General features: G+C 40.6%; 2 protein-coding genes and 3 long non-coding RNA genes across 9 annotated transcripts; 3 read left to right on the top strand and 2 right to left on the bottom strand.

The window, feature by feature from the left end:
- Positions 1-943: 943 nt before the first annotated feature.
- LOC114550770 (multidrug resistance-associated protein 4) lies at positions 944-22,917 on the top strand. 2 transcript variants are annotated; one of them, XM_028571614.1, is made up of 32 exons: positions 944-1,428; positions 2,533-2,643; positions 5,068-5,188; positions 5,295-5,519; positions 5,652-5,741; positions 6,449-6,612; positions 6,733-6,858; positions 8,903-9,152; positions 9,307-9,414; positions 9,615-9,704; positions 9,842-10,033; positions 10,368-10,462; positions 10,758-10,844; positions 11,165-11,261; positions 11,656-11,865; positions 12,235-12,372; positions 13,190-13,227; positions 13,369-13,484; positions 13,617-13,763; positions 13,981-14,060; positions 14,177-14,327; positions 14,461-14,580; positions 14,797-14,907; positions 15,123-15,223; positions 16,308-16,499; positions 17,078-17,233; positions 17,489-17,578; positions 17,670-17,842; positions 19,683-19,788; positions 20,357-20,491; positions 20,570-20,631; positions 22,432-22,519. In XM_028571614.1, the coding sequence occupies exons 1-31, from the start codon at positions 1,355-1,357 to the stop codon at positions 20,594-20,596; spliced, it is 3,921 nt and encodes a 1,306-aa protein (XP_028427415.1). In that variant the 5' UTR covers positions 944-1,354; the 3' UTR covers positions 20,597-20,631; positions 22,432-22,519. The 2 variants fall into 2 exon arrangements, with proteins under 2 accessions (XP_028427415.1, XP_028427414.1); XM_028571613.1 differs by lacking the exon at positions 20,570-20,631 and having other exon boundaries at positions 22,432-22,917.
- A 12,420-nt stretch (positions 22,918-35,337) lies between these two features.
- On the top strand, positions 35,338-38,083 carry LOC114551124 (uncharacterized). 2 transcript variants are annotated; one of them, XR_003691855.1, is made up of 4 exons: positions 35,338-35,443; positions 35,751-35,804; positions 35,924-36,069; positions 37,952-38,083. It is a non-coding gene; the product is annotated as an uncharacterized LOC114551124 (long non-coding RNA). The 2 variants fall into 2 exon arrangements; XR_003691854.1 differs by lacking the exon at positions 35,338-35,443 and having other exon boundaries at positions 35,494-35,804.
- Positions 38,084-43,479: 5,396 nt separating this feature from the next.
- LOC114550849 (uncharacterized) lies at positions 43,480-45,758 on the bottom strand. Its single transcript, XR_003691766.1, has 2 exons — positions 45,393-45,758; positions 43,480-43,610 (listed from the first exon to the last, which is right to left on the bottom strand). It is a non-coding gene; the product is annotated as an uncharacterized LOC114550849 (long non-coding RNA).
- On the top strand, positions 44,801-47,036 carry LOC114550848 (uncharacterized). Its single transcript, XR_003691765.1, has 3 exons — positions 44,801-45,810; positions 45,978-46,109; positions 46,196-47,036. It is a non-coding gene; the product is annotated as an uncharacterized LOC114550848 (long non-coding RNA).
- A 55-nt stretch (positions 47,037-47,091) lies between these two features.
- On the bottom strand, positions 47,092-111,830 carry LOC114550847 (potassium channel, voltage gated eag related subfamily H, member 7). 3 transcript variants are annotated; one of them, XM_028571766.1, is made up of 16 exons: positions 111,676-111,830; positions 109,691-109,921; positions 90,105-90,260; positions 84,974-85,453; positions 81,456-81,670; positions 76,071-76,496; positions 70,709-70,940; positions 70,417-70,584; positions 69,485-69,684; positions 67,180-67,432; positions 64,494-64,693; positions 63,662-63,740; positions 60,283-60,555; positions 58,603-58,762; positions 51,218-51,395; positions 47,092-50,328 (listed from the first exon to the last, which is right to left on the bottom strand). In XM_028571766.1, the coding sequence occupies exons 2-16, from the start codon at positions 109,845-109,847 to the stop codon at positions 50,044-50,046; spliced, it is 3,462 nt and encodes a 1,153-aa protein (XP_028427567.1). In that variant the 5' UTR covers positions 109,848-109,921; positions 111,676-111,830; the 3' UTR covers positions 47,092-50,043. The 3 variants fall into 3 exon arrangements, with proteins under 3 accessions (XP_028427567.1, XP_028427566.1, XP_028427568.1); XM_028571765.1 differs by lacking the exon at positions 111,676-111,830 and adding an exon at positions 110,793-111,036; XM_028571767.1 differs by lacking the exons at positions 47,092-50,328; positions 51,218-51,395; positions 111,676-111,830 and adding exons at positions 58,266-58,334; positions 110,793-111,036.
- Between the last annotated feature and the right edge of the window lie 6,487 nt (positions 111,831-118,317).

Below are 118,317 nucleotides of genomic sequence, written 5' to 3'. Positions count from 1 at the left end.
CTCTTTTAAAACCATCTTTATAATGTTTTCACAGGACAAATTAATGTGAATAAAAAACTGTTAGTGAAACAACCCAGCGTCATCAAATATAAACTGGTTTTGCATAAAAGTTAGTTTAACATTCAAATACTTGACGCATTTAGGCCAACAAAATACATAATCTAAAATTATCTTTGGATCATAGTCCTGCCCATGCGTTTCCTTAGCTTTTCTGCAAGGAGAAACAGCAGCGTCTTTAAAAATCAATTGCATCATGATGCACTTTAACCTCTTCGCATTGGTTTCAGGAATGCTGAGCCATCATAGGTTTCAACATAGTCTTTAAGTATTAACGCTTCCTGTTCCTGTTATCCAGCCTTTATTTTAGGAAGGTATTAGCTTGAGTGATTACAGTACATTGTCGGGTCTCATCAGGAGGCAAAACAAAAGACTCAAATTCTTCACATTGTTGCCTCCGGGGGCCAAGCCCCATATCGTGCACATATCCTCGCGTATAAGCTTCTACACTGTAGAGACAGTATAGGCTGACAAAAGCACGTATCAAATATTTGTTTACCTTGGAAAGTGTCCTTAAGGAGCACGACCATTTCTCAGTATGGACTTAAATTTGGCCACATTACTATACTGTACTGAACATCGAGTATTCCAGGTGATGATCACTTTGTTTTGAACATGTTGTACAGAGCAGATGCCGCCTTCAAGTGCTGCTCGTAAACATTGCATTTTGAGTGGTGGCATACTGTCCTTGCAAACGCATTTGTGCCGATTGCTAACAATAATACTGATAAATGTCGCTACTACTAATACTACAACTACGATATTACTACTACTTCTAATAGTAATATAAGTAGCAATTTTAGTGTCATTAAATAATATAAAATAACATAAAATACAACGTTTTGAAGTAACGTTAACTCCCTCTTCCATGTCCAGGCACTTCAGTTGAGTCGGTGTTTACTAGTAAAGTAGTGTATCTGTGTTTAACGGCACTTGAAGACAGCTCGTCGCCGACTCGAGTAGCTGCAACAGCATTGGCCGAGCCTCGTGTTTAGCTTACATGACGTTAGATAACTATAGACCCATGGATGTATTGAGAGAACCGTAGACCAGGAATGGATTGGCCATCGGGAGTACCGGGAGATTTCCCGGTGGGCCGGTCTATTTGTGCGGGCTGAATGGGCCGCACAACTTTTTTGTTGTTGTTGCTAACTACACACGGTAGACTACATATGGTGAATTATTAATTATGTCAGGTGACATGAGTGAACTTCATGGGGCCAGGACAGTTGCGTGTTGAGTCTACATCGAGGCGGAGGAGTTTCTGGGCAGTTGCTGAACTGTTGCCCAAATAATCATGGATATAAAAAAAACCCACAACAGACATAATCCGCTTGTCACTGCCAGGTTTCTTTCACGGGTCTTTTTGTGGTAAGTGATTAACGTCACAGTATTTTAAAGTTAATCCCAACTTTTGTTTTAATTGTAACTGTTGAAATGTAACTAGAGTTGGGAAAATGTCTTCTATAGCCTTCTCAATTGGAGAATTGACTTTTCAAAAGCCAATTCGCAACCTGTTGCCACTCAAGCAGGCAGGAAAGATTGTGACCGATCCCTCTCAACCCTGGACACAAACTTTTTGAACCATTCTCCTTAGGCAGGAGGCTGCAGTCCATTAGGACCTAAAGTTCAAGCCACAAAAACAGTTTCTTTCAGTCTGCAGTTGGCCTCATTAACAAAGTCCCGGACCCCCACTGACATAGACTCTTAATAACCGTCTCCTAGTTACTACACTTTGCGTTAACCTACATCCTGGACTCTATACCTTTCAACTGCACATATCCTGAACTATTGCACATCCCTCAACATTTTAGCACATCCTGCACTAAACCATACAGCCTCTTTTTTCTTAATGTTAAAGTTATCTTGTACATATTTGTTTCTGTATTTATTTTTGTAACTATTATTTTCTTCTAGCTAAATGTTTATGTTTATGGATGCACCATCCACCAAGGCAGATTCAGTGTTACTTGGCAATAAATCCTTTTTTCACACCTTTACTCTTTTGAGCATAGCTCTTATTTTGTAATGAGGGTTGTGAGTCACATATATAGAAAAACATGTGATTCAGCGTGCGTAGTCTATTACCTTGATGTTCCACTTGCTCCGGTGCCACAGGAAATTCCGGTCGGATCCTGTAGCGGGGACAGGGGGACAAAGGAGTTCTTAAAGCGGTTGTTCTAAAGCATCCCACAGTGCAATCTAATCTAACTTGTCTGATTGACCGGTACACAATTCACGACAAAATGTCATTACATCAATAGCGTCATGTGTGTTGTGCTTTTTTTAAAAGCCAAATTGATTATTATTTGTAAAGCTAATCGGTTCTAACCCATGCATTAGAAAACACTTCCCAAGTAAGCAAACCTACTGTCAAAGGACAGAAGTAGCATCTGCTGTGACACAAACAAACATTGGTGTGAATCATATTATGTTTGAGTGACATAAATCATCCCTGCTTTCTGTCTGTTTCAGCTGGTTAACCCCATTGCTGCACCTTGGCAGCAAGCGGAGGCTGGAGGAGAGGGACATGTACAGTGTTCTCCCAGAGGATCAGTCTGAAATACTGGGAGAGGAATTATGCAGGTACTACATTACAGTGATACATTCTTAGATTGCACCTAAAAGTCTAATATGAGACCATTGGAAAGGTCTTAGTTAAGACACACACACCCCTGTTGTTGTACAGGTTGTTCTAAACCGTTTCAGTTGTGACAAGCACAGAAACATTTTACTACGTAAATAATGAGGTGTAAAATTCAGCTTTACACAAGCCCAACACTATTGGTACCATCAGTGCATCATGATATTGTGCAACCTCATTGCTCACACACAAACACAGTGGGCCCTATCTTGCACCCGGTGCAGCGTGGCGCAAAGCCCGACGCAAGTCTCTTTGCTATTTTAAAGTGCTAATGTTATGCTGTTTGGCTTTCCCTTTCCTTTATTGTGTTGTGTATCTTTTTTTGTGCATGTTATAGGTGTACAAAGTGAAAAAGCCCAAAGTCCACCCTAAACCGAATACACTGTTCACAAACCGCTCCAAACAGCTCTATCGTAGTCCAGCCTTTACTTCCGTGACTCCCAACAAAGATGGAACAGAAGTGAGATGCCTCACTCTGTAGCTAAAACAGAGAGCTCAACACAGGGTGAAAAGAGGAGCTGCAGCAATGGCCAGTACAACAAAAATGTTTTTTTTTTTTTTTTTTTATTTAACCACGTAAACCTTTTCTGATATAACCTCTAAATACAATTATGAACCTGAAAATGAGCATAATATGACCACTTTAAGACCGTCCAGCGCCCACGTCATTTAAATAACAAATGCACCTGCGCCCATCTTTGTGCCCATGGGCGTGCTGGTCTTAAGGGAGGTGTGTTCAGGTGAATTCTGGGTGTATTGCTATCTTGAGGCAGCGGGATGCGATCGCACCATTGACCAACAAAAACTGGCGTGTTACACCCAAAACACACCTATCAATTAATGAAGACACTAATGGTAAGTACAACCCTTTTGAACCATGCGCCCAGTGCACAGAGCCTTTTTTCCGCCGTCAAACTAGCAAAAGTGGAGCATTGAAATTTCCATGATTGTTGGTAAACATCAAATTTGACATCTGTTTGACTCCTGCATGGGGTATCTGACAACATAAGTGGTCACATTTGAAGATTTTGGCTTCAAAGCTGCAGTGGGTAGAAAAAAAAAAAGAACAGCCAGTAGGAACCCTCTCTCTCTGAAATCATAATAACTTTATTTATATAGCTCCTTTTTAAAAACAGAGTTTACAAAGTGCCTTGACAGACAAGCAAAAGAGGTCAATAAAATAACCGATAATAATATAGTAATGAGAAGACAAATAAGCATATAAATATATGCAATAAAATAGAATAAAGATCAATAGCAATAAAAGATAAACAGATCAAAAGCCTCAGTGAGCCTTATCTCCTCGGGCAGGTCGTTCCAAAGTCGAGGGACCCTGATGGCAAAAGCACTTTACATTTAAGCCTTGACTTTGGAACAGCCAGAAGGACCCTGCCTGAGAATCTAAGGCTGTGAACTGGCTCGCATGGAGTCAACATCTCTGCTATGTAGCTAGGAGCCAGACCCATACCGGCTTTAAAAGTGATCAGGAAAATCTTAAAATGAATTCTAAAATGAACAGGGAGCTAATAGTGAGAAGCCAGGATTGGGTTGATGTGATGTTGTCTGTTAAAATCAGTTAGAAGCCTAGCTGCTGCGTTCTGAACCAGTTGATGGCGAGAGAGTGACCTTTGGTTGATGACAGAAAGGAGGGAGTTACAGTAATCGGATCTGGAGAAGAGAAATACATGAATTACTTTTTCCAGTTCAGTGTGTGATATAGCATGGGTTTGATTCTGGAGATGGTTCTTAATTGAAGGAAACAGACCTGGACGACTTTTTTGATCCAACCCAAATACCACTCGCAAATTTTGAAATTACCTATGATTGGCCAAAGTCTCCCGTCATGGGCTAGATTTTCTAAAGCCTGAAAACAGTTTTCTGTTAGACCACTTGGAATTACAAAATGCTGAAAGCTTATGATAGAATTTTTGCCCATCCACACCAAAAACAAATTTCCTATGACAGCTTTAATGTTTACCTTGAATCTTATTAATTGTGCAAACATAGACATTACATATGCAATATAGTTTTGATCAAATAAGCAGGTACAAGGGTTTTAAAGGGGAATTTCACCCTAAGCTCTCTCACACTAAACCTATTTTTTATTTTATATAACATTGCCAAATAAGTTATTGTTTGAAAGCCCCTATGTTCCAGTGCAGAATGAATATGCTGCATGTGGTGGAATTCCCAGCTTATGAACTCGTGCTCTGTTAGTTAAGACGGTGGACTCTAGGTCTCATTCAGGTTAGTGTCCAACATAACAGCAGTAGGTCATAACCTTTCTCTGAGGCAGAGTAGTGGTTTAATTCTATGTACCTATAGATGGCGGGAGACGATACAGCTGTGTGTTTTCTTTGTTGCAGATTTTGGGACCATGAAGTTAGAAAGGCGACCAAGGAACTCCGTAAGCCAAAACTCACCAGAGTTCTTATTAAGTGCTATGGGAAGTCCTATGCAGTGGCTGGGTTTTTTACATTTTCACTGGTATGTTCTGGCTATTTGTTTTGTGGAAATGCTAAGCAAATGACTAATCCCTTTTATAAACACATCCAGTGTCAGTAATGCATGTTTGTCACTCATTGTCATAAAGGAGACAATTAAAGTGATCCTGCCACTTCTTCTGGGGAAAGTTATCCTGTACTTTGAGAATTATGACCCAGATGACCAGAGGAGTCTTAGCGTGGTGTATGGTTACGCTGCTGCGATGTCCCTCTCTACCTTTGGACTGACTATCCTCCAACACCTTTACTACTACCACGTCCAAAAAACAGGCATGAAGATTAGAGTGGCCGTGTGTCACATGATATACAGGAAGGTCAGTGATTATTCAGCAGATTTTGTAGATTTGCAGCCTAGATGAAGATTTTTCCGACTTTTGTCACTCCTAGAAATATGCTGTGAACTTTTAGAGTAATACTCACCAGACAGGTAAAATGTCTCTTGTCAGGCTCTTCGTCTCAGCAGTGAATCCATGGGTCAAACAACCACAGGACAAATTGTGAACCTCCTTTCAAATGATGTCAACCGTTTTGATGAGGTAAGGTAACATTTCATCATATCAGTATAGTCAATTAAAACACAATTTGGAGTCATATACATATTCCACCAGACAGGCAACAGAAGCCCGGTTTTTACTCCCCAGGGCAAGTACTACTATCTTAAAACGTACCGTGATATATATAGATCAATGAAAACATGGAATTCTTTACCATTGTTTTTGACTAAATTATCAAAGAGATCAATATTTAAAGATGAAATTAAAAAAAATCTTGGAGTTTCATATTTGTAGACTGCCAGGCATTTGGGGAATCTTTGTTTATCTTTTCATATAGAATAATGTATGCTTTAAATGTGTTGAGTGATGTTGACTGTAATGTTACATGTATGTTTTAGATATTGAGTAATGTTTCATGTATGTTCATAAATGTATGGAGTTATGTGGACTGTAATGTTTAATATATATTTTTAAATGTGGACCCCAGGAAGAGTAGCTGTGCTTAAGGGCACAGCTAATGGGGATCCTATAATATAATAAACTAAACTAAACACAATTTTGTGCTTAAACACCAGCACAAAAAAAAAAATCAAAAAACTGTAAAGGCTGTTAAAAACAAAACAAAGTGTGATAGAATGATTGGAGCACATACTTCCTTGTTATGTGAACCATATCATCAAATGAAAACAGTCAAAAATGAAATACATGACTGTTAGAACTGTGCTCATAATTAGCAATTGTCTCTATAGATTACAATCAATCTGCACTACCTGTGGGTGGGACCTCTTCAAGCAATGGTGATCATCACTTTCCTTTGGTACGAAATCGGACCCTCATGTCTGGCTGGTGTGGCATTCATTGCTCTCTTGATGCCTTTACAGACCTGGTTTGGAAAGCTCTTTGGCATTTTCAGGTAGGGAACAAGATAACTGAAGAAGTACAAAGTTGTCACCAATAATAATAGTAGTAATGTAGTATTTTCCTAACATTATGAAACATAGGGTCATTTTTTAATTTGTGTAATTTTTTGCAGGAGCAAGACAGCAGTCCTTACTGACAATAGAATCCGCATAATGAACGAAGTGGTTTCTGGCATCAGGATCATCAAGATGTATGCCTGGGAGAGACCCTTCTCAGCTCTGGTTACTGAAGTCAGAAAGTAAGGATAAAAATAATATATATTTTTTTAAAGAATAGACAAACTTTGTTAGTGTTTTTGCAAGGTTAAAAGGAGCATTTTAGGACATTCATTTTTACTAGGACCGGACAGGGACTAGGACAGGGGCCCACATGTTTCAACATTTAGTTTAGTTTTGCACTGTAAAATACATATGAATCTGTTAAAAAGACATTTTATTTTAACTTGCCAAACACAATTTATACATGTAATAGTACAATAGTAGTATTTATATAAGAATGAATAGTTGGTACCTATACAGTAGAAACATTTTACTTGACTGAAGTCATGCTGTATTTTTCTGTGATTGGACATGCATCAACAACATAAAATTAGAATTTGAAGACCTAATCAAACCAAATTGGATGACCAATAGAATGAGTGCATTGTTAGATAAATTATGAGAACACATCTTATGTCAGGCTACTGCTCTTATAGAAGTGGTCAAGTAGTAGTAGCCTGGATGAGCAAGTGTGATGGGTTCTACGCTGGAAAATGGGATGGAAAAGAGTAGATATTTATCATCGATAGCCCGTTTTGGACAACATGCTTGACTTGAAGCTGTGAAGCCCCTAAGCCTGCACACAGCTCAACATTTTAGTTTGTTCGCTTAGTTTTATTCACAGTTTATTAATACTGAACGTGTCGCTTTTGAATTCTTATCAAAAACTGCCCATCCACTATCTTTATTTAGTTTGTGATTGATTTTTTTAATACCCTTTTTGTTACACACATTTGTCAGTTGTGTCTAAACAGAGAGCGACAGAGACTATCAACGCATGCAGACACACACACACACACACACACACACACACACACACACACAAGCACACACAGATTAGCTTCTCTTCGTTAATGATCATCCTTTATCCTGTTTGCCCCTATCTAATACATCATACCCAATAGTTAACACACAACAGATGTTTTTCCGACAAAACATCCATATTTACACATAAACTCCTTTCTTAAACAATTTGGTAATCCTGGATCTCAAGTAATTTGTCACCTGTAATGGTAAGTGTATATACATTTTTTCAGTTTTATACAGTAGGAGGCAAAGGGCTTTATCTTTATCTAGAAAACAAATCAAAGGGAAAAGATTCATAGCTTAATGGATATGTAACTTCCATGCTACTATGTTTTGTAATACATCCATTTTAACACTATTTCTCAAATAATTTTCCAGCAGTATGATACAGTTTGTGGTAACTTAAAAAGCAACAAAACATCCACCAAAATCTGCAGGAGCTATCAATATTTATATATCTAAAATATGTAGGGTCAAATAGCTATCAGTTTGTGACCTAGTCTAAATACTATGGGGGAGACCTACCTATCTACCTACCTGTGATAAAGTATGAAAAGGTGGCAATACAGCTCAAATTCCTATTCAGGTCACATAATACTGTGTTACACACATCTGTTTCAACAGCTTATAGTAAGCACTTAAGTTATAACTAGCCAAACAAGTTTCGCAAGCATTTGGCTGGTGTTTAACTGGATGCTCCGTGTGCGTTCAGTGTTTTCTTAACAAACCTAGTTATGCAAGCCTATGAACAGCCGGTTATATCACTGAGCAGAAGCAGCGCTCCTAGATCCCGGTACCCGCTGTTCATTTTTGGACTGCCCGCTCCCAGCCAGAGCGACCAGCGAGATTTGTGTTGGGTCCCACGGGACCTGCGGGATTCCAATCCCAATGCCGTCCTCTACTGCAAGCCAATTTAGTAAAATCACCAGTTTAAAACTTGCTATAGTTACTGAGAACTTAGACAGGACTTATTGCACACTCTTAAGAATGGATTAAGGAATAGCTGGTACAACCAAATCTAGATGTGTTATCATTAACATTCTGCATGCTAGAAAGGCTGAACAGGCTTGCAGTTTAAAGTATAACTGACTTGTCATAACACTGGCTTAATGGCCATAATTTGTCATCTTGGTGTGGTGCACTACTGCAGAGTTAAAACCTTCAGGAACTTTTAGTCACCGAGCTCACTCTTCTCCCTGTGCTGTCTTTTGTTCACAGGAAAGAAATCAGTCAGATATTGAAGAGCTCCTACCTACGAGGACTCAACATGGCCTCTTTCTTTGCCAGCAGCAAAATCATTGTCTTTGTTACCTTCACTGTCTACGTTCTCCTGGGCAACACCATCACTTCAAGTAGTGTGTTTGTCACAGTTTCCCTCTATGGTACAATCAAGCTCACGGTCACCCTGTTCTTCCCACTGGCCATCGAGAAGTTGTCAGAGACTGTGGTCAGCATTCGCAGGATTGAGGTCATTCTGTTTTCTTTAACTTAATTTAACTTGTAACAGTTCAAAATGTTCACAATGCTAATAGGTTAGGCATTAATAGTTGATAGCACTGTAGATAGTAAACACAAACTGCAAACTCTGTGAAAAGGCTGAGTGTTGATTAACCTCCTTCCAGGATTTTCTTCTGCTGGAAGAAATTGAGAGAAGAAACTCTTGGCTTCCTCTGGAAGAAGGGAAGGAAAACGCCTTGGAGATTGAGAATGTGACCTGCTACTGGGATAAGGTAGTTAAAGTGATATTTCACAGTGGTGTAATGTCATTTTACAGAATATGAGTGTGTTAACATAATGTGTATTAAATATATTGTAAGTGTAAAACATAGTGTAAGAGCCATAAAGGGGTTTGGGGTTTTACACAATGTGATCAAATGCCAAATCTGGTATGAAATAGAAGCATTGCTACATGTTTTTTGTTTCCCGCCAGAGTTTGGATGCTCCATCGCTGCAGAACATCTCTATCACAGTGAAGGCACACCAACTTGTGACTGTAATTGGCCCAGTGGGAGCTGGAAAGGTCAGTACACCTGTGTAAACCAGTTTAGCTTCTGGTTTATGACGGCCTACACCAACAAAGAAATAAGTGTTGACTTTATTCACTGTGTGTGACTTTCTAGCCAGCTCACATATCTATAAAACCTATGTTTCCACCAGTCATCTCTGCTGAGCGCCATACTGGGAGAGCTGCCGCGCGACACAGGGATGCTGAAAGTCAAAGGTCGGCTGAGCTATGCTAGCCAGCAGCCCTGGGTATTCCCTGGAACCATTCGCAGTAACATCCTGTTTGGACAAGAGCTCAACCCCAAGAAGTACGAGACAGTCCTTAGAGCCTGCGCTCTAAAGAGGGTGAGATATAACACTACTTGGCACACCCCCAGCTAGTCAAATATGAAGGTCCTCAGCTCTTTGGCAACAGTTGCTGTAAAACCAGAAATATTGTCTTTTTTATGACACACATTCTTCTTCTGTGAGGCTAGCCTCAGGCTGACTTTAGGAGTGGCGCTACAGACCAGGAAGCTAACTTCTTTGTAACTCCACACCTCCACAAACTCTTCCGTCCCAACTGACACTTACTTAAGTGACATTACTAAGAACAAAATAACATTTTAAATATAGTTAAAATTTGTCTAATGCACATTATGTTGTGCTTGTAGTAAACCTCCATTGTCTTTGAATGCAGGACCTGGAGCTGCTTCCAGATGGAGACCTGACAATGATCGGGGACAGAGGAGCCACACTCAGCGGGGGACAGAAAGCTCGTGTCAACCTGGCCAGGTCAGAGGACACTGACAACTATGATCTTGTGTTACGCAGAAAGCACACTACCTAGAAATTAATTTGGTTTCATCTGTTTGGCGGTTTGGCTGAATTTCAAGGCACCACAGTAGCAAGTAGCACAATGTTAGAAGAAAACCATTAATATACTAAAATGCTCTACTGACTGTTGTTACATTTGTTCTACTTTACGTAAAACTTGTGTGTGTGTGTGTGTGTGTGTGTGTGTGTGTGTGTGTGTGTGTGTGTGTGTGTGTGTGTGTGTGTGTGTGTGTGTGTGTGTGTGTGTGTGTAGGGCTGTGTATCAGGACGCAGACATCTACCTCCTAGATGACCCTTTAAGTGCTGTGGATGCTGAGGTTGGGAAACATCTTTTTGAACAGTGAGTGACTGTAATTTGTCCAAATTGTTGATGTGTCCAAAATCCATTTCTCATGCTATTTATATCCTGTATGTACTCCATACTAATCAATCACCATAGTACAATGTTTTAGCAGTAAGTATACAAAACATTAGCATCCTTAACCATGCTAAACTAACAGGAAATTATACATTGCATTGTTTAGAGTTGAATTTATACTCGGGTAACTGGTTTTCAAAACAAAAGCACCTCTCCTTGCATAAAGTGCACAGTTACAGTTACACACTATCGCTTTACTTTTACTTTAATTAGTTCTGTCTTTCCCATGTTTTTATGATCAGGTGTATCTGTGGCCTGCTGAAGAACAAGTCTTGTATCCTGGTCACCCACCAGCTGCAGCATCTGAAGGCAGCCAACCATATTGTGGTCCTAAAGGAGGTTGGTGCCCCTGGAGATGAACATATTTCAATGGAGCTTTCTGCTGCTTCTTAAACTTAAGACATTTCCCATAGACCCAGTTACAAAGACAATGTGAGGACAAATATGTTGGAAGTTATATTCATCTGCATGACTGTTGAAATTGTAGATGGTTGAAGAGTGACCAACTCTGAAATCTTCAGCCCTTTTTATTGTGGATGAACAGCACCCTCTTCCTGTGGCACAAAGTTCCGCACAGATTTCCAGCTCAATCAAACCTCGGGGCTCAGAATTGGCTAGCTAAATCCAGTCTGCTCACCTTTTAGTTTGTATTTTTTTAGTTTCTTCCTCCAGACATTTTAGACAGGGATTTATACCCTTGACGGAAGTATTTTTCCCTCTTTGTGTCTCCCAGGGTCATATCATGTTCCAGGGTACCTTCAATGAGTTGCAGTGCTCCGGCCTCGACATCATTTCCCTGCAGAAAAGCGATGAGCAGCAGGAACGATGGTCTCGATCAGGCGACCCAGACAAACTCTCGTTACATAGCCAGAGGACGAATAACTCGCACAGTTCACACAGCAGCCTCCTTCCACCAGAGATTAACCGGACTGACCAGCTTCCGGTAGGTACATTTAAAAAAAAAAAAAAAAAGAAATCTGATCTTCCTGTAAGATGTTTCAATTAGAGAGCATGTGTTTGGTTAATTAGTTTTAAGCATTCTATACATTTTCCATTTCATTTCTTTATTTTATTAATTGTAAATATTTTTCCTGATAACAAATTTTGTTTATAATATTGTCTTTAACATGGTGGATTTGCCACACACTACATCCCTGATCCATTTATATACCACAACTTGAGTTAAAGCAGCACACCAGAGTTAAAAAGGCCTGTATTTGTAGTATATCAGTACAGGGCTGATACACAACATTGTATAACTGATGTTTTAGCCTGAAGTCTGAAGATGGATCAGTAATGACTTGTTTTGCAGGTTGAAACAGTTCATCCCATGGCAGAGGAGACTCGAGCTGATGGAAATGTTAGCAGCCGCATTTATCTCAAGTACTTCACTGCAGGCTGTAACCCTCTGGTACTTTTGGTTATAGTACTGGTCAGTGTTATAGCTGAGGTAAGCCATGGCTTAAAGGCCTCTAATATTTAGTTCTTTAATATGGACTTTAAAGAAAGAGATCTGGCCACTCTTCCATATTGAAAGTGACGTAATAGGTAAGAGTCACTCAATATATTAGCTTGTACAGTGTAATAGTTTCTTTTTCGTGTTACTAGCATTTGAACATATGTCAGAGTGCTACACAGTGCACAGTACATGTTGTCATTATAAGATTAAGTGATTAAGTCTAATCAAATTTTCAAGATCAGAATCACTTGTTTTGTTTTAGAAACTGGAAAATACTGATGCTTTTTTTACATTCTGATATGACAAGTATTTTGGATGATAACCTCTCGACCACAGTATTTGTTATTGAGGAATAAAATACACTTAGTGCCAAAATGCATTGAAAGCAATTATTGACACTCCTCATTTGACCGTTTGGTGCATGTTCAGGCTTTTAAAACAATAAGTGTACTTCAAAACACGAGCATCGGACGCTTTCAGTTTGTTTGGGTCTTTTTAATATGAAAGTATTTATTACAGTATTGGCACCATGAAGCCGACTCCACACACAAATACAGAATGGTGTTTATCAAAGTCAAAAAGACAACGTCTATGGCTCTTCTTAGCTACTGTATCTTGTCTTCTCGAAATGCCAAAATCCAGTGAGAGACAGTTATCAACACGCGTGATTGCAATTCCCTGTTATTGAGCAGTGATTCATCAATCAACATACATTCCACTAATTTTCTACCACAGCTGCAGCAACAATAATTTTAACTAAAAAGCTCATTAAATATGTTGGTCAATTGAACTTTGTTGCTATTTATAGGTTGCATATATTCTGCAGGACTGGTGGCTGGTATACTGGTGAGTGTTTTTTCCAATGGGAAATAATTGTGCTGTAGCTGCTTACTTTTCCATGCTGTTTGTTTTGCTGTTACTTGAATGAGTAATATTTAATCTTTTGCTGTGTGCCTGGTCTGATGTTTTTATCTTGTCAACTGACAGGGCAAGAGAGGAGTTTTTTAACCGCACAGCCAGTGCTGTTAGCATTGAAACTGGCTTCAATGCTACTCACTCAGATCAAGAGTTGACTCTCCCATTTTACCTTTCCATTTATTCAGGTAAGATGTTCCTCACCACAAATGTTGTTGACTGATGGTTCTAAAGGCCAGCATGTGAAGTAGATAAATAAAGTAATCACCTGTTATAAAACCAGCATTAAAAAGGTATGATCCTGTTGTTTTTGCTTTTAGGTTTGACAGCAGCTGCTGTGGTCTTTGGCTATGCCAGGAGTTTAGTGATCTTTCATGGGCTGGTGAGATCAGCTCAGGCTCTGCACAACAGCATGTTCAGCGCTGTCCTCTGCACACATGTTCGCTTCTTTGACGTCAACCCCATAGGTGAGCCCTACTCAGAATTTACTTTCACTTTAGACTTAAGAGTCACTAACACTTAAAAATAATGGCTTCAAACCAGATTGCTCATTGTTATATGAAATACATCTAGATCTAGAACTCGAGGAGTGCAGGTTTTACTTCCAATTAGTGCACAGGAGGACCTCCTGGTAAAAAGTAGCAGTTGTGTTTCTTACTGACTTTAATTTTTCCTGCTTTGTAGGAAGAATTCTCAATAGATTTTCCAAAGACATCAGCCAGATGGACTCCATGTTACCCATTACTTTTGTGGACTTCTACCAAGTGAGAAATGATGACCATGTGATTGAGACCACTGTACTGAATTTGTATTTGTTCTGTAACCTTTCTTGTTAACTTTCCCAGCATTCCTTATTGTGTGTTGCTTGTTGTTTTTCTAGTTATTTTTACAGAATGTCGGCGTTGTTGCGGTGGCGGCCTCAGTCATCCCTCTCATCCTCATCCCTGTCATTCCTCTTCTTATTGTCTTCTTGTACTTGAGACGTTTCTACCTCCGCACATCGCGAGATGTCAAACGCCTTGAATCTACAAGTATGTTCATGGTCATGAGATTGGTTTAAGCAGTGGGCTTTTTAAATAAAGAAGGCAAAGAAAATTAATGCCAATGAATGACTTTTGCTGTTAAAAATATATAATTACTCCCTCTTTGTTGTCTTTCCCACAGCTCGGAGTCCAGTGTTCTCCCACCTGTCTTCGTCTCTTCAGGGCCTGTGGACGATCCGAGCCCTCAGAGCCGAGGAGAGGTTACAGAAAGCCTATGATGCACATCAGGACCTGCACTCAGGTACTACTTTACCGTACTTAATATTGCTATTTTCATGTAAAACATTTTGACTTTCCAAGCTCCAAGCTTCAGCTGCTATTGACAAAGTAAATTATGATTATTCCTCACAGTCAGTCCCCACTGTCTGCTAGCATTGTAACAGTGCAGTGTGTCTGTGTTGAATAAGTTATCTGGAAGGTTTTTGCTGAAATAAATGTTCTGTCTCTCTGGTTTCAGAGGCGTGGTTTTTGTTCCTGATGACCTCCCGCTGGTTTGCACTTAACCTCGACAGCATTTGCTCCATATTTGTCACCATCACAACATTTGGCTGCATCCTACTCCGAGATGGTGAGGACTGTCAACCGTAACACCAAGTTTTACAAATTAGTCTTTTAGTAAAACTCCTTTCATAATCTCAGTTGTCTTTCCCAATGTAATGAATCATACTAAACCAGTCAGGAACATCTTCATGGGTTTTTGATCATTCTTAGAGGTTTTGTGTTTAGTAATTTGATCAAGCTCTTCTATAAGAAAACAAACCTTATCAACTTTTTGTTTATAAGGGCTCAAGGCTGGAGAGGTGGGCCTGGTGCTGACCTATGCTGTGACACTGGTAGGAAACTTCCAGTGGACAGTGAGGCAAAGTGCTGAGGTGGAGAACATGGTAAGAACTTAATGACTTGTTTAGCAATTATTTAGTGTCTTTAGTTTTTTCATTAGATGATATTACCTGCTGTGATGTGCTGATTGGTGATCAGGCTCAGTCTTTAACAACTAACAGACTAAAGACCTCACAGATTCAAGTCTACTCTCTTGGTGTTTAGACCAAGGAGAGCAGGATTAAGGGAAGCAGCACAATATAAACTCAGCAAAAAAACAACGCCCTCTTTATCAGGACCACATATTTTAAAGATACTTTTGTAAAAATCTAAATAACTTTAGAGATGTTTTCCATGCTTGTTCAATGAACCAGAAACAATTAATGAACATGCACCTGTTGAACAGTCAAAAAGACAATAACAGCTTAAGGGCGGTAGGAAATTAAGGTCACAGTTAAAAGAAAATTAGGAAAGTAAAGAGACCTTTCTACTGACTGAAAAACACCAAAAGAAAGACGCCCAGGGTCCCTGCTAATCTGCGTGAACGGGCCTTAGGCATGGTGCAAAGAGGTATGAGGACAGCAGATGTGGCCAGGGCAATACATTGCAATGTCCCCACTGTGAGACGCCTAAGACAGCGCTACAGAGAGACAGGAAGCACAGCTGATCGTCCTTGCAGTGGCAGACCACGTATAACAACACCTGCATAGGATCGGTACATCCGAATGTCACACCTGCGGGAACAGGTACCGGATGGCAACAACAACCGCAAGAACTGGCCTGTCTGGTGCAGTCCGTGAGGAGGAGATGTACTGCAGTACTTAATGCAGTTGGTGGTCACACCAAATACTGAGGGCTACTTTTGATTTTGACCCCCTCTTTGTTCAGGGACTCATTATTCCATTTCTGTTAGTCCCATGTCTGTGAAAATTGTTCAGTTTATGTCTTAGTTGTTAAATCTTTTAATGTTCATGCAAATATTTGCACGTTAAGTTTGCTTAAAATATAAAAGCAGTTGAAAGTAACAGGATTTTTCTTTTTTTGTTGAGTATACAAACAACAAACAGTTGACTCAAATGATAGAAACAGACTGAAGGTGTGAGAACACAAGGAAGCATAATTAGCTAATTGGAAAGACTCTCTCTTCAGATGACGTCAGTGGAGAGAGTGGTGGAGTACACTGAACTGGAGAGCGAGGCACCCTGGACAACCCAAAAGCGCCCGCCTCCCAATTGGCCCAACAAAGGCCTTGTGAACTTTAACCGGGTGAACTTCTCCTACAGCAATGATGGACCGCCAGTCCTAAAAGACATCAGCGCCACCTTCCAACCCAATGAGAAGGTAATACATCTTGGTTTTGCCTACAGCCACAGTCTGCAGACAATGATCAGTTAGAAGCCCCTTTCACACAGCGTGGTCGAGGCGGTACTGCTGCGCCTTTTAAACTCCCTCACCGGCTGTGTGAAAGTTACATAGATGGGATGGGGGCACAGAGTTGTTATGCCTTCAAGCTGGCAGCGTAGGGAGTCACAGAGCCGTAATGGCGCCAAACCGACGTCTATGTGAAAGGGAGAGCCAACATGGCGGGACTACATGCAATATGACATGCAAGTCGACCCACAGTGAAAAAGCAGCGTTCAGAGTAGCTAAAATTATTAATAACCTACAATAACATTGCATGCAAGACTCAACCTTCTCTTCCACTCACTCTTTCCATCACCCACACACGCTGGCGCTGCGGCCGTGTCTGTCCTTCTCTCTACTCACAATTGTGCTACCATAATGCATAAAGTTGGCTCTTTGTGGGTCAAGTTTGCGCCGTGGATTGCTTGGTTCTATGTGAATAAACAAAACCAGCATAACAGCAGACATTCTCGGTTTGAAAGGGGCTATAGTCTTTCTTCTCTCCTCTCTGTCAGGTTGGTATTGTGGGTAGAACAGGTGCTGGGAAAAGCTCTCTGGTCTCAGCTCTCTTCCGCCTGGCCGAGCCTCAGGGGAAGATCTACATCGATGGTGTTCTGACCTCTGACATTGGCCTCCACGACCTGCGCCAGAAGATCTCCATCATTCCTCAGGTAAACTCCTCTAATGGCATCACGTAATGTAATCTAAAAAGTTTCTAAACTTGGAAATTCAATAAATAAAATGAAAACACTTCTGCTTTCCATCGCCATTTCATTGTTCTAAGGGAATCTTTTTTTTAACCATTTAACCTTTCGTTTTGAGTTGCTGAATTTAAAGATTTAGATATAAATGTGATGTTTTCCAACTTTGGAATGAAAGCTTGTGGTTGTGCTGAATCTAACTGTTTCTTTCTGACCTGACCTTAGGACCCAGTGCTGTTTACTGACACAGTTAGGAAGAACTTGGACCCTTTCAACCAGCACACTGATGAAGACCTGTGGAAGGCTCTGGAGGAGGCTAGTATCCAATCAGCACACTTCAAAAGTTGAGTTTCTAGCTCATGTTGTCACATGAGTCAGGCAAAAACTCACTCCGTGTTCCCTGCAGGTGCAGCTGAAGTCTGTGGTGAAGAACCTGCCGGGGAAGTTGGAGACGCTTCTGGCCGAGTCGGGCTCCAACTTCAGCGTTGGCCAGAGGCAGCTGGTGTGTCTGGCCAGAGCCATCCTCAGGAAGAACCGCATCCTCGTCATCGACGAGGCCACAGCCAACGTGGACACCAGGTACTGCTGACACAAAAATACTACACACAAGATATACATGCATCTCAGTTGAGAGGGGTATTGCACAAAACAGAGGCAGAGGCACCTAAGTTTCCATGGAGAGTTATTCTATGCAGTTAGCCTGCTCCTGACCAGGCCAACAGCCAATTAATCCTGGTGCCTTTTTGTTCACTCAGCAGTGGTTGTACCTTATTATTATTATTAGTCTGTATTAAAATAACACAGGTACATATTGCTGTTCAGTTAAGCACTGTAATTTTGTTAACATTGTGACCATTATTTTTATTATTATTCATGTGACATTGTTACGGTTATATTGCTGTATGAAGACTGCTGTTCATATTGTTGTTAGAAGTTTGATGAATATAGTATGGCAGTTGTTAAGATAATTAGAAAAAGCTGATACAGTTGCAAATGTGTTTTAAATGAAGTCAGTGATGAAGGGCTATAAGATATAAAGTGCTATACACGTGTTAGTGGTTCTAACAATGGCAGACTGGTCCGACACCAATAATCATTTTAGTTGATTTATTTCTTTTTGTATTTAACAATAAAGGATCATGCATTTTATTTGTTATTCTTAGCACACAATGTGTGTTCTCTCAAGTAAACTGCGACTATAATTTGGGAGGATTATACAATCATAAAACCCTATCCTAATTGTACAATCCTCACTAATTATAGTTTAAGTTCACTGGACCAGTATCTATATAGTCGAGGCTACTGTACATACATGAAACAACAGGGAGAGGACACCCCAATGGTTTTTGAACATATATTTTGCTTGGGGGAAATAACTGATTAATATACTGTGTGTACAGTCATGTTTACAGTGTGCACGGAATTTATAACTTAATTATCTTTATAGTTTCTAGAGTCCAATTTCTTCAGTGTCTTTCTTTTCTATGTCTGTATACTGGCCAACGAGGAAGCAAAGCATATATGTAAAGAAGCAAAAATATAAAAAAAATAAATTAAAAAAAAACACGAAATACTGCTCTTAACTCAAGGAGTCAATTATATACTTTGCCTAAAAAGCAAGCAGTGGAAATTTGTTACTTATGTAATTTGTATTTTAGCCCATGAGACACAGTTTTTTGGCATATATATATATATATATTTTCTAGCATTGTTGATTAGTGGTTGTAATTGATCTCCATGGTAAATTTCCTGAGTAACATTATCTTATGCTAACTTTAGCAGCACTATGGGGATCTCTACTGTGGTAGCAGTACAACTGTTCATTTGTGCAAATAATTAGCCTAACTAGCCTCCTTGAATGGTATGATTTTGACGGTTTCAATTCAGAGCAGTGGTCAGTACAGTACATGTATGATTTTGGGGCTACTTAAGCATTCAGTCGGTCTGCGATCGCCTGTCACGCTTTCCCTCGCTGTTTTATTACAGCGGCCGTGTTTCTTTTTTTACAAATAATGTGTTTCACGTTATCATACTTCCACAAGAAGCTGCTGCTCACTCTGTAAAGTATGCACAACGGGCATTCTCCATTTAAGCATCAGTAAATCTGTGATCGACTTCGCGGTCTGTTATAGAAAGCTGTGAACGCTCATCTATCCAAATTACTTCAGCCTGGCTCAACCTTGTCGCTCCTCCTCAGCCTGGTCTTTGTGAAACACACCTAGCCAGGCTACACAGATTAGACTAGGTCAGGTCTCGCTTTATCAGTTACGCTGGATTTATAAATTCTACTTTTGTGCAATAGCCCCCAGAGATTCAGTAGGTTTTCAAGCTTAAAGAGTTTTGGTAAACATACTTCTCCCAATTTATCTATTGGATGATTGCTTAGTTGTTTTTGTTTTTTATTTCCTTGTCTCTGCAGGACAGATGAACTGATCCAGAAAACTGTACGTGACAAGTTCAGAGAATGCACAGTGCTCACTATCGCTCATCGCCTCAACACCATCATAGACAGCGACAGAATACTGGTGAGTCCTCTCTTCTGCTTCAGTGTAATATACTTCTAATGCACATATAAAGATAAGCATTGTTGTAGCTCCCTCCAGTTAACAGACACAGACACAAGGCGTTCTTGTCTACGGGCATTTATTAGTTGAATTACGTCATCATCGATGCCATCAAACATGCCGTGAGAACTAAATAAAAACATAGAAATCACATAAGTTACAGAAATAAGAATATTCTCACAGAGAATAGCACATGAATAATAAACAACACAACGTTAGATTGACTGTTAATAAAACGCCACACAGTTATGCCTTTACATTGATAATTACACATTAAAAGAACTATGCATAACTCATTGGCCGCGTTAACTCCAGGGGAGTGAAAACACAGGTTACAAGGCAACTTCTCTCTCGTGTCTCTCGTTGAACTTACAAATACAATGACATTACCAATTAATTTAACGAACCGCAGTTGGATCGGCATGTGCTGCATGCGCCGATGCTGGTGTACCGTCACTCAATGCCATTGAGACAGATACGAACAGATTTGGTGATTAATGGTTGTTGTGGGCCTTTATCCTGCTTTAAGGTTCTGGACAATGGAGCCATCCAGGAGTTAGACCGTCCCTTCACTCTGCTACAAAACAAAAAGAGTGCTCTCTACAAGATGGTGCAACAGACGGGCCAGGCCGAGGCAGCAGCCCTGCTGGAGTCAGCCAGACAGGTGAGATGAAAAGGCCATTTAAACTTATATTTTTTTTAACTTGTTTTTACTAAAGGGATATGTTTTTACACATTCAAGGGCAACAAAGAAGTCTTGACAGCCTGAGGCCAGCAGTGCCTGCTGTATAAGAGACTCCAGATGTAAGTAGTCAGAGAGCACTGGTGGCCTTCCATCACACTCAAACAAGAAGACTGCATATCATTAAATGAAAACCAATTTATTTAACCCAAATTAAATATAACTATAAAATAGGATGAAACACGTATTCCAGTAGTATCAGTAGTGTAGTGAGTGCATGCATACAGAGGGAAAACAGAACCCAAAGACAAACCCTACTTGGCCTACTCAGCTCTAGCCCTTAAGTAGGAAGAGAAGTGCAATGAGGAAGAGTGGACTCAGGTGTGGCTCATCTTTCTGCCACACCTCTGACACATGGACTGCCTCTTAAACTGCTCACAGGAAAAGAAAAAGGAAAAAAAATGGGTGGCAGGGTCATCACACCCCCCACCATAAGAAAGGAGACCCAACAGGTACACCCGTCAACAACAAAAATGACACAATCTAATAAGAGTTTACAAGACTTTAAAAAACCTATCAGCAGCTAAAATGCCCACATGTAGCTGAAAAGAATTGATCTTACTACCTTAGTCCTTTAAATACTCATCAGGCCCTCTGCAACCTTGGGACCTGAAGGAGCATTTTAAGAGAGGGCAAGGAGACACAAAAAGTACAACTATAAGCAACAATAATATTTTTCCATTAGCACTGAAAAAATGTAAGGGGATTAAGAGCTGTGCGCTCTACAGGTAGAGTTCCAGACCCAACATACATTCTTTTGTACGAGCCCAGGCGCTTTCTCGAGTCTTGTTGCAAAGTAGAGTCAGAGCTTCCCTGAGCTCACAGAGCTGTCTCAAAGATAACCAAGTTACCATCTGCTGTTACTGCATTTTTGTTTGCTATGCTAGGACGGCTTCTGCTTTTGTAAACCTGAAGAAATGTTTTTTTTTCCAAAGTTAGATTCACTTAAGATAAAACTTTTTCACATTTTAAAATGCGTCTAAAGAAGGTAAAACTCGCCTGTTTAGCTGCCTCTAGTAGAGCTGCTGCCTCCTGCTTGCCGGACTGTTGCACCATTTTATAAAAGATGACATCTGGATCTTGAAGCAGGGTATAAGGCTCATCATAGGCAGGAATTTTTGTCTATAGGTGTGTCTATAGGTTCTAGACCTAGAGACACAAATACTTTTCAGCAATTATAAAAAAATCAGTTTGTGTGCTTCCAGTCTTTATGCTAAACTAAGTGACTCGTGGCTCTAGCTCCATATTTAATGTAGGGTCATGAGAGGTATCAATCTGGAGAAGCTATTGCTTTTCTGCCTGTATTCATTTCTGTTGTTCTACTGCAACAATGGAATTTCTCCACTAGGGATAAACTAAGGTCTATCCTAATCGTAATACTTGTGTGTTTTCTGCACATGCTTCTCAAAACGGTGTCTATAGGAAAGTAATATTATGCAGCAGTTGCAAACATCTTGAGTGTAAACTCCATGCTTTAAAAAATGTAAAAAGTATTCTGTTGCTGTCTATGATGGTGTTGAGACGATGAGCGATGGTGAGGACGGTGCATTCTCTGAACTTGTCCCGTATGGTTTTCTGGATCAGTTCATCGGTCCTGCAGAGACACGGCACATACATTAAATATAGGGATGCATTTTTTGACTATGCTATAGTAGGACTTTTAAAAACATTTTTCAACGTACTATTCTATCAGTTTTTTTCCCAACATGCTTTTTTTCAACATACTATATATACTATGGCTTTTTATCCCTTTTTTGACATCTTATACTATGACTTTTTTGAAACACCAGACATGAAACCAAGAGCTTTTTTTCCTGATCTGAACAAGTCACACAGCCATTGTTTTGTTCTTCTGTATTCAGGCAGAGGTGGATGCAGGAGCCGTCCTCGTGCAGGAGGCAGTGCCCGTGCTGGGCAGCAACACAGAGGAGAGTCTGTCGGACTGAATCAGAGAGGCAGAGCACCGAGCCTTCCCCGCCGCTCTAGAGGCTCGGAGGCTCGGAGAGGACGGACACATCATGTGGAAGTCCAATTCCCAGAGATAGAGAACACACATCCAGCTTGGCTCAACTGCTAGCCATTAACAACGGCTTAATTCTATTACTTAATACTTTTATAATACAAAAGAGACACAAACAAGGCAAACACTAAGGTCAATATGTTCAAATCTTTTCAGATTGTCATGTCAGTTGAGTTTTTAAATGGACTGTAAATTAACCTCTAAAAAGCTCTGGTGGTCCTATTTGTTATTCAGTCTAGATGGAGTGTGTTAGTATAATGAATTTTTGAATGTCTGTGTAGCTGAATCTGTTATTTCAATATTAAACCACCCTGGATGAATGCAAGGACTCAATGTGTGGCATTTGTTTTATTTACTTTACTTTTACCAGTACATCAGAAGCACCTTAGTCCTTTCAACCAATTTCTTGCAAAGAAAAGTGTCTTTGTTCTGCAGAGCTTTAATAAGAAATTTCTTCACAATAGATGTCTGAGGATTCTGCAGTAAACATTGTCCTTGCAGACAATATTGTCCAGTCAGTAAAAAAAAATTATATCCTGAAAACATTTCTTCTCATCAATTCCTGTAATCCTTTCAGCAGATTTATCAGTGACAGTTCCATGTTTGTTAGCTCCCATCGAAATGCAGGACTGACAGCCTCATTTCCAGCTGTGGTCGACGAGCATGACGGATAATCTCTATTTGTAATCCAGAATGTTTCCTGCACTGAAAATCATTTCCGAGTCATCAGTGAACTCACCTGGATCCTTATCTGCTATAGTAATGAGGTAGAATAACCCTTTGCTGGAGAGCAGCTGTGCTACCACAGACAGAAACCTGTCGGTCACCTCTCGCACTCAGACCAGGCTGCCTCTACACCTGTGCTGCCCACCTGGGAGAAAAATATGGGTCATAGCTGGATTCAAACCAAGAATCTTTGGAACCACATACCATTGACTCTGCCACTACACCACAGTAAAGATGCTCAATGAGCTTTAGTTTGTTGTTATGAATGCAGCAGTAGGTGTTCAAGAGGATGAATACAAAATAATTAAAAATAAATGGGTCATAGATGGATTCAAACCAACAACCTTTGCAACCATGTTTACAATTACATTGAAGGAACAATTTATTGAATATTTGACAGAAGAATATTCATGAGGAATCACTCAACAAGGTAAACAATATTGGAATGTCCAATATCAGTCATGTCTAATACTCCACTCAGTTTAATAGAACGCTAGTTAGAAAACACACAGGTCAGCAAGAGGAAAGATGCAGCAGGAGGAGGATGGAGCCATGTAAAGGGGGGGCCTGTCCTGGACTCCTACAAGCCCCGGCATCCTAACCAAGACTCATCCAGCCCCCCTTTTTTTTATTGACGAAGACGTAGATGAAGTGAAGAAACTCCTCAGTTGTGGTCCGGAAACTGTGCACTCGCCTGGGGAGAAACAAGAGAAGAACGACAGTGTTTGGTTCGGCACTCCAGATACCCAAATACACAAGCACAGCAAATTTGAGTTTTTCAGGATTCCTATGTTCCCTTTAGAAAAACCTCACTGTTTATTTATCATTTTCAAAAACAATTTCCTAGGTAGAAAATCAAGATTTTTGGGCACAGAAGTGTTTATGTTAGTACAGGAACATATTGGGTGTTCTAGTTCTGGATGTTTTCAGTTGTATATTAATGTGGCACGTATGTACTTTGATTATGTCAAATACATTTTTTCTGATTGTACATTCTGTACATTTCCAATGCAGGACCTTTATTTGTAACTGAGTATTTCTACAGTATGGTACTATAGTTTTGCTCAAGTAAAAGATCTGAATACTTCCTCCACCACTGGTTTTAGTCTTTATTTCACTATGTAGCCAGATATGTGCAACTTATATTAATTAAGTCATCTTTTTTTCAACAGCAGCTGATGTGTTTTGTTTTATGATTACACCAACAAGGCAGGTTGAACAGTATTAAAATCCCTCCGTGTCCGAGTAGTTAACAATAAAATATCTAAAATGAAACAATAACAAATATAAGAAAATCATTTTTAAATAATACAAATTAACAATATATTATATTTTTATAAATGGTCTTCAATTAAAATTCTAGTATATTCAAACAATCAATTTGTACAATCTGCCATATTCCATGATAGATTAAAAAGCTTCTGGGTGGCCTAAAATGGCATTGAGGACTTCATTAAAATGGTGCACTCTTCCGCTTCTAAACAAAAGTAAGTCTCACTGTATCTGGAGATATGAAATTTGACATAAAGCGTGTAGTTTGGCATCATATAGGCTACGACAACAGCTAAAGACAATACTCATAAGTAGTGTAACATTGTAAAGTTTCATAAATTAATTAATTTATATCACAAAGTAGCTTGTAGTTAAATGGCCAATGATTGTCGCTTGTTTCCCTTGCTGTATGATACCACAGGCCTACTGTACAGACTACACAACCTTACAAAACCTTCAATATGGTTTGTTACAGTAATTAATCTCTGCTGGGTGATACGTTCAGCAGCAGTTTTTTGATTTAAATATTTGTGGATATATTGATAGTTTCCGCAGTGGTTAATTAACCCATGTTTGGTATGTAACTAATTTTACATATTAGGTGTTCTGGCATTGTGATTAGTGGAATAATTCAGGACATGCCATGTTGGTAGATCTAAATAGTAAGTGAAGGTACCCACGCTGCACGGGCTATGTTGGTCTGAGTTGTGAGCCAATGCCAGAGTAAAAGTGATGAAAAGCCATAGTATAGTATGTCTAAAAAAGAGCGAAAAAAAAGACATAGTATGTTGAAAAAAGTGAAAAAAAGCCATAGTATAGTATGTTGAAAAAAGTCATGTATTTTTTTTTAAATAATATGAAATTAAAAACTGTCGAGACAAAAGTGTGATTGAATCCTTCAATCTCAGATTGTTGAGTCAATAATTTATCTCAGTGAGCTATTCCTAATTAATCAATTAAGTAATCGACAAATTAACTAATCAAATAATACATTAATCAACCAATTAACAGCTCAATTAGCAGATCAATCAATCAACCAATTAATCAATCCATTTTAATTGTCACATGAAATCAATTAGTCTACAAGGACAGAGTTTGAACAACAAATAATAGAATGAAAACTTTAAATGTCAGTTTCGGGAGTAGCTCACTGAGATGAACTACTGACTCAACCATCTGAGGTTGAAGGATCAAATCCCACATTTGTCTTGACAGTTTTTCAACTTCTCTCCTCTGAAATGTGAACAATAAATACAACTTCTAACCAGTACACAGTATCAGATCAGATAGCTCAGTTTGATCGAAGACTGGTTAGAGGACACACAGGTCTTGGGTTCAATCACCCTGATGGATCAGAGTTTGTATCCTGCGTTTCACAGAAACTTTCTTTCTTTCCTAAACCCAACAGTTCGTCTTAACTGTGCACTGTAACCACTGGAGGTGGCATCAGAGTTGGTGGCAGAGTCGAATATGCATCAGTCTTTCACCCAGGAGACGTGGGTTCATGTCCAGCGTGTCCCGGTAGGATGCGTGTAAGGTTGGCACCACCCGGAATGTGTTGCCCTTTTGATGTATACCCTCCTGTTTTTACCTCTTATGAGTTTCTCCTAATGTCAGCAATTTATTTTTAAACCAGCGTACACAAGCTTTTCGTGTGTACACAACGTTTATACATGAGGCCCCAGGAGAACTGCCCTAACCGTAGCAGAGTTGGGATAGAGGGTAGTTAGGGCACGTAAGGGATTCCAGCACCATGGACAGCTATTTCAGAACCATGAACAGCTATTTCAGCACCATGACAGCACCATCCACCCCAGTACCATGGACAGCTCTTTCATAACCACGGACAGCACCCCTCGGTTTTACTAACAATAATCCGTTTCAGCACCATGGACAGCGCCCTCCATTCCAGCACCATTGACAGCACCCCTCTGTTTTAGTAATGATGCTCTGTTTCAGCACCATGGACAGCATCCCTTTGTAGTGACAATAATCCGTTTCAGCACCATGGACAGCTCTTTCTGGCAGCGCTGCCTGGAAAACACTAGGATTAGGCAATGGTTAGGGTTAAGGTTAGGTGCCTTGAAGTCAACGGTTGCAGCGTTGCCTGGAGGGGACGTTGGAGGCTTAAAACACCATCAAACGGACAGCCCCCCTCTGTTTTAGTAATAATGCTCTGTTTCAGCACCATGGACAGGCCCCCTCTGTTTTAGTGATAATAATAATAATAATAATAATAATAATAATAATAATAATAATAATAATAATAATAATAATAATAATAATAATAATAAATGTAAAATGATTACTTAAATATATAAGTAATTATGCCCTTTTTATACTATGACTTTTTTCAACATGCTATACTATGACTTTTAATCACTTTTTTTGACATACGCCTACTATATTATTACTTTTTTCACTTTTTACGACATAATATAGGACACTTTTCTGACATACTATACCATGACCTTTTTTCAACATACTATACCATGACTTTTTATTCAACATTCCTTTTTCTGACATACTATACTATGACTTTTTTTTCACTTTTTTTCGACATCCTATACTATGACTTTTTAGGACATACTATACCACAACTTTTTTTTGGGCTTTTTTCGACATACTATACTATGACGTTTTAATCACTTTTTTCGACATACTATACTATGACTTCACTTTTTTCAACACATAAAAATTATTACTTAAATATATAAGTAATAATGCTCTTTTTATAATATGACTTTTTTCAACATGCTATACTTTGACTTTTTTCACTTTTTCCGACATAATATAGGTCCCTTTTCTGACATACGATACCATGACTTTTTTTCAACATTATATGCATATAATATACTCTTCTCTATTTTTTTTTTTGCTTCAGATTCCGGAAACTCTAAAGCTATAACGTGCACAACAAAAGATATATATAACACAATAAAGGAAATGGAAAAAGCCAAAAAGCATCATATGAGCACTTTCTACTTCTACTCCGCTACATTTGAGAGAGAAATATTGTACTTTTTACTCCACTATATCCATCTGTTACAGCTTTAGTTACTAGTTACAGTTACTCCACTACATTCATCTGTTACAGCTTTAGTTACTAGTTACTTTACACATTAAGGTTTCTGCACACAAAACACATGTAGTTTATAAAATCTGAAGCTTGATTCTAAAGTAAACTAGCCAACAATATAACGGCTACAAGTCCAGCTGAGATGATTAGACCATTAAACACACAGCTGGTTGGATCCTTTACTCTTTCTACAATGGAAGATTTTTTTGCATACTTTAGTAAGTACATAAGTACACAGGCATCATCTTTTGACCGTGTCTGTAAAGCTTCACAAGTTTTACGACAAAGTCTAAATGACGTCCATGTTCTGTGCCTCCTCCTGCAGGAAAGTAGGCTACGCCATGCGGGATCTGGGAACCGGCTGCCCGGCGGCAGTCCGACGGCGCTGTCGGACGAGACGGTGGTGTCGGTCTGCTGCACGCTGCACGAGGTCACCAGCCGCAACATGGAGAACGCCAAAGCTCCGGCCGACAGCCGAGGCATCGAGAAGCTGGTGGACTTCAGTAAAGGACGGGGAAAGGGTACGAAACGGCAAAGAAACGTCACGGGGAAATCTGTCCGCAGGGTTCATCAAGTCGTTTATCAAGTCTCTGCAAAACACGTCAGCTTTTACTTTTTTAGTAGTCTGGCATTGCTGTGTCAACTAGCCAGACCTTCCTCCACAACACTGCAAACCTTTAACTTTAATTCCATTTCATTTTTAAAAATTTTGCTGCACGATATAAGGGAAATATGCAAAATGTTGAATATCTTGATAACGGTTTCTTGCGATAAATAACCAGATATTAAAGGGTATAGTTCTGCTGCTTTCAGTATTCTGCTAAAATACAACAAACTCCTTTACGAGTTTAAAACAAATGAAAGGAAATCATTTCCAACTTTATTTTATTGAACAAATTGAACATTTTATTGAATATAAAAGACAGCTAAGAAAACAATGACATTACATTTTAAAGTGTATTTTTCTGCCATTTTCTTGCGCAATGTGTTTATTGCACAAGTTGCTATTGCAATATTTTTAAAAAAAACTTCAAAAAACAAGTGGAAAAGGATTTCCAGTGACTTTTGAGTCATTTTCTCAGAACAAAAGGTACTTTAGTGGTATCTTACTGGCATTACAGTTTTGTGATGTGTGAAACGACTTCATGTGTTAACATGCGGCGTGCGTCTTGATTCGCCAGGTACTCGATGAAGGTTGTGGAGGCGGCAGCGCAGGTGTTGAACACGCTGTGGCAGTACAGAGAGCTGAGGAACCTCTACAAACAGGTTGGTACCAGCAGGAACGTCTAGAAAGCAAGATAAACCCTCTTTTTTTGTTATAAGTGACTGATGGGAACAACAATCTTTGACATTGGTCCAGTATTAAGAGAGAGAGAGAGATCGCTGCAGTCGGCAGCCACAGACCGGACTGCAATGTAACCCTACAGACCTATGGGGCAAATGTGCATCGTCGATTTGGGCCACTAAAAGTGCTTGCTTTCTTGCTGACAGGCTCAGATGATTATTCTAAGTGTGTGACAACATTATGAAAAATATCCCTACAGAGATAGACTTTTAAAACCTCTTTAAGACCTTTCTGTTTAACCAGAAACAGCTCTGAGGTTACTAGCGCTAAACCCACCATGTAAATAATCAGTACTTTTAGCATGTATAGAGCCAACATATTTCCACATGTAAATCGGTAAACTATGTGTTTATTTCAACCAAAACTAGAGTTGTGATGGTTGGAAAAGTGGAAAGACGACCCTATAAACGCCTTTTCGTAGTTTTATTTTTTCTGTCGACGGTGTATTTTACGATGCTAAAATTACTGTTCATTTACATGGAGTCTGGTAGTTTAGTGAACGCAATTTGGCGTATGTTTTTATGTTTAAAAAAAGGATCTTACTCTTTAACAGAAATGTCAACCTCATTAGAAATCATTTCCATAATGTTGTCAGACACTTAGAATATTAATCTGAGCCTGGACGTAAATAGAAAGTGCGCAATCGTCCTATTAACTTACATTGTAGCTTGTTTCTCTGACTGCCGACTGCAGCGATCTCTCTTAATACTGTACCAATGTCAAAGGTTGTTGTTCCCATCAGACACAAAAACATAGGAAAATAGGGTCCAGGTTGAAAAAAGAAAACAAAGTTACCCTTTAAAAACAACCATAGTAGTTGGTAGTTTTTGAGTCCCTGCACTAAAATACATGTGTGATACACCCTTATGTGATAACACAATAACCAGCCATATGTCAATGTAACCAGCGCAGAAAGCAGAACCGAAGTGCGGGTATCGTTGCACCACGGTGCCCACGTGACGGGAACCTCACTCTTCAACCAGCTGTTCTTGGAGAGAGGAGCTGCGGTTTCTCCTGCTGTAAGAGTCGAAGGTAAGCAGAACGTATCATCTCGTAAGTGACTTGTTGTTGTTGCTCATAGCTGTGAACTTGCTGTGATGTTAACCACGGAACTTCATCGGTCTCGGCTGTTGCATTGCGATAACAAACACATTTGAGTCACGTAATCAACAGGCTATCTGCCCGTGTTAATTAGGGAGGGATGGTTAGGCAACCAAATGTAATGCACGCCCCTACGTTTTTTCTTCTTTTAACAGTTAGCATTAAACAAGGAAGGGACACAGCGTCCTTTTTTTGGCCCCAGGAAACAAAAAAGTGAGAGAACAGCAGGGAGAGAAACAAATGAAGGTGTTGAGAGAGTTGAGGAGCAGGAAGAGGGAGAGCTGGAGGAGTCTGGGGAGGTTGGAGAGAGAGCATGTGGTGAAAGAGGGGGCTCTGACACAGAGAGGGAAATTCCAGAGGCTGATGAGGAAGAAGAAGAAGAGTCTGAGGACAGGAGGAAGAAAACCTACATGGACAGAGAGAGGGGACAGCAAGTGGATCCATGTGGATCAAGTACTGCCCCATCAGGTTTGGGATGAAGAAGGTTCTTACTATTTGCAAAGCAGTGCAATTACAATGTCATGGTAGGCCTACTGTGTGTCCTTAAAATGGGGCCTTCTGCTGTAACTTCTTCTTTGTATGAATATGGCTTTGTTTTCTTTTTTTTAAGTAAATGCTTGCCCTACATTTTGAAATGCATGCAGATATACAGTACATGCATAAGTAAATACATGTTGTAGTTGTGCCCTATGTTTACTGTATATCTTTCTACAGATATCAGCAAGTCCAAGAATGATGTACCAGTACAGCCCAACTTGAATATATTCCCAACCATTTTGATGGGGGGCAGAAGACGGAGCTTCAGGCCAAACTGGTAATATCTTCATCCATGGCTTGAGTATTCTGTCATGATGGACTCTACATATTGCTGTGCATGTAGACATGTTAGCACACCAAATGCCCCGGACACTGTTTTTGTTTCAACACCTGGTTTTAGAAACTGAAAAAAGGCAACTATGAGAGATGCGGGGCTTTCAGTGCACGCAAAGTCTGAAGGACACAAGTGTGCAATGATAGCATGGAGGGATGATCAAAGAGCTGTTAGAACTGATGCAACACTAGCACATCTCCTTGACAAAGAACACACGGAACAAGTACAAGAAAATCGGGCATACATTAAAACCGTTGGGGAAGTGCTGTTACTTACAGCTACACAAAACCTAGCACCAAGAGGACATGATGAATCTGAAGAGTCCTCTAACAAAGGAAACTTTAGACATGTTCTTAACCCAGTTGCTAACCACGACCCACTTGTTAAGAGAAGATTAACTTCCATTCACAATGCAAAGTACACAAGCAAGATCATCCAGAATGAGGTTTTGGGTTGTTTGGCAGAAATGGTTCGGTCTGAAATCATAGAAGAAGTGAAGAACAGTGAGGATTTTAGCATCATGGCAGATGAAACAAAGGTTATTTCAGAAAGGGAACAGATTTCTTTCACACTCAGGTATTATTACAGTGGGCCCATTAAGGAGAGCTTTACTGGAACGTTGTGGCCTGAACTACAAAAATAACATCGTGGGGCCAAGCGTGCGATGGCGCTGCCGTTATGAGCGGTAAGCATTCAGGGGTTCAGGCAAGGATCAAAGAACAGGCTAAATTTTCTTTCTACATCCGTTGTAGTGCACATTGTCTCAATTTAGTGTTAGTTGATGTAGTCAAAAGTGTCCCTGAAATGGAGGAGTTTTTTTCTTTGTTACAGAGTCTTAATATTTTTACCTCTGCCTCCCCAAAATGTCTGTCTCTCCAAAGAGAAACGTGTGGCGGGAACAAGAGAGCCGCAACGCGTTTAAGCGACACATGTTGATTTCTAGCCCTACGTAATATTATGGACCCTTTACCTGCCCTTAAAGGACTACTGCAGCTGAGATGATCTCAGCACTCCTTTCTTCAGAAACCTTTATTATTATGAAACCCACATACAGAAGGATCTCATTTAATCTTGTATCTGTTATCTCCCCCCACCTCCAGTCCCCTCCCCAGGCCAGCTGCAGAACAAGGTCCAGAGCGTCGGGAACTTCTCCACGTTGTCACGTTGCCTACGTCAGCCCCACCATCAAGGGCTCGGCCCCCACGCCGGCCTCCACCAGCCTCCAGTGTCTGAACATCAGCGGCTGGGGGGGGGGGCAGCGGGGTCATCACTGGCATCCCTATGCTCAGTAAACCTCTGTGTGGAGCAGGGGCGCCGACTTTCACCCCAAACACGCCACGCAGCGGCCTGCCCTGCCCACCCTCCTTTGTTGGCACCCCAAGCTCCACCCCCCCCACAGCAAGGGCCAACCAGCACGGAGGTAAAGCCTTTATTTTATTACTAGTAGAGCTGCAGTGATCAATCGATTAGTGTCAACTATCTAATTAATCGCCAACTATTTTACTATCGATTAATCGGTTTAAGCAAGGTTACAACCCCCCAAAATGTCTAATAATATTTTCCTTTACATAATTAAAGACATTTGCACCATAAATTGAGGCAGAAAAGGCACACATTTTCACCACAAGCCCGGGTGTGAAGTTTTTGATATTCCAAAAATTTCAATTAGGCTCAAAAGTGGAGGACCCAAGACATGACGAGACATTTGAGGGGCGTCATTTTCACTATTTTTATGACATTTTATAGACCCAACAACTAATCGAGAAAATAATCGACAGATTAATGGAAAATAATAATCGTTAGTTTCAGTCCTAATTGCTAGATTAGAAAAGACGTAGAAAACTTGAATGTCCCTGAGAGGCCATTTGTTGTCCAGTACAGGCATATATGACCCATAATCCACAACACAAACATTGAACCAGACATCTCCAGCACTGTTTATCTAATACATAACCTACACACATCAATAAATAGAAGACTGTAAAAAAGGAGTATGTTGCACTTCCCTAAAAGGCCTAATGTCATAAATAAATGAAACCATGTGAAGTACTGTGCAGTAGTAGAAAATGTTTGTGCTCTCTTATAAAGGTTGTCAGATATGCCTAATTGACCATTCCTTTATTATTTTCTGCAGTTTCCAAAGAGCCTGTCCACCCTCAGTGTCCTTCGGGACAGCAGCTGGAGGGACGGCTGCTACTGATGGATGGACTGGTGGACACCCCGCTGGCTCGGGTAACTCGCCACACCTCAACATAAAGCTTTTCCTTGGGGACGTTTTGACCAAAAAGTAACTGTAACCTTAAATCTGCTTAAGTGCTGCATACAAGAGTTCTCCAAAAGGGCCACAAGTGAACTGATCTCTCATGTCATCCATTGAATTCTATGCAGAATTTCTTCGGGGAAGACCGAATGTCCTTTTTTTTTTTTTTTTTTTTTTTCTGGATTTGAGTGGATGCAGATCAGGTCTAATTTTACCGACAGCTTGACGCTCCCGAGTTTGGTCCGTGCCAAGGGGGAGTTGTTCCCTGTTGCTCTTGTGCAATAAACCACTGGCTGTAGGGTACCAGTAGTACTGACCTGCTAAAGAGGCTTGCCACTTTTTATATAAATAAAGAGCCTCACTATACCGTATGTATTTATATATTTATTTTAAATACCTTTTTTTTTTAACTAATCAGGTGTTTTCCGTCTGGCAACAAGCGCCAAAGATGCTGCTAAAATGAATCCGTCCCTGTTGGTTTGGGCACATTTGGTCTCATTTTTACAAGGTCGACTGTATGTATCTGTGTACAAAGCTTACTATTAAATGGCTATTTATATAAATGTATATATTGATGCAATATTATTTAATTTGAAATGTGAGCAAAAGGAAAAAGTGAATGTGTTTACAAACTAGTCTCACCATGGTGTCACTAAACTGTGCATATTAACTCTCTGAAATAGTTTAAGGCCCTGTAAGGGATCTGTTCTTGTTGCACTTTGTGTAAATCTCTGAACTTACTGATGTTCTCATCTTCTGTTAATACTAATGGTTGCACTTCCTTTTTATTTGTGGGAAGATTTCAGTTCTACACGGCATAATGTAGCACTGTTTCTTTGTAATATTTGGCTTGTGTTTTTAAATGGCCGTCACCATGGCGCATTTCACAAAATCCTGAGCCTTTTGTTCCTGTGATGAGCTGAATGAGAGAAACATTTTAATAAAACCTACTGAATCAAATATGACTTTTTTTCCACAGTACTTTATGTTGAATTTAAACCTGCAACTTTGAACTAAATGAGTTTAAATATGCACTGCCTTTGCTTTAATAGCAATATAACCCTTTAAAAGCAATATAACCCTTTTCTGGAGTTAGCATGCTCCAATCAGTATGCACCGAGCTGTGGTAATAATTCATAATTAATATTAACAGTCTATGGTGGTAATTGTAGCACAGACATGTTGCCACCTAGTGGTAGAATTAGGGAACTCTAGACTCAGCCCCAAAAGGTACATTAATTGATAAATAAAATAATATACAAAGAAAAAGGCTTGAATAAATAATGAAATATTCAAATACATATATAAAAAATGAATACAAAAATACATGACTGCTGGTAATCTGGATGTAAATTTCTTGCATTTATATACATGCAAATAAAGAATAAAATAAATGTTATATAGACATAAGTGTATGTAGAAATGTAGAAGTACAGCACTAAAACTAAAAATGTCAAATACCAAAAAATAAATTCAGATTTTTTTAAAGCATTCATACATTCATCTTCCAATGAATAACTCACACTTGTATGCATGTATTCATTTTCAAATCCATTTATTACTTTTTGTGTTTTCAGCATTCATTTCAGTATTGATGAAGTCACTTTTGTCTTCCATATTTAAGAACTGTTTAACTTTTTTATACATCCAGCAAGTTGTAGTCACGTACCAGGATTGTAGGGGGTGACCACCAGCAGAATCTAATGTAATAATGATAGACAAGAAAGAAATAAGTCTGCAAATAATTACTCACAACTGCAGCTGCAGAAATGGATTAATAGAGTAATAGAGTAGTGGGTCAAGCCTGAAAGCCCTTGTGCTCCTAACTTGTACAGGTTGAGAGAACAACTAAAAGCATGCTGTGATTTTGCTCAGTGAGATGAACAGATGCTTGAGATGGGACCTGGAGTGGGTCCTAAATGTACTTACTAGACTCGTGATTTTGTATTAGGCCTATATGAGTTTTGTATTGTTGTTCTTTGGCCTTTCCCTTCTCTTGGTATGCATCTGTAAATGATGATGATGATGATGATAAATGAGAGGTATCTGATGATGACCCTCATGTGACCCCCCCCCCCCCCCCCCCGACTTCAGACTGACCCGAAGACGACTCTGCGACCTCTGAACATGTAGCAACTTGAGCAGATGAATTTATGGATTATCAATCAGCTTCATAAAGACGAATGGAGGACGTTATGAGGTCAGTCGAGGCTGAACGGTATGTCACACACAGCAGTCCCCCCCCCTTAGGCAATAATCATCCGGGGCACTATCTCCTCACCATAGGCCGGATACACAAACACACACACGGTTCCTGCGTCCCGTTGTTGCTAACTCACAGCTAGCTTATGCTAACGTCTGTACTGTTGGTCCTTTGGCTGTTGGGGGCGAACAAACAAACGACCCCGCGGTCACATTCACCGGAATGATGCTAGGAGAAAACTACGCATCGCTGTGAGAAGGAATATGGCGTTTGATATCGGTTTTATTAGTGTTTCTGCAAATAGACGGTTGCAGGTGGACTGCTGTTTACATGGTCCGTGGGAGCTGGAAGTCCGCAGGTTGGTCTTTGCCCATTGTATTCATGAACATTTCCACATTCCGGTGCTAATGCAAACTATAAATGTAACTATACATTATATAACCGTTGATTATTGTTGTATGCTTTTTACTTTGACAGTCAGCTGTGTGGCGGCTGCAGTGCTTTGATTAGTCTCCTAGCTGAAGATCTGCAGCCTCAATGGATGTCATCTGGGAAGAAGAGGAGGAGGAGGAGCCTTGTAGAGACCAGCTGAAGGAACATCTTCTCTGAGCTGAAGCTCTGAGGTAGGACATGCTTTCTCTCCGGATTAACAGCTGCTGGCTGTAATGTTGACGGATTGAGTTGATTTGAAAGGGTCAGGTCACACAGAGTCCAGAATCTCAAGGTCAGTGGTTAAGTGTTTGCAGGAGCTTGTGGTAGAGATATTTCCAGTGGCAGAACTGTTACCTTGTGTACGTTAGAGCCAGGCTGTGTTGTGTTGTTTCTGCTGAAGAACTATAATCCGACTATGTAGTGATAGAGCAGAGTGTAAACTGCTGTGTTCCATCTTCTAAAACCTGCTGGTCAGGTGGCTGCCTCGGTGTTGAGAAGGTTGGAGTTTGAAGCCCTCGGCAGGTCTGCTGGGTTTGAAGGAGTAAACACACAAAGCAGTGTGTGAAATGTTTGAGAGAACGTGTGTGCTGAAGCTGAATGTTGTGTCAGCTCATGACACCGATGGCAGCGTTAGCGTTTTAGAGTTGTCGGTAAGCTGTCAGAGAGGACGTGTGAGTGTGGTAGGCTTGGTGGTGTAGTGCTGTTGTTAGTTCTCATCAGTCTCTGACAACGTTTAGCCGGCTCCATCTTCTCCACTCAGATGGGTTTAGAGTTTGACGTTTTGTAGACAAAACACTGAAAATAATGCAGCTGAGTGTGAAAGTAGATTTTCGAAGTTCTTTCTGGTACTTGTAACCCCAACCTTCATCGCTTAGTATTGTTCTCCTCCCGCCCTCAGCTTCACGCATCCCTGAACACACACGTTGCATTTTTTTACGCCTGTATGGCATAGAAATAAATTAAAAATACTTTGCATCATGTATATAAAATCCTTTATTTAAATTGTGTAAGTTCCACAGAATGGTTTGTGAAGGTTGACAGATCTTTTAAACCCACACAACTTTGCTGGTAATTTGTCAGCCAACCACAAAACAGTTTGGAATTGACCGGTGCAGATGACACCATTTGTGTGGTTTGGTTGTCGAAACATTAAATACTGGATCATTAAATCAAACGCACCCTTCCAATCGCTGTGTGTGTGTTTAGTGAGTAAAGAAGTGCGGTCGCCCACCATTATTACGCCAGAGTTCCAGAAGTAGCGTAGCTTGTTGGACCTGCAGTCCGTGGTGTTGGAATAAACTGAAGATCAGGAAACATGACAACTTATTTTTTCTGTCATTTTATTTGGGAGATTTTTGCCATAAACGACCCACAGCACTGAATATCAGGCAGTCAGCTGTAGGAGAAGTTGACGTTAGCCAGCAGTAACTAAACAGCTTTGGACAGGCGGTTCCTCCAGCATGGATTAAAAACCCACAGGTCAACCACTGACCCTGGAACAATTACGAGGCAATTCATAAGAAAACTACCTGTTGTTTATCTCAGCAGATGTCTTTTCTTGTTGGAAGTGTGATGGTGACTGGTTGTTGTGTGTGGGTTTTGGCAGGCGGCTGCTGTTCCCACTTCCTGCGTGCAGGACTGAATCGTTTAGCGGTGCGGGGTATCGGAGCCTTTCCCCCTGGTTCATTTATTTATTTAATTAGTTTATTTGTCAGGGACAATGTACAAAATACATTAAACTTACAAAAAGATGTTTTGTACCAGAGTTAGCTAATGCTAGTTTCCATCTGCAGTCCCCATGATAGGACCAGCTAACGGTTGCAGCCCTAATATTAATACGTATCACAGCTTTCATTATTTCCGGTCTTTGTTGACCTTAGGGTGCAGCTCAGACACTAAATGATGTTAACAAGACAGGACCCGTCCTCTGCTTGGGAGCTACAGTTCTCAGCACTAGTAGCTCTACCTTGTGTCTCGGTGTCTTTTATTCCTCCTTAAGGAAAAGAAATGGACCCAGATGTATTGAAGCAGAACAATCCAATAAACTCTTACTTTCTCTTTTTTTCTCCCCAGATGAGTGCAGAGTTTCCGGACGACAACGGAGAAGTTCCTTCACTCCATTCATGCCGCCTTCTCTCCGTACTCACTGTATACTCATAGTATTGTATGTCATGAAATAATTTAATAAAAAAGTAAGTAATAGTACGTATTATGTCAAAAAAAAGCTCAGAAAAGTCATACATGTCAAAAAGTGTTATTACAATGTTATAACACTGTTATAACATGTATTATGACAAAAAGCTGTCACAAAGTTAAAAAAAGTGTCAAAAAGTGTTATTACATAGTTATTACATTGTTATAACACTGTTATAACAATGTAATAACTATGTAATATGACAAAAAAAATCTGTTAAAAAGTGCTATTACACAGCTGTACACAGTACATGCCGTAAAAGTGGATGTAAATAATTTTTTGTCCATAAAAAAAAAAAAATTTTTTTCTAAATTAGAATCTTCTCTTCCTTTCTCCTACTCACTTTCTCTGAGATGTCCTACTCTGGTCTCTTCCTGTCTCTGGGGTGTCCTAGTGCGGTCTCACCCTTTCTCTGAGTTGTCCTACTCTGGTCTCACCCCTTCTCGGAGTTGTCCTACTCTGGTCTCTTCCTGCCTCTGAGGTGTCCTACTCTGGTCTCACCCCTTCTCGGAGTTGTCCTACTCTGGTCTCTTCCTGTCTCTGAGGTGTCCTACTCTGGTCTCACCCCTTCTCGGAGTTGTCCTACTCTGGTCTCTTCCTGTCTCTGAGGTGTCCTACTCTGGTCTCACCCCTTCTCTGAGTTGTCCTACACTCGTCTCTTCCTGTCCTAGGGTGGTCTTTTCCTGTCTCACTCTTTCTCTGAGGTGTCCTACTCTGGTCTCTTCCTCTCCTACTCTGGTCTCTGCCTTACTCTGATCCCTGCCTGTCCTTGTCTTAATACTCCTACTCTGGTCTCTGCCTGTCCTTGTCTTAATACTCTCCTGCTCTCTTCTTGCCTGCACTTCCTTTCCTAGCCTCTTCCCTATCTGGGGGCCTATCTAAGTGCACACACGCTGATACCGAGCTGTCTTGAACCCGCCACGGCGCCTTTAGTGGCGAAGACAAACCAACTGCGCCACCAACGCATGTACGCATGTGACCGTTCTCCGGGTGTATTTGTCTTTGTCATTCTGGGTGTAAAGCTCAAAATAAATTGACTGTTTTTGTATTGGAACCCATAACCTTTGTGTCTCCCAACCAGCGTTCCATCACACTGAGCTATCAGATCTGATGGACAAGCTCATGGTTAGTTGTGTATTTGTCTTTGTCATTCTTGGTGTAAAGCTCAAAATAAATTGTCCTTTCCTGTGTTGGAACCCATAACCTTTGTGTTTTCTAACCAACATCTCATCACACTGAGCTATCAGATCTGTCAACAAGTGGCATGTGTTTAGTTGCGTATTTTACTTGTTCATTTTGGGTGTTGGACCTTAAAATTTAGTTTGCCATAAAGAAGTTGAACACACAACCTCCTGAGCAGATCATGCAGGTATTATCATGCTGAGCTATCTATGACACTGTGAGCTTTTTGGTTGGAGGTTGTATTTAACGTTCACATCACTGAGGTGAAAAATTAAAACAATCTTCTGACTGAACCGGGACTCGATCCCTCAACCTCATCCTGTCACATCACAGTCTTATCCTGGTGAGCTATTCCTCAGGCTGGGAATTTTTTTTCGTTCTGTTATTTGTTCTTCACACACATTTTTAGCAAGACAGGGGAATCGGGGGTGAGGGGAGGGGGAGTTCTGATCTGATCTGATGCTACATCACATCCACTAGACGTGTCCATGTCAAAGGACGAGCCTGGAGGCCTGCCTTATATTGCCTCTGATTACCTTGTCACGCAGTGGTGTGGGGTCCTTTGTTACCAGCCAAACAAGGCGTTTCCACTGTTAAAAAACTTCTATCCCACTGGTCCCTTCTGCACAGCAATACCACAAAACATTACTAAAAAAGACTAAAAAAAACACAACTCTCTTGCAACAGGTCACAGCCCCGACTTGTCTTTCTTTGTCCTCCTGTTTGTCTACCCACACACCTGTTTCCCGTCCACCTTTAACAACCACATCATTAGATCCTGTGGCCAATCATGAGCTGTGTGTGGGGGGGGTGTGGTCCAGGCAATCACAGCTGCTTCTCATAATCCCAGTCTGGGGGTAGATGCTAGATCAGATGCACTAGACGTGTCCATGTCAGAGGACGTGCCTGGGGTCTGCCTTATATTGCCTCTGATTTGGCCCGAACCTAACGACGTCACATCTAGTGGATGTGATCTAGCATTTACCTGGAGGCATCAGCCTGTCTTGCTGAGCCACTTCTCTCTCTATAATGAACATTAAAAGCACCATGCAAGTCCAAGATTGCCAATTCGGACCATGTGGTCAGAGCTTGTTAATAAGCAGCTGAATGCTGTGTGGGACAAAGGATGTGTAGCCTCTTTTAGTCCCCTGGGGGCAATAAAGGTTTCATTCATTCACTCATTAATTCAGTCATTCATGTGCCCTCCCACTCCTGAAAGTTTTCATTATAAGAGATAGAACTGGCTTAGCAAGACAGGCTGATGCCTCCCGGTAAATGCTAGATCACATCCACTAGACGTGTCCATGTCAGAGGACGTGCCTGGTGGTCTGCCCTATATTGCCTCTGATTTGGCCCGAACCTAACGACGTCAACACGTCTAGTGGATGTGATCTAGCATTTACCGTCTTGCTTAGCCACTTCTCTCTCTATAATGAACATTAAAAGGACCATACAGGTCCAATATTAACAATTCGGACCATGTGGTCAGAGCTTGTTAATAAGCAGTTGAATGCTGTGGGACAAAAGGATGCTAGATCACATCCACTAGACGTGTTGACGTCGTTAGGTTCAGGCGAGGGGGAGGGGGGGGTAGGTAGATGCCAGATCAGATCCACTAGATGTGTACATGTCAAAGGACGTGCCCTGTTATCCTTACCCTCCTCACCCCTGAACCGACATTCAACTGTTTATTAACAAGCTCTGACCACATGGTCCGAATTGGCACTCTTGCATGGTGCTTTTAATGTTCATTATAGAGAGAGAAGTGGCTCAGCAAGACAGGCTGATGCCTCCAGGTAAATGCTAGATAACATACACTAGACGTGTTGACGTGTTAGGATGGTTAGGTTCGGGCCAAATCAGAGGCAATATAATGCAGGCCACCAGGCACGTCCTCTGACATGGACACGTCTAGTGGATGTGATCTAGCATTTACCGGGAGGCATCAGCCTGTCTTGCTGAGCCAGTTCTATCTCTTATAATGAAAACTTTCAGGAGTGGGAGGGCACACGAATGACTGAATTAATGAGTGAATGAATGAAACTTTATTGGCCCCAGGGGACTAAAAGAGGCTACACATCCTTTGTCCCACACAGCATTTAGCTGCTTATTAACAAGCTCTGACCACATGGTCCGAATTGGCACTTGCATGGTCCTTTTAATGCTCATTATAGAGAGAGAAGTGGCTCAGCAAGACAGGCTGATGCCTCCCGGTAAATGCTAGATCACATCCACTAGATGTGACGTCGTTAGGTTCGGGCCAAATCAGAGGCAATATAAGGCAGACCACCAGGCACGTCCTCTGACATGGACACGTCCAGTGCATCTGATCTAGCATCTACCCCCAGACTGGGATTATGAGAAGCAGCTGTGATTGCCTGGACCACCCCCCCACAGCTCCTGATTGGCCACAGGATCTAATGATGTGGTTGTTAAAGGTGGACGGGAAACAGGTGTGTGGGTAGACAAACAGGACGACAAAGAAAGACAAGTCGGGGCTGTGACCTGTTGCAAGAGAGTTGTGTTTTTTAGTCTTTTTTAGTAATGTTTTGTGGTATTGCTGTGCAGAAGGGACCAGTGGGATAGAAGTTTTTTAACAGTGGAAACGCCTTGTTTGGCTGGTAACAAAGGACCCCACACCACTGCGTGACAAGGTAATCAGAGGCAATATAAGGCAGGCCTCCAGGCTCGTCCTTTGACATGGGCACGTCTAGTGGATGTGATCTAGCATCAGATCAGATCAGATCAGAACTCCCCTCCCTCACCCCGGTTCCCCTGGCTGGCTAAAAGATGTGTGTGAAGAACAAATAACAGAACGGAAAAAAATCCCAGCCTGAGGAATAGCTCACCACGATAAGACGGTGATGTGACAGTATGAGGTTGAAGGATCAAATCCCGGTTCAGTCAGAAGAGTGTTTTAATTTTCGCCTCAGTGATGTGAACGTTAAATACAACCTCCAACCAGAAAGCTCACAGTGTCATAGATAGCTCAGCATGATAATACCTGCATGATCTGCTCAGGAGGTTGTGTGTTCAACTCCTTTATGGCAAACTAAATTTTAAGGTCCAACACCCAAAATGAACAAGTAAAATACGCAACTAAACACATGCCACTTTTTGACAGATCTGATAGCTCAGTGTGATGAGATGTTGGTTAGAAAACACAAAGGTTATGGGTTCCAACACAGGAAAGGACAATTTATTTTGAGCTTTACACCAAGAATGACAAAGACAAATACACAACTAACCATGAGCTTGTCCATCAGATCTGATAGCTCAGTGTGATGGAACGCTGGTTGGGAGACACAAAGGTTATGGGTTCCAACGCAAGAACAGTCAATTTATTTTGAGCTTTACACCCAGAATGACAAAGACAAATACACCCGAGAGAACGGTCACATGCGTACATGCGTTGGTGGCGCAGTTGGTTTGTCTTCGACTCCACTAAAGGCGCCCGGTGGCGGGTTCAAGACAGCTCGGTATCAGCGTGTGTGCACTTAGATAGGCCCCCCAGATAGGAAAGAGAGGCTAGGAAAGGAAGTGCAGGCAAGAAGAGAGTAGGAGAGTATTAAGACAAGGACAGGCAGAGACCAGAGTAGGAGTATTAAGACAAGGACAGGCAGGGATCAGAGTAAGGCAGAGACCAGAGTAGGACACCTCAGAGAAAGAGTGAGACAGGAAAAGACCACCCTAGGACAGGAAGAGACAAGTGTAGGACACCTCAGAGACAGGAAGAGACCAGAGTAGGACAACTCAGAGAAAGGGTGAGACCGCACTAGGACACCTCAGAGACAGGAAGAGACCAGAGTAGGACAACTCAGAGAAAGGGTGAGACCGCACTAGGACACCTCAGAGACAGGAAGAGACCAGAGTAGGACATCTCAGAGAAAGTGAGTAGGAGAAAGGAAGAGAAGATTCTAATTTAAGAAAAAAAAATCCAAATTTTTTTTTTTTTTTTTTGGACAAAAAAATTATTTACATCCACTTTTACGGCATGTACTGTGTACAGCTGTGTAATTTTAGACATTTTTAAACAGATTTTTTTTTGTCATATTACATAGTTATTACATTGTTATAACAGTGTTATAACAATGTAATAACACTTTTGACACTTTTTTTAACTTTGTGACAGCTTTTTGTCATAATACATGTTATAACAGTGTTATAACATTGTAATAACACTTTTGACATGTATGACTTTTCTGAGCTTTTTTTTTTGAATACGTACTATTACTTACTTTTTATTAAATTATTTCATGACATACAATACTATGAGTATACAGTGAGTACGGAGAGAAGGCGGCATGAATGGAGTGAAGGAACTTCTCCGTTGTGGTCCGGAAACTCTGCACTCATCTGGGGAGAAAAAAAGAAAAGTAAGAGTTTATTGGATTGTTCTGCTTCAATACATCTGGGTCCATTTCTTTTCCTTAAGGAGGAATAAAAGACACCGAGACACAAGGTAGAGCTACTAGTGCTGAGAACTGTAGCTCCCAAGCAGAGGACGGGCCCTGTCTTGTTAACATCATTTAATGTCTGAGCTGCACCCTAAGGTCAACAAAGACCGGAAATAATGAAAGCTGTGATACACAATATTAGGGCTGCAACCGAGCTGGTCCTATCATGGGGACTGCAGATGGAAACTAGCATTAGCTAACTCTGGTACAAAACATCTTTTGTAAGTTTAATGTATTTTGTACATTGTCCCTGACAAATAAACTAATTAAATAAATAAATGAACCAGGGGGGAAAAGGCTCCGATACCCCGTGCACCGCTAAACGATTCAGTCCCGCACGCAGGAAGTGGGAACAGCAGCCGCCTGCCAAAACCCACACACAACAACCAGTCACCATCACACTTCCAACAAGAAAAGACATCTGCTGAGATAAACAACAGGTAGTTTTCTTATGAATTGCCTCGTAATTGTTCCAGGGTCAGTGGTTGACCTGTGGGTTTTTAATCCATGCTGGAGGAACCGCCTGTCCAAAGCTGTTTAGTTACTGCTGGCTAACGTCAACTTCTCCTACAGCTGACTGCCTGATATTCAGTGCTGTGGGTCGTTTATGGCAAAAATCTCCCAAATAAAATGACAGACAAAATAAGTTGTCATGTTTCCTGATCTTCAGTTTATTCCAACACCACGGACTGCAGGTCCAACAAGCTACGCTACTTCTGGAACTCTGGCGTAATAATGGTGGGCGACCGCACTTCTTTACTTACTAAACACACACAGCGATTGGAAGGGTGCGTTTGATTTAATGATCCAGTATTTAATGTTTTGACAACCAAACCACACAAATGGTGTCATCTGCACCGGTCAATTCCAAACTGTTTTGTGGTTGGCTGACAAATTACCAGCAAAGTGGTGTGGGTTTAAAAGATCTGTCAACCTTCACAAACCATTCTGTGGAACTTACACAAATAAACTAACGTTATTCTGAAATAATGTGGAACGCATTGCTATCTTAAAAGGCTAATTAAAAAGTAAAAGCCATTTGCTTTCACACTCGGCACTCATTTATTTTCAGTGTTTTGTCTACAAAACGTCAAACTCTAAACCCATCTGAGTGGAGAAGATGGAGCCGGCTAAACGTTGTCAGAGACTGATGGGAACTAACAACAGCACTACACCACCAAGCCTACCACACTCACACGTCCTCTCTGACAGCTTACCGACAACTCTAAAACTAACGCTGCCATCGGTGTCAGGAGCTGACACAACATTCAGCTTCAGCACACGTTCTCTCAAACATTTCACACACTGCTTTGTGTGTTTACTCCTTCAAACCCAGCAGACCTGCCGAGGGCTTCAAACTCCAACCTTCTCAACACCGAGGCAGCCACCTGACCAGCAGGTTTTAGAAGATGGAACACAGGGAGGACAGCAGTTTACACTCTGCTCTATCACTACATAGTCGGATTATAGTTCTTCAGCAGAAACAACACAACACAGCCTGGCTCTAACGTACACAAGGTAACAGTTCTGCCACTGGAAATATCTCTACCACAAGCTCCTGCAAACACTTAACCACTGACCTTGAGATTCTGGACTCTGTGTGACCTGACCCTTTCAAATCAACTCAATCCGTCAACATTACAGCCAGCAGCTGTTAATCCGGAGAGAAAGCATGTCCTACCTCAGAGCTTCAGCTCAGAGAAGATGTGTAGAAGCTTCCTCTTCTTCCCAGGCTGCAAATCTGCAGCTGTGAGACAAATAAAAGCACCGATCGTTCCGGTAAATGTGACCGCGGGGGTCGTTTGTTTATTCGCCCCCAAACAGCCAAAGTACCAACTGTACAGACGTTAGCATAAACTAGCTGTGAGTTAGCAACGGTACACAGGAACCGTGTTTGTGTATCCGGTCTCGGTATGGCGAGTGGATAGTGCCCCGGATGATGATTGGCTAAGGAAGGAGACTGCTGTGTGTTTGGCGTTCAGTCCAGCCTCTGACTGACCTCATAACGTCCTCCATTCGTCTTTATGGAGAGGATTCATAATCCATAAATTAATCTGCTCAAGTTGCTACATGTTCAGAGGTCGCAGAGTCGTCTTCCGGTCAGTCTGAAGTTGGGGGGGGTCTGGATAGTCAGTGCCACATGAGGGTCATCATCAGATACCTCTCATTCATCATCATCATCATCATCATCATCATCATCATCATCATCATCCTCATCATCCTCATCATCGGTCTTGTGTGTGATCAGTGTGTGCTTTTCTTCCAGGTGGGCAGCACAGGTGTAGAGGCTGCCTGGTCTGAGTGCGAGAGGTGACCGACAGGTTTCTGTCTGTGGTAGCACAGCTGCTCTCCAGCAAAGGGTTCTTCTACCTCATTACTATAGCAGATAATGATCCAGGTGAGTTCACTGATGCCTCGGAAATTATTTTCAGTGCAGGAAACATTCTGGATTACAATTATAGTATGTTTTCCTTTTCTCACCAGAGGAGATTATCCGTTTACTGGACATGTGGTTTGAGTGGAGAGTCATGCTTATCCTCCATAGACCAGAGCTGGAAAAGAGAGGCTGTTCATCCTGCTTCCATAGGAGCTAACAAACATGGAACTGTCACTGATAAATCTGCTGAAAGGATTACAGGAATTGATGAGAAGAAATGTTTTCAGGATATCATTTTTTTTGGACTGACTGGACAATATTGTCTGCAAGGACACATGTTTACTGCAGAATCCTCAGACGTCTGTTGTGAAGAACTTTCTTATTAAAGCTCTGCAGAACAAAGACACTTTTCTTTGCAAGAAATTGGTGAAATTGTAAGTTAATGGGTCCAGACTATAAACAGCCACATTCAACATGTTTCATTTAGATTAGTAGAACACTTGGCAATGTGTGATGCTGAACTTCAATCAGTCTAACTTTTGACACATTTCATTTGACCCCCTTTTGGTCCCCTAATCATTTTCCCACAGTCCACAATTCCACCTGATTGAAGTTGTTTTTGACTCTCAGCATGTCACACATGTTTAGTACACAGACGTCTCATCACACAGTAGGAGTTTACCTGCATGTGAAGCAGCTCAGTGCTGTTGAGTTCCTGTGGTTGATTCGGCAGCTTGGTGGTTGACGCTCTCTCCCTCTCTTTGTCTCTGCACCTCCTGTTAACAGTGTATCCTGTCATGCAGCTGTAAACTCTGTTTTCCATGTTGAAGTACAAACCCAGCCGAGTTTTCATTTGTAAAGATTGCAATGAAGTCAACTTCTACACACAACCAATGTTGGAGTAAAGATCGTATTTTGTTACTGACAATAAACACTTTCTAATCAGTATGCATTCTGTTTATTAATTTATACAATAGCACATTCCCCCCCCCCCATTCTATTTACCAGATATTTAATGTCTTTAAATATAGTTAAGAACAAAAAACATTCAAATTAGCTGTTAAGTGTTGCATTGTATAAAATACAGTGGCAAACATTTAAAAAATGCATAAAAACAATTGTGAACAGCACTAGATTGTAAAAAGTGACATTTATATCCAGTACAGCAACTTTTTTCTAATCTGTGCAAAAGTTTGCAAATCCCATGAAAGTTCAGTAGACTCTTCATGCGTTGGACGCGTCGAGTTAGGCTTTAGCAACTTTTGTTCTACATCTGTGCTCGAGAAAGAAAGCTTATTTAAAAAACAAAACAAAAACAAAACAATAAACACACCCTGCGCTCTGCTGGAAACACTTGGATTGTCCTGTAAAGGTACTTCTTTTCTCTCATCCATCTATTTCTTCATTATTTCTGACTTCTCTGGTTCCCGCTGAAGGAGTCAGGGGACAACATTAAGCCCAGGCTTTAGATGACAGTAAAGTGTTGGGTTTCAACATGCTAAATTACGTTCAATAAGGTTAAAGTGGATGTAGAAACTCTGGAGAAATTATATGAGAATCAATGTGCAATATTAAATCAAGACAAACTATTTCAACGGGACACAGTACATGCAGCACCCGGCTTAAAGCCCGTCACTGAAGTCTTGCTTGCTACACTTAGAGGCTGTGCATTGCATTCGTCACCTTCCCATCACCCACCAGCAGTCCACAGCATTCTAACCAACATCAGGGGCTTTAAAAACTATCATCAGGTACATAGAAAAATAATAATGGCAAATGAAATTTTGTTTTAGAAAAATAGGCCTAACCATTATTTCTAAATCTCTCTGGATGATGTGCTGTACCTTACAAATGTCACACACAGTTGATTGAGACCTTTTATAATTTAGTCAAGTGCGGTCTCCATGCAATACATGAGCGGGTGTTGGAACTTGTGTAGTTAGGAAACTAAATAAATGACTAATTCAATTTTGTCATGCAGTTCACCCTAAATTGTTTCAGTACGTTTACATCGGACGGTGGAGAAGCAGGTTTTTGTTGCATTGGATTGATGTCATTTGTAAAGTCTAGAGCAGGCTTATAAAGCTAAGGCTGAGCTGTGTCCTCGGCCCAACACATGAAAGAAAACATTTTAGTTTTTCTGATGATGCTTTCTTAGTGGTGTTTTTTTATTTACTAAATTGTACTTTTTAAGAAGACAATGGAAGACCCTAAGCATGCAACCAAAAACTATGGTGTGGGATTGCGTCGGCTCTATGGAAAATTCAGGATGTCGATTCCTGTCTGCCAGTCAAAAGTTTACCTACACTTGTAAGGGACATTATGTCAAGGCAGTTTGGGGATTTTATGTCTACAGCTGTTCTTTTTCTATGACGGAATGATGGAGAAAACCAGAGAAATCTGCCAGCTCATGTTTCATTTGCTCTGGGAGAGACGTCTGGCCCTCTCCCATTCAAACAGATTTCCAGCCGGCCAGAACCTGGACAGACCAATCACAACAGGCAAAATGAAGATTTATTTTCTTATTTTCTAAATTTTTTGTGGGTCGTCTGAAAATCTGATGGGTTAATAATATACATGCAACTACTTACAGTACTGTATGTTAGAAATATTGGTGGTATAGAAAGCTATAGCAAACTCAGGTCCCAGCATAACCAGTGCGAACAACTACTGTACAATTTTGATGGACTGGGAACAGTGGTCTGGAAGAAAACTGTCACCTTCTGCTGGAAGATAATCGATTCGGATGATAAGATGTCCAAGAGTCGCCAAAAAATATCTGCCATGATTTACTGTAGAGCCGCAGACAAAGAAATACATTTACAATCATTCTTTCACAGAAGAACAGTTGCGAAATAATTAAAATCCCCAAACTGCCTAGACAAACTGTAGATGTCCCTTACAAGTTTTGACTGCAAATACCCCAAAACCAAGCTTACGCAATATTGATAAGATACATGTGGTTATATGCTAATTCTGGTTTTTGAAATCTACTAATTCCACAACTTTAAGCATTCTTTTTGTTGTCTGAACATGCCACTCAAACATCCCATGTGTGAAGGTTGAGTTGTTAAACTCACATAGCAAATTAATTCACAACATAAATGCTGTTAAAAGATGCTTTTTTTCTTTGTTTAGGTTGTATACAATTATCTCCAGAGTGTATTAAACTCTAGAACTATACCAAGATTCAGTTCATTTCCAGTACTGCATCATTATTGCTTTCAAAGACTGACAAAAGTCTCGTTGTGCTATTGGATGTCCACACAGCCTCTACACACATTAACACTACGCTGTGTTCTGTTTTTTTGAGCTGAAAAAGACGTGATTTTGCTTTGTTGTGGCGATGCTGTTTACAGTAGGCACGCTAAATATACAGATAGATTAGATAGATAGTTTGTGACTGCGTCGATCGTTGCTGCTGATAGAAGATGAACTTCAAAGCTGTGGAGTGGAGTATAGAAATGCCTTGGAACGAGTTTCAAGTAGCTTTGTCCCTGTGAAGAGGGAAGAGTCATAGAAAATGAGACTTGATAGCTACAGTCGTCTCTAAGCATGCCAAGATCACACCTGATTGCCTGGTAAGTTGCAGTGTGTGTAGAGGAACATGCGACAGGAGAAAAGAATCCATGAGAAACAAAAACATGCATATCTCATATCTCTTTCAGAAAAATCACATTAGGTGCCTCATGTTGCTGGCAGTGTTCTATTTAAAATATGTACACAGTAGATGATGACTTTACATATGTAATAATATAGCGTATAAATACCTCTGTATAAATGGACTTTATACATTTAAATCAGAGAGTTGGAAGGGCGGGGGCTGGGAGATTTTCCAAAAAGGGATGGAAGAAAGTCTACAGTTTGTTTTCCTTTGCATATACAGTCTCTTTCTTAGACCCTGAGTCAAGCTTGAGAGAAGACCTTCGGTCGACGTTGAAGGGCTCGGGGAGGCCTACTTTCCTGGAAGCCCCGGGTCAGAAACTGGCCTGTGGAGTCCCAACATTCCTGAGCTGCTGGGGACATCAGGTAGAGAGGCCTGTCGGCCTGATGGGAACCTCAGTGGCTGTTGGTGGTGGTGCTGCTCTACAGAGTCCATGCCGTTTTGTGTGTGTCTCTGCTCGGGGTCTGTGTCGCTCTCGAGCAGTCCAGCAAAGTTCCCGTGTGGAAGAGTCTCTGTGTGAAGGAGGACTGTGGAGGTATCTTTGGATTTGTTCGGGGCCTTTTCTGGGCCGGGGCTCTGAAGAAGACAGAGTGCAGTGGGCGTCATGAGCCATTTGGCAGAGAAACTAAAGACAGATATATCAAAGGAAGTAGACTACACACAGCTACCTTATGAATGTCTGTTGAAACTAAACCAGCTGACCGAGCACATATTACTGCAGAGTTTTGACATGGTCTGTACATGATATAAACATTTACAGTGTTTTATGATGGCTTTGGCTCAGTTCACAGCATAGTTTCAATGCGCAAAACTGTTCATGCAGAGAGTCAGACCTCAGGACCTCAGTACAGTATACAGACGCATCATATTAGCACAAGTTTTAATGCTAATTACTAAGCGCACAGATCACTGAATCAACGCAACATGCTTTTACGAATGTGTATTCATACTTAATGTGGGTATCATCTAGAGTTACAGTACTTTTAGTACCAGGTTTTTGCTTCCCTGGACAGTTTCCTTGCTGAGCTGTGGCAGCACAAAGAGGAAATGATGTACAGCAACTTTAGCTTTGGAAGATGTCCACTTGATTTGTCTATCTGTAGCAAGGTTATTATAGATTTACATTTCCAATTTGTTTTTATTCTATTTTATTTTTGACTTTTAAAATTTATTTTCACAATCATTATTTTATTTTTATGATAGTAGTAGTGTAACGTCTGACTAGTATATTAAATTCAATACACAAGTTGTTACAGTATTTTTAATTCTGACCTATTTGTTTCTCATTGCTGTTTATATTATAGGTATAATCTTGAGGAAATGAGCACTGCAGACTGTTTAGTTTGTCAGCATTATTTGATACTAACCATTCGATTTTAAAAAGCAAAGAATTATTAACATTCTGGAATGAGCGTACTGATTATTTTCATTAATCTGTGGATTATTAATCAGCAGGGTGGTGTACCTGTGGCCGAGGCGGGGCCGGAGCGAGGCAGAGCTCTGACACCGGCTGCACCCTGATGGCTGGCCTCTGGTACTCCGGGCTGGAGGTGACGGTGCTGTAGGCGGGGGGGCCGGACGTGGTTTGCCTCTGGAGGAGCTGCAGGATGGCCTGGATGTCTGAAGTCATCTGGGACTCCAGTCTGATGGACAGACAAAGAATAAAACAACAAATGAAGTTGTCAAACATTGTGGTTGCAAGAATTTCTCCTAAATTACAGTGGTTGAGGCACCCTGTGGTGAATACTAACTTGAACAAACGCTCATTAAGAGTTGATTGTTTAGCTACTCAGTGTTTCTAATCAATACTGATTCACCTACGGATGTCATCATCACACAGAACAAACCTGGAAAAAACCTGCAAATGAATAAGATGCCTGTTTATTAAGTCTTTTCATTAAAATAAGTCATCTAATATTGATTGGTTGATGTCACATTTACGACAACAATTAAATGTGTAATGATGCTGATCACGACCACTGATTAAACCAGTACTATAAAAGCCCAGCATTCTTACTGTGCTGCTATCAATGTCACATCTGTACAGTGTTTTAGATGTGAAGGTTTAGTTTGCCACTCTTTAGCCATGCTTGTGTTATAATGTGTTGTACTTAATTTTGCTAATTTCTGCAGTGACCTAATTTCACCAGAAGTATCAATAATTACATCTCATCATCACTGTCGCTCGGCTGTCAGCCCTAAAAGTAATATGATGAAAGATATTATCTTTTGCCCTACTTTTCTCAGGGGAAGAAACAAAATAGTAAGCCTAGATGGCAAAAGTAATCTATTGAAACACTGTATGTCGTGTTTCTCCCCCTTTCTATACAGTTGACTAAATGCTATCATTATGGGATGGTGGATGGGTGGTCAATACTAATACCAAACACTAGAGGGAGACTCAACCTTACTACTGCAGAGTATTATCTTAGCCCCGTGCTCCTAAAATGCACATTACCCAGGAAGAAGAGGAATTCTGGCTTAAGTAAGAATACTCAATTACTTGTAAACACTCTGCATTCAAAATCTTACTTAAGTACAGAAGTATTATCAGCAAAATGTACTTAAAGTATCAACAAGTACTAGTTTGCTAAAAAAATGGCCCCTGTGACTGATGTTAAAATGTTAACCAGTAACTGGCTGTGAATAAAATAAATATACATGTACAATCCCTCTGAAATGTAGTGGAGTAGAAGTATAAAGTAGAAGGAAATGAAAATACTCAAGTAAAGTACAAGTGCCTCATAATTGTATAGTACAGTCGCTTGATATGTTGACGGAGGAGGTTTCTGCTGTTAGACAACAGCAGAAGGCCATTATGAGCTTGGTGGAGGAAGTAAAACCTTTAAGACCACAAATCATCGAGAAGGAAAAGAGGATTATGCAGCTGGAAAATCGGGTGGAGGATCTGGAACAATACACAAGCATAAACAACATCATAGTCACCGGGTTAGTTATCAAACACCGATCATATGCCCGGGCGGCGACAACGATGAACGGTGGGGAGATGAGCGAGCAGGATGCTACATCGGTGGAGCAACAGGTGACGGCATTCCTCCACTCTAAAGGGATAGAGTTGGACAGGGGCTACATTGAGGCCTGTCATACTCTCCCCCGAAGAAACAAAATGGACAAGCCAGCCACAGTCATGCGTTTCACCAACAGGAAACATAAAACTGAACTGCTGAAGCAGGGAAGACGGCTGAAGGGCACGGATGTGTACTTGAATGAAAAATTGACCAAGAAAAACGCGGACATTGCCAGGAAGGCCCGACTCCTTAGATGGAACAAGAAAATACAATCCACGTGGACTGCAAACTGCAAGATATACATCAAGCTGAATGGAACACCAGAGCAAGCTAAAGTCCTAGTCATTAGGGACTTGGAGGAGCTGGATAAATACCAATGAGACAAAGCATAATAAGGTAATGGCTTTTACATCCAGTAGTAAGAAAGAGAAAAAATAAAAAAAACATGTCACATTCTGATAAGAATTCATCGGCATCCGTACTGGATACATTTTCATATACAGAGTATAAAATGCAGAATATAGAAAATAATATTGATCCAGAAAATAATTTACTAAGCAATATCAATACCAGCTGCAGTTATTATACAGAGATGAAATTTAATAAAACTTTCCAATTAGAATACAGTATATCAATTATCCACTTTAATAGTAGAAGCCTATATTCCAACTTCCATAACATCAAAACATATTTAAGCCAATTTAAGAACCAATTCAACATCATAGCAATATCAGAGACCTGGATAAAAACTGAGAAAGGTGTGGACTTTGAAATTGATGGCTACGAACTGAATTATAAAAATAGAGCAAATAGAAGTGGAGGAGGTGTGGCTATATACGTGGATAAACGATTGAAGTATAAGGTGGTGGAGAGTATGACAGCAGCTGTTGATGATTTCCTGGAATGTATTACAGTAGAAATTTGTATGGAAAGGACAAAAAATATAATTATGAGCTGTATATACAGAACTCCTGGATCAAATATTGAGATATTTAAAGAGTGGATGGAAAATAATTTTACAAAAACATTGCAAAAAATCATGTTCTTATGTGGAGATTATAACATTGATCTATTAAATAAAAAAAAAGCATAAAATGACAGAAGATTTCATAAATACAATATATAGTATGGAATTATATCCAACAATCACTAGACCCAGTAGAATCACATCTCATTGTGCTACATTAATAGATAATATTACAAACAGTATGGAAAATAATGTAGACAGCGGGCTATTATATCATGACATAAGTGATCATTTACCTGTTTTCATTGTCTATTACTGTAATTATAGGAAAACCATGGACATTAGGCATCTCAAATACAAAAGAGTAAGAACTGCGGAAAACATAAATGCTTTTAAGCAAGAGTTAATGAAACAAAACTGGAAAATATTATACGAAGAAAATGACATTGATAAAGCATACAATCAATTTTTAAAAACTTTTATAACATTGTATGACAAACATTGTCCTGTAAAACAATACAGTGACAGACAAAGTAAAACAAATAGCCCATGGATCACTAAGGGTTTATCTAATGCCTGCAAAAAGAAAAATACACTTTATAGAAAACTTATCAAGTATCGTTCCCCAGATGCAGAAAATAAGTATAAAAAATATAAAAATAAATTAACTAATATTATAAGGATATGTAAGAAAGAATATTATAATAAAATATTAGATGATAATAAAAATAACATGAAAGGTCTATGGAATATTTTAAATAGTATCATTAGAAATGGAACTAATAATGGGAAGGCAAGTTACCCAGATTTTTATATTGAAAACGGCAAGAAAATAGAAAACATGGAAGATGTGGATAGTGGTTTTAACAATTTTTTTGTAAATGTGGGACCAGAATTAGCAGGAAAAATAAAAAATCCAGATATAATAGATAGGGTAAATGCTGATCTGTGGAATTGTAAACCGACCTCTATTTTCCTTAGAGCAGTGGAAAGAAATGAAATAATAAACATTGTAAAAAATTGTAAAAGCAAATGTTCCACAGATTGGAATAATATTGATATGATTATAATAAGAGAAGTTGTTGAAGAAATTGCTGAACCACTAACTCATATTTGTAACTTGTCTTTTCAATCTGGTAAATTTCCAAACAACATGAAAATAGCAAAAGTAATACCGGTATATAAAGCTGGGGATAGACACCTTTTCACAAATTACAGGCCTGTTTCTATACTCCCCCAGTTCTCCAAAATCCTTGAAAAACTTTTTACAGAAAGACTTGATAATTTTATCAAAACACCCAAGCTTTTAGTTGACCGTCAATACGGATTCCGGACAGATAGATCAACAACTTTGGCACTAATGGAATTAGTTGAGGAAATTACAAATTGCTTAGATAAAAAGAAACATGTAGTGGGAATATTTATAGATCTAAAGAAAGCATTTGACACCATAAATCATGAAATTTTATTACATAAATTAGAGAAATATGGTATCAGAGGGGTTGTATTGGAATGGGTGAGTAGCTACTTAAGAAACCGGCAACAATATGTGGAAATTGGGGAACATAAATCAACATATATGAACATAACGTGGGGTACCACAGGGGTCGGTCTTAGGACCAAAGCTCTTCATAATTTACATTAACAATATATGTAGAGTTTCAAATATATTAAAATTTATTTTATTTGCAGATGATACAAATATTTTCTGTTCTGGTGATAATTTACAGCAGTTTTTGGAGATGATCGCACCAGAAATTACCAAATTAAAACAGTGGTTTGATGTAAATAAACTATCATTAAATATAAGCAAAACAAAGATAATGTTATTTGGAAAACAAAAAATTAACCCTCAAGTAGAATTAAAAATTGATAACATAAGTATTGAAAGAGTATACGAAAATAAATTTCTTGGTGTGATTTTAGACCACAAAATCTACTGGAAACCTCATATAAACCATGTCAAAGTTAAACTAGCAAAGACCATAGCTATAATAAATAAATCAAGACATATTCTAGACAATAAATTATTACATACTCTGTATTATACCCTCATACAACCATATCTAAGTTACTGTGTGGAAATCTGGGGAAATACATACAAAACCAACCTACAGTCGTTATGCACAATACAAAAGAGAGTAATCAGAATCATAAATAATGTTGGATACCGGGAACATACAAGTCCTTTATTCTTCAAGTCACATATTCTGAAATTCATTGATCTGGTTAGATTTAAGACAGCACAAATCATGTTCAAAGCAAGAAATAATTTACTTCCAGGAAATTTACAAAAAATGTTTATGGGAAGACAGGGTGGATATAATTTGAGAGAACAAATAAACTTTAAAAACTTAAAATAAGAACAACTCTAAAGAGTATGTGCATCACGATTGGTGGGGTGAGTTTGTGGAATGGATTAGACCAGGTGCTGAAACATTGTACAAATATAATAAAGTTTATAAAGTTATATAAAACCACTTTATTAAAAGGATATGAAGAGGCAGAGAGATGACTGGGAAGGTGTGCTGGGGTGCGGATTGTTACGGTGATGGATTGCGAAAATGTTGTTGACTTACCTACGATGTAGATAGATGAACAAATGATTTGAATCGTGAGGGATTGGAGAAGTATTGTTGTGTATATTGGTTGTCCTGTTGTGGGAATGTATGATGAATGAAGAAACGAATTGGGGTGAATGAGGGGTAGGAAACATTACAAGCTTCGGCTTCATCCTGCTCCTTTTCGGACTATTTCTTTTTGAAATTTGAAATTGTAATAGTATTTTTAATATTAGTTGTAAGCACTGTATGTATTTTTTTTTCCCGTTGTGTGTTACTACACACTTTTTGTTGTGTGTGGGTGTGTGTGTGTGTATATGTATGTGTGTTGTGTATCTATGTGTGTGTGTGGGTGTTTGTGTGCATGAGTGTGTGTATGGGTTTGTAAGCATATGTGTATGTGTATCTATATATGTGGGTACAAACTGTATGTGTGTATGTATGTGTGTATATATATATATATTTTTATTTTTGTTTTGTTCGAAATAAAAATAAATGAAATGAAAAAAAAAAGTGCTAGATTAAATTAAATGTTCTTAGTTCGACCAATGTTTTCTGTTTCTATAGGATTTTAAATTCTCAAAGTATTATTTTATCTTACAATGAACACTGAAATCATGCCAAGAGGTGAACTTATAAATTGAAGAAAAGGCTTTGATATTTGCTGAAAGTTTCTGTATGGCAACCAGGTACCAGAAAATTGAACACCTGCACTGTCATCACAATGCAGCAAGTTACATCATGGCGTCTGAGATGGCGAATCACCTCTTTTCTCCACACATACTCCTTTTTTTTTTTTTTTGTCCATCGGCCAAAACGAAAGGAGACACGGAAAGAGCGAACACAGCGAGCAGAAACTTCCAGCGTAGAGAGGAATGCCTCCTTGTCGCTTCGCCAGGTGCCTGTTTTGCTCTTTAGAGGACAATAAGTGCAGATAAACCCTTTGGCTCTGGCCTGTTTCTGTAAAATGAGAGTTGGTAGTGCAGTGTCCATGTCCTGCTGCCTCAGACAAATACTACCCAAACCAGAATAAATGAATGAATGATGGGGACACTCGCTGGCCAATGTTTCCACTGGGAGAAAAACCGTGTGTAGAATCCTGATGAAACTCTGCTGAATAGTTCATCATTATATCTCAGTGTATACCGCGGTGGAGGAGAACACCATTTCTTCCTTTTCCACCATAATTGCACCAAAACTCTGCAACTTCACCATGACATCCACCATCCCAACCTCTTGGGATGACGTCAACAGTATTTGCAATGTGTCTGCATCTGGTGTCTGCGTGCTATAAATAGCCAGCCAGCCTCCCCCTCATCTGTATCAGAGCACCAGCTGAGAATCACACCAGTCCGCTCGCTCTCTGCATTAACGCGGCTGCAGCGGGTGTCTGGCCTAAAATGTCTCTCTGCAAGATTTCAGCCAATTATAGGCAGAACCACAGGAGCTTGTATTGCAAGCTCCGATAGATGAAGGACACATGTGGTCCCGACTTCAGCTCAAAGTTTGAAAATATACTGCATATTAATTTCCATTAATGTTATCCTGATTTATTTGAAACTCTTCACAGATTTTGCATTACACAAATACATAACGTAAGGCTCCAATCGATGCAGCAGAACCAGAGATACTTATATTCCAGAGAGTTCTTTTTTTCAGTCCCCGCATTCATCTTCCTTTTTAAAAACCTGGCGCCTACATTACCTACAATGCAACTTGGCCGCCGGAAGTTCAGTCAGAGATTTGGGAGTTATGCTACTAGTGGCTATTGAACCCTGGAGCCTCTAGGTCTAGTCAGCTCACTTCTTTCCAGCTCCACACCCCCCGATTTGATTCATTTTCAAACGTGTTGCCTTCAGCTCCAACCGATGCTGACTCAAGTGACATCACTTAAGGAGATTTGAACAACTTTTTTCACATATGCAGTGCTCAACAACAGCTGGAAACAGACTTTGATGCGTTTCCCCCGTAAGTGTTAAGGTGTCAATACCACATTGTAATGACACATGAAGTTCATCTCATCCTCTGAAACAATGATATGATTTCAAGTCAGACAAGGAGTGTATAAATGAGGACACAGATCATCAGCTTCTCCATCCTCACAAGGACGTATAGAAAAATATCATCTTTATACTGTACTGTGTCCCTGGATGTTAATGAAGCAAAGAGCATTTTAACTTATGTACTGTAGTCTAAGTAGTGTGTGATGTTCAGTGTTTCTACTGGAGCACTCAGGACAGGTTTAAGTGAAGTGCTTTGGTTTTCCGACCGACATGCTATTACTTCTCCATACCTGTTGAGGTGCTGCTGCAGCAGATCCAGCCGTTGCTCCACCTCTCCGTAGGTGAGGTCCGTGTCGCTGTCGTCCTCCCCGGCTGGCGTCTCTCGACACTGGGCTGACTCCTTCGCAACCTCGTCAGGACGCGGACGCACCCACTCGTCTGCATGGAGCTCTGGAGGGAGAGACGTGCGCGCGCACACACACACACACACACACACACACACACACACACACACACACACACACACACACACGGTAAAGGATCTGTATTATTAGAACAGTGCCTCAGGGGAAGCATCTTCCCGTGTTGTGCCTTCTCATAATTTTGCTTTACTCAGCTCTGATCAGCTTAACGCCTCCTGAATCCTAACATCTATCCTACAGAGGAATCACAACTCTGAACCTGGTTGACACGCTCGGTGGGATTTTTGTTCCTCTCCTTTTGGGTGTCTGCAAGCAATGGCTGGAGATTAGTAAATTGGCATTTCCTGTATGTTGTTCTCGCCCGGCTGTTTATAGGAATCAATATCACTCTGCTCTCTACTCTGGCAGAAATCCTCTTGTGGCTGCAACTGCTGAATTATGGGATATTAATATCAAATCAGTTTCCTCATCTCAGCGTACAATCACACCGGCTGAGTGTTACTGTGTGTGTGTGTGTGTGTGTGTGTGTGTGTGTGTGTGCAGGAGCTTTGCTCACACTGGATGGTTTTATGGGGGTTTAAGCAGAAAGTGCAGTTGCTTCTTCCGACAGGAGGTCATATGAGGTCAGGACACAGAAACACAAACTGGTGCGTTTGCTCGACATGCAGCAGCAGGCAGACGGTGAAAGGAGGATGATTTCTCCCCGAGCTTGCCAGGGATCTACATCCCAGATGCAGCTTTGTATGGAAGCTGCCCAGTCACGCCTGCTGCTCCCACTGTCTACTCTCCACTGGGATCCACACGAGGATTTCATAACTCTTGACTTGTTTTGTCTGGGTGACTTTACAGTGTAACAGTTGCTGAATTAACAAATAAAACCACATTTATGTCTCAGGCTTCCTTAAAATGATTTAAATGTGACCAAACTCAGATACAAACGCAGATACAGTCATGTCAACAACATGATTTTACCTAATGTTTCCTGTAAATCCTTTATTTGGTCATGACCTACGATCAAAAGGGGTGACCCCCGGACTGGTTGCTGGATATAATCCTCTTACGTTTTATTACTGAGTGGCTTTTAGGTTTCACCATAATGACACATAATCCCTGTTTGGATTTGTAATAGGTGTGACTTCCTCCGCTGGGGTTTAGGGATTTTTTTTGGGGTGTTTCTAAATTAACTTCTGAGCCAATTACCATTCTGGAATAAAACTTTAGAGGACAAGCTTGCGGGTTTATGGGGAATTTCATGTCTGTTTAGACAAGATAGTGATTTGCTTAATATAGATGGAATTAAAACGGTCTCCTCTGTGTTATTCTGCTTGTTTGTTTTTTTTTTTTTTTTTTTTTTTTTTTACATTTGGGCAAAAATAGAAACATCTTTTTAGGATAAGCATTTCTTTGAATCACAGGAAAGTAAAAGAAAAATGGCTTTGAAAGCTGCTTATTTTTACTTGAGCCAAAAATAAATCCTTTGTTACTAAATAGAAGGCTGAGGATGAAAAGTACTGTAGGAATAAATAAGGCGGATGTTTCTATCCTCACCTTTATATGTCTGGCTCTGCGTGTTGTCTCCGGCAGCCTGTGCGTCGGGAGCGCTGCTCAGCCCGAGTCCCACGGTGTGATCCCTAACCACCGGGTAGCCCAGCACACCAGAACACAAGGGCCTCTGCTCCTCTTCCTCCTCCCTGCCTTCCTCCTCCTCGTCCTCTCCCTCGTCAGCGGACTCTCTCCTCTCCTCAGCGGCCGAGGAGGCGCAGAGCTGCCTCCCTTGCTTGGTGTCGCAGTAGGTGGCTGCTGGCTCCTTGTTGTGGGAGCCTACAGGGAGAAATGGTAATCAGGAAGTCTGCTGTGGGAACACGGCCTGCTCTGCTTAGAACCCTCTGAGGATGTCCGGGTAGTCTCATTATCTTTGACAACGGGTAGCAAGTGTTTTGCTTTGGGGTTGCACGGAGGACAAACAATGTTAAAATGAGAAGTTAGCAGTGAGCCCTTTATTTTCTAAACGACTTATGTATCATGCAGTGGTGGAGTGTAACTAAGTACATTTACTCAAGTACTGTACTTAAGTACAAATTTGAGGTACTTGTACTTGAGTCTTTTCTTTTCATGCCACTTTCTACTTCTACTCCACTACATCTCAGAGAGAAATATTGTACTTTTTATTCCACTACATTCATCTGACAGCTTTAGATACTAGTTACAAATTAAGATTTTATACACATAGAACACATGCAGTTTACAAAATACAATGCTTTACTACCCAACAATATAACGGCCTATAAGTCCAGCTGAAATGATTAGACCATTAAACCCACAACTGTTTGGATCGTTTGCAGTTTCTAAAATCTACTTTTACTTTTTATACTTTAAGTACATTTTCCTGATGATACTTACTACTTTTACTTAAGTAACATTTTCAATGCAGGACTTTTATTTGTAACAGAGTATTTTTACAGTGTGGAACTAATAATTTTACTTAAGTAAAGGATCTGAATACTTCTTCCACCACTAGTATCATGTCATGCAATTTAAAGTCACTCCAAGTGTGTGTTTACAAGTCAAGTATGATCGACAGTAAATCAATAACGCTCCTGTTCAGCTCATCAGACTGGATTCTCCATCTTCACACCTGATGGATGGAGGCAGGATATGCCGGCTGCTGGACTGTGAAATGGACTGTTAGGTACATTCTCTATCCTCACTGGTGTTATATTGGGAGATGGTGATACTGTATTCAGACCGCCTGTAACCATGGCGACCAATTAGATTTGCCAGCCAAACTGCTGAGGGCTGCTGTGCGGAGGCTCCGTCTCCAAGTTCCCTGGCTGTTAGAAGTCAAATTACAACTGTTTCCACAGTGCAGCTTGCTCTCAAACACCCTGCATTCGCTCGTCTTAAACGCTGCCCTTTGGTCTGGGGGCAGGGAGGCGGCTGTGTTTATTTATAGTCTAACTGATCTGAAGAGTTTTTCAAACCACACCAAGGTACTCAGGGGTGTTTCATAAAGGAGGCTCAGAAATTCACGGTTTATTGGGAAGGGTCTGTATGATATGAGCCTGATTAACTGAACCAGGATTGCATTAACAAAACAAAAGAGATTAAAGTTGATTAATGTGACATATACTAGACACGTGTTAACAGTGCAGTAAGTAAAGAGGAACCTTTGGCAAAAGAGGTTATATGCCTCTTTGCTTTGGGGAAGTTCAGATGGTCAAGAGGGGTAAGTTTCTATAGTAACTTAGGCCAGACTTATTTAAATCTTGTTTACGAAATGGAATTTTCTAAAAGTAAGCCTGATTTACTGAAGTAAGCCTGGTTTTACTGGCACTCTGGTAATCGTGAAACATCCCTCTGATGTAATTATCACTTTGGCTATTAACTAGTGTGAGCGCCAGCATACCTTGATGGTCGAAAAAACTAAACAGGAATGAGTGAGTATACCTTGGATAATGTTTTAAATGAAAATAAACTATTCCAAATAAATCCTCTCCAACAAATAGATCTGTTTAAATCTGCATAAAAAATGTATATTTACGGGGTGCCTGGATAGCTCAACTGGTAGAGCGTGCGCCCCATGTACAAAGGCTCAGTCCTTGTCGCAGCAGCCGCAGGTTGGACTCCGACCTGTGGCCCTTTGCTGCATGTCATCCCCCCCCCCCTCTCCCCCTTCACATCTTCAGCTGTCCTATATAACAAATGCCCAAAGAATAATCTTTAAAAAATTACGTTTACCGTAGTTAAAGGAAGCAAGGAACATCAGTAAATCAATGTGCATTTATCTATGTTGCCTACACACGGTATCCACGGTAACATCGCTCTGCGCTGGCTGTGCCATTGTTTTCCTATGGGGAGAATGTTGAAGACGACTCGGAGGAGCGCTACCCTTGGCTTGGCGCACTGCTTGAAATTGCCGCCGAGCGCTACGCTCAAAGTTATCTCAACTTTGACCTTGTTGCCACTGAACTTTCAAAGCCCAACCAAAGCCAAAAGCAATGATGCTGTATACCTGCGCTTTGCCTTTGTGCCTGCACTATGCTCTGTGTCCTACCTCATGGTTTATGAGAAGCTTCACCTTTAGTTCATTAAATCCCTGCAGCGTCTGATTGGAGAAGTGCCGTGCCAGAGCACAGTGAAATTATGCACAGCTGTCCACTGTGTTTACCTTCTTTAAATCAGTTGCAAATGACATCATGCTGCTACAGCATAACCTCTACACACATAAGACTAAGGCGGGTTGGCTATAACGTTGTTGTGTATGTGTAATATGTTATGCAGGAGACATCGGATTATTATTTATCCTGGGCGTCACAGCCTCCTTTCCAACTTAAAATTTTATTTTCAACTGTTCCTATGTTATTCATGAAATGCATTAGGAGACATCCCAGATATGATACAACAGTCTTCACCTTTATTCAGTCTTAATAAAGGTAACTGGGTTAGTTCCTTATGCAGTAATGTATTTAGATAACATGTACAACAAAGACGGATGGACTCAAAAAAACATTTGACTTCATATCATTTGACCTCCTTGGTGTTTTTATGCTTAAGAGCAAGTCTTTGCTAAAATATGTTTAATTACTGTGTTAGGATCTTAATAATTGTATTAACAATAAATTACATTTACATGGTTCACATGTCTGTGTCAGTCACTGGTGCACATTGCTACTTAAATGAAATCATTGCTCTACACCTATGCACAGACGATAGGAGGAGCATTTCCCATGAGGTCTTTGTTCTGCTTAATTCTCTAATGAAGCTGCAGAGGGACTGAGATGTTAGTCGGCTGGAAAAATGATGTTGCTATGAGTAAGTGTTTAAAAAACACTGAACAGGAACAGTGTGTTGGGTCTATATTTTAAAAGAATAAACATGGTTTTATGGTTTTAAAGCGCAGTAGTGATGTTGTGTGTCTCAAGCTGACCTGTGGAGGTTTTCCTTTTGTAGGACACTCGTCTCCGACACTCAATGTCATCCGATTCAGTTGCTTGTGAGCGCGTCATCTGTAAAGAGACAATGTATGATCAGAACCATGTAAAATATAACAACCCATACTAATGCAAACATATATTAACAACAAGCTGTTTGGTGTGTCTAGCGGTCTAGGGTCAAATCTTAAAAGTATTGAATGAATAGGTGCCACACTCTCTCCATTTAAACAGTTCCTTAACTAAGGAACATAAAGCACTGCCTGTCTTGTTGGAGCTCCATGTATCTCCTGTTTTTGATGTAATCCTACCAGAACCTTCTCTTGTGTCTCACTCTCTTCTTTCCAATTCTCTGAATAAATAACAGGCCAACACAAAGTGCATTTCCCGCTCGGTTTTAAAAGATAATTAAAACAACTGATAAATGTGGGTTGTTGTTCACATAATGGCACAAGCTTTACATGTCTTCCCACTACACTATATTCATCATAATTACAGTCTACATCATGTCCACAATGTCCAACCCACCCCTAATGCTTGACTAATACTCTCTCTCTCTCTCTCTCTCTCTCTCTCTCTCTCTCTCTCTCTCACTCTTGTCTTTCAGCCAATGGCAGATTAAAAGGAAAACATCTCAATTAGCCTTCATGCTTTCATTTCCACAACCACGGATAAACTGACGGACTAAAGAGAATTAACAAGAATGACATTCATCCAATTGAAATAGACATGACACATGAAATAGATTGTTTAATAAAAAAATAATTCAAAGTGAACTACTTTACAATCAGAGACAATACTTGGTGGTGGCACCTCCACACTGATTACCTTTTCATCGCGGAGGTCAAAGGTCAGCTCCAGGTTTTTAAGGAAGTGGTCGGCAAACTCTGGATACATGTCCAGCACCTCCACAATCTCCTCCCTCTGAATGGTGTGGAGGTCACAGTAGCTCAGCGCCCGCACGTCCGCACACGATTTCCCCGGCTTGCCGTACAGGTGGATCATCTCGCCAAAAATGTCGTTCTTACCTGGGGGGGGAATAAGCAGTCAAATTTAAGTAACTGGCTCCCGTAATCTAATCAAGGATATTTGCTTTTCTATAAGCTAATCTATTCTTGGCTTCTTCAGAAACAACATCCACAGTTGCTAGGAGAACATGGAGTAGCACGGTATGTAGAACAGTGTGTGGTGACCAATAAAGACGGGCCACCTGGCAGAGAAGCGTGACAATACAAAAGAGGCCAAAGGGCATCCCAGCCATCTAAAAAAGGATTTACACAATGCACATGGAAGTCACACAGGCCAAACATTCCTGTCTCTGTTCAGTGTGTAATGACCTACATGGAATGGCCACAGGGCTTACTATGGTTGTTTTAGTGGGGTATCTGTCTGAAGTCGGGGATTTTGGAGCCACAAAGTGTTTAATATTACATAAATAATCATGAAATAAATAATAACTTTTCACATTCATCTTGTTCACAGCATTGAGCCAGTTGATTATTACTAATTTCGATCTATTTAACATTGTGATCATACTGTAAGCCCCAGCATGTCCATGTCTGGTGTGATGTTGTACCATATGAAAATGGCACCATAGTGTGAAAATTGAGTAATCAGCAGTTCTCTTGCTGTAGCAGAGAAAATGTGCTGAGTTGTGTATAACCTACAACTTCAACATCCATGCTTCTCGCTCATCGTGACCCTAATGTGTCATCGGTTTTTCGCCAAACCTTATTGGCTGCATGAAAACAGTCATTAGAAGAAAAACTAATGCATAAAAAGATTAGTAGGATACACCTGCTGGCTGCTGGGATGAGGGAGATGAGATTGGATGTGATTACATTTGGATGCTGTGGATAATGCCATGTGGCTCAGTGGCTCCTGTCACCAAGAACTGCATCACACCACACTGATGACCTGGTGAAACGCTCACTCACTTCCATTCTCAATCTGTCACTTCACTTTTCTCCTGAATTCCTCAAACTGCTAGCTTCCTTTTACTCTCCTCTTCATCCTCCCCCATCACTTATCTTTTCCTTCTCCCCCGCCCACTTGTTCAGCTCTCCATCCCTCCCTGCTTCTTTTGTCATCCATCTCTGTTTGAAAGCATTCATGCTCTCTTTTTTCATCAACACTTCTTTGGCTACCCTCTCCCCACCATGTGTCCTCCCCCACTATTTTCTGTCCTCTCCCTTCATCTGAGACACAACTGTGAGGCGGCAGCATCACAATGTTCTTTGAAGTAAGTTATTACAACATATCCACGAGGGATCACAGCTGCCAAGCCAGCCATATCACAGCACAACGGAGCCCTCTTCATTTAGTTGGCCCACTCGCGTTTACACTAATGGAAGTCAGTTCAGGCAAAGCTAAGCCATTAGGAGGCTTGGGCGCATGTAAACCTGAGGCATCCAAAAACACAAAACGTCTTGTATAAATGTGAATGTTTCAATGAAATCAACTGTTTTAAATACAGTAAATACACTATTCAAGGAATAGTTTAAAGTTTGGGGGAATTTTCTTGCAGAGAGTTAGAGAGAGAGAGTTAGATGAGAAGATTAGATGAGATATATATATTCCAATATAAATATATATATATATTACTGTAATATATATATATATATATATATTATATATATATATATATATATATATATATATATATATATATATATATATATATATATATATATATATATATATCAAGGAAGTCACTGTGCCCACCTTTGAAATATTTCCTGCATATTCCTTGTTTAATAACTTATCGTTTTTACATTTCAGTTTTTGTACAGATTAAACAAGATATTAACAACTGAGTTTAAGAGATGCTGGTAGGCCGATTTTTTCTACCTAAAGTAAGCTAACCCGCTCCCAGCTCAAGCTTCATATTTACCGTACAGACATGAGCGGTATATGTCTTCTTATCTAACTCCAAAGCCAATAAGCTTATTTCCCAAAATGTCAAACTATTCCTTTAAATACAATAAACATCAATCCGTGCAATCCAGCCATATTCACTGTAGAGTTTGTTTATTGCACCCATCTATAACAAAGAAACAAGATAATATCTAACTTCTGATCACTCAAACCTTTTTATAATAGGGCTGCACAATTAACTGCAATTGTATACAGATCACAATAAAGACTAGTGCAATATCCAAATTGCAGGGGGCGCAATCTTGTTAATGGGAAAATATGTGTCAAACCATTGTGAATGAAGTATTGTGGTGCTGCAGAGACGTCCCGGCCTACAAATTGTATCCTACAGACTAAAGATTAAATCTTTGTTTGGTACAGATCTTCGCATAAATCACACTATAATCATTTTAAGTTCTTTTAATTTTAATAATTTTCAATGAAAATGAGAATAATGATACAAAAATGACCATTCCCTCCAATATCGTGAGTCATGTCGCAATCGCAATATCAGTCAAAAATAATCGCAATTAGATCTAATCCATAAGCAACTACTGGATCATGCCAGTAATGTGTTTGAGGTGAACAGTAGACCCACCAAGGATGGCCACTACGACGTCATCTTTGAGGATTTCGATGGAGCCGCGAGAGACAAAGTATAGCGCAGTCAGCACATCTCCGGAGTGGACTAGGGTGTCTCCAGGGGGAGCATGGGTGGTCTTGAACCTCATGGCCAGGGCCCGGAGGCAGCCCTTGGTGGCTCCATGAAACACCTTGCAGCCCTCCAGGAGGTTCTGGTTGAGGTGGAGGCAGATATCCGCCTGCAGGCACTCTGGGAAACCCTTCAGGACCTGTGTGTGAAACACGGGTCAAGGTGGACAAGATTATGGTCAGAGGTCATGTGGATGTTGTAGGCTAAAAAACTCTCAGAGCTTTGATGTGCAGGGATTCATAATGTGTGTTGAATTTTGGTTTGAGGTGAAGTTGCAGGTCAAATTATTTTCCGAGAAATTTGATACAATTGCCACTTGTGTTCTTTCCTTCTTCTCAAAACCTATTATACCCTACAGTAGAAATATGTCTGTGATGTCTTTCAACACAGAGCTACAATTCACTGTTCTACTGAGCCTTTCAGCACCTTTAGCAGCAGAGGAGAGACAAGACAGAACATTTAGAAACTGACAAGCTGCAGATAAATGAAACCACAAAGTGAAAACACAGGTTCAATATTTATTAAGTCTTCCCTCTGTTAGTGATACTTTAGCACATTTTTTTCAAGAGTTTACTGCCTTTCTGTACTGAGATGATGATACTACTCTATGAACCATAACCTGGTACAGTACATGCAAGACCAAAAAGCAACACTATTCAATCTTGCCTCAAAGAATGTCTGTCTATTGAAACATTCCTCAATACTCTGCTACTACTGCTATGTAGTTAAAAAAAACAAAAACAGAAAAAAGTATTACAAATGTCAAAACTTGTTGATTGGCCAAGCATTCCTACCCATCCGAGTTAGCCTGGGAGACAATGAAAAATAGTTTGAAAAGTAATTTTGACATTCAAGTTAACATTTTTTGTGAGGACTTTCTGATGCATTAAAACAGACTTATAATAAACTTACCCTTTAAAGACAAAGACTGACAAAACAGCTTAGGATCAACAGACAACGTGAACTGACTGTAAAGGACCACATTATCTTTTCAAACTTTAACACCATAACAGACACTGGAAGGTGAGGAAAGGGTCTTTGACGACACATAAGGGGCAGTTGAAACAAGAAAACACATTTCTTATCGTTGTCATTTGCACATAAAATACAATGTGCTAAGGACACAAGCACAGCAAAAGAAATGCAGCCTGAACTGGTTTTCTGGCTCTGACAGGCCTTTTGTTGCTCAGAATCAAAAACTGATCAGTAGATTTGGAAAGGAAAGACTGAACAACATTTGGCAAGCGCAGGTGCCACCATGGAGCGTGCCGCCAAGCCTCCCACAATGGGAGGGAAACCTGGCAGCGCCCGGCGAGGCTGTGCCCACTCTCACAGGCGTGATTCACTCGGTCTCTGGTACCAGATGAATATCATGGGGTTGTGTGAGAATAAACTGATTTCATGCAAAAGGGACCTCAAGGCAGGCCACATACAAGTCTATCAGTAATAGACAATTAATGTGGCCTGCGAGAAACTTTCAATGTTATGTGTATCCTCTGCAGTAACTGACATGCATAGGTAGATAAAAAACAAACAAAAAACATCTATGATGGACAACAACTGTTTACAGTGTGTTCATGTATGTAACAGATAAGACACTGAGGGAAAAATAACATGCATGTTTAGGACAATAACTAAACATTTGCATATATATCATAAAAAGTCTAATGCTATCTGTTATTTTCTGTACAAAAAGCTATAAGCTACTAGTATCAAACACAGCTAGATGAAGCTCTACCAATGAGGAACATTCATATCAACATTAGTTGGGTTAACACATGTACCTCCTGCTCTTACCAGAGTGGTGGGGTCATTCCATTTGACATGAGGCAGACATGGAAAAGACAAACTTATATAAGTACCATGAACAGTATCATGATGAGAGAAGCCAGAGTTACGGCGTGCATAAGCAGTAACTGTGGCTTTCATTTCACTCGTGGCTATGACTGAACATTGCACAATATAATCATGATGAAAACATTATATTATACTATGCCAGTGACATAGCGAGATTGCTTCACGATGTGGTATGAGCATTTTTTGACAGGATAGTTGAAACTCACACAAATGATATTGGAAAGGGAAGAAGAAGCAACAGAAAAAAGCAACAGCACGCTTATAATTTATATTTTGTTACCATCCAAAATCCCCCCCCAACTAAATAAAACTGGTACAGACACTCCTCTCGTACCATATTCATATCGATGCCGTTAGTGTACGTCCACGCGTGTTGGAAGTACTCCTCCAGCCTCTGTCTCAGTGGGTTTGGGATCTGGTGAAAGCGGATGAATTCTTTGACCCGTAGCATCTGGAGGTGATACCTGGCTGTACCTGAATACAACCTCTGGATGATGGCGGACACGTTCCCAAAGATGCTGGCGTACATAAGAGCTGGGAGAGAAGCCATACAGGTGACCATTGAGCCATGGTGGCTAAGGCTGGTCAAACACAGTACCTACTTCTTCTGTTTATTTAAAACAAACCACTGTTGCTCAAGGAAAGGCCTACCTGATGTAATGCAAACAATTTCATGCTCTAAAAATGGATTAAATCACACATATATATATATATATATATATATAATCACATTATATCAGGTAGTGTGAATAGTACATTTTAAGGCAGACCCCTCTTAGTCGATTAGTCGACTAATCGGTTGTTTTGCTCATAGTCGGTCATTTTTTTAATGCACATTTCCAAGAAACTTATAAACATATCTCTGGTAAACACGAGAGTTAAAGTGGTGCTTTTGCATAATTCTTTGTGAAGAAACACAGTTCAGATCTGTCGATTAAATCAACTAATCGATTAGTCGACAAAATTGTATGCGTGTTAGTCAACCAAGAATTACTTTAATCATGGACGGCCCTAGTACATTTAAAATACAGTGGATCTTTCCTTTAAAATGTCCATGTTTAATAATTGAGTAAATCTAATATTTACTGGCGTGTATCAGTGTCTTTATCTGTAAAACCTACTGTAAAAGTCTGGTTATAGAGGTTCAACAGCTACATGAAATACTGCATGTAGCTGGTTTCCTCTCTTATATAACTCTGATTACTGATGGTTTCAGTAATACAAGAATTAAAATACTGTATGTGCTATCACTCAGCTGTCACTCACATCCAATGAGCATGACGCAGATGGAAAAGATCTTCTCAGAGTTGGTGTTGGGGGAGACGTTCCCAAAGCCCACACTGGTCAGACTGCTGAAGGTGAAGTAGAGTGCTGTGACGTACTTATCTTTGATGGAGGGGCCCGAGCTGGGATCACTGTAGTTGTATTTTTTTCCTAAAATGAATAAAAATAAAACAGTACACACAATTACTAAAGTTGTGTTCAGCAGCAAAAGTGACCCTACATTTTACTTTCTTAACACTTTGTTTGAAAGCAGAACAAAAACAAGGAAGATCACCTATTGACACCCCGAGGTTGTCCAGCCAGCCAATCTTATGCTCCAGGTAGGGCTTCTCCACGTTGCCAATGGCATACCAGATGCAGGCCAACCAATGGGCGATAAGGGCAAAGATGCACATGAGCAGCATGAGGACGGCAGCACCGTACTCAGAATACCGGTCCAGCTTACGGGCGACTCGTACCAGCCGTAGGAGACGGGCAGTCTTTAGTAAGCCGATCAGAGTGGTGGTCTAGAATCAAAACAAACCGAGAGATATACAGGATTTAGGTCACTTGAAAGTATGTGTAACCCCCCCATAGGTAGATGTGTAAATGTTGCCCCTCAGGCTTTGTGGGCCTTGGGTTTAGGTCCTCTTCTGCCTCCCCTCGAGCTATTGTCTGGTGAATCTGGGGACCTGCAGCCATTCACAGACTGCTGTGCCTCATGGACATTTTCTGTGTGTCATTAATAACACAGATTTTCTGAAAATTCCATATAATATCTTTAATATAAAAAGTAGCATAACTATATCTGTCAAATTAATTTAGAAATGTAGTGGAGTGCGGTAGAAATAAAAAACTCCCATCTCCCCTGAATGAAATTGTGAAACACCTCATCAGATGATGCAGGGACCTCTTTTCCTTTTAAGTAACATGTATTAAAATTAAATATCTTAACTAAATCAGCAGTTTTATGCAGTCAACATTTGAAAATGTTGAAACCACATGGTGACATTCATTTTAGACCAGGGGTTTCTGATGTGACTTCAACATGTGGGAGACGGCAACAGAAAATCCAGGATCATCTCAAGTACATCACTAGACACTGATAACAACCTTTTCCAGCAATCAAAGTGAACAAGTTGTTTGTCTTCAAAAACATATGTAGCTTAGGAATGCCTAATCTTATTGACACACCACACATACTAGACACACAGACTACACACTGTGGGTGATTCCTGCCGGTGTAGAGATCTTTCAAGGTCTCAGCGTACGTCAACACAACTTCACTGACGAAGCCTATGGCTACAGACACACACACACACACACACACACACATTACAATGCACACACACTGCCTTCTGTTCTGTTTAATTTAAACCACTTTAATCCTCCCGTCTCAATTTTCTAGCCTGAGTAAATTAATACGCAGACTATGGGAGGAGTGTTGGTGAGAGGGGGGCAGCATACAGCCATGACACCAGTCTCGATCCATTAGTGTCGTGGAATTTGTAAGCACAATAAGTGAGAATGCTAATAGGTCCTAACACTGCCACTCGTGCCTGACAATTAACCATAATATCCGTGGGGACATTTTTATACACTGGCACCCTCCTGCAGTAGTCGTGCTACCTCATGTCTATACGTCCTTAGTTTGTACAGGTGAGAGTAAATATTACATGGAAAAGCAGTAAGAGGGCTGGAGTTTTTTTTTCCTATTTCTTCTTCTTTCTTTAAAAAAAAAAGATGATGCATGAGGGAGAGTGTGTCTCCGTCATGGTGAGAAAGAGTGCTGTAGCTGCTTCTGATGGGTCCATTAATGAGCCTCCGTTCTCCCAATCTCACCCATAAATCACCACCATCATTCACTGCTGTGCATCCGGCCAGCGACCCCTTTCACTGACAACTGAGCGAATAATGAATGAATTATAAATAGGAACATATGAGCCTTAAATTATCCATCATCTGTGAGCATGCATTGCCTTAGGTGTAGTGCTGCTGACTCTGAGTGACCTGCACAGATGACACAGCACACGGTGTATGATGTGGCCCACACAGTGTAATGTTGATTAAAATCTGGGCTTACAGTAAGTCGGAGGCGTGTGGGGCTGAGGAGCCAAGCTAAATCTCCCATTAGCAGCCAGCTGTATAAAACATATCCGCCGAATATCCCTCCGGCCATCTGCCTTTCCAGGCTCTGCTGGCCACTTTAAAACACCAGGAGTCAACCTAAGCTAGGATGCAACCGTTTGACTGTGTACATGCTATCATATATTAAATGTCTTCTCATGTTAAATGGGTCACTGGGCACATTTGTAACTCTTAATTTTTTGGACTCATGGAAAAATATTTCAGTCTATTGTTTTGGTAATTAATCTGAACTCGTCTGAACTTTTAGTTGCATATACTTACAATACTGTATAACATAAATATAATTAACAAATGGGCAGCAGAAGCTGTAAACACAACAGTGACATATTACCACCTGATGAATGCAAGTTCAATATTCTCTTTCCTTTCAGCACTGATTTGGTCTCGGCTAACTCCTGAGAAAAATATCTGGCTCTTTAGCTGCGTAATGCTCCACTATGTTCACCAGGTAGTTGCTAACTTTGTCTGTCGATGCTGGGTAAATGAGGTACAGCGATTTCTTTTTTAGGGCTTTTTCACTGAAAGAACTGGCTGCTGCAGCAGAAAAAAACAATGCTGATGAGAGCAATGAAAGAAAGAAAGAAAGAAAGAAAGCATGCTGGGAGATGCTGTAGAGCTGAGGGGAACTGCAGAGTTGGTGATGACTACCTGTGTGTTCATCACTGCAAGCGACACCTTTCACTACACGCGGCCATGTTATCCATTGTTAATATTAAAATACTGACTACCATGTTCCTAACCCTTACTGGCTGTCAAAATGTTACAAGTGGTCACATTCCCTCAAGACTATTCTATACACTAGAGCGGCACAGGTCACAAAACAAGTCAGCAATATTGCTTTGCATATTCATCTAATCTAATAAGGAAATAAAAGATACTGTCTAAAACTATATTTTTGTCTGAGTAAATGGTTGTACAATAATTGTAAACACAAGTCTGTGTCTATTTGGACTGTTTGCACTATTTCAGCAGGGCAGAAGTGAGATTGAGGGGGCTGCTTGTTACAGTGAACCTGCCTCCTCTTTCTTCTCTGTTTAGCACAGTCGTTGCTGTAGGTTTTGCAGCATAATAGATTTGGAGTGCACTTCTGTGGTCTGCTTCAACCAAAGGCAAAACTACTGCACATTTTGCAATCTGACAAATGTAAGGCAGAAAGAATAATTAGATAAAGCTTGTTTAACTTGCATGGAAATATGTATAGAGTAAAAGCCATAAAATATATATATATGACATATTTGTGATAGAGCTTTTTATGCTCACAAATATTATATATATATATATAGATATATATATATATTTGTGAGCATAAAAAGCTCTCACCTAAGGATAAAATCCAATCAATAATAATCAGTGACATGGTAAACTTTATGGAACTGCTTCAATGACAACAAATAAAAACCTGACACTGTGAACTAATGTTAATATCAATGTATTACTGAGCACTGAAAGAGATATCTCTCTTAGTGTTCAGGACTACTGAAAAAAAATAATACAAATTTTTCAATAAAATTACCTATGCCCTAAGACATTTTAGGTTAGAAGTCTTGGCTGAGTTCAGTTGTTAATGTGCACTGACTCTACCCTGCCCAGGATTAAAGGAAAATAATATTTGAATTTGGGTTTGGAGCACATTTTCACACTAAGCCTCTGTAATTTGCAAATACCTCAAATTTGGAAACTATGTACATGTGAACGTGGAGGTAATAGGCAAATAATATCATCTTATCACAACAGGGCATTCATATGAAAAGGATGGAGGAGCTCATATGACTCCTGTACATAAATTCTGCAGAGCTAAAATCCTGCACTGACAAAGAATCTCTCATGAGAGATTTCTCCCTGCCATGTTTCTAGTCAAACCAGAAAAAAACATCTTACCATATTGGTGGAGATGGTTTCCAGGCAACAAAGGTGCACAGATTAGGTCTAAAAATAGTCAGGGTCTCTGTACAAAGAGCTAAAATAACACACCTTCAAGACAAGAGCTAAAACTGTACATGGATGTGTTATTTTCAGTTTCTGGTAGTGATTGGAGGAGCTAAAAATACAACATTTTGTCATTCTAGTCATCCTGTCAATGTGTGCTTCTGACACCAGCTGTAACGGGAACACACATGCTGTCACTGCGCCAGGCATCTAGCTGTATGACGAGGACATACATCGTGCCGTGGCGTTGCTCAGCTGTCTGCTCTTTTTTCTCCACCTGCCACTCACTGCCAGCCTCCAGCCGTGGACCCCCTCACAGGAACACACACCTAATGGTAAATAATGACTCAGCAAACCAACGGACTGACATCAACACCGCCCTCAACACACACATCAATATTTGTGTGTGTGTGTGTGTGTGTGTGTGTGTGTGTGTGTGTGTGTGTGTGTGTGTGTGTGTGTGTGTGTGTGTGTGTGTGTGTGTGTGTGTGTGTGTGTGTGTTTGGGGTGCGTTTGGTGTTGCATCAATCACCACATTATAGTAGATTGTGTGCTTCTTCTTTGCTTGCTTTAGTTCTTCCATAATTTAAAAAAAACTGAAAGCAAGAGTCAAGGTAGCAGCCTGCCATCTAACTGCAATTCACTTAACGTATTAATATTCAAGAGTACAGTAGGTACTAGATGCATAGGTAAGCATTCTGGGGTTGACTTATAATGAGATTGTTATTGCATTCTCTAAATGGCTCTCTCTGAGCATTGGATCACTTGCTAAGCCATCTCCCTCAGACACACATGAGTAAAATAGTTTCTCACAGACACGGTGGTTAGGGAGGCTGAGACCTTTTTAACTGATTTGGATTGCCCGGGGCCTTGCATTCTGGCTCTGATGGAAAGAGAGCGGAGGGAAGCAGATGTGACAGCCGAGCGTCAGATTGCTTTAGAAGTCTAAACAGCTCAGAAACATGAGTGGCCCTCACATTATGACGCAGGAGTAATGAAGAGGGGTCTCAGCTTTGCAAGGTGAAAAAGTTTGAGCACTCAAATTTGGGCTTCTCAAATAGTAGTATCAGATGTATGTAGCTAAAGTACACTGTCAGGGAAAACATATTGACCACAGAATCTTCAACATGTCCAACAACCAAAAGCTTCCTCTGAGAAAGACTCTACATGAATCCCAAACTGTCAGTGCGGTAGGGCTGCACAATTAATCGCAATGTTATCAAAATCGAAATATGGACAAGTGCAATAACCAAATCGTAGGTGGCACGCAATATCTGTTATGTATGTATTAAAATTATATGTATGTATCAAACACCTAAAAATCGTATCCAACAGACTAAAGATAAAATCTTTGTTTGGTATAGATCCTTGCAAAAATCACACTATAATCATTTACATTGTTTTAATTTGAATATTTCTCAATGAAAATGAGGATAATGATTGAAAAATGTTCATTCCCTCCAATTTCGAGAATTATATCGCAATCGCAATGTCAGTCAAAAATAATCGGAAATTGATATATTCCCAAAATGATGCAACCCTACAGTGCGGCATGACTAAGTCATTAATTCCCCCTCTCTCACCTCATCTGATCCTGAGCCAAAGATGAGCAGGTCAAACGGGATGGCGGCTACCATGTCTATGAGGAACCAGCCCTTAAAGTAGTGGATGGCAATCTTGGCCGGGTGGCTGACCACTTCCTCGTTAGCGTTGACGTATGTGGTCCTGAAGTTTATAAGGATGTCCACGATGAACATGATGTCCACCATCAGATCCACCACGTTGAGGGGTGAGCAGGAGTAGCCACACTCCCGCCTCCTCTGCTCCTCAATGTCGTTGAGGAGGAAGGCAGCAGAGTAGGGCGTGAAAATGGCAGTGTAGATGACCAGCAGCAGGATCAGCCAGTCCCACACTGCTTTGAAGGGACTGTAGTGAAGGATGGTCCACGTGTCCATGCGCGGGGTTTGAAGCTTGTACTCAGGCAGCACGTCTGCACCCAGAGAAAGAACCTGAGGAGGGGGACAGAAAGTTTATCAACTTACTCACATGAAATTTGATCAAAGTGCAGAATTTATTTTACTGTTTGATTCAGCTGTTTGATATCTGCGCTGCTTTTCAACCAAAAACAATTATTATATTTTTGGAAAAAAAGTGTAATTTAACAGTGTTTGCTGCAGATTTCTGTTTAGAGCCAAGTGTCTTGCTTTAAAATGGCACTTCAGTCATTTTGCACATGAAGATCAGTGTTCACTCATCACGAGGAGCCTTTTAAAATAGTTCTAAAATGGAAGTATCAAATTTTTAAAAAGCACAATTTTAAGTCTGAGAAAATACTTTGATGTATGTGTGACCAGTCTTACAAACTGAAGGCCCGTGAGGGGTGTGACGTTTGAAAAACTTGGGCATTTACAAGGTAAGAAAGGTCAAGGAAAAGATGCAAGTTGCAATTATGGGAAATGTAAGATTCAGCATTTTGGGAATTAGTCATAATATCTCAGCCCCTGCTAATTTGATTTTGACGATCCTTTTTTCAATCTTTCCTGCACAAGTAGCCCAACTTTGTGAAAGTGAAATACTGAATCACTTAAGTATCCTTTAATGGTGCAATGATGGTCTTGTAAATAAAATAAAAAGGTATCTCTAAATTCTCCACTGTACAGTAATTCTGCATCAAAGTTCCCATGTAGACGAGGTTAGAATGATGAGTTGCAGAAGAATCTTAAACATGCCTTGTGGTTCAAGAAAATAAGTTAAATTCAGTAGAATGTAAATACAGTTTAATATAAGCCAACATGCATTAGCATTTCCGTGCCATTACATTGATGTGCGTGCTGGTTTGTAGGATTTCATTAAGACATATGAGATATAAGATTAGGTCAAGTAAAGGTCATGTTTGTTGATATGTGAGTAATCTGGCTGCAGGATTTGAACTTCAGCACCATGACTGTACAGTACATACTGTATAATCCGAATGCTATTCAACATCCTAGAAAACCTTGCATGAGCAGATTACTTGAGGCATACTTTTCCCACTCCCCCAAATAAATCATTCACGTGTTAAATGAAGGATGAAAAAATGCTTCTAGTCTAATAATTTGAAATTTTAAGTATGTATGCATAAAAAGATTCTCTCACATGTTCCATACAGTAGCAAGCTGCTTTAGAGCTTTGCAGGCCTCTAACTTACCATCCCCAAATACAATTTAAACCGTCCCAAAGTAAATGCTGGCCATCCCAATAATTAAAATAGCTGGATTTCAATACAATACAATTATTTAGATAATTAGAAGTGATGCAAAGCGTAAATAAAACACCTTTGTCCCCAACTCTTCTGCGCTACATTTTGCCATTGTGCCTGCTGGTGACAACAGAATGTACAAAATCCCACCACTACTTAGGGACGCCATTGCAACTGCCTGACAGTTGCATAAAGTACACTGCTTTTAGATATGTATGTGACTGAGCACTCTTTTGCAATTCTACATGACAACTTAGTCAGAGATTAATGTTATGGTTTAAATAGCAGTTGCCCTGGCCATGGTTTCATAACTTGTGAAAATCCTGTGTACAGCTACTGTTGAGGGAAGAACATATATTGTGATCACTTGTGTGACAAAAAATATCTAAGAAGTTGTTCATAATTTAGCATTTGAACAGGAAAAAAAACATCAGCATGAAAGAAAATTTCAACAGACAACAAACAAACAACAGCGTACATAGAATCCTTACAGTGTTTTGCATAGAGGATGGAGCAAACATCCATTCTAGCAAACCTGGATGCCCCCATCATTATCTCTGTTATTGCAGTTACCATATATAGCTGAATAACTTTTACCATCAATATTACAGAAGCGTCATGGACCATTTGGGATCAGAGTTTCAATGACTTGGAAGTAATTACAGGCGCGGGCAGAGGATACCATTGAATTATCTAAGTGTCCGACTAAGTTCTAAGGAGGAATGCAAAGAGAGAGAGGCAGGTAAAGTACATGAGCTGGAAGGGCAGACAGGCAATTACTGTGTACCCATCAGTGAGAGAATGAAAACAGAAAAAAAGACTCCACCACTTTCACCCATCACTTATTGCATTCCCCCTTATCTCTGCCGTGGTCACCTTCACAACCCTTGTGATTGAGAGGAGAGGACTCGGGGACAGAAGGATGATGTATGCCACCAAAAAGGCTGCAGTGTTAATAACTGAATTAGTTATTAGAAACTCCTGCCCTCTGTGCGATATGGAGGCTCAAATGCTTTTACCCTCCCATATGGGTTCACCTTTGAAATCGATCAGAAACCAAAGGACAGACAAAGGAAATGTCTTCTATTATTCATCAGGCTGTCACTTCATTAAAAGCGGGTGTTCCAAATTCTTGTTCCATTACGGTCACAACTCAATGTGTAATTGCTGTTGACCTGTACTTAGATTTCTGTGTTCTTAAATTGATTTCTGTTACAAATAGTCAAGAAAGGGGTACAAAAAAACAAAGAAAAGCTTGCACATAACTAACTAACTAACTAACTATGACCGTTTTGGGGATTAACAAAATACACCTCATACCACTCTATCTCAATGTGTTAAAGTCCTCGCACAAACATTGTTTGTGATCAATAGTGATGATACAAACATAGTAACTCTGCACTACATCAACAGCGCTTACCACCACAGATGCATTACCCCTCGGCCAGCTAGGAAGCCTGCGAGGAGTCGGTTGGTTGGCAGAATGACAGCTCTGGATTAACGTGTTGTAGCCAATCTGTTTCTAAATAAAAGATCATATCTTAATTATTTAACATACCTACTGTAGCTATGTGCATTTGGCGCAAATGATCTCTCTTGTGAGATAATGGAAGGCCTGTTGTGTGTTTGGCTTGGCTTCAAACACTATGCAAATGAGCATTAGCTTTCTCCCCTTCTCCGGTTCTTTTTGCTCCGCACTGTCAGGGATGGGCTATTATTTATGAGTGGAGTGTTCTTTCATGTTTCTGGGGTTAATCACATGGCTTCCATCATTAAAAATGATGCATGTATGATTTTATTCCACATTAATGGAAAGTCGTGGGCATCTAAGACTCGTGTGCATGAGCTGCATGCACTGAGACGTTCAAAATGTGCAAAACAGCATGTGAGCATGTGAGCTGCACGTCTGTTTTCTTTCTTAGTTGACCAGCTACCTGGGTGAACCCTCCATCTGTCTGCGGTAGCTGTGAGGCAGCCAAGGCCAGGGGAAAGCGTGTCTGTTCAAACGCCTCCATCATGGCTTCAAATGAACTCAGAGGAGTCCGGAGTTGGTTTCAAGACATCTGCCGTTGCTTTGTGTTCCTCACAGTCTGGTGTCAAGAGTACTGTTTACAGATCTAAACTGTGGAAGATGGGGATACGCCGCAATAACCCCATGGCTTATTTATCTATTTGCTACTATGATAATTTTAATGCTCGATAGCATACAGTACGCAAAACATAGCAATGACACACCATATGCTCAGTCATAGAAGGAGCAAGAGGGGAGGGGGCGTGGGCGTGGGCGGGGGGGCTGCAAAAACTGGTATAGCTACCACTGTACACACACAAGAAGTAACACTTCAACTGGTTTTCAGTTTCTAGTGTAATGTTACAAAATTCCATTAACACTACATTAACAAGCATTGCCTCTCTGTTGCTTGATAACTTTGACTTTAATGCTGGACGGAGAGGTCAGTTTGGTGCACTGTGGTCTGCTCTGCCTATAGTGTCAGGCCTTCAGCTGAAGTTGCCTTTGAGTGCGAACAGGGGTCAGTTTCTGAGCCCCCCTTCCCATTACAATGTTAATAGGCAAAAATGCAAAACTAAGACCTAATCAGTGGTTTGTTGCTGTCTTGGCCTACAGTACCCCTGGGGATGCATTCACTTATAGTACTTGTCTACTCTGCCTCTCAGCCCTGGCAGGGAAGGTGAGAATGTATGTAACTCTAGAAATATGGCCTGAGCTCTGGACACTGTCTGGCAGTGGTAAGAGTATCCCTGATTATCTGCTGCATGTGTCAGACGCCTCTGCCGTTTTACATACCAAGACCCTTGAGTTTCAATGAATCATCCTGAGGCACACGGGGCAGGTGGGGGGGGAAGTAGGGTGGGGTGTGGATGCTATCTGCTGACTTCATCGGCTGCTCAATCTGTGCAAGTGTGATTTGTGATGACAGTAAATTATATAATGATGAACAATACTATTGAATTCCACTGTCTCTCCACTCCAGTCTGCACAACTTCAGACAGTCAACAAAGGATTGGTGGTATGAATTATTAAGAAAGGCAAACTATATGTGCCCATTACTGTTCTTAATTGTTTCCCAAACAAGAGTCTACTAACAGATGGTTGGATAATAGATTTTATACAACATTGATTTGTAGCCTGCACATTTAGTTAACTTCTGTACAGTCACACTTTAGTTTGTCTTTAGAAAAGTTTGCCATAAGTCCTTATATGGTAATTTCTATTTCTTTGAGTGAGCAGTGCTGAGTGTTTTTAGACTTTTTTTTAAATTACAAAATATCTAGTATCGGCCTCAAAAGTATCCGCCAGTCTTTAACTGAAACTTGCAATTGAATGAAGGATTTGAAGATTCCAAATGTTCATATACATGTTTGAAATACTGTATATGGAACTGGAATTAGCACTTAGAAAGGTGATAAAAGCAGAAAATCTGTGGGTATTAGAGGTCTTCATGGGTTTTAAAATGTTGGAGCTGATACTGAATAGGCTCGGATCCATTCAGATCCACTCAGGATTTAAACATACAGGCCCCATACACGCGGCAGTAAAACCAGAACTTACCCGACCACATAAGACCTCGGCCGGGTTCTAGCTATTGCTAGCAGAACTTTTCACATGAATGCAGAGATTTAAGGCCCACACGATTGAAAACATTCTCAGTCTCAGTTTTCACAAATTCAGAAACTTTTCACAGATTTTTGTGGCGAGCCTTGGTCTTACCTGCGTCACCTTATCGGTTACATTGTGTGTGCGGTCTTTGACCTTTGGGGCGATGATGGTTTTCTCAGACGATGGAGGGGAAGGGCACTTCTTCTCATTGTTGGCCTCAGAGAAGTTGAGCGTGATGAGGGGAATCTTGTTGATGGTGCTGTACTTGTTGAGGTTGGAGTCGGAGGTGGAGCCGAGCAGGCTGGATTTGATCTGGCTGAGTGGCCCTGGAAGAGAAAGCAACAGGTGGAGGATGTCGTCATTAAAAGTTGCCACATCTTGTACTACTGTTGGGCTATTTTTGATCTAAGCGTTTCTGAATTGTGGACATCAGAGAACAGTCTAGTGTTCATTTGTGATTGCTGTGACATGGGTAGTGAGCATGGGGTGGCCCTGACTTTTGGAGTGAGTTCAACCACAACACCACACTGGGAATACAACAGATACTGAAATATAAACTCCACACCTCTGATTGACCTGTCTAGGGTGAACATGCCTTTCAAAGTTTCTCATTAAGAAATAATGAAGAACACTGTTGGTGAAAGAAAAGAATGATTCAATGCACAATCAAATAATGCAACTCAGTTAGTCAAACCACCTGTCTGTCTGATGAAGTGTGTTTAGTCAAGAAAATCTTCCTTCCTCATGCTATACAGTGTTTTCTAAAAGCATAATAAGAACTGACTTTTAGAAATCAACTCCCTGCCTTATTGTGAAAGCATTCAACACTGCAACAATATGTGACAGCACTACACACACTGACATCTGACCCAGTGAGAGTGATAAAAAGTGAAAAAGAGAGAATTGCTGATTCAGCCTTGTGAGCCAGCCAAGGAAGGTTGCACTACCCCCCGCCCCCCTTTTCACAAAGTACAGTGCAGTGATTGAGGGTCAAGGACAGAAAAACAGACAGCTGAGAATGAGAGAATGCATGCACAGCTTCAATACATGCCACAGTAAGGATACATCATTGCAGTCATGAAAAATAATTTCAAAAAGGAAAAGCTGAAGCCATACCCCCAGCCATCCAGGAGCGAGATACTAGCAAACCAGAAGAGAGAAGAAATAGGGGGTAAAGGGGAAAGTGGGAATATGGAGGGATGGTTGGATTGCAGGGTCAGTAGTCATGAGTACAATCAACATTACTTAAAGGTGCACTATGAGTTCCTGCATGGTTTCAGCGCGATTAAAATTTTGTCTCAAATCGTAGGCATCTCGCCTTGGTTCGCTAGCTGCCTGTGGCTGTGCACCAAAATACAACACACCACGCTCCAGCCAATCACTGACAAAATGATTGGGGGAGAGGGTGGGGGGGTGGCAGAGTTGATTGAGTAGCGTGAGTTGTATCTTAGAGTAGCTGCTTGATAGCTGGTTTGTTGTATTTTGGTGTACAGCCTGTGCCTCTAGTGTTTATTTGACGTTTACGACCCGTGTTGTCTCCCGAGACCGGGCTTTTTCACAGTGTATTCAGGGGGCAGGCAGCTAGCGGATCAAGGAGAGATGCCTACGATTTGAGACAAAAATTGAATCTCGCTGAAACCATGCAGGAACTCATAGTGCACCTTTAAAGTATCACATTACAGCATATATCAGGAAATAGAAAATTTGCCAACTCTGCGAGCGAACCTACAAATGTACATACAGTACTGTGGAGCGAATATTAAAACATTAACATTGGCCAGTTATATTTCAATTTTGGGAACTCCTCATTTGATCCAAAAAACAAGTAAAATGAATGTGTCATAATCTGTGTCAGCGAGATAATGTTGTGAAATGCATGCAGCATCAGCACTGCTACAGGTCCATTGCAATCTAACTTTTGACGTGAAAAGGACAAATGTGAGCATAGAGAATTGAAATGGAAACACAGTCAGGTTTCTTTTCATTTACTAAGACATGGTAACAAGGAACCAGAGGTTGCATAGAAGAAAACAGAGATTACAGACAGTGGGAGGTATCATCTTGTAAAGCTTCATTGATTTTCTTCAATGAACAAAAAGGAAAATAGAGATGTATTGCGTTGCTTCATGCAAGCGCGTGCAGAGGTCAGTGTGGTTTTTTAACCAAGCCTTCCTCTGGGCAACTGGTTTGGGATCAGCAGGTCATGCGCACTAAGACTGAGTCATTTAGTGCCGTGCCAGTGTTTTGAGGCGCTGGCCCAAGCACTTCCAAACACAGGCAGTCGTCCACCAGGGCATTTGCATTCAACATAAACCTCATTCATGTGGGAAACTCATGCAACAAGCAGGCTTGTGCAGAATACATTATCCAATAGACAGGCTCAAATTTAACAGGTCAAGATGCAGCAGGGCTGCTGTTTGTTACCTTTCATATTGCGACCATTGTCTGTGTGAGAAGAAAGAAAAAGGGTGAGTGAGTGGAAGTAAGAGAAGAATTTTGGGTGCTTCTATGATGACAAATGGGGGGCTGGCATCAACCCCCCCCCCACATCTACTGTCCCCATGAACAATTCATTACTGTGAAGTTGACATATTACTGTGTCAGCCACTGGGATCTATTTAAATGAGAATTGTAGATAAGGGGATGGGGGTAGACAGATTGGCCTGGAGGAAACGGCCAGTCTGGGGCATTTTTACCCTCATCCAAATGAGGGCCAAAAGGCTAATGAGTGATTGAGACTCAAGGGAAGATCAATAGCACACAGTGTAGATGGTGACTCACTATAATACTGATTGAGAGACTGGCATCCACATCTAAAATCTACTATTTTGGGCACCACAGCGAGTTTGGTAATTAATATAGCCAAATTATAGTAAATGTTTGTCACAAGTAATACATTCTTTCATAAGTCTCTTAATGTAAAACACAACAGTTGGGTATTGACCACATCTCACTCTTTGCTTTTGACTGACATCACTTGACAAATAGTGTTTTTGTTTGAGCAGTGGTCACCAACCATGCTCTGTCAAGGGCCAAAATTGTACTTTAAAATAAATAATAAACATTTCTAAAGAGCCCCTCCATACTTCTCATATTAAAAGTTTAAAAGTTGAACTTCTTCACTGAAAAAGTCCATTCTAAGTATGTACACTTAGGCTTCGAGTTTCCACATCACACTTGTAAGTTCAGTATTGGACCACAATTGGCTTTCAAACTAGTTGTTATGTCCCAAAGTCTTTTTGTACATTCATGTGTTAAACTGAGATTTAAGGTGAGCTCAAAGAAACCTTTCCCCTTCACCGGATGAATGTAAAAACAGCTTTTTAGTGTCAAATTCTGCACAAACATATAAGTGACACAACATTAACATAACACAACTTCAACCATAGAGTGGGACATACAGCAGATAAAACAAGTGAAACTGTATTTTTTAGAATTGTTGGGTTTCTGTAATTTACACAGTATGGCTTGGACATACTCTAACTGTAAAGTGTCCTGAGCTAATTTCTGTAAGGATTTGACACTATAAATAAAATTGAATTGAAAATTGAATTGCAACTGTATTTGTTTGAAATTCAAAATAGTTGCCTTACAGTGTACATTAGCGGCATAGTAGAGCAGATTCCTACCTTCACTGGCGTGTCTGTCTCTGAATGCCATCTTGGAGTTGGACCCACAGCCTTCCATGTCATGTACGGAGGAGGCTCTGCGAATGCTGCACACACTCTCTCTGGAGGCGGTTGGAGTGAGGCCCGGGATTGACGGAGTTGCAATGACAGTATCCTCCTCGCTCTGTAGTTGGGTCTGGGTGATGGACTGGTCAGGGTATGTCCGATCCCAGGGGCCCTTGGGCGACGAGTGGTCCAAAGGCCCGGACACAGGGGTGGAGCAGTGGCTGGGGTCGATGAGGGCGCGGGTGTCATTGGCGTAGGAGGGACTGCAGCTCTCATGGGTGGTGGGAAGTTGGTAGTCACGCGTAGCCACTGAGCCATCGCTGTGGCGAGGGGAGTCCACCATGACGGCATCGGGGTCTTCCTGGGGCAGGGACTGCTTGCTGATGCCCAAGAGAGGTAAGGCCGGGAAACGGAAGCGAAAGAATCTCCCTTTCCCTGACAGAGAAGAGAGCAATGAGAATGAGATTACTATCATACTATTAGTACATAGTCATACGAACAGTTCATGGTGACCAATAACACTGTATGGAGTGCCTAAGGGCAGTTTGTATCACAAAGACAAATCTAAGGCAGTGTATAGCTAAGTAACTCCGTTATCGTGATGTTATTTGACTGATTTGAGACCACAAACAGAGTGTAGGGTGCTTTTTAATGAGCCAGTGGGATCAACATAACCCCCACCGACCTTGTGTTATGTTTTTCACGTGTGTTTGTAGCAGAACTGGCTTGCAGTCTTCAATATCCCTGCTGACATCTCGTACATGTTTGCCAATAGCACTGAGAAGCCTGCCAATGCAGCTATCTTAAAAAGACCCTGGCAGATCAAAACAAATGCTTGTTCTGCCTCAGGCACTAGTTCAATCTTCAACTTCCTTCAATTATTCATGGAGGAGGACATTTGGTGAAATATTATAATGGCAGTAGTACGTTGAGGAGTCAGTCCTGTAAAGGATAATGTGTAGGATTTTAATGAATGATTGATGGCTCTGGGGAGATAGAGGAGATTGTATCACAAAGTGAAATTTAGGGTGCTGCTACCATGGCAGTAGGCAGTTATGAGGGAATAGAAAAAGTGAAGAAAGGGGAAGAAATATAAGTATATGGTAGTTTATGCTATATACACACAGTAGACACTCACGCCATTCATGCATGGGCACATTCAGTTGCATTAAACAACACCTGCAAACATGTCATGAGAGAGTCACAGGATTTCACATATGGACCGCAAACCGTGGCCTGCATGTTGTGAATCATTTATTCGCCTGAACATATGCCATACATATCAGAGCGCTGTCTCAGTCCTCGACAACAAGTCTTACTGGCATGATACACAGTAAAAAAAAACAAGTGCCTTCATGAAGAAAAGAAAAACAAAACGGATGCCCACACCTGAATTTATAAGATAACCACCTCACACTGCATCAGTATGTTCTCTTTGTATATTTGCATGAAAAAACCACAGCACATACCCTGGTCAACTGCAATATCTGCAAAGAGTGGACCAGCTGGGGATGTATTCAGAAACACAATAGGGGCTAAAACATAACATAAAGTGATTTTTTTTAGGCTGAGGAGGGAGCAGCATCTCAATCTTCCTTATTGCTCCTTCTATTGTGGTGAGACTGAGAGGGGGGAGACAGAAAGAAAGTAATTTTAGACACAATGCTCTGTGTATTCTTGGGTTAGTGTAGTGTAAATTAAGTCTCTAGCCTAATGCTGATGATGCCAGAAATGATCATTTGCATTTAATTGGTGAGCTGGATCAGAAGCTAGTGAAAATCAGCACAGGACTAAACAAGTCAATCATCGTAATGAAATGACGTGAGTTTTTCTGTTAAAGAATTATGAACAAGTTATGTTTCATCTAAGCTTGGTGCTTGGAGGCAGATGAGACTGCTAATCAAAAATACTATCGGATTCATCAGTTTGAAGCTGATCCCAAACCAGGAAACCCAATTTATATTTCAAAGAGGCCGCACAATACATCAAAACCTTGTTTAGTGGGGCTGCCTCAAACATGATAACTTCCAAAAGAAAAATTGTTTTGCAATCACACCACAGCAATACTACAACTTTGAATTTTTTTTCCAATTAATTGTGCAGCTCTAGCATTTCACATTTCCGACAGTTTGTTTTTCCGACTGTTAAGATGACACCTTAAAAAAATAATGAATGGTAGCAAAGAGCTGTGTTTTCTAATTACTGCGACCTGAGGATAAACATACGCCACAAATCTTTTAATTAGCTCATAATTTAGTTGGCCGTTCGTGGTGTGTGCTGACAACAGTGTATGTAGCTGTATTTAATTGTTATATTGAAAGGGCTGAACCTTGCAGGAATAGGCTGCCCTTTGAGTGCTGTTACTGGGTTTTGTGTGTGTGTGTGTGTGTGTGTGTGTGTGTGTGTGTGTGTGTGTGTGTGTGTGATATCACTCTCACTCCCTCTCCAACCCTCTCATTCTTTCTCAGCAAAAACTCAACAGCGGCTTTACACAACCAACGGACGTACAGTGGCCCTTGTTGCTATGATACGAGATAATATTTGCATTGAATATTAATTGGGCCCTCAGATCCTCCTGTAGGGGAGTGAAATGTCTTTCTGTAATGTGAGCATGATTCAGATGTCAGGGAGAAGTAGAAAGAGAACAATAAACCTTCATCCTTTGGTAAAAGCTGGGCAAAGGCGCCTTTGTTCTTTTTGTTCCTGTCTTGTTTTTGTGGAGTTAATGTGCTTCCTAACTCATTTGCATGCAGTGTTCTTCTACCTTAGGGAGTGTTTACCTGGCCTCCCAGTCCTCCTATTACTCACCAGCTTTAGAAAATAACATGGATAATTCGGCCGTGTCGCCACTTTGCCCCATGCTCAATTATAGAGAGAGAAAATTGAAGTATGATTGCAATTAGCCTGAGAAAAAAATAGTTTGTATTTTGTTATGGTATTTTTCCTAATTAGACAACTGTCAGCAGAGTGTGACAGTAAACATGGGAAAAGAGAAATTGAAATGTAGACAACATCGTATGGTCTGTTGCATAGACCTATGCCTTGAGGTTTCTTACAAGTTCAGGTTATGTAAAGTTCTGAAGACAGAGTTACATTTTAAAGTGCATGGATGCTACAGTAACTCCAAAAATCCCTGAGTGCAATAGCGATGTGTTTATTGCACAAGATGACATCGCAATGACAATTAAAAACGATATATTGTGCAGCCCTATTTCCTACTGATGCCCAGTTCACTGTTGGATGCTTTCCAAGTGTCCTACTTTTGCCTTGCAACAATACTAATATATATGAATCACAATGTATAGCCAAGTTTACATCTGAAATCATTCAAACATGTTTACACCTTTCCCCTTTAAACTACTAGTCGAAAGTTGTGGCCAATACATTAAATGCCCATTGTCTTTTGTGCATGTGTGCGTTAACTAATGGATCTGTGGAAGTGGTCCTGCTCAGCTACATCAAGGCAAAATGGGAGACTCCAAGATGGTGGCAGAATGGATGGATAGTCACTGAGCGGCAAAGATGAGCAGCACCGGATGCATGGCTACTCATTCCCCAGAGGTAATCAAGATAATGCAACACATGGATCATCCCCTCACACCATCTAAAGGCAGCTGCTCCTACACATACTTTAGAACTGTTCTTCGGAATAGTAACACCATGGGTTTCAGTGAGTTAAATTTACATCTGTAGCAGTTTGTACATCTGTGATGTTCTCTTAAATTCTGCATGTATTCATGATCTGTGACCTCTGTCCATCTGCTAGTAAATCCAATACTAGGTCTCTAGAGTTAACGGAGGGAGGACTGTGTTGAAATGGGGCAGAGCAATACCAACTCTCTCCGGTAATCCCTGCGATGGCAGAGGTCGCATGTAGGAAGAGGGAGAGAGGGAGAGAGAGAGAAAGAGAGAGAGAGAGAGACAGACCTTGTAAACATATCTGGACCTCACCAATCAGACGCCCACTTAGATATTCAGATAGACTTTAATTCATAAAGAGGCCTGCTCCATCAGGGATTGCCCTTGTGCTCAGGCTGAGCAATTAGCTCCCATAGAACAGTGAAAGGGGAAGGCCTTATCAGTGACACTTACACGCCTGCACACACACCCACACTCACAAATTGAAAAGCTTATACGTTCACGCATGGTTTTGCAGCGGCCTGAGCATACGCACAATCACACGTGCACACAAACACACACACAGACAACACTTGCTTATATACTCAACACATGCATCCGCACTCTTTCCACCACACACCCCATGAGGCAACGCAGCCTGTTAGGGGCCCTCATCCAATTACAGTCATCCAGAGGTGACCTATGGTCCTCCATGCTGCTGCTTCATTTGTCACAGACAGGAATTGGAGAAAGAGAGAGAGACACAGAAGAGAGAGGAGGCATCAAGAACATGTTGGAGAGCAGCGCAGGGGAATTGGCATTATACACTAATACAGCGACAGCTCTGGGAAGAGCGTTCTCCAGCACTGCTGCAGTAGTTCATCAGGCCATCCTGGCAGGCTATGAGCTATAATTGGGCCAGAGATGATGGCAGCCTAACACATCAGTGTCTGGTAAACGCTGGTGTCAACGTGCCAAAGGAGCTGTCTAGCAGGGAATTCCTATACTGCTGCAAGTAGAAATGAATGCACAAGGTGGAGGTCGCTACAAGTTGTGTCAAGGTTTAAGCATTATGCTTCAGAGGCGAGATACTAAACATGTATCCATTATAGCATCTAGCAGGGCGTGCAACATTAATACTAGGGTCATCTCAGTAAAAAGGCACAAATTGATGTGGATTTGGGAAAAAGGTTACAAGTAATAGGTCATGAGTGCCTGTTACATTACTATCATTCCTTTACTTCCTGCCTGCTCCTCCAATCTAACCCTGTGGCGACTTCTTTCTTCAACCTGAGCACATGCAGCACATACAGTATGAGAACAGAAATGTTCCACCCTTTTTAAAGTGCAATATTTGTAACTATATATTTACAGCATGGTACCAAAAAGGCTAGGATTAGGGAATAAAAGCTTCCACCAAATGCCATATGTCATGCTATTTCTCCAGCTCGTTTTTGTCTTTACTCACGCTGGTCAGCTTTGGATGGCGTGGTGTGGTTGAGTCTCTCCAGTGAGTCACTGCTGCCTTCATCCAGGATGTAATCAAAGTTAAGGATGAACATCATGACCACGCCCTCCTCGTTCTTCACAGGGATGATATGGGTGACACACAGGAAGTTTGAACCTAACCAGCAGGATAAGAAAATCAAAGTTAGAAACGGGTAATGATTTTATGTTGTATGTTTGATGGATTTATACATGAGGATCACTTCCTGAATCCTGAAATGATGAGCCCCATCAATCTAAAAAGGAAAACATGCCTGATTTAAAATCCCTAACTTAATTATTTTCTGTGCAAAACAAAATGTAAACAGAACATCTTTTCAGATACACAACGGTTTGACCCTGGAGCTTTCCATTAACACTCTTTGACATTCAAACATCTTATTCCAGATAAAGCTGTGTGTGCAGAAAGGCCTGGCAGAGAAATGAGGGTGAAAAGGTCAAGAGGTCCGCTGAGAGGAAAGCCTCTGGAGCTGAATGATTTCATATATCCAGACATGCCCCGAGCCCATCCTGCTGCTGGGTACTGCGCAATTCAGTACAGTCAAATACAGAGAAAACATCCATTCACCTCAAGTTAACATTAGTGCCTTACCCGGGATGACATTCAAAGTCATCACAAAATAACATAAAAAACAATGTGCACACACAATGAATGCTTGGTATACATTTCCCCAAAAGCAACCAGATATGTCTCTTCCTTCCTACCACTGAATGTTCTCAATCCAATGGAAATAATGAATCGCTCTCCTCAATGGGAGGTTAATTTATGTCTAAATGTTCCTAATTTATAGAATAGAATAGACTTTGTCATTGCACAAGCTTGTTTACAACCAAATTTGCTGTGCCGTACCTGAATCTAAAAGTAATAAATACACAAATAACAACTCTAACATACACTAACATACATTCGTGCACAGTCATCCCAGTCAATAAATATATGAATTAGCATATATCAAAAGAGCATTCAAGAGGTTAACAGATATGGTGCACTCTTAATACCAAATCTCTTTTCTTAACTTCAAATGAAATAGTATCATAAAAAAAAGATAGCTGTTAAGCTATTTTAGATTTGCCAAGCTTTAATAATAAGTTTAAACAGTGGTAAATCTGGTTGCCAGCACTGGCAAGATGGCATAAACAGAAACTATAACCAGGACTACTGGTGTAGAAAATTAAATGTATATGAAGTTTATAAATAATGAACATGGACATCTCTGGAAGACGCTCTCCCTCACATTAGGCTCTTAGTCCTGCTGTCACCAGGAGGCTATTTATAGCTCACCCAGCAGGCACCCAGCCTACAGCATTTCTTTCTAGGGGAACACAGAGACACAGACACACACAAGCACACACAGCTGAAATTCTGGCTCTACTCACAAATGTGTGTGTGCTTGCAAACATGAATGCCTTTGCGCACTTACACAGCCACACACGAACCTACACAGGCAAAAATAATTGCAGAATACCAGTCTTCGTTCATTTTCTTCGTATTGCCTTGTCGGGCTCCAAAATCCTATTGTGCAGCAATATGACAAACTGACTGCTTCAATAGACTGGGGTTTGATTTATGTATTGGGGAGCCCTGATTCTGCAGGGCTAAGCAGTAACCTGCCCCTAATAGTACATCAGTGTCACAGTGAGTGGATGGAGCCATTAATTTCAGTCAGAGGGAGTGAGGGGGTGGCAAGCAGTATCACGCCTCCTCTGCTTTTGGTGACAATATGCAAAAGAAGCCCCTACTCCAAGTGCAGGTGTCTCTCTTTTCAGGACCAGTCTGGATACTGTAGCTAGATGTAAAGGGACTACATAATGTGACAAAGACAGGGTACAGGGCTTTGAGTATCAATAGAAGTTACAGAACAGAAAAAGTGCTCTAAAATTGACAAATGACATGATTTACCTCTGACTTAAAATTTATGAGTAATAAAAAAAGTCCTTAACTTTCATGTAGCCCCTCATCTAAAGGCAATTTGTTGATAGTTAAGTATAAACGTGTCCAATGATGAGATTCCTATTTTTCGAAATCCGGAAAAAGTGATTGACTTTGTTTTCAAATTAAAATTAAATGATCAAGTCTGTCTCCATGGGAACAAGTGAGCGCTGTAGAAAAAAAGCAAAATCCCTGTGCCAAGTTGGATATTGGTCTCATTTGTCTCCAGCACAAAGCAACATCAAGATGTTTCTCAAATGAAATGAGATCTTTATTCTGCTGAAGACATCTGCCAGTTTATGGAGAACTCTGACTAAGTGAGATAACATTTTTGTTCAAAATGGGCACATTTTCAAACTTTTACAGATAAATGTGTAGCTTTGTGTAGTACATCATCATTGAATGTCTCCCCTGTGGAGGAATTTAACAACACAAATGCAAAACAAATAACTAGTGAACTTGCACACAGACTAGCATGCACATCAACAAAAACATACATGGGCTGAAACGTAGGTCCAATACACGCACATTAGTTCATACACATACACTAGTGGTGCTTAGTGTAACCTCTGCATGCCTCAGGAGGGGATGTAACCCCAGCTTTGTAAAGCAATCTGTGTGCGTATGCATGGAGGCATGCACTAAAAATAAGCCGCTTGGAAAATATAGGCATTTATAATTCATAGGAGCTAAGTATTATGTTCTAGAAAGCATAATGGTTGGACTTGTTTAGGCAATATAAGAATGAGAGGAGGCTCGATAGTTATGTGCAGGTGTGCTGACAAGGAGACAACGAGAGACAGACAGGGATGGTTAGATATATATGAAAAATGTGTTCCCAAAATTGGATGAAAAAACATAAAATGTGTGGATACACTTATTATATTTTCCATTTGGCTTATTACAGTTATTGACGGTTTCTTTTGGTTCATCATAAGGTTCCTCAGGGTTTTGTTTATGCATGTGCTGCTTTTTTTCATGTCACATTGTTTTGGATCAATTTGAATTTGAAAGGGAGAGGAAGTGCACGTGGGTCTCAACCATATGTGGGGATGAGAGGGGTGTGTGTGTGCTGAAGAGGGGAATAGAATGCTGTATGTGGGTATGACAATATGGGAATGACAAGAGACCAAGTGGCAGTTTGTGTGTGCATAAGGGTTTGTAATAACCTCCACTCTGACCTGCATGTCTGTTTATTTGTGCTTTAAATCTACATTTAAATGGCAAAATAAAAATAAAATCTACTTGTGCTGTTAGCCTCATGATTGTACTCAAAGACGTACGTGTGTGATGAGGCACAACATAATGAAGCCATTTTGAAGCAAAATAAATCTGGTGATACCATTTATTTTCCATTTCCTTCTCTTTCCCCTCCACATCCTAATATTACTTACTTTGTTTTACTCACTGCCACTCTTTGTCTTGCTTTTTTTCTCTCCACATCCTTGTCTGTTTTCCCCCTTTACTGTTTTTAATCCACCCTAGCCCTCACTGTTGTTTTCTTTTTCTATTGCTACTGTATTTCTCTCACTATTCTTGGTTCTCCCTTCTGCCTTACTGAGCCTGCTCTCCCTCTCTCTCCCTATTTGTGTATGTCTCTCTCCTTGAGAAATTAGATAGCTGCCCAGGTTCTCTGCAGCAAGGCCACCTGACGGGTAATAAGCGGACAGATAAAACAGATCCCTGGTGATGCTGCTGATGCAAATTTCTCCCTGTCTGCCTGAATATCCGGCTCAACAGAGGGTGAAAGACAAACGCACACACACACACATAACACACACATGCACAAACAGAAATAATATTTACATTTCTCAGTTGCACACTGGCATAGAGACAGACAACCATGCACACAAGCACGCGCACACAAACACTAATGAGGTTCACAGATATCAGTTCAGCACACTCCGAAGCAGGGAAAGACACTGGCTCACACACACACACACACACACACACACACACACACACACACACACACACACACACACACACACACACACACACACACACACACACACACACACACACACACACACACACACACACACACACACACACACACACACACACACACACACACACACGGCAGCATTAATTAGCAGAATGTTCTCTGTCCAACTAAATCTAATAAGCAGCCGATGGAGCTGGTTTACATGGTGCAGTGTAATGAGAGAACGCACCTTTGAAGGGTACCAAACCGCTTTAGTCAAAGCATCTCTGTCCTGAATATTCATACAAAGCTGCAGAGCAAAACAAAGTTAGGCATCCTAATGTGATACATCAGGTGCCATCTACTTCAGATATGTCTATTTGGAAAAAAACAAAATGACCTCCTCTTGTCTTTCAAAAACAGCATGATTCAGCATTCTCCATCGCAAACTTAAAATCTACAATCACGGATGGATGGACTAAAACAGAAACAAAAGTCTGTTCTTTTCTGATCTCTAATCTGCTGAGGACAGCGGGTGGAGGAAAGTGCTGACTTGCAGTTTGTGAAAGAGGCAAATAATCTCAAACTTTGGCAAGGTGAAATTGAGCTGATAAACACAGAAATGCCAATCATCCACATAAACGTCACTAAATCCAGAGTCAATCCTATATATAACAGCATGATAAGCCTTCTGCATTGCCAGCGCATTGTTGCACCAGCCTGGTGTATCAAAGTCAAGCCACAATCCTTAAGCCTGAGTGGAAATGTGGGTCTCATTTCCTCCCTGATGCCGTGAAGCCTACCTGGATTAATAGGGCTACCTGGTAATCTGTTGCTACACAGATGGCTCGGCAGGATGACAGCACAGTGTGGTACCAAGTGCATACACAGAATATGCCAAATCACAGTATGCTGAGGAGCTCTTTAATCTTTTCAGACCAAAGCTGCATTGTTTAGCGTCATCTCTTTTAAACACACCACTACTCTGGTACTGTGGGGATTCAGTTTTACCTCTGATAAACCAAAAGATTAAAATAGGCAGATCTGCATACACAAAGTCACCTCCACGCCAGTTTGTGTTGGACTGGATGTCTCTCCAATAAATTACTTGGATGACTGCTCCAAACAAAGACATTAGTCATGGAATAAGCACAATATGTGCAGATATATGGATAAATGTGCCTCCTCATCCAAAATGTACTGAAGAATTAGATAATAATAAATGTGACTTTTTAAGATTTATTTGATTTACTTTGAGGTTTGGACTGAAAGCAGCACCATGGTTGGACTTCAAGTTCAGATGAGGACACTCTTACGTTACATTGCACTGATACACCACTGACCAACTGTTCCCACAGAGTTGTGCCTTCACCTTCATTACACAGAGCTATCCGCCACACACACACACACACACACACACACACACACACACACACACACACACACACACACACACACACACACACACACACACACACACCTAAAGTCATATTAATTACACTCTATTAAGGTTACGTCAGTTCAACCTTATTTTAAGCTTGAGGGCTCACTACTCCTCTGTGGTAAAGGTGATGCACATTTTCTTCTCACTTTCATTTCATTTCACTCAATTCGTACTTAAACTCAGATTCAAGTGCAGAAACCCCCCTTCCTCCCAGCAGATGCACGTGAAAACAGCCTTCTAGAGTCAAACTCTGCAAATACACCATCCTTCACAGTGAATATCAAACAACACAGTCAAGGAACAATAAGCAAAATAACGTTTTGAGAGAAGAGGGACTTTAACAGCAATACCACAATGTAACAACTGTCCTTCAGTCACAATTCTGCCTCAGTAAAATTGCTTACGTATTACCAGCAATATGTACTCAAGTAGAGTTGCAACGATGAGTCGATTAATCAAAAGAAAATTAATCAGCAGCTTTTTTGATAATCAATGACAATGTGATGTGCCTTTTTCACAGTTTTCTGATGTTTAATAGACCACATGATTAATAAATTAATTTTAGAAATAGTTAACAGATCAATTGATAATGAAAATAATTGCTAGTTGCAACCTTATATATAATAATATTATAATAATATACTCATTATCCAATATGGCCCATTTCAGAGGGTTAATATATGGCAGTGTTTCCTCTAGTTGATATTACCCGCCACGGTAAAATTTCTGCCGCCACGGTATCAGAAATAGGTCAGACGCACAACAGAGTTTCCACTATGTACACCGCGCACCGCTGCTCCTTCGGCGGTTTATGAAAAGTTATAAAGTCGTAATTACACGACTCTGCAGAGCTGTGTGTTCTACTGAACTCAAGCAAACTGTCATCCGCTCTCTCTCCCCTTTAGGGTGAGCAACTGGAACAGTGACAGGACATCATCACTCGCAAAGTCATGGCAACCAAATAAACAGGGCGAGTACTACTTGTCACTCAATCTTAGGCAAACAGCGACGAAAGCTGCGACATTAAATCCGCACTCGCGCGGGTCCTGTGAAATATGACAGCTACAGTTTATTGGAAAATAGCATTGTGGTCACTGAATTTGATGAATTTACCGTTTATCAGACCCCAGATGAGACGCTATGGTGACGGTCCCTCTGGCTTTGACTGACACCGTCTGTATTAATGTTTTAAAAACGTTTTCCAGATTAGTGGGGGTGCATACCGCTCAAAATCAACGAAAAACGTAGCTAGTAATGTTAACTCAGCGTTTTATTTTGTTGTTAAACTGTGTAAAATGAGTGGTGACGTTAAATCACCCTACAGTACCGTCGATTTGCTGGATGGTTTCAAGGTAACGGTCGGTAGCTAACATTAGCAGATAAGCCCGTACTTTTTGATGTTCGACCCCCCCACCGCAGCTGAAAAATATTCTAGAGGAAACACTGCATGGAGCCCCGAAGGTCCTGAACATTTTTTTTATTTTATGCACACAAGATAATAATTTGTGCACACAAGTTACTATCTTGTGCAGCAAATAAAAAAAAAGAATATTTTTTTCAGAACTCCAGGGGCTCTCCTGTTAGTTTTGTTGCAGGAAAAGTTACACGTTATCATCAGTACATGGCGAGTTCACGTAAACCAGTAATATGCAGTAGATCCAGGGCAAATGACAGTTTTGGACAGAGAGAAGAAGACAAATAACTCTGAACATTGTGGGTAAGCTATCCTTTTATATTTCTGCTCCATTATTTTATCACAGCAAAGCCATGGGGAAACTTAACTTACTGAACAAATAGGAATTGTTGAGTGTGTGTTCATAGGCAGTGCCGTGAGAGGAGTTCTAGTTTCAAGACGCTGGAAATTTCATTAGATTCTTTTTCCACTATCAATAATTAAGACAATGCAGATCAATGTGCGCTTTTTTTTTTACAGTGGCAGGGTAGCTAACACACTAATCAGTTAGTGCAATAAATGCATTATGTCAAGTATATGTCTGTCTCTCACACAAACACACTGATCAGTTTATCATGTGCTGACCGGTTGAGTCTGACAGTGAATGCAGGACAGTGGCATATGGAAATCATGAGAGCCCTCATTTGGAGAAACCGCTGCCAAGAGTAATCGCAGACAAAATCATTTTAAATTGCAGCCTATGCTTTTTTGCCCAGGACATGGTGTGCATGTGTGTACAGGTGTGTGTGACACTGATGTGAGCTGAGCCTCCAGCAGCAGGAAGCTGTTGGTTGGTGCTACACTACACTGCTCGAGGGGTTACAGTGACATCTCCCTTTCTCTCTCCCTGTCAAAATCTCAGCAGGGAGCGTCTTCGCAGCTAATTGTCATCAAGTCAACTTATCCGGGTCGCTCTCTGACCCTGCGTCTGCATATCCGTGTGTCTGAGTCAATCACTGCTACACTATCATTGCCTCCTATTTGACTTTACATCCAAAGGTTTAGCAACAACATTATTTTGTGGTTGTGGTAGCACAGGCCGTTTCCAACTTGTTTTCGAGATAGAAAACATACAGAAATTCCCTTAACTTGACACTGCTGGGGAAAGATTATTAGAGTTGAGGAAATAAAAAAGTTAATTGACCTTGTCCCAGAGGGAGGAAGGTTTATTTTTTTTGCCTTCCATTTCAGGGAAAATGTCTCTTCCCATTCTCCCCCGGTAACATTCAGTTGTACTAAGAGCTGTGTAACTCTGATGCAGGTTCTCTAATCCAGGAGGGCTACCTTATCTCCGGGGTTACATCATCAGTGGCGGCACGGCGGCCTGATGGTTGGAGAGACTGTCCCATAACCCAAAGGTCACATGTCAAATCGCTGCAACACAGAGGTCTGTCCATCATTGGCCATATCAGTGAAAATGTCCTTATTTGCTCCATTACTGTAGAAAGTAAAGCGAGGTATAAAAAGAGGTAAAACATAATTTTCATTTATACAGTACCCTCCTCCCAAGCTCTAGAAGTTATTGCTCCCGTGGCAAATTTAATCTTTTGTAACTTCAGTGCCGTTACCTCTACTCAATACCACTACAGCGCCTTGACCAATTACAACAAGAACCTTCAGAAAACAAAGCCAGAAACAAATTATGTCATTATTCTTTTGATACTCTCTCTCGCTCAAATGTGGACACAGTCCTGCACATTTTTTTTTAGAAAATGTTATATAATGGCTATTGCATTGATATATGTTCTAATGAATTAAAGGAAATTGGTTACGGATGGATCACAAATCCATCTACTCCCATGTGCCATTGTGCAATTGCCTTGACTTAACGGATAGGACCTGTGGGTGTGATACACTGCAGCCCTGTGAGGATGTGGAGACAGCCAATATCACCTGCACTAGAAAACCAGAAACAATCAAAGTGAAGAGAACATGATGAGAAAAATCCAGAGCATTAACTCTTCGCACATTATGGCCGGGTGTCGTCAGTGCATAATGACTTTGAACAGGACTTGATCATTTTGGCAAGAGAGTCTATTATTAGGGAGTGTCCTTTAAACAGAAGATCACATATTTGAGTCACACAAACCTCAAGGTTTTCTGTTTCTGTTCTGTTTATGTGTTAGACACTTTCCATTAGCGGAGTGTAGATTGCAAGCTGTAAGAGCGTTTTTCATTCTGCTGCAAATGATCAGATGACAAGATATTCGAGTGCACTCTAAGTCAGGCAAGGATTTAATATCTTCAGTAGAGTTGGGATTTCACTCGGAGATAATTCACTTCAAATTAGTTTTAGTTAAATTAGTTTAAAAGAAAATATAAAGTGGTGCTGTTTTACGAGTGTATCCAAATACAAATATCTTGGAATAGGCCAAGATCTCATACACTGACAAATAAATGATAACTAAAGCTTAGTCTGTGTTTTAGAATTATAGGATGAGTCACAATGGAGAGCATAATACAAATAATAATTTAGTCATTTTTAATGTTATGGATTATGTTCATCTTCATTCATGCTTCACTCTCAGATTCAACACATTATGCAGCTATTTTTCCCATGTTAGCTATTTCATGCGTCATTGTGTTCTGTTACTAGAAAGGTTTGATGTTGAAATCCCTTTATGCCTGTAAAGTGAAACGTATCAAATTGTACTTTTTGTTGACTTGCCAAGTCAGATTTGTGCCAGTGAGCGGGGAGATAAGCTAAGGTCATGGAGCAAGTCCTGAGATATCCATGGAATACAACAAAGCCTTGCGTAGCAGCATTAACAGGAATAATTTCTCTGAAGCTTTAGGCACCATGCGGTGTCACTGCAAAAGGTTATCTGGGAGATCATGGTGGGTGATGGAAGGCTCTGCGGACTCTGTCAAACAGCAAGCTGTGAATGGTGCCATAAATACACTGTTTATCATTATGAATGTGCGGTGCAGCAAACAAGATACCACAAAGCAAAGTGACTTGATTGGATGTGTTGGAAAATAAAAGTTGATCCCTGGATATTTGGACTCTTTGAAAACAGATACTTAATTGTTAATTTTTATATGCTATATAAAGAATTTCACTGTTGACATACAACAAGCACATGACAGAAATGAAGAAGAAATAAAACTGTTGGGTAAGCTATTTATTATTAAATGGTTAGGGTTTCAAATTGTTAGATTATCTATAAACAGTTGTATTTTTGATCATTATGTCTCTCGTTTTTGTTTGTCCTAATGCAATATTGTTGCATGTCAGTATTGACTCGGTGTGTGATTGCCTATGTCTTATTAGTGAAACAGATTTTTCTGTTTGCTCTGTGTATGTTGGTTATAACCTAGGATTTGTTAATTATCAGGATTATCTTGAATGTGACACGTTGTTAAAACACTACAGAGGTCCAGGAATTCAGTGCTCCAGAGCTACTGATGGAGATGTATATGTATAAAATGCCCTGCTGGAGGATGATCAGCGTCACAGCATGCCACTCATATATAAGCTGCAGAATGGATACTGTACACACAAACCTTTGCAGAATAGCTAAAAAGGCCTGTTAGTTATGGTAAGGATATATTTTGACATCGCTGTAATGCCCAAGGAAGATGTCCCAATGGTGGCCAGGTAACATCCCAGACTTTAATTTTGGAACCAGTACCAGGCATCTTGGGTGGACTGTCGTGGTCCTGTTGTGGTCCAACAGCTTGATTATGTGCAGATGTCAGGTTTTGCTGTGAGTGAACTAGCTGTGATGAAACCGGCCAGTGGCCGTTGGCTTTCCCATCGGACTCTAAGGGTTTGTCGATTTAATCTCCATCAAAGTGACTCTGTAGGCGCTTCAGCATGCTGATCCCTGCCTGGCATTTAGTGGTGGGCTTCTAAAAATGCTCCAATTCATAAATGTAGGTTTTCACCTAATTCAGCGAGTAGAAATAATGTCTGAGTCATCTGTATCAAAGGGTCAAGCACCGACTGCCTGAGCATGAAGATACTGTAGTAACATCAACATATAAATGGCCTTGCTAAGCATCAGGTCTGCCACTATGCCTACGAGGACTGAAGAACTCAAGCAACACATCTTGGTCAAGAAAATGCTGATAAAACAATATGTATTAATACATTCACTCCACAAATACATCTAGAAATTCACCAAATGACAAACAACAACCACATGAATGAAAACATTCAGGTCAGCATATGATCTGATGAATGTATGCTGTTCATGTGCTTATAGCTAACCTGTTAATGAGAGAAAAGCAGGGATCATGGTCTGAAATCACATACTAACAAATATAAGTGATCGACTCGCATGAGATACTCTGGGATTTCTTCACATTAAAAAAAAACTAAATTAAAAATAATCTGGGAAAATGATCTCCCTTACTCACATCCAGATCATCATTTATCTCTCAGATACTGGCTGGATGAATGGTATCTCGCATGCACAGAGCTGTCTGGTTTACAGCTGTGAAGAGTGGGTGTTGAATGAATGAGGAGAGACAAGGGTAGGGGGGAGCTGCAAAGCGAGGTGTTTTAGAATAATCAGTTTGGGGGAGGGGGTTGTTAAAAGTCTGCTTATGGTAAAACCATCACATAATGGCAGCGTGTGTTGGCTTTATCCATAGATCCAACATCAGAGTAACCCATATATATTCTTTTTCAATGTGCCTGCAAAGTGTGGCTGTGAAATGGATTTCATAGCGGAGGTTAAACTGATATATATGGTTGATATTGGCATTCAAAATGATTGTACAGTATATCAGACAGTTACATGGCTGATGCGGCCACAGCAGTCTGTACAACTTGCAGTAAATTATTTTATCTTTTTATCTTCTTCACCAATTTTTATGTGTAGGAATGCTTTAACTAAAAGCCTAATGTATCAAAGTGATCCCCCAACCTGATAAATCTGCCTAAACGTATTAGATTCTCTAGAAAAGATGAATACTTGCAAAACAGTGGGATGAAACAAAACAGTGGAATTTAAAGTTATGATACATCAACAGAAAATCTCCAATTTCAGTCCATGCCAGTCTCAAAGACCTAAAATAGGTATTGGTTTTCAAAATCAAAATTAGATGCAACATGGCACAAACTGAGACGACACTACTTACATTGTATTACATTTTAGTGCTCATATTCGAGTTGACACATTTCAATGTGGAATGATGATGATAATGGGTAATTACCTTTAGGCAGCGTACATATATTAACTGCCAATAAATCAATATGAAACAATGCGTGTATGACTCCATTAGTATATAAGGGTCAGGTCCCAGTAGTTCTGTTCTCTAGCTTCGAGCCCCATATGCAGACGCGGCAGGATGAATTTGACAGTTGTAATGATATATCGTGGCTCTTTCAACGGTCGCTAGGACAACACTATGCTGTAATGCACATAGACTTTTTTATAGGGATGGCAAAGTGACGGTGTGACAGAAAAATATGTATGTGGTGACAGTGAGGTATGTTAAAACGTGACTGGAAAAGTACAGCAGGGGTATGTGTCGACTTTACATCCCTCCACTTTGTGTGCTTTTAAGCACTCAGGTTTATAATTGCAACAACCAAGCAGAGTAACTACAAATCTTCTTGTATATGACCAATCTGTAATTCCTCTTACTGGCAGCCTGGAGGCCATTGAAGAACCTCATTTTAAATGAGATCCACTGTGAGGCATGGACATAAAAGGAAATCGAAGCCTTTGCCACAGCACAAATCTGTCCATGTCACTTGAAATTGAGAGTGGGGGGCTTGCTCATTACACTCCTTTCTCTCGAGCTCATGAGAACTGATGAGAGCAAGCTGGGCAGCCGTATTTAAAAATCACACACCATTTCAAGCAACTCCATTATTTATTTGATCCTTTATGGGTTTAGTCCATGTTGGCCACAACAATGCATAGATCTAAAGAGGTAACTCCCCCTGCAGAGAGAGGGACAGAGGGTGTTGGAGACAGAACTAGGGCCATCCATAATTAAAGCTACTGAACTGGATTCAAGAGGGCGTTCCCCTAATAGAAGAAGCCACCTGATAGTCAGCTGAAACTGATATCTCTTTCTCTGACACCTTCATCATTTATTCGTTCATGCCTGCTCAGTCACTACATCCCTCACAGTCACACACAACATTAACCTTATCTTCGGGTGAACACTCCTTCCTACATCCCCACACTGCCTCCGTCTCATTTATGTGCCTAATTTTGTCTTTGTGTTGACCCCTCTCTCTTCCCCACTGCATCTGATCTTCTCCTTCCTTTTATTCCATCTCCCTTCATGCATTTGTGTTTCACATACACAAGCTGCCCACTGTATGCTCTCAAACACAGCTGAACCTATGAATGTAAAAAGTCAGTTCACACAACTTGGTAGTTGGAGTGGCATCAGCAGTATCTACACTGCCAGTATATGAAATGTCCATCATAAAGACACCTTAAAGCAGCTTCAAATGTAAAAGAATACCAACATGTGTTTGTAACCGTTTTGTCTAACAGCTAAAATTCAATGTTTAATCTTCTTTCCCATGGCTGGGGTAATTTAGATGGTTGCCATGGAGTTTGAGTAGTTTTGAAGTATGTGGCAGCCTCAGTTGACTGTTAACACACACACCTAACAAACGTCAGACTTCACTAGAACTAATACATTAAGTATTAATAATCACTAAAATCTACAGTCTAAAAAGTTTCATTTCCCACAGAGCACACATCAAAGTTTGTTTACAGATGTTGTAGAAGTTGTACACCACCTTCATTGTCTCCACAAGGAGCTGTGTAAAGTCTGATAAATGCCCTCAAGTCATGTCATCTTACCATCATACGGCTACATTAGCTGCTAGTAGCATGGCACACCCAGATCTCTGACTCAACTGTCTGCGATTGAGTTGCAATGTGGGTAATGTAGGCGCCAGGTTTTGACAAGGAAGAAGAATGTGTGTAATAAAAAAGATGATATCTGTGGTTCTACTGCATTGATTTTGATCTTTTTTTTTTCTTCCATGTCCTACAGTGTTAAATCAGTGGGGTGCTCTTTTAAACAAGGCCAAATAAAGCAGATCATTTCACTGAAACCAAGACATTTTAACGGATTAGTCACACGGCTAAGTCACTTTAAAAAAAAAAAAAAAATGCCGAACATCTGCAGGTCGCTAATATGATTGAAGACTGTTGTTGGACAAAACAAGCCATCAAGCAATCAGCAAAATAGTAAGCATTTTTTTATTATGTTGAAAAAATTACATCTTAGTCCCTAGAGGTAGGTATTCTTATAGTTTAGTTGAGAAGACGGCATGTATTTTATAATACATAAAGGCTAGGACTGATCCCAATCTGAAGTTTCTGTATTGATTTAATACATTTTAAAGGTGCAGGAAAAACAACTAACATCAGTGAGCATCACTGAAGCATAACCAACTTTAATCTATTTATAGGGTGACATTTGCAGTCTCATTTGCTATTGGCAAGTGAAAGCTTTTGCCATGTACTAAGCTTATGGATTTCTTGATGAACCAAGGCCCCTGAGAGTTGGCTCTTTAGTAGGTAAAGCAACACACGGTGATTATTCATTTGAATCAATGAATGGAGAGGCAGATAGGCAGAGAATATGTTCTGCTTTGGTAAACAGTTTATTTTTTACTAAGTGATTTTTAAAGCTGTCATTAAGACAAGGAGGTTTAAATATTTAATCTCTAACTTGGGACATTTATTTGCAGCGCTGAATGAATTCATTAACAAATAATAGACTGCAGACTAAGAAGCATTGACTGTAGCGTTGGTTGTAGCTACTACCTGAAGTGTATTGTTTGATGTAAGATCTGAAACAGGTGGTCTTTAAAATGGTGTGCTTCTTGGCCAGCTATTGCTTCATCATTTGCATTTGTTTTAGATAAGAACATAATCTTGGAAATCCAATTTCTCACTACTTTACTGTCTGATTACACTATGAAGCATTTGCATTTAAAAACAGCATGTGACAATCTTTTAGAAAACCCTGCCAGAGGAAAATAAACCCAAATTCCAAATCTTGGAAACATTCCTGCATCTACTGTAAGGCCACATAATGGAGGAACTGTGTCATTGGCTATTTGAATGGAACATAATTTTGCTTTAGGTCTTTTCATAAAAAATGTATCATGTATAACTAAAATGCAGAAATCATGGGATGATGATATTAAAGAGCAAAGCAAAATAGCAATAGTGCAACACTCACTGTCTTTCCAGGTGCTAATTGAGTTGAGAAGAGGCACTGCTCAGAAAATGTATCTACATATAGGTTAACAGAAAAGTCAAATTTGGGAATAGCTGGCCTGTCCCAAGGTTAAGAGATTACTTTTGAAGCAAGTGCAATAAAAAGCTCAGCATCTATATGTCAAGCACAGAGATTAGGAATAAACCTTTTGCCACTTCAATGACAGCTACTTCTCCTTAACAGGTCATCGAGATTAGTGGAAGGCAAAAGGACCAGTGGTTCTGCGGAGGAACAAATCAGAAAGCATTAACAATGTGCCATAGATTGTGCTGACGAGCAGAATCTCCTTCACGGACTGTAAAGGACAGCGAGTGATGCCTTTATGCAGACCCTGGGTCACATGGATTAAAAAGGAGAAGATTGCCTCACAGAAACCCAGGGGTCCACCACGAGGACAGCAATCAGCTTGCCGCAATGACATTTCCCCTGGAATTCCAAAACAGGAGACTATAGATATAGGGACTGAGCTGTGTGTGTGTGTGTGTGTGTGTGTGTGTGTGTGTGTGTGTGTGTGTGTGTGTGTGTGTGTGTGTGTGTGTGTGTGTGTGTGTAGATAGGGGAAGGAACAGAAGTAGTTACATCTAAAATTAAAACTATTTCTTAAATGGCTGCAATCTGAAATCCTTTTTAGTGTTATTGTGTCTATTCTTTTTTACTATGTCCATTTATGTTTTCAAAGATGTACTTTACAATGTGTTTATTTTTCCCCACTGTAGCTGCCTGCCTCTTCACATTTTAACCACAAGATTATAAATGGTTACACATACTAGAAGTGTTTGATACAGACTAATATGTCAGAGATTTAAAAATACATACACTACAGTATAGGACTTCATTATCACTGAATTACATTATTCGAACTATGGAAACATCAAATCCTGATATACAGTATGGTTAATTGTACAGCCATACTTGCTTATAATCAAAACTGAGACTTTTCCAGCAGTCTGCCTTGCTGAAACAGGTGTATGACTTTCCCTGGAGAAGCTCTGAGTCAGGTCAGAGGGAAACACTGAGCTAATTAGAGGCACAACATACAGAATGGTAATGAGGCCTTTTCTCCCCTGGCAGGGTCCGACTGTCAGAAGTCCTCCACTTTTTTTTATTCAAGTCTCCTGTGGGCCAGCCAGTGGAGGGAGGGCGTTAGGCAGTTATTGATTTTGCCTCTCCAACGCACCGGTTTTGAAGATCAATGCAAAATGAAGGTATTTGTGTCTTCATTATTGCTGTTTGCTCAGTGGATCAATGCAGATTGAACCCCCAGCATGGCTTGGCTGACAATATGCCGGTCTAGAGAGCTATCAGACCTGTTATGGTCATGTTAAAAGTACTTAAATCCTTTGCCTCGCTAAAAGCACAGTATAAAAATACTCCATTATGGGTGAGAGCCTTCCATTCAAAACTTATGTTAATCAAAAGTAGAAAAAGTAGAAAAACATTCAAGCATCAAAGTACTCATCCTGAAGCTTGGTTTCCCTAAGGCTGCTGTTTGGTAACGTTTCGTATAGCCTTCAAAGATCTTCGTGGGTTAATTAGTTTAACAAATATTCCCAAAAGGGTACTACATCATCACCTTGTGGTAATGTAATACTGTTCACTAATGAGAGTGCTCACTAATGGTTCCTGCGAGCCCAACTTTAAACATACCTCCACAGAACATCTAGAGAATGTTCCTTGATGGTGCTTGTAACAATGCAATGTTCTGGTAAGTTTAGTTATAGGAGCCACGTTTTATCACACAAGAAAGTTGTACACATGTTAAAGGAACTTCCTTGGTGAAAACCTGTTTGTAAGAATGTTATCCTATCATTAAATGGAAAAGACAATATAAAACAGGACTATGGGTTGCACATTGACTCAAACACTCAAAAAATAAGCTGAAATGTCCACTCTGCCTACTTTCTCAAGCATTTTCCAGTATCATCATCTCACTCTTTCAACCTTTGACCTCACATGTCTCCAAGGAACTTATCAAGTCACTGTTCTGCAAACTGTCTTCGACTGCTCTCCCTCTGGGTTTTCTTATACCTGCCCGAGAAGGAATTACACAGCTGAACGCACAAGTAGGTGGTCTTTGAAGACCACATCCTCATCTCTGATCCAGAGCTCCTATCTCTCATCAAATGTCAAAAAAGGATTCCTTGATAGCATCCTGTTACATCCATGAGAACATCGATCCATTTATAAGCAGAGATACATTTTAACTGTTTCTCGAGCTCTGGAGCTTTATGATTCTCCTACGGCACTCATGAGTTACCACTTAAAAACTGTGGCTGTGGATGTTCAGTGGGACATGTCTTATCTCAAAGATGCCCCTTACTTTACTGGTGAGAAAAGGCCTGAAGTGAGCTTTAGTAGTTTGGGGATATGGTTTTTTCAGTAATTATTGTTAAATATTTTGGCAAAAAAAAACACATTTGGGATTAGTGCTGGGTGATAAAACAATCTCGAAACGGGACGCAATAAAATTTATGTCGACAACGATGATAACCTTTGGACATGTTTACTCGATATGGATAGATCCATCAGCCTATCACACAGCAGAAATAAATGCAACAACAGCCAGTCTGTCTGCAGTTTTTGGCTTGCATGTCAAAGTAAAAGCCCATTTCCTACCTCCAAGCATTGTTTAAGCTACTATGGTTACCATCCAGTCTAAGCTCCTACCGGTGAAGAAAGCTCTGTAAATGAAGGCGAGGGGCACGAAAACGACTGTGAAAGTGAACTTGTGTTATACATACTATACAAAGATGAGAATATGAAGAAAAAAATGTTAGTCCATCCATAAGTTTAGTTACGTGGAAGGTTTTCCAAAGGTTACTGTAATAGAGTCATTACGGATGTTTTGATATTGTTTGCTCTTAAATAGCTACCACTTTTGCAAACAGCTTTCTTTTGTCCAGGCTTTTGTGCATGATCACTTCTTGTAGTTTCAGCTAACTTCTGCAGCAATAATCAAGCACATGCAACCTTATAAAAAAAACTGCTGCAAAGTTATAAAAAAAAAAAAAAAGTGTACCACATGGTAGGGCTGCTCGATTATGTAAAAAAATATAATCACGATTATTTCGGTCAATATTGAAATCACAACAATTTAACACGATTACTCTTTGATCTCTGGAAAGATGTTGCAATTATTGAACTTAAAAAACAGTGGAAAAAATGTAATAAATCAACAGTAAAAAAAACAAAAACATAACTGTGAACTTTGCCTTAATACTTTTCCTATTTAAACTTAATTTTTTCTTTCAGAACACAAGAGAAAAGAAGAGTTTACTTGAAAAATATAATGAGCTAAATAATTGTTTTTCTCGATTACCGTATTCTGTTTTTGTGATCATTGGGAGCCGAAATCATAATCACGATTAAATTTTGATTAATTGCACAGCCCTACCGCATGGGCTAGCTTAAGTGTGGTAGATTGATTCATAAATAACTCACAAAACGTATTCAAAATCATTGAGGATAAAACACAATAAAGCCTAATAGCAACACACGACAAACAATGACACCAGACAAGCACGCATGGATGATCCCCCACTTTGGTCTTATAAAACTATTAATCCTTAGTGGTATCATCGTGACACTTAACTAGCGTTATGCAAAGAGACTTAATCGTCTGAATACATTTGTCATTGTCAGAGGTCACCACATGAACTCACTCCGAACCAGCACAGTCAATGCCACTAGTTTAAACTTTCACTGTGCAGCTGGCTTGCAACTCATCAAAACAATACCAGATGTCATGCCAAGTCAAGATCTGCATGCAATATTCATAAGCAGCATATGCACAGCAGTAGATTTTCTAAACCAAGGAAAAGCTATACAGATACAGTCAGTCACAGACAATTGTCAGGTCTGTGAGTACTAACAGAATGTTAACAATTCTAACATAACAAAATGTTGTGAATGTAGCTGAAGGAATGCAGATTAACAACTGTGTACACTATACTGTACAGCAAATATGCTATTTTCCTGGAGATGATGAGAACAGAAACAGAAAACCACACGCCCCACAATTTTTACATTAGTCTTTAGGGAAGTGAGCTACATCCTTCCCAGGGTGCCCTATCCAGCGCAGGCTAATGAACGTCTCTTCCAGACGCCCAGCGCATCATTTCAAAACTGGACTTCACAGCAAAGGAAACCTTCACAGCTGCTCTTCACCCCCTCAGGGCTCTAAATGGGTGCACTCAGTGATTTGCTGCTGCAAAATGCTCCAGATAGAGCAGACTCAGAACTAAAAATTACCCACTGTGTACCTCGAGCGTGAGAAAGAAAACCTTTAACACAGACTTTAAAAGTCTTGCGTTAACACTGCAGGTGGCTCCGTCTTGTGCAGCACACAACAAAACCAGTTTCAACCAGTGGAACACAAATATATGTTTTAATAAGAGTATTATAAGTATATTGGTGGAAAAAAACAAACAAACATGTTGGTTACTTTTAGAGTGGGAGTGACAGAGCCTCATTAGGTCAGCCTGCGTGCATTTTACAGTGAGAGTACTGCAACAGCTTCATGTCAAGTGCTGCACATGCTACCTGAGCCCACATAGAGAGCCCGCAGTACTCACCATCCTTGCGGTGGTAGGTGATCTCCACCTTGCGCTCCTCTGAGCCCAGCAGCGCCTGGGCCACCTGAGCCACCGAGTGCCTGGTGGTGAACTGGCCGTGCAGGAAGTCACAAGTGCACGGCTTCTGCATGACGTCCGGCCTGGAGAAGCCTGTCATCTCGCAGAAGCCGTCATTACAGTAGATGATAGCGCAGTTCTGTACCCGGGCATTGGCTATGATGAATTTCTTATCTAAAGGAGAGATTGAGGGTGGAAGAATGTTAATGTGGATCTATTAATTTATACAATAAAACATCAAGCACATTAACATTCATATGACGAAAGAAAACATTTCACAACAAATGTAAATACAGGTAGGTGGGTATAATCTGTTTATCCTCCATTGTATTCCTAATGAAGATGCTCAACAGCAGTGAATAAAAAAAAAAAAAAAAAAATACTTAAGCATGCCAGATTGCTTTATGCTTCAATAATAATAATGTGATCATTAAAGCTTGATTATTGCACTTTCTATGTTTGGGAAATCCTTGTTATTGGACATTTCATTTGAAATATGTAAGGAAAGCCACACATTTTTAGCTGTAAAAATCACATTTATGGCACGACTGATGATGGTTTACTCCTTTGCTTTATTCAAAAGGCCTCCAGCATGGTGTGCAGCACCACAGCACTGCTAATAATCTATGAAAACTAAACAGAACTGGGGGATTTAATAAGGGCAGTGCAGATTTTTGGGGATATGACCTGAAAGTTATTAAATCCCTTAATCCTTGTTTCTATGCAGGTTTTTAAACTACATTTTTCACTGGAGCAGGTGAGTGTGTAGCACTCAAGCAGTAGAGAACTGTAAAACAAGATAAGGTAGCAGGATAATTTACTTAAAATTACTTTTCATGGAACTCTGACATATAGTTTATCCAAATCACTGGGAAATAGAATTAGTCCATTGCCTATCTGCATCTGCCTTGTTGTTATAAAAGCAGGCCTACGTGGCGATAACGACTAAATAATTCTTCTCGGGATGCAGCAGGAAAGACACAAAAGGCAGGCAGCACAACACAACGCACCCACACAGCACCGGGCACCAGGGAGAGGTACTCACTCTGTCCTTCGAATTTCCGAATAATTACTCCCAAAAAGGTGTTTTGTGGCGCAACATGACCCCTCCGGACAGGCATGGTTCCCCTCCAAAAATAATGATGACCAAAAAAAAGAAGCTTTGGCGGTCCAAGTACAAGCAAGCCGGTCACCCAAAACGCCTTCCTTCAAGTTCTAGCGGGTGACAACCGAAGCCAGAGGGGCTCCCCGTTTTCTTTGTCACCAGTCAGTCATCCTCGTAAGAAAAGCTCCCCTTCTCTCTTCCCCCCCCCCCCCGTGTTTCCCCTTATTTCAACTCCGATGCGTCCCCGGTTGAGCGCATCGCAGAGGCTTCCCTGCGCTTCTCGCCGATGTGAAGCTGAAAAGAAAGGAATCGGAAAAGCGCAGTTTAACAAACATCTCACCGTCGCTCCTCGAAAGCACTGCGCGCGTTTGAGTCTATGTGCGTGTGGAGGTCTATTGTTGTTAAGGGAGGACCGATGGTCTCTGAGGCCAATGGCTGAGAGGCTGGCAGACCGGAGAGGTGCAACGCCGACACTGCGAAGGGAAAACCCCACATGGATGCGTAGACAAAGCGACAGGCGGAGAGATAGTAGAGGAGGCAGGGCTGGCTGATAGCGGAGTAACGCGTTACAGCGATGTTAGCTTCCTACTCCCCCGGTTTGTTTCATGAGCATGCTTATAGCCTTCTCAGCAGCATAAACAATGTATAATCACCATATAGTTCATCGTATCAGATTTAAGTCGAATTATGCAAATATAACATATTCCCTCCGTTCATTTCCGACCTTATCTCACTGTCACACAGCCAGTAAAATGAAGGTGGTTATAACGTTGGCTTAGTGAGTGCTAGCTTGCTCAACTTTACCTGCTAAAACGAGACTTACTTTTACGCGAAGGACGCAGAGAAGTAGCATAATTAACTAAACTTCAGTAATGCAACATTTGCCTACTTTTGGCACTACTGAGTGCTTATTTTCGGAACACCTGTGACTTCTCTCTGAGTCACGAGGCCAATTTCTAGTCTCGGGAATGGTGACGTCAGGGCAGCAAACGCAGGTGTACCGCCTACGTCATTAATTGAAAGCCCCTGGCCATGGTTATAGGCTGGACAGTCGTGTTTTAAAATGTCCTCTCTAGCCTCGAGTTTTCTTTCTACACATTGGATGCTCCACCGTCGCTGCCTCAGAAAAAGGGCAGCTGCACACGGGCAGGCAGGCGCTGGCCATGGTGCTGCCGAGGCTTTCCACTTTCCCTCCCACTGGTGGTGTCGCTATCAATATAAACATTTTGTAAGAGGCTTATATACAGAGCGCTAAGTCAGGCGAAGGGATCCAGGATGGAACCAACGTTTGCATCCTACAACCATATAGGCATACTGAAAGTATTTAAAGTAAAAATACTAATTGTTCAGATTCTACCCTTTCACACCCTATTCATTCTTATACACTATATTATTTTGTTATTATTTGTGATGCACAAACAGCAAGGGGGTACGACATGCAACAGAAGTCCCCGGCTATAATTGAACCTGCAACTTTTCAGTTATGACTATGAAAGGCGCTCCATAAGCAGCGGTTTAATGTTGCAGGTGGTCGATGTTGACTAATTCTATTTCCCAATATTCTATTGGGTTATTTAATTTGTTGAGCCCATGCTTTGTATGTAAAAATCATAATCTGCATAGTAAATACTAAATATAGCTGTCAGATAAATGTAGTGAAATAATTGTTTTGATATTTCTTTCTAAGTATAAAGTAGTACAAATGGAAACACTTAAGTACACATACCTCAGAAATGTACTTAAGTACAGTAGGCTACTTGGGCTCCTTATTTAAAGACAGTCCTGTAACAGTGTTAAGGTTATTGGGACTGGAGGTTTTACTCTCTCCTTTCCTCTTAATTTATTCCTTTCCCTCTTTCCTTTCAGATCCAATTTATTTATGTCTCTTTCAGTGGCTCACTCTAGGACATGCACATACAAACAAACAAACCCAGGGTCTAGTGAAACATCTGTGTCTCTTTAGACTAGCTCTCCCTCCATCTGGTCCATTGAGAAAACAACTCAATACACAAACACGTGGGGGGTTGGAGAGAAGGTGGCATATGCTGCTTTTACGACCTTTTGTTTTATGACTACAGACAAGTGAAAGCAGCCTTTGTTCAACACTTTTCTCCTTGTCATACACCGACAACTTTTCTTTGGATACAGAATGTGTTATTTTTTTCCCCTGTGGCCTGCCTATTGCACATATTATATTGGCTTGCCTTAACACGTATCAGTACTAATGTGCGTTTTGTTGTCCACATCCAATTTCTCATCACAATTAACACTGTAATGATATATGAATCCATAAAAACAACCTACAACACAATTCTTTTTTCTCGCTCCTCCATTTCCCCCTCTCTGTCTCTGTCACACAGCAAGCACGACTCACTGACTCACAGCGGTGAAACAGTAAAGGGTAGGCCTGCCCTTGAGTCATATTCGCATTAAAGGGAGTGACAACATTAATTCATTGTATTTTAGCTCATAATATTCTAACTGAAGGGACAGCCGGTGGTAACAAACACCCTTTTTAACAGAGAGTAGAACATAATCTTTAAGAAGTAAGTAACTACTGCACACACACACACACACACACACACACACACACACACACACACACACACACACACACACACACACACACACACCGATTCGAAAGACCGCTGTTCGCCAGCAGCAGCAGCCATCGTCTTTGTTTTCAAGTAGCAGGGAATTCACGCGGAACTATCGTAACTCTGCCGTCATTATGTTGAGCTCGCCACCGACTCTATATATGATGTGATTGGCCCGGCTGGAGTTTTGCTTTTCCAGCTCGCAAGTCAATGGAGAGTTGCTAGACCCCCTGGCAAAATTACATTTGCTGCCGATAGGGTGCGTCTAGATTTCTAGGCTAGTTTAGCACAGTAGAAATTGAGGTATACTATAAGGACACAGTATCAAAAAGCATCTACCAGGTTAGGAAAAAGCCTGATAGAAATATTTTGAATGCTGGTGAGTGGAAATCTCCTCTTCTACAAGACAAACAAAACCTTCACTTTAAGTTTAAACGCTGTCTAAAAGAGATATGTTTGCACTGACAGCTCATTCTACCCAGACCTCATTTTTTATTATTTCATTAGTTACAACACAAAGCCTGTTGAAAACTGGGGAACATAAAACATTATTGCCTTGGGGCCAGGCCAAAAGCCACACTGAAGCTATAACTCCAGGTCCATTTCAGCACAACGGACAGCTCCCCAGGCGGAACCCTTTAATTGTCCCATCATAGCCCAACACTTTGGTCCAGACTGAAATACCAACTGATAAATGGATTGCTATTAAATAATGCACAGACATTCATGGTCCCCAGAGGATGAATATTACTGACTTTGGTGATCACCTGACTTCTCTTTTAGTGCCACCACAATGTTGCCATTTGTGGTTTTGACTAAGCAATGTATAAAACACAGTAAATAAATAAATTAATACATAAATACATGTAACTATAACAATCACAAAACATTTTAAAGATGAATAATTAAAATAAGAAATAGCTTATGGTCAAATAAAAAAAACTAAAGTCACTTGATATGAAGGGCAATCTTTGTAGAGCTACATCTGACTATATGCCAGGAGCAGGTTTTGCTGGCCTGGAAACAAGCCTCATGAAAAGGTCTTGTTCTGTTACCCACAGTGCACCATGGGGCTTTTTTTGGGGAGTGAGATGGGTCAATTGGTTTGAGTTAAGAACAACAAATGTTTAAACAAGCTATCACAACTCAAAATGTGTAAATGTTTTCCGAGAAGTGACAAAAATATCAGCATGCTCACATCTTCTTGTTACCATGTGCTCCTTGGATTTCTCTTTCCAGATGCTAGTGGCAACGAGGCCCAGTGCTTTATTGGAACTGATAGCTATAAATAGATAAAACTGTATTTACTTTCCATTTATCTGGAACATCACGTAGGCTATCTGTTTATGTCCTTTATGATCCAGACTGTGTTTATTAGCCATGGTAAGAGAAGGAAATTGAGCTTTATCCCTAGGATGCTGTTACGGTGTAATGAATAATTAATTGGAAATTAAACAATGCAAGAGGGATGTGGGTCTTAGTGGTAATACACAAGGGCATTCTGAAGTAAAGCTAGAGGGTTTGAGGATATTTCAGAAGAGATATTTGCTGTGGTTATGAGTTCAGCTATATTGCATTAAGTGCAAACAAGTGATCATTTCTATCTGACTGAAATATTAAGATCCTTTGCCTCATGGGAAATATTGTCTGTCAGGAGAGTCACGTTGTCCAACAATTTTATGGTCAAATGAATCTATCCTGCGATTGTGTTCTACAACTGTAATAATAAAGCCTGACTTACAGACACTGAATGTTACTTATGCAAAAATAATAATTAGAGGGCTCTAGCCTTCTCAGAATATGCTGTAAAAGCTTAGTCATGTAGGGTTTTAAAATGCTACTTGTGACCGAGCAAATGGGCAAAAAGTAAAACGTTTGTCTCAAGCAATGCCTTTCTTTGAGCAAGGATGGATGCTATTTGTGATGTTTGGAAAGTTGAAATATTATAAAGCTGAAACAGCCACTTTATAATTGGAGCTGAGTCAGCAGGTGAATGATTACAACTTTGCCCCATGGGATCATCACCATTATTATGATGTATTGGAGAAAGAAAAAATGGTTATCACTGTTAGTGTGTAACCTTGCCCTGGGCCTTGCTAATTAGATAGACTAATATCAAACACTGCAAGCCCCTCACAGGCTGTCACTCTTGTAGCAAAAAGGATTTAATTCAGCATTTCATGTTGTAGAGCGATACAGTGACACAGAAGGTGTAATTGGTGAGTATGGAGGCTGTCCTTTAACCTGGGTTCAAGACCCCTTGACAGCACACATCCATCCCACTGAACTGTCCTTGAGCAAAGGCAGACACTGAATTCCCACCTGCTTCTGAGATGTCCAGCCAAATGAGATCTTCCATCTTCAATCAATAGACTATCACATAATTTCCTTCTCCACTGTCAGCAGTGAATCGTTTAAAATTGGCTTTGTCATGCAGAATTTAAGGATGCTGCCCGCTGTCAAATAGCCCTCATCCACTTATTGTGACAGGATTTAAAGGTTAGGACCTATAGTGGGTTTATTCTCCAGATTTTACTGGGTGTAAGAACACAAACATGGTAAATTACATGGGCTGCCAACAAACCGGCAATGATTTTCCCTGGTGGTTGTAAAGGATTTCTATTACTAACCCCACGCAGCCTAATCCACTCAACATCAGCTCATTCATGACTAGAAAGAGGATTGAATAGTAGATGTGTATGTGAGTGTATGAGTATTTATATTTGTCTGGTTATATCTGGATATTTCTTCTTTATATCATAAAACAACAGCTAACAGCAACAGTGTCAATACTAACGTGCTGAGGTTTAGCCGGTAAATGTTTACCTGGTATCGGCATCTTAGTCAAGTTTGTTAGCAATGGCCATAAACTAAAGTATCGGAAAAAATTCAGATTTTGACTAGATGGTGGCACTAAAGGAAAGCTTATCAAAGTTATTACAATTCATCAACCTCATGATGGCACTAGAGTAAAAGTCAGGGTATACCCAAAGTGAAAAGCATTCATCCTCTGGGGACCATGAATGTCTGTACAAAATGTAATGGCAATCCATCAAATAGTTGTTGAGATATTTCAGTCTGGACCAAAGTGGTGGACAGACAGACCAACAGGCATTGCCATCCGTAGTGCTACAACGCTAGCATAGTTAAAAGATGGAGATGAAATTAAACTGGCGTTGATGATGTGGTAATTATGATAAGCATAATCATGATGACAGTGGCGTTAAGCTCAGCAATGATGATTTATCTTGATGGCGATAATGGTTGTTATAATTATGATGCTAAATTAGTAGCATCAATGAGGGTAGCCTACCCATGCCAGTCCTATTGCGTTCCTCCATGAGACAATACATTCCCCTTAATCTCCCAACTGGCATTGGCCTTTTGACTCTGCCCGCTGCTGGGAGTGTTTTTGAAAGGAGAATATCCCCCCCAATAGCCTGACTCTATCAGCACGGATGGTCCATTCATTTTTAACTTAATCTGTTCAGTATGTGGAGCAATTTAGCTTGGGCAGTCAGGCCTTGGCTCCTAATCCACAGATCACTCCAGGGCAAATGGCTGCCTACACCCAGGAATGACCCCCACGGTCTCTCTATTCTCTCTTGGTTTATTTCTGCCTGTTCTTGTTTTTGTTGGCCCTTAATCTCCGCACTGGCTGAGAGCCATGGAAAGACAAGGCTGACCATCAGAAATATTACAGCTGAATGATTACAGATAAAGTGAGGCAGAATAGAAAAGTCTCCGAAAATTAAGTAATGAAAGTGGAAGTAAAAGAAAGGTAGGTGCCGATGATGAAGCCTGACAACAAAGTTATCCAATGTTGCTGGTTGGACTTTTGTTTTTGCTGCTGTCACCCATCCAACTTTGTCCCAGACTTTTTCCACAGCTGGCCCCTTCCACAGATAAATGTCTCACCTTTCCTCATCTGCTGCCTTGCTATCTGTCGGGAACAGTTCAGCTCAGCGGTTCACAGGAAATACGTGCAGGGGATGCAGTGTTAGCGTGTCAACGATAACCCACGTGTCACTCCAAGATACCGCCGGCGGCTCTCTGTAAACCCATGGCTTTGTCTTCTGTCAGTGTCGCCATCACAGCTAAACGCCTGTGACTGCACAGCTCATCGCCAAAGAGAGGTGTCATCCCAGAGATGTATCACCCTGCACATGTCCCCATCTCTTTACTGGTCCACTCGAGGTGCAAAAGTGGAGTGACTGTGACTCAGGGTTGTGTGTGTGTGACTGTTGTGCATGTATTTTTGTGGCTGTCCTGGGGGAAAAAAAGATTTGAGTTTTAGCCCATTGGAGGGAGGCAATTTTGGTAAAGTAAAAGGTTATTTTAACCTATTCCAACTTCTTTATGGAGTTATGACCATGGCCAGATGAACCTGTTTGAGGGCCCGAGGGCAGAAATTGGCCATTCAGTTGGCCCATCTTGCCCCCAAGTTCCCATCAAGTACAGTGCACAGCACAGATATTGCTCCAGTACTCCTATGCTGAAATACTACCAGTTTTATTGTGTCTGTGTTACAGAGCTCCTCGCTCTGTCTTCTCCTCACGCGCAGCTCGTCTTGTAAACACATGTTAACACCTGAGATTTGCACTCATCATACACCACTGAGTGTAATATAATGGGCAGTGATTGCCATTACAGACGGTGACAATTGCATCTATTTATGAGAGCAGCTGGATGTTCCCCAGCTACGGAATCACAAATAAGTTACATGAATCATCTTCTGGCAACAATAGTGAGTTGGCATTTGTATCTAAGGAAAGATACTAACTTGGCAGCAGAACTACTTTGGGCCCCATTACATTTTAAATCTAGCCTACTTTCTATAAAACCAAAGAAGGATAGAGTCATGAATG

This window comes from Perca flavescens, chromosome 24, assembly GCF_004354835.1.
Source record: "Perca flavescens isolate YP-PL-M2 chromosome 24, PFLA_1.0, whole genome shotgun sequence".
In the NCBI taxonomy this organism is placed as follows: Eukaryota; Metazoa; Chordata; class Actinopteri; order Perciformes; family Percidae; genus Perca; species Perca flavescens.
Note: the sequence above shows the minus strand (reverse complement) of the source record. Positions and strands in the feature narration are given on the sequence as shown.

Coding starts and splice junctions, on each gene's coding strand:
- LOC114550847 (XM_028571765.1), bottom strand. CDS start 110,868: ATGCCTGTCCGGAGGGGTCATGTTGCGCCACAAAACACCTTTTTGGGA. Junction 81,671..84,973: donor AGACAGACACGCCAGTGAAG/GTAGGAATCTGC, acceptor TTTCTCTTCCAG/GGCCACTCAGCCAGATCAAA. Junction 60,556..63,661: donor CAAAAGGAAAACCTCCACAG/GTCAGCTTGAGA, acceptor TTCTCCCTGTAG/GCTCCCACAACAAGGAGCCA.
- LOC114550770 (XM_028571613.1), top strand. CDS start 1,355: ATGGATATAAAAAAAACCCACAACAGACATAATCCGCTTGTCACTGCC. Junction 12,373..13,189: donor TGGTCAGTGTTATAGCTGAG/GTAAGCCATGGC, acceptor TGCTATTTATAG/GTTGCATATATTCTGCAGGA. Junction 19,789..20,356: donor TAGACAGCGACAGAATACTG/GTGAGTCCTCTC, acceptor TCCTGCTTTAAG/GTTCTGGACAATGGAGCCAT.